Here is a 101,556-nt window from a genome sequence, read left to right as displayed (position 1 = left end):
GCATGCCAAGTGGGTCAACATTGACCCGGTTGCGAGTGCTCAGCGCTTGCGACCAGGTCTGAATGAGACCCAATATCTTTGCTTATGGTCAATCACCAGATGACCAGATTTCCCAGAGGACCAAATGAATTGAATTCCTGATGCCGCGATGTCCTGCCAACAATTCCCCCTTTGCAAGACCACCAGCCAGCAACCGAGAGAAACAAACCTGATGACTTCTTGTGCCTTGGTGTCTGTGGGATGGGTTTGCACAGTCAGTCAGCAACTCATTGGAAATCTCTGGTCTCCAAGCACTTTAGAAATGGTCCTGACCTAATGCATATTGGCAGGTGATTGCTAGTGCTCCTTTCAACCTGTCATATCATGCTACTAAGTGGTCTGCACATGTATCAATTCCCACTTCATTAATTGACCATTCACTACTGTGCTGCTCCTCCACCCGTATTGCTATATCTGTGTAGTTACCCTGGCTTGCTCCAGACCAGCCATTTCTGTTTGTTCCTCAACACTTCTACTATTTTGTTTATCTAACTTGGCGCTGGGCCTGCTGAAAGAAGTGCGCTATGCAGATGTTTTCACAGTTGAGAGCATGTGTCAAGTTAGATTAACATCCGTCATTCACAGCAACTTTTTATCCGCAGAGTGATTGAAAGGCAGGGACCATTTAGGGGAGGTAACAGGAAGTGGTGACACAAAATGAAGGCGCAACGCAGCCATTTTTATGGTGTGTCACAGCTGTAACTGCAAGAGTACACCCATAAATTATAGCTCCTGCATATCAGTACATGGGGCTATTAGTGTTTATCAAAGTTTCTGTGACCACGGCTAGATACAGTATGTGTATTCATTGTCTGCTGATCCGCTCTGTCAGTCCTTCAATTGGTTGCCGGTTTTCTATTGTATAAAATACTTTTACTTACACATAAAGCTATTAACCAATCCACACCAACATACATCTCTTCACTTATCTGAAAATATCTCCCAACCCGACATATCCGCTCTGCACAAGATCTGCGTCTCTCATCACCACGCATTACTTCTTCCCATTCACGGTTACAGGACTTTTTCTGGGCTGCACACATTCTGTAGAATGCCATCCAATGCACAATAAGATTTTCCTCTAGTCTCTTAACCTTCAAGTGTTCCCTGAAAACTCACCTCTTCAGGCTAGCTTATCAGATTCCAACACTTTCCACATAACCTTGATAGCTTCCATATCTAATTACATCCCCTTTCACAGTCCACACATAACCTCACATATTTTCTCTTTCTTCACTTTGACATCCTCCCAAACCTTGGCCAACATTCCTATGTGACTGGCTCATACAGACCACCAAGAGCCTCTGCAATTTTGCTGGACCAATATGCAATATGTGGCACCTATCCATGCGTATGAATGCCTATTTCCCTATAGATTGTAAGCTTGCGAGCAGGGCCCTCTTACCTTGATGTCTGTCTGTTACTAACCAGTTTTGTTCTATTAATGTTGTTACCAATTGCGCTATATAATAAATTGTTAATAAATAAATAAAATCAGGCTCTCTTTTCTTATTCTACCTTTAGTTGTGTTCCTACTGACTTCTACTTGTCTACAGGACTTAGCTCTTCCCCTGACTTCTCTTCTGTTTTTTTTCCAACAGACTGAATGTTACTCATGTACTGAATTTGGCACTACTGTATTCCTGACTACACCTTTGGCTGTGTCCCTCCTGACTGTTACTTGAGTACAAATTTGACACTATTCCAGACTTCACAGGTTGTGTTTCTCCTGATTGAGACTTTTTCCTGACTAGAACTTTGGTTATATCTTCATTGAATTGCAGATCCCGGAATGTTATTGGCCGATACCGGAAACTGGAAGCAATAAGGAATTAAGGTTTTAAGACCCCCACAAAACAGAACCACACATCGCCTTGACAAAGATTCTTATATTGAGATGTGTAGGAGGGAGATGTGGTGCTCAACTTACTTTAAGAGGACTATCCAGTGCACAATAACAGCTCAGGCTCATGGACTGTATCCAGTGCACAATAACAGCTCTGGTTCATGGACTGTATCCAAGCACAATAAAAGCTCAGGCTCATGGACTGTATCCAGTGCACAATAACAACTCAGGCTCATGGACTGTATGCAGTGCACAATAACAGCTCAGGCTCATGGACTGTATCCAGTGCACAATAACAGCTCAGGCTCATGGACTGTACCCAGTGCACAATAACAGCTCAGGCTCATGGACTGTATCCAGTGCACAATAACAGCTCAGGCTCATGCGCTGTATCCAGTGCACAATAACAGCTCAGGCTCATGGACTGTATCCAGTGCACAATAACAGCTCAGGCTCATGCGCTGTATCCAGTGCACAATAACAGCTCAGGCTCATGGACTGTATCTAGTGCACAATAACAGCTCAGGCTCATGGACTGTATCCAGTGCACAATAACAGCTCAGGCTCATGGACTGTATCCAGTGCACAATAACAGCTCAGGCTCAAGGACTGTATCCAGTGCACAATAACAGCTCAGTTTCATGGACTGTATCCAGTGCACAATAACAGCTCAGGCTCATGGACTGTATCCAGTGCACAATAACAGCTCAGGCTCATGGACTGTATCCAGTGCACAATAACAGCTCAGGCTCATGGACTGTATCCAGTGCACAATAACAGCTCAGGCTCAAGGACTGTATCCAGTGCACAATAACAGCTCAGGTTCATGGACTGTATCCAGTGCACAATAACAGCTCAGGCTCATGGACTGTATCCAGTGCACAATAACAGCTCAGGCTCATGGACTGTATCCAGTGCACAATAACAGCTCAGGCTCATGGACTGTATCCAGTGCACAATAACAGCTCAGGCTCATGCGCTGTATCCAGTGCACAGTAACAGCTCAGGCTCATGGGCTGTATCCAGTACACAATAACAGCTCAGGCTCATGGGCTGTATCCAGTGCACAATAACAGCTCAGGCTCATGCGCTGTATCCAGTGCACAGTAACAGCTCAGGCTCATGGGCTGTATCCAGTACACAATAACAGCTCAGGCTCATGGGCTGTATCCAGTGCACAATAACAGCTCAGGCTCATGGACTGTATCCAGTGCACAATAACAGCTCAGGCTCATGGACTGTATCCAGTGCACAATAACAGCTCAGGCTCAAGCGCTGTATCCAGTGCACAATAACAGCTCAGGCTCAAGGACTGTATCCAGTGCACAATAACAGCTCAGGTTCATGGACTGTATCCAGTGCACAATAACAGCTCAGGCTCATGGTCTGTATCCAGTGCACAATAACAGCTCAGGCTCATGGACTGTATGCAGTGCACAATAACAGCTCAGGCTCATGGACTGTATCCAGTGCACAATAACAGCTCAGGCTCATGGACTGTATCCAGTGCACAATAACAGCTCAGGTTCATGGACTGTATCCAGTGCACAATAACATTTCAGGCTCATGGACTGTATCCAGTGCACAATAACAGCTCAGGCTCATGGACTGTATCCAGTGCACAATAACAGCTCAGGTTCATGGACTGTATCCAGTGCACAATAACAGCTCAGGCTCATGCGCTGTATCCAGTGCACAGTAACAGCTCAGGCTCATGGGCTGTATCCAGTGCACAGTAACAGCTCAGGCTCATGGGCTGTATCCAGTGCACAATAACAGCTCAGGCTCATGGGCTGTATCCAGTGCACAATAACAGCTCAGGCTCATGGACTGTATCCTGTGCACAATAACAGCTCAGGCTCATGGACTGTATCCAGTGCACAATAACAGCTCAGGCTCATGGACTGTATCCAGTGCACAATAACAGCTCAGGCTCATGCACTGTATCCAGTGCACAATAACAGCTCAGGCTCATGCACTGTATCCAGTGCACAATAACAGCTCAGGCTCATGCACTGTATCCAGTGCACAATAACAGCTCAGGCTCATGGACTGTATCCAGTGCACAATAACAGCTCAGGCTCATGAGCTGTATCCAGTGCACAATAACAGCTCAGGCTCATGCGCTGTATCCAGTGCACAATAACAGCTCAGGCTCATGCGCTGTATCCAGTGCACGATAACAGCTCAGGCTCATGGACTGTATCCAGTGCACGATAACAGCTCAGGCTCATGCGCTGTATCCAGTGCACAATAACAGCTCAGGCTCATGGACTGTATCCAGTGCACAATAACAGCTCAGGCTCATGCACTGTATCCAGTGCACAATAACAGCTCAGGCTCATGGACTGTTTCCAGTGCACAATAACAGCTCAGGCTCATGGACTGTATCCAGTGCACAATAACAGCTCAGGCTCATGCGCTGTATCCAGTGCACAATAACAGCTCAGGCTCATGCGCTGTATCCAGTGCACAATAACAGCTCAGGCTCATGGACTGTATCCAGTGCACAATAACAGCTCTGGCTCATGCGCTGTATCCAGTGCACAGTAACAGCTCAGGCTCATGGACTGTATCCAGTGCACAATAACAGCTCAGGCTCATGGACTGTTTCCAGTGCACAATAACAGCTCAGGTTCATGGACTGTATCCAGTGCACAATAACAGCTCAGGCTCATGGACTCTATCCAGTGCACAATAACAGCTCAGGCTCATGGACTCTATCCAGTGCACAATAACAGCTCAGGCTCATGGACTGTATCCAGTGCACAATAACAGCTCAGGCTCATGGACTGTATCCAGTGCACAATAACAGCTCAGGCTCATGGACTGTATCCAGTGCACAATAACAGCTCAGGCTCATGGACTGTATCCAGTGCACAATAACAGCTCAGGCTCATGGACTGTATCCAGTGCACAATAACAGCTCAGGCTCATGGGCTGTATCCAGTGCACAATAACAGCTCAGGCTCATGGGCTGTATCCAGTGCACAATAACAGCTCAGGCTCATGGACTGTATCCAGTGCACAATAACAGCTCAGGCTCATGGGCTGTATCCAGTGGACACCCGGAAACCCCTGTACCCTTAAATATTACGCTCATGACATGCTTTTCTCTAGTATAAATTCATCTTAGTCATTGTTGGGTTCGTTCCTTTTACTTGTTGGATTGATTTATTATATGCATTGTATGTTATATGGTATTATTCCATTTTTATATCTTAAAATAAAAAAATATATCTCACCATAAGGTGGTATTACATTATTTCTATCCTACATTTCCATGGGTTGAGGATATGGGTAATCAGTATTATTATTATCTTTCTTTTTGTAAGAAGCCACAAAGTGTCACCGTAAAGAGTATACATACATATCACTTCACTTTAACAGGGGATGAGATTCTTAATACAATACACAAAGGAATATCATAAGATTACACCAGGGATGGGTTGGGCAACTCGCTGAAGCTGGCAGTGCAATATGGTTTGCCATGGTGCCAATTTGTTCCTTTCCTTCCTTTACTCCCATCTCCCCCAAGAAATGCTGAGTCCGTCGTGTCAAGGTTCCTGCACTGCCACCTGTCATCTGTGGCTGGTATTGCGGCAGATCCTCACTGGTGTTCTATTGGACTACATGTAAAATAGTTTAGCAAGTTTTAGTTTCCCACGTTGGATGGCAGGTGGTAGTGCACTGGTGACACTACAGGAGGACGTGCCACAAAACCATCTACAAACTACAGGGCACAGTGCACCGTCAACACTGACATTGCAGACTCAGCAAATTTTGTTAACAATCAAGACAATCAGAACTAACAGATCTCAACTGTAGCATCAGTACTGCTGCTAAGTGTCAAGTCAATTCGGACTGAGGGCCTGACTCAGAGCCGCTCGCTGCTGCCGAGCGCTCGCTCTGAATCAGGGCGGAGATTTTTTTTTTTACCAGGCCGCTCGCTAAGCTGCGGGTGACCACCCACAGCTTTTGCGAGCGGCCTGGAGCCCATCGCGATTATCGCGACCATTGGGCTTGCGTGGAGACCCTGGGGTAGGGTCTCAGCTCTCGCAAGCCCGAGTGGACTCCCTGCTCTAACAAAGTCCACAACTGACACGAGTGATGTCAGTAGGGCCACCCACAAACGCCAGACATTCCTAAGGGAACGCCTGCATTTGTGCAGCCACCCCCCCCTCCTGCCTACAAAACGGGGCGAGCTGTCAATCAACATCGACAGCCGCCCCATTTTGTAGTGAGACCCATTGCGATGGAGCTTCCGTCGCTGGACGGGTCTCGCGCATGCGCAAACCGGAGGTGGCGCATGCACAGAGGGGGACCATCGACCCGCTTGTGAGCGCTGTGCACTTGCGAGCGGGTCTGAATCAGGCCCTGAGACCTCATATCTATGTAGCCTTTATGAAGCTGTCACTCCTAGCAAATGTTGTATGAACAAAGTTTGGATTTTTTTTCTGGGTATTGGGTCACCACAATGTCGACAATAGAATATCGACATGGTTCTCTCCCTCCTGGACAGAGATTAGGTTGTAGGCTACACACAGGTTCAGTGTGGGGAAAACTATGGACTGTCAAAGTATCTTGAAAAGGTCTGAGATCAGTAGGAGGGGGTACAAATTCTTTATTATATCACTGAGCCCTAGATAGTTTTGCTGCAGTTCACTAGAACTGGCTGGTGAACTGGACCCTGTAATGAACCCTTACTGCACATTCTCTTGTATGTAGATGGTCATGGCTTCCACTGCTATTTGCCTGTTCTGCAGAAACAAGGGTATTCCAGCCTGCAGGTGAAGTCCAAATCTATTAAATTGTCCAAGTCCCTGAAATCAAGTATTCCTCTACAGAACAGTCTCCCGAGAAGATTGTGATGGACAGCTTATACTGCAGAAGTGAACATGGAAGAAGAGATGCTTGGTGGCCCAATAGGACTTGCCTTCTGTTCTGGTGAGAAGTTAGATCTGCAAATTACTTTATAGATCCTGTGGCCTCGGTGGGCACAATAAAATTGTCACCTCATCTCATAACAATGAGCTCTCAGGTCCTGTGACAAAGAAATCCTCCTCTACTGTATTGGCTCCTTAAAGTTGGCATGGCAAGGATTATCTGTGACTGGTGATCCAACAGGAGATGAGAAGTAACCATCTCTTTCCACTCAAGCTGATGCTCCTGAATGTGAATGGCAATGAGACCCTCCAGGAAATTGGGAAGTTTTCTGCAAGTAAGATAATCTTTAAAGTAATCCCCCTATTCTCTCTAATTGTGACCAATTTATTAAGCATTTTGTTCAATCAAGGCTAGTCTTGTAGAGGCATAGGTGGTTTAATCTGGAGACTGTGAAAGCCTAAAGCCAATCTTGTAGAAATACCACGTATGCACAGAAAGTATATGTACAGGACAGAAAGGAGATGCATGTGGTCACACACACACTGGTGTCCAATGTCTCCTTTCTCCATTCAATTGTATGTAAGCGGCAGCAGAGAGAGATACTGAGACCATGCATGTGTCCTGAATTTCTTTCCAGCCATTCCCAGCACCTTGAGGGTCACCAAGAACTCAGTCTATTGCTTCAGGGCATGTCAGATCTTCCTCAAGACCCAAAATAATCAACTTCAATATTTCAATAAACTCCTATGTGTTACATGTGGGTATGGCCCAGGCAGTTATCAGAGAAGAGACATTTCCGCATGTGCAAAAAAGCCACTATCCTTATAGAGTGCCATTTTCTTACCAATATTCTGTTGCCACTAGATCTTAATGAAGGTAGTGCCAATTTACAACAAGCTGGTGCAGTTAACAAAGGTTTACATGACAAGTGACAAGTTAGACATACAACAACTCCATGTGCAAAAGATTGGTGGCTAACAACAAGGTAAAACAAGTAAATGACAGTGTGTTGAGCCACCTGGAGCATCTCCTGCCTGTGGCCCCGCACCCTCCTGCGATGTCACATGTTCAGGGAGCAGGGCCGGCACTGGGCATCCTCTTCTGCTAATTACCGAGCTTTTTCATAGAGTGTGAGGTGCTACTATCTTCACTAAGCTTGACTTTAGGGGCACTTATAATTTGATTAGAAGTCAAGAGAGCAACGAATAAAAGATTGCTCTCAACACAAGAGATGGCCACTACGAGTATCTCAGTATCTTGTGCAATGCCCCGGCTGTGCTTCAACACTTTGTCAACAAAATCTTCGGAGATGTGTTGTACAAATTCGAAGTGGTCTACCTTGATGACATCATTATCTTCTCTCATGACCTAGAGTCCCCATTATCAGCAGGTCAAAAGTCCTTCATCATCTTTGAGCTGATCATCTCTATGGGAAGCTATCAAAGTGCATCTTCAAGGTACCCACAAATCCATTCCTGAGGTTCATAGTTTCTGGCAATGATCGTCAAAAGGATCTGGAAAAACTCCACTCCATTCTAAACTGGGCCCTTCCAACTTCATTAAAGGTGATCCACACAGTGGTCTAAGGAAGCATTTTCAGCATTCCAGCTTTTGAAACAAGCCTTCACCTCAGCAACTTTGTTACCCCAACCAAATGTGGACATACCTTTTGTCTTTGAGGTGGATGCCTCTGCGGTGAGGGTTGGTGCCCTTTTGTCCCAATGTGCTGAAAATGGGAGACTACATCCATGTGGGTTCTAGAACTATTATATTGGAGACCAAGAACTTAAAACTCACTCTTGGAGATATCTTATAGAAGGGGTTAATCATCCACTGACTATACTCATAGACCATAAAAATCACTTGTGCCTCAATCCTCATCAGGCCAGATGGGCTCTATTCTTCTCATGGTTTATTTTCAATTTGACCCTAGCCATGGATCCAGAGGAGGAATCAATTCCTGAAGAAGAACATCCCAATATCAACCCTCTTGCTTTCACCACCACTCAAGTTTCTCCAGCTCCACCACTTGGAAATTTTTTTGTTTCTCCAGATCTTCATACAAGATTGCTGACCTGGGCCTATGCCTCCCATTTCGCTAGGCATTCTGTACTATTGAAAGCTTATAGGTTTTTCCGAAAGGACCTACTGGTGGCCAACCATGAAATCTGACATCCAAGAATTCATCACCTCATGCACCAAATACGCTCAACTCAAGGTGTATCAACAGCTCCTACCAGTCCTCTTCAACCATTGCCAGTACCCAGTTGTCCTTGGAACACTTGTCAATGGACTTCATAACTGACTTGCCCTCCTACAAAAGGTATAACACCATCTAGGAAGTGGTGAACCAGTTCTGCAAGATGGCCCATTTATCCCCTCTAGTCAGCCTACCATCTGCTGCCAAGTTGGCACAACTCTTTATTTCTTCCTACAGAGAGAGTCTCCTACTGAGGTGTTCAATTCATGGCCAAGTTTTGGACAGCATTGTGTTTAACAATGAAAGAAAAGAAAGAACAAAGCCCTTAACCAAAGTTATATGATAATCAGACTATTATGGGAAAGGTCATGAATAGAATAAAAAGAATAGAACAAAAATAAAACAGAAGAACAGTAAATTGTAAAGAAAGATATTTTTCTCTCTAGCCCTATTTAGCTCTTTTCCCTCTATTTATCCTCTGTACTAATTAACGTAAAAGATTAATAATTTTCCTATATGAAAATGCCAAAGTCTTAGGGATATATTTACTAAAGTGCGGGATTTTAGAAGTGGAGATGTTGCCCACAGAAACCAATCAGATTCTAGCTATTATCTGTGATGTTCTGGGTTGTTTGTGGACCCGGGGTGGTAGCAGGAGTGATCACAGAAGCAGATTTAAAAATAAAACTAGAATTTTTAATAAGTGCTTGAGTAGACAGATAATGGCAGTAAATAAAAGTCCAGGAATATATAATGTGCACAAGAGTTCTGTGGTGGGAGTAAAAGGGTTAATGTCCAAGTAGATACAATTAGAGCTGTCCAGGTTTGCAGGTAGTGAGCTGAAAATAAACAAGCCAGGTATACAAGTAGTGAACTGAAGCGCAGGATGTCAGCAGGCTCAGGCACTCAGGTATGGGCAAGGGTGATGGAGGAAGCGGGGTAGTCCACTGGGAGCTAGGAGCTGACAGGCAGACTGGCAGACAGCGAATTCACAGGAACAGGAAAGCACAGAAAACTCCCTCTCAGCTAGGCTGAGATATACGTTGCACTGGCAAAGAAGGAAGGCACTGACCCTTCCTAAATACCCCATGCCGTGCTGTTACTGGCCGGAGGGAACATGTGACTCACCAGAATTGGCCAGCCGCATCACATGGCCAGAAGGCAAGATGGCGGCGCCCATGCCAAACGGAACGGAGACACCGCCAGGCCTCACCAGCGCAGAGTGACAACAGGGCCGCACAACAACGCGCGCAGCCAAAGCCCCCTGCCAGACACCAGCTCCGCCACCAGACAGCCCGCGCCACAACGACCTCACAGGTAACACCCGCCTAGCGCCATGCTGAAATACCCTTGCCGTGACAGTACCCCCCCCTTTTGGGGTGGCCTCAGGACACTCACCAGGCTTCTCCGGATGGGCAGAATGGAATCTCCTGATGAGCGTGGGAGCGTGGACATCACGAGCATCGGTCCAACAACGTTCCTCTGGACCGTAACCTTTCCAGTCCAACAAATACTGAAGATGACCTCTGTGCAGTCAAGAGTCCAAGATCTGGGCGACTTCAAACTCAACTCCTCTCTCCGTCTGGACTCGAGGAGAAGCAGGTAGAGCATTATGGAACTTATTCAGGACTAGGGGCTTTAATAAGGAAACATGGAAGGAATTGGGAATTTTTAGGTATGGGGGTAACTGTAAACGGTAGGCCACTGGATTAATGACTTCTGTTATGGTGAAGGGACCGATGAAGCGGGGTGCGAATTTCATAGACGGAACTCTTAGACGAAGGTTCCGAGTAGACAACCAGACCTTGATTCCTACTTGCATGTGTGGGACTATTCTACGCTTCTTATCGGCCTGGGTCTTATAGCGAGAGGATGCCTTCAACAAATCAGACCATACTTGAGTCCAGATGGCAGCAAAATTCCGCACTGTGTCCTCCACGGCCAGAACATCGAAAACAGGCAGGCTTCGGAATTCAGGAACACGAGGATGAAGACCATATACAACCTGAAATGGCGTTTGGTTAGTTGACAAGTGGTAGGAAGCATTATGTGCAAATTCAGCCCACGGCAGCAAGGCAGCCCAATTGTCCTGGGAAGATGACATAAAAATTCTTAAGAAAGTCTCTAGATCTTGATTAACTCTCTCGGTGGAGCCGTTGCTTTGCGGATGGTAGGCCGTGGAAAAGTTTAACTTCACTTGAAGAACAGAACACAAAGCCCTCCAGAATTTTGCAGTAAACTGCACACCACGGTCAGAGACAATTTCAGCAGGAAGGCCATGTAGACGAAATATGTGTTGGACAAACAACTGTGCCAGGTCAGGGGCAGAAGGTAACTTCTTCAACGGTATATAGTGGACCATCTTAGAAAATCGGTCTATTACAACCCAGATAGTGTTGAAATCTTGAGAGACTGGCAGGTCTGTGACGAAATCCATGGAGAGATGCGTCCATGGACGTGATGGGGTAGGTAATGGAAGCAATTCCCCAGCTGGAGCTTGTCGTGATGATTTATGCTGGGCACAGGAGGAGCAGGAAGAGATAAACTCCATTACATCTGCCTTCATAGAAGGCCACCAATAGTGTCTTTTCAGGAACTCCAAGGTCTTCCGAGTGCCTGAGTGCCCTGCGAAGCGAGAGGAATGTGCCCAAGTGAGAAGCTGCTTCCTTAATTCCGGGGCCACAAATGATTTTCCCGAAGGAGGCTGAAGTTGTAATGCGGCAAAAACTCTTGATTCCAAGACAGGGGTATTGCTTTGATTTTCAGATTGATCATCACAGAGGAGAGATCTCGATAGGGCATCAGCCTTCCGATTAAGTGCTCCAGACCGGAAGGTCAGGGTGAACTGAAACCTGGCAAAGAATATTGCCCAGCGGGCCAAACGAGGACTCACACATTGGAGGTTTTTGAGAAATAGGAGATTTCTATGGTCTGTAAATACAGTAAATGGAAACTTGGCGCCTTCTAGCAAATATCTCCATTCCTTCGATGCCAACTTTACAGCTAGTAGTTCTTGCTCACCTATGGCGTAGTTCCTTTCGGCAGGAGAGAATTTTTTAGAAAAGAACCCACACGGATGGACTCGGTTGTCCTCATAACGTTGAGACAAGACTGCTCCCACAGCTTCAGATGATGCGTCTACTTCCAACAAAAAAGGCCTGTCCAGATCGGGTTGTCGAAGAACTGGTGCTGAGATAAAGGCCTGTTTTAGAAGATGAAAGGCAGACTCTGCCTCAGGTGACCATTGGGCAGGATTAGCACCTTTGTGGGTCAAGGCTGTAATGGGAGCCAGCAGTGTAGGAAATCCCTTAATGAAGCGTCTATAATAATTTGCGAAGCCCAAAAATCTCTGGATGGCCTTCAGTGTCTGAGGTCGGGTCCAATCCAGAATTGCCTGTACCTTCTTGGGGTCCATTTCTAAACTGGAGCCAGATATTACATAGCCGAGAAAAGGTACACTGGGCACTCCAAAGACGCACTTCTCCAGTTTGCAGTAAAGGTGGTTTTCTCTCAAACGGGTCAGGACTTCTTTAACATGTTCTTGATGTTTAGCCACAGAGGGTGAAAAAATCAGTATGTCATCCAGATAGACAACAACAGAAACATATAACAGATCCCGGAAAATCTCATTAACGAAACTTTGAAAGACAGCAGGGGCATTACACAATCCAAAAGGCATTACTAAATACTCGAAAATGTCCATCTCTGGTATTAAAAGCGGTCTTCCATTCATCGCCAGCTCGGATACGAATGAGGTTGTAAGCCCCTCTTAGATCTAATTTCGAAAAAATGACAGAGCCCTTGACCCTATCAAACAACTCAGTAATCAGGGGAAGAGGGTATCGATTCTTTACAGTAATGTCATTAAGGCCTCGATAATCGATACATGGTCTTAGACCACTGTCCTTCTTGCCAACGAAAAAAAACCCAGCTCCGGCAGGTGAAGTAGAGGGGCAAATGAACCCCTTTGCCAGGTTGTCCCGGATGTATTCGGTCATGGCTTGAGTCTCAGGCAAAGACAGTGGATAGGTACGACCACGAGGTGGTATCTTATCAGGTATCAATTCAATTGGACAGTCCCATTCCCTATGAGGGGGTAAGATATTTGCTTGTTGTTCAGAGAAAACATCGGCGAACATCTGATATTCCTTGGGAATGGCAGAAGAAACTAATGGAACTGTCTTTCTCACAGGTCGAATTTTTGGAAGACAGGATTTCTGACAGTCCATACCCCATGACAGAATCTGCATAGAACTCCAATCAATCCTGGGATTATGTTGACGTAACCAGGGTAGACCAAGAACAATTTCTTGAGAGGCCTCTGATATCACCAGGAATTTTAAGGACTCAGAATGAAGTGCCCCAATTCGGACCAATACTGGTTGAGTCTCTTTGGTGACTATCCCGTTAGTTAGAGGGCGTCCGTCTATAGAGGTCAGAGAGATGGCATGGTTGAGAGACAAACAAGGAATCTGAAATTTATCTATGAAACTAGACGTTATGAAATTTCTGGCTGCTCCCGAGTCGAGTAGAGCAGTAGCAAAGACAGGTTTGGGTTTAAGATCCAAGGCTAGGGTAATTGTGAAATCTTTAATCTTTGAAGACGGGTTCATAACTCCTAACTTGATGTCTCCAGGGTCAGTTAGGATTTGGCATTTCCCGGTTTATGGGGGCAGGAGATCAGCAGGTGACCGGACTCTCCGCAGTACAGACAGAGGTTCTTTTGCATTCTTCTCTGACGTTCTTCTTTAGAGAGGTGTGTATGATTCACCTGCATAGGCTCCTCTTCAGTAGGGGAAGGAATGGGATGGGTAGAAATGGAGGGGGTAAATGACCTTTGCCGGTCAGTTCTGTTTTTTTCAGCCTGACGTTCCCTGAAGCGTAGGTCAACTTTGATACACAACAAAATCATGTCGTTCAGATTAGTAGGAAGCTCTCGAGTGACTAGATCATCCTTAAGTCAGTCTGACAACCCATGCCAGAAGGTCGAGGTGAGGGCTTCCTCATTCCATTTGAGCTCTGATGCTAAAATTTGAAATTGCACGGCATATTGACTGACAGGACGGACCCCTTGTCTCAGTGTCATGATGTTTGATGCTGCTGATACAGTACGCCCAGGTTCATCGAAAATCCTCCTGAAGGATGACACAAAGCCTGCGTAATTATCCAGCAGCGGATCTGAGCGCTCCCAGAGTGGGGAAGCCCATTCCAAGGCCTGGCCGGATAACAGAGAGACTATATAAGCCACTTTAGTTCTTGCAGTTAGAAAGTTGTCAGGCTGCAGGGTAAAATGTATGTCACACTGATTTAGGAATCCTCAGCAGAGTTTAGGGTTGCCATCAAATTTACTTGGTAAAGGAAGATGTAAGCGGGGAGATGATCTGCCTCCTGTATTCCCAGATGCTAAAGCGGATGTAGATGCTGGTACTCCAGGGGTAGAAAAGGAAGTTTGCAAACTATCCTGTCGCTTGGACATCTCTTGCAGAAATTGAGCCATCAGATGCTGCATGTTTTCCAGATTTTCTAAACGACCAGAAATGCACCCTGAACAAATCCACTCCTGACTCCTGATCCGTGGCCGGCTCCATAAGGCCAGTGCAAACTGTGATGTTCTGGGTTGTTTGTGGACCCGGGGTGGTAGCAGGAGTGATCACAGAAGCAGATTTAAAAATAAAACTAGAATTTTTAATAAGTGCTTGAGTAGACAGATAATGGCAGTAAATAAAAGTCCAGGAATATATAATGTGCACAAGAGTTCTGTGGTGGGAGTAATGGGTTAATGTCCAAGTAGAAACAATTAAAGCTGTCCAGGTTTGCAGGTAGTGAGCTGAAAATAAACAAGCCAGGTTTGCAGGTAGTGAGCTGAAAATAAACAAGCCAGGTTTGCAGGTAGTGAGCTGAAAATAAACAAGCCAGGTATACAAGTAGTGAACTGAAGCGCAGGATGTCAGCAGGCTCAGGCACTCAGGTATGGGCAAGGGTGATGGAGGAAGCGGGGTAGTCCACTGGGAGCTAGGAGCTGACAGGCAGACTGGCAGACAGCGGATTCACAGGAACAGGAAAGCACAGAGAACTCCCTCTCAGCTAGGCTGAGATACACGTTGCACTGGCAAAGAAGGAAGGCACTGACCCTTCCTAAATACCCCATGCCGTGCTGTTACTGGCCGGAGGGAACATGTGACTCACCAGGATTGGCCAGCCGCATCACATGGCCAGAAGGCAAGATGGCGGCGCCCATGCCAAACGGAACGGAGACGCCGCCAGGCCTCACCAGCGCAGAGTGACAACAGGGCCGCACAACAACACGCGCAGCCAAAGCCCCCCGCCAGACACCAGCTCCGCCACCAGACAGCCCGCGCCACAACGACCTCACAGGTCATGCTGAAATACCCTGGCCGTGACATTATCTTCTAGAAGGTGCTAGATAAATGATCATTAAAATCTGATAGGTTGCTATGGGCAACATCTCCACTTCTAAAAACCAGCACTTTATTAAATATACCCCTTGGCAAATTACTGTAGATTACATGAAGAAGAACAGCTGAATGATTAATTAAGAATGAGGCAGATTAAATGGGAATCCCGACAGCGGAAGCCCGGCAGAGGTGAAGATACCGACTGCACTGAAGGTAAACTAACCTAACCCCCCCAACCCTAGTCCTCCCTTAGGGGTGCCTAACCCTAACACCCCCCAAGTGCCTAACCCTAACCCCCCTCCTTGTGCCTAAACTTAACCCCCTCTTCCCCGCTGCCTAGCCCTAAGTCTCCCGGGGGGATGCCTAACCCTAACCTCCCCCCGAGGGTACCTAACCCTAAACCCCCCTTCCCCTAGCCTAAACCTAACCCTCCTGGGGGGTGCCTAACCCTTAGCCCCCCTCGGGAGCCCCTAACCTGTCCGCGCCCGGCGCCTGGTTTACCTTTGATCGGTAAGCCAGGTCTCGGGCTCCCAGTGTAGGTAAAATGACAGGCGTCGAGATTTCGACGCCTGTCATTTAATCCTTGCCTGGATTCGACAGTCGGGAAGCCGGCGGTCGGGATTCCGTCCGTCGGCTTCCCGACTGCTTCCCGATTAAACCCCAAGGCCAATTTTTTGTGTGTATTTTGGGGGATACAGTGGGTTGAAATGTTTATTTTGTTAATAAAGGGCATCGATGTGCGTACATCCAAGGGTGCCAAGAGGGGGTGAGCGGGTGCTAATTACCCAGGCCCAGGCCTATTGGAGGGGCGCAGTGGGGGCCTGGGTCAGATGCTGCCCCCCCTCAATCTTGCCTGCCAGCAGTCCTGCACATGCTGCTGTGTGAGGCTGAGCAGCAGCAGCATTTTCTTCTCCTCTGCCTGTGGGGGACTGATCATACTAATCATGCCCCCCCCTCCCCTGGATTTGCGCTGGGCACCAAACCTCCCCAGCTCACAAATAGGTTTTTTTTTTTTTCTAAGGGGGCGAGGCTATGCCTTCCGGGATTAGGCCACGCCCCGATAGTAATGGGGTACGGGCTGGCTCTCTACGGCCATGCATACAGCTCCAATATTTGAGGGTTTGCGCTTGCGCAGAGTCCTGCGTGGGGGTGGGGAGGCGGTGTTGCCCCTGTTTTCTGGGAGTGTGAAAGCCAGGGTCTGCATTGAAGGATGCAGATTTCCTGGCCTCACGAGCAACAGAAGGTGGCCAGTCTGAGTAAGCTTCGGCTAACTCAGATGAACAATGCGCCAAACATCTTGATCAGATGCCTCCTGCAGATTTTAGCACAGTGGCTGCATCCAAAGACGCAGATTCTGTGCTACTGCGTCTAGTGCTTAAAGTGGCCTTAGAGAGGTGGGGGAACTCACCTCCTACCGACCCTTACCCCCCCTCCCTCCCCATCGGTGCTACACCCCCAGCCACCCAAGCATAGCAACATAACATAGATGAAGGGGGAAGCAGTTGGGAAGCTGACGGATGGAATCCCGACCGCCGGCTTCCCGACTGTCTAATCCTGGCAAGTATCTAATGACAGGCGTCGAAATCCCGACGCCTGTCATTAGACATACTCGCCTCTGCAGTGGTAGTGCAGCCCGCTTTGTCTACACCGTCGGGTGCTGCAGCTCTCATACTCATGGTCCGCCGGCCTCCATTTAGCCTGCTGTTTCACCATCGGAGGTGTCCACCGGAGCCGGCGGCTGTGTGTTTGTCACTTGTGTAGCTCCTGCAGTGGGCGCAGCGGCAGTCAGTGAGAGTCTGACAGACTCTCATTGGCTGCTGCTTACAACAAACACACAGCTGCCGGAGCCGGCGGCTGTGTGTTTGTCACTTGTGTAGCGCTGACCGAACTCCGTCCGGTCAGCGCTACACACGCGGTGCAGTCTGTGTCACAGTGACACAGACTGTCCGCGGCCCACAGCCCGCATGACGCTGCGGCCCGGAGGGCACATGGCACCCTGCACCCCGGCCCAGCCTGCCACTGGCTGCATCACACTTTGGTGCCATCCCCGTCATCGCAATATTCATTTATTTATTTTGTACTGTATGATTAGTATCACCTCTTTCTTGTATTAATGTATATTTGTATATGTCTTATTTGTATATGTTTTATTTGTATATGTCATATTTAAATTTCTAAAAACACTTTGCTTACTATACACCTAAGTGGTTAATAAAAGCTGCAATTAATGGACTAATTAGAACACTAGCAACAAAATAAAAGGAGGGAAGTGCAGTCACCCTAGCAGTTTTGAAAAAGTTTTGGGATGCAAAAGGAAATGCATTGACAGTGACCACCATTTTGCAAGAGCCTGGTGATTTAGGCTCTATTTACTACAATCCGCATTTGGACCCCCCCCCCCCTTCACTTAATTGCACTTACCTCCGGTGATCGGGCTCCGGTGATGTCCTCCATGGCTCCAGTCAGCTGATCTCCCATCTGATGACCGGGTCCCAGTGCAGGATGGGAGACCAGCTGACCGGAGGGAGGACATCTCCGGAGCCCGGATCTCCGGTCCCTGGACTCAGGCAAGTCATTTTATTTTTTTTTACAGCAGTGATCAGTGTGTCGTCTGTTTAGACCACACAGCTGATCACAGGGGCCGGCTCCGGGCTCTGCTCTGCCTGTTAGAGTGGAGCAGGAGTCTGGTAACCGGGAGACACCCTGGATAATGCCACCTCTAGGTGGCGTTATCATCACAAGGCTTTCCCCGGTATTTTTTTACAATTTATTTTTAGTAACTTTGGTCAGATCACATTTCCCATTACAATGATGGAAAATGCGATCTGATTACTAAAAATAAGTGATAATTAGGGGTTGGAGTAGAATTTTAAGAATTCTGGGGGTCATTCAGACCCACTCGCGAGCGGCAGTACGCTTGCAAGTGGGTCGATGGTCCCCACTGCGCATGCGCACGACGGAGGGAGCTCCGTCGTGCGCATGCATGAGACCCGTCGAGCGAAGGACTTTCCATCGCTCTGGGTCTCGCACCAAAGGGGGCGTGCTGTCGATGTTGATTGACAGCACGCCCCCTTTGGTGGGCGTGCCTGCCAGATGGAGGCGTTCCCATGGGAATGCCTACCGTCTGAAGCCGGCCCCACTGACATCACTAGTGATGTCAGTGGGAGTGATTTTGGCTCTGATAGAGCCAAAATCACTCCTGGCCTTGTGGTTGAGAAACCCGACCACAGGGTTTCACTCGCAATTCCCATGGTCGCGATGGTCAAGACCATCGCGACCATCTTTTTGCACGCTCGTATATACTGTGGGTGGTGACCCACAGCTATACGAGCGTCCAGGAGGACGCTCCATATTAATGGAGGAGGGCCCTGATTCAGAGCGAGCGCTCTGGTCAGAGCGTCCGGCTCTGAATCAGGGCCTCTACTCCAATTGCCCTTTAGTAACTTTAGGTGATACTAAAATAATGTGAAAAGGGTGTGAAAACACAAAACAGCCCTTTTCACTTTATTTTAGTAAAAATAATGATAATAAATAGAGCCCTTAGTCCCAACCACAACAGCTGCATTAATCCATCAGCAAAAGGAACATTTTATCTGCAGATCGGTGAGGGATAATACAGAAGTGTGCACTGCGTCCACATACTTCAGTCTATCATGGACTTACATGTTATGTAACCTGCTACCAGGGCCGTCCCGAGCCCAATTTGCTTGGTAAGCGAATATTCTTTTCTACGCCCCTAAATTAAGTTTAAGGGGGTGTGGTCTTGTGGGAAAAGCCGTATATATACAATATTGCCTCCATATACCATCCCTGCCTGTCTGCAGTCCCCCAACAGGGTCACAACACTTACCAACCTACTTTTTCATCCATCTGTTGCTCACTGCTACCACACACAGTCACAGAATGTGTGGCCTTCGTGGAGTAGGAGCGGGTGCCGCAGCCCACTTTTGCTGCCCTGTCGTGTGAGTAGGATCCACCAGTGAGACCGGTAAGGGCTCTGCTACTATGGCTATACAAGCTGTGATGCACTTCTCCCTCTGCACTATACAGATATATCTATATAGTGTGTACTAAGCATAACAGTGGGTCACAGCTGCTAATAGGACAGTAGGTCTGGCCCAGCAGGAAGTGAGGGGCAGCCCTAAGAGGTCCTGTTTGGGCGGCAAGCCAGGCTGAGTGCAGCACTGGTAACAGCCCGGATTAAGCCTTCGGGGGGCCCAGGGCACTTAAGACGGCCCTCCTTCCCTTGTCAGCACTTCCCCCTGACTGTGTCAGCTGTGTGCCTCCTGCCCCATGGAGGCAGCAGCAACACAGGTCTTACCAGAGGGAAACAGACATAATGTATCCTCAGATAATAACCAGGTCCCCTCCTTGTAGGCTGGCTATTGTAAAGAAGCTGCAGTGAGGAAGTTTCATATTTTTTTAATCATCCTTGTGTGCCATTGTTATGGTATGTGCTGCGCTGTGCAGCACATTGAGGCTGTTACTGTCGGCGTTATGTGCGCGCCCCCCTGACCCAGGTTGTGTATTCCTTGCACTGAGCTGATGGAGAACCGACCCTGGCCACAGCCATGATCCTAAACCAGCACTGACCTCTCCTGATGAGCTGTGACCCGAGGACCATCAAGTTATGGGGGAACGCAGCCCCGCACTCGAAGAGCAATCTGCCGGAGGACTCAGCTACATGGAGGTGCTGAACACGGGCAACAACTCCCGGGTTGCAGAGACCAGTGTGTGGGCAACCTCCAGTTCTCATCCTCTGCAGGAACAAGTTCCTCAGTGTCCCCTCCGCCGTGTTCACGCTGTGCAGTCTGACCAATCCGGTTAAGCTGCAGTGGATCTGCTAAGACAGTGAACCATCTTAGCCATGACCTGCAGCGGGGGCAGACTGTTGCTGGGAAAACAGCTCCAGCCGGGGCTTTCCCCTAAGCCCTCCCTTGATCTGCCTGGGGAGTCCTGTTCGGGCGGCAGGCAGTGGAGGGGTGGCCGTGCGCTCCACTAAGTGTTTGTAGTAGCCGCACTGGGGACTGAATTGTGCTCCGGCAGCTATTCACGGCGCCCTCTGCTGGCTGGCGCTCTACGCGCCTGCGTAGTTGGCGTAACGAGTGGGCCGGCCCTGCCTGCTACCTCACCATTGTGACTATGGGCAGCTGTAGCTTCAAACACCAGATCCCAGTAAACCATCCAGACTGAAGTACTGGCAGATCATTGGACGAGACGTGTACCTCCTAAACTACTGGATCCTGCAGCTCCTTAACAAGGGTTATTTTTCTGGATTGTTTCAAGTTCCGTTCCTTACAATACAAACAGTTTTGATAAGTATTTGTCCTGAAACATTTATTTAAATTTCATTTCGTACAGCTTCATATTCACCTATATATTCTGCGTTATTTGTGATCTAAGGATTTTTAACCACCGTATTTTATATGTTCGTTGTATTTTATGACACAGAGTATTAGTTATTTTTTTATTTTTTTATTATTCATTTATTATATATTAACTTTTTTATATACATACACATATATTTGGTTAACTTATTCATTGCTATCCACCAGCCCAGTGATAAAATTGTGTCTATACAGTATGTACGAGAAAACAACTGTAGGTCCATTATACAATTATAATTGTGCTTTTGTGTGTTGTAAGCAGGTATGGTAGACTGGAAAATGCCTTGGTAAGTGGTTCATTAATGAGTTTAGTTAATAAATAATTATAAAATGGTGATTGGTATGTTTGCTTCAATATTATAACACACTCAGTGCTGAATCAGAGATAAATAGTACATTCTTTATCACAAAGCAAGTATCTGCTGAGTTACATAAGACATCATTACTTGGGCATCAGATGTGTGTGTACACAAAATGCAAAGAGCCTTTACAATATAAAGTACTCAGCATCTCAGCTGGGTACCTGTTACTCAGGTTCCGGACTATAGATAGACAGTAATTAGTTAGACAATGTCTAGATAGACACCAGATGTTAGACAGTTAATAGTTAGACAAGGATAAAAGTTTGACAGATAAAAGTCAGACACACTAAAGTTATATATGTAAAAAGTTCGACAGGTACAAAAGATCGACAGGGTCAAAAGTTTTACATGAAAAAGATTGACACGAAAATGGTCGAGACATTTCTTGTTTTTGTTTTTTAGGATTAGGGTTAGGTTTAGGGTTAGGCACTTACTGGAGGGTTAGGGTTAGGCACTTACCCCCACAGTTAGGAATGGTTAGGGTTAGGCACCAGGAGGGAGGGTTAGGGTTAGCCACCATCGGGAGGGTTAGGGTTAGGGTGAAGATTAGGGCTAAAAATAAAAAAATAAAAATCGTCGACCATTTTTTCTGTCAACCATTTTCATGTCGAACTTTTGACCCTGTCGACCTTTTGTACCTGTTGAACTTTTTACATGTCTAACTTTAGTGTGTCTGACTTTTGTTTGTGTCTAACTTTTTCCCTGTCTAACTATTGACAGACTAACATCTGGTGCCTATCTAGACATTGTCTAACTAATTACTGTCTATCTCTTATACTACACCCCTGTTACTCAGTGCTACTTTCTAGCTCTCAGGGGTCCTCTTCTGTTCAGCTCCGGTTTTATAATAATTGTGAAACACTTGGGGATAAATATACAGATCAGGAGTCCTGCACTTGAAGCCAAGATAGCAAATACCTCCACAGCCACCGTGTTCTTTCCTTTGGTTCTCAGATATACAGGAATAAAGGTAACCCATACACTACAGAATATCAACATGCTAAACGTAATGTAATGAGCGTCATTAAAGCGGTCCGGGAGCTTTCTCACTAGGAAAGCCAGAGTGAAGCTGGAGGCGGCTAAGATGCCCATGTATCCAAGGGCAGCATAGAAAGCAGCGATGGACCCCTCATTACACTGTAATATCATCTTTCCCACCTCTGAGCTTGTGTCTCTCTCTGGGAATGGTGGAGATTGAAGCAACCAAACAGAACATATCACAACTTGTCCCGAACAACAGACAAAGATGATCAGTCTAGATAAAGGTCCTCCCATCCAGTTCTTCAGCTTGTCCCCAGGCTTAGAGGATCTGAAGGCAACTATGACATTGGTGGTCTTGGCCAGGGTGCAGGAGACAGCCAGGGTGAAAGTCACACTGAAGACCACTTGTCTCAGTAGACAGGTCAGCGCTGTGGGTTTTCCAATAAATAACAGGATGCAGAGGAAAGAAAACATGAGAGACACAAGGAGGATGAAACTTAGATGTGTGTTATTGGCTTTAACGATCGGAGTGTCCATGTGTTTTATAAAGATCACTAGTGCCGCAGTAGTCACAACAAAGAAAATTCCAGCGAAAGCAATTAGTACAGCTCCTAGTGGTTCCTGCATAGACAGGAACAGCATCACCCTCTTTATACATCTGTCTTTCTTCTCATTAGGCCATTCATCCTCTGGACATATGATACACGTCTCTGCATCTAAGAACATAAAATGTAGAATGTAAATAAAATTCAAAATAACTGCACTTTCCTCATAGTCCTTGTGTACACAATCCATTGATAACAATATGGTACACATATACTGTGCTCATCAGGAGACATGATATACTGTATATTAGTCTATAAACTAATCTGGTTAATTGTATACATTGTTGTCACCTCCCCATCAAAATCGCCATATTGAAGGTTTGGAAAACAATAGGCAGCTAAGGAGAACAATAGGTAAATAGTTTTTTATATTATGATAAAAGTATCTTGTGTGAGGGTCGTCATTGGTTTGCAATTGACACTGGGGCTTTCAGTTAGGGTACACAGCTAACACATCCCCTGTGGGACTTCCCTGGCTTCCTCAGTCATCTCCTGCAGAACATTTGGTGAAACCTGACTCCCAGATCACACACACGGATGTCTGTGATCAGATCACTGTGCATTCCTGCTGAAGAGGTTATTTACTGGTAATCGGTTGTGACTGTCCCCACCTGTAGTTGTTAGCAAGAAGCATTTCTGGATAATTTGTACTTCCATTTGCTGACAATTTTCATCTCCATATCACTGGAACATATTGTATTTCACTTTAATTGTTATAGTGCATTGCTACATGTAAAATTATTCTCTTTCTCAACTATTATATAGATAAAAGGTATCTGTCTGTCTGTCCAATTGTTTGTCCTGGTGTGGTGTAGTTTGACCAGGATTATTTCATCTGGGCCAAACACAGTTACACAATCCCTAAAAATGGGGACACTGATAAATTACACAGGTTTCTTGGACGGCTCCAGGGAAAATTGGCAGTCTGTCAAAAACCTGAGAGAAAGCTACAAACATATCCTTTTAACTAGAGATGAGCAGGTTCGGATCTCAGAAATCCGAACCCACCCGAATTTTGAGATTCGGGGCAAGAACCGAACATGCGTTCGGTTCCCCCGCCGGCCCCGGATCTCAAACTGAGGCAAAACCATAGAGCTTTCATCTCTATATATAAGAGACCACATGGCGGCCTCCATTTCACTCCGGCTGTGGAAACTGAACAGGGAGGGTGGGTAGTGTAGGGCTGGGAGGTACTTACCTGTGCTGTGCTGGTGCTGTGCTAGTGTTGTGCTGGTGCTGTCGCTGTGCTGTCTGCTTTGTCCTGGGCTGGTGCACTGCTAATTCAACTGGTGCTGTCACTGCTGTGCTGTCTGCTGTGTCCATCTGGGATGGTGCTGTTGCTGATCCATCTGGGCTGGTGTTGTCTGCTGTGTCCATCTGGGCTGGTGCTGTTGCTGATCCATCTGGGCTGGTGCTGTTGCTGATCCATCTGGGCTGGTGCTGTGCTGTCTGCTGCGTCCATCTGGGCCCATGTTCTGGACCCCCCCCAAAAAAAAAAAATATATATATATTGTCTTTTTATTTTTTTTTCTGTGTGTGCGTGTTAGGCTTAACCGCACAAGATACAGCAACGCAATCTAGTGCTACCCGACTCCAGTCATCATCAATCTGTGCTCTGGGCCCAAGTTCTGGATGCAAAAAGCAAATAAAACAAATAGTGTATTTTTTTGTGTCATTTTTTTCTGTGTGTGTGTGTTAGGCTTAGCCGCACAAAAATAAGATACAGCCAGCAACGCTAATTGCAACCTAGTGCTGCCCGACTCCAGTCTCGTCATCAATCTGGGCTCTGGGCCCAAGGTCTGGACCCCCCCCAAAAAAAATCAAATAGTGTCTTTTTTTGTCTAATATTTTTCTGTGTGCGCACGACTGTACATGTGCGAATTTTGTAACAGCACCTTGGCTACACTATTGGTGCTTGTGACACTGCTTCAAGACCACAGAAAATATGGAGGGCTGTCACATGACAGAAGAGCAAGGCCAAGAACCACATGTTGTAGCTGCGGCCAGCAGTCATCATGATAATGCAAGGCCGTCAACTTCCTTGTCCTCTATGAAGGCCCAGGGCTTAAGTCACGCCATGGATATGGTAATGCTACTTTTACTGTAGTAAAGAAAAAAAAATTGAAAGGCAAGTTGACTTTATATAAACAAAAAATTGGCAATATGCCATTCACTAAACGAAGTGGCAAGGTAAGGATAAGGCCTTGGCCTTTATTTATGTTGACTGCTGGTTCTGATAGCCCTTCTGCTTGTAGTAGTAGCGGTGGTGGTACCATTAAAAAATTGAAAGTTGTTAAGAAGAGTAAGACAGCTCCGGAAAAACCAACTGTGTGCCCTGAGAAATTGAAATCACAAAACCCCTCAGAGAGTTCAAGTGTGTCCACGGTTGCCATGTGTGAGCCCAACCTAAATACTAGCGTACTGAGGATCCTCCAAGTTCCAACATTTCTTTGGCCACTGTAAATGTGGGGAAGGGCAGTCAACATGTTGCAGACGTAGTCCGTAAGGATACTTCTGTGGAATTGCACATGAAGGAGGAGGAGGATATTTTGGTAGTTGAAGGCGCTAAGGATGATGAGGATGTTGATGATGAAGATGTTGGTGATGAGGATGTTGATGCCAAGGATGTCCTTTGTGTAAGTAAGGCAACAGCTGTTGCCCATGGATTAAAAAAGCCAAAGCCCATTGTTGTCATGCCGGGGCAAAAGACAAAAAAATCCACTTCTCACATGTGGAATTATTTCCACCCCAATCCGGACAACAGTTGTCAAGCCATATGTAAATATTGCCAAGCAAGAGTGAGTAGAGGGAGGGACCTAAACAACCTAGGAACCTCCTCCTTGTTACATCACTTGAAGCGCATTCATCAAAAATCAAAATGTATGTCGCCAAGTTCCAAAACTGAAAACATAACAAGTCCAGTGTCACCTACCTGCTCCCTCTCTGTGGGATCCAAGCACCTTTGATCTCCACCACTAACACCTGCATCATCAACATCCTCATTCATCATCGGGAGTAGTCCTGCTGCATCCAATGTTGTTATTCGAAGCATGATTGACTCCTCTCCTATCCGTGATTCCTCAGAAGAATCTTTGAGGACTATGCCTGTTGCTGCTGCTGTTGCTGTGAGTGGATCTTCATCCCAGAAGGGGACCAGGAGGAAGACTACTTGTAATGTATCCTCCAAAAAACAATTAACTGTCAAGCAATCGTTTGCAAGGGCAAACAAGTATGACAGCAATCACCCAGCTGCACAGCAGATTACTGACGTCTAATCAGCTATGCTGGTATTATATGTGCATCCAGCATCCGGCATTACTGCAGTGGGTTTTCAACAGTTAATTCAGGTCCTGTGTCCTCGCTACCAGATTCCTTCTATATTCCACTTCGCTAGAACAGCAAGTCTGTACAAGGACATTAAAAAAAAACTTATTAATGTCCTCAGAAATGTCATTGTACCCACTGTCCACTTGACCACTAATATATGGACAAGTGGGACAGGGCAAACTAAGGATTACATGACTGTGACAGCCCACTGGGTAGGTGTACTGCCTACACTAGCAACAGCAGCAGCAACATCTACCAAAAGACAGCTGATACAGAAGCAGGCTACTCTTTGTCTAACTGGTTTCACTAAGAGGCATACCGCTGAGAACCTCTTAGAAAAACTCAGGGAAATCATTGCTAAATGGCTTACCCCACTTGGACTCTCCTCTGGATTTGTGATTTCGGACAATGCCACCAATACTGTGAGATCATTACATGCGGGCGAATTCCAACACGTCCCATGTTTAGCTCACACAATTAATTTGGTGGTGCAACATTTTTTAAAAATGACAGGGGCGTGAAGGAGATGCTCTCGGTGGCCAGCAAAATATCCAGACATTTTAGACATTCGGCAAATGCTTGTTGAAGATTGCATGACCAGCAGGTACTGTTAAATTTGCCCTGCCATCAGCTGAAGCAAGAGGTAGTAACTCGGTGGAATTCTACCATCTATATGCTTCAGCGAATGGAGGAACGCCAAAAGGCCATCCAGGGCTATGCAACGGCCTATGACATAGGCCGTGGAGGGGGAATGCACGTTACTCAAGTGCAGTGGAGAATAATTTCCATATTGTGCAAGGTTCTCAAACCCTTTGAACTTGCCACACGTGAAGTTAGTTCAGACACTGCCAGCTTGAGTCAGGTCATTCCCCTCATCAGACATTTGCAAAAACAGCTGTAGAAACTGAAGGAGGAACTGAAACGGAGCGAATGTGCAAGGTATGTCGGACTGGTGGATCAAGCCCTTGATTCACTTCACAAGGATCCAAGAGTCGTCAATCTAATGAAATCTGAAAAATATATTTTGGCGACCATTCTGGATCCTAGGTTTAAGTCCTACCTTGTGAGTTTTTTTCCAACAGACCAAAATCTAAAACTATGCAAAGAGCTGTTGATAAAAAAATTGTCAGCTGTAGCCACACATGAAACGCCATCATCTCCTCCTTCAGTTTCTGCAGCTGTCAGGAAAAAAATACATTTTCCTTACAGAATGCCTGCCTGTCATGCAGATCATTCACCAAAAATGACATCTGGTCGGGCCTGAGAGAACTGCCTACTAGTGACATATCTTCTACCGTGACTATGTGTGATACGGTCTCCATTCACAGAATGGTGGAGGACTATTTCAGAGATAACATCCTAATAGACATGTCAGACAGTCCCTTTCAGTACTGGCAGGAAAAAGAGGCAATTTGGGGGTCCCATACACAAACTGGCTTTGCATTACTTAAGTTGCCCACCCTCCAGTGTGTACTCCGAAAGAGTTTTCAGTGCAGCTGGCAACCTTGTCAGTGATCGACGTAGGAGGTTAATTCCTCAAAATGTGGAAAAGATGATGTTCATTAAAATGAATTACAAATTCCATGAGGAAGACCTCTACCAACAATTACATCAAAAAATTACAGAGGTGCCAATGGTGGTTTCCAGCAGGGAAGAATTAATATTGTGTGAAGAAGAGGATGTACACACTGATGGGGATGATGAGGATGAGGAATACGACAACTTGTAATGTAAAGCCAGTTTGTGTATGGGATCATTTTCATTTCCATGTCCAATGCACATTGGCAGCTTGTTTTACGGGGGTCCAAAGAAACCAATAATTTCAGCCACAATTGGCAGTCCTTGTAGCTGAAATGATTGGTTTGTTAAACTGTGAATGTTCTGTTTCATATACTACATAAGGGTGGCTGGGAGGGCCCAAGGACTATTCCATCTTGCACCTTTTTCCTTTCCATTATGTGCTGGTTGGGGCATTGCTCCCTGAAATTTTAAATTAATGTTATGGTTGGTTTAGGAGCCAATGATTTGTTTCTAAATTAATTTATTATCAATTTTACAGCCAGGGGCTGCACCAATTAATTTCTTTTTATTAATTATTCAGCCCGGGGCTGCACCAATGAATTGTTTTTTAATTAATTTATTATCAATTTTACAGCCAGGGGCTGCACCAATTATCAACTATCATTTCTTCAATCCTCAAGGGTATCCCAACCATTATCTTTGCACAGTCCTCAACTCTATTAATAATAATATCAATCAGTCTTGAGCCAGCAAGCTGGATGCAACCTTTTGGCCCTTTAACTAGATGAAAATATCAATATTGTGGGCTGTGAGGTTGTCAAAATTGACTGGAAATGAGTGGAAATAAATGTTATTGAGGTTATTAATACAGTAGGAACAAAAAAAGGCCCATTTTATGTGATTTTAGCTGTTTTTTATTTTTTAAGAAATAATCCAGATCCATATATATATATATTATTTTATTTTATTTTTTTTAAACATATTTATTGCATTTTCAATAGTCAATAAGTTACACAAACAGAAAAGTAGGAAAATACAGAAAGAAAACATTTATATAGTCATATATTATGTTTAAAATTTTTTACAATACCTTAAATCAATTTATTTCACAAATAGCATAACACTAAAATATAATATCTACTATCCCCACTAGAAACTTATTTTGAGAATTTAAACATAATAAATAACTTTTTCTATCACAAAACTCCTTATACCCAACTTCTAAAAAAGAAAAGAAAATATGGAAAAGAAAAATAAAAGAAAGAAGAAAAAAAGGGACCAAAAATTTTGAAAGAACAAAGCATTGGAAGCGTAACACTTAGGGCACTGATGTGTCTCCTCCTTTTTCGTCTATGTAACGCGCGTTATGAGTCTTGTTACACGCGGCACATGAGAGCCACCAGCTCCAGTGCAACTCGGCCAGCACCGGGTGTCTGTTTCACTGCAACTGCATCGTATTCACAATGCGATGAGATTAAGATGCACAAATAGACTTTGCTGATTAAGATTATATGCGGCACGTGTGTGTTCTGTGTGCCGCCGAGTCTGTAGCATCCTCTCAACTGAGCGCTGTGTGGAAAACAGCTGCTGACACTGTAATTTAGTATTTAAAACACAGATACAGTGGCATTGGTACACAGGACATGCACATCATTTTAATCAGCAAAATCTGCTTGACGCTCAGCGTGAGTAAACTCGCATTGGGACTAGAGGCCTGATTCTGAGACGGACGCTATTTGCTCTCGCTCGTTCAGAAAAAGGGGCCGGATATTTAAATATAGTGCTCGCTCTTTGCGGTCTGTTGACACCTCTATGTCTGAGCGAGCAAACGAAACATGCGCTGGCAATTTTGTAAAGACGCCCCTTGGCCGTTCGCATCATACGTCATCTCCGCTATTTATTAGATTAATCGAGTACATCGAAAGGCATCTGAACTGCTCACTATTCTTGTGGTAGCATTTTCCTACCGCAATCATGCGAGCAGTTCAGGCTAAGAGACAACCGGTCGATGACGTGGTCGATGACGCTGCTTTGTTAATTATGCACACCCTTAAAACGCCCGTTTTGATCGTTTGGCACGCCTGCGTTCGGATCTCCACTCCCGGTTTTCAAGTACCTTCCCCTGTTACCACCCACAAACGCCTCATCCTGTCACTCAAATTAGCAGGCATTCGCTATTTTGCGAGTACATGATTTCTGACCGCACTGACTGGTTTTCGCATGTCAATTACGAACCATACGCATGCGCAGATGTGCAAACATCGCTCACAGCGAACGAGCAGCCGCTTACGAGCGGCTCTGAATCAGGCCCTAGGAGTGACTAGAAGGGCTGTTTAACGCGCCAGATTTCTCTCCCTCTTTCTGTATATGAGAATTACGGCAATATTTTTGCTTTGTGTCCTTTATACAATACTATAGGGAATAAATCAGGACTCACCAGTTGTGTTAGTGATTTCCCCATCTGAGCAGGAGACACATCCAAAGCAGCAGATAGACTTTCCTTCAATAGCAGCTTTTCTGTATCCCGGAATACAGTCCTCAGAGCACACGGATCGAGGACTCTAGAAAACATTATATCATTGGTGAATAAAGAAACATTACACTATTTATATTTTTTTATTTAAAAAATCTGTATATTACTAATTTCCCCATTTCGTCATAGTCAAACAGGTGTTGGGGGTGCAACCAGATGAAAATGAAATGTACATTTAAATGAATAATTGACAGTAATTGTTGAATATCTGCATTGTGCTGGCGTCAGGCTGTCTGGTCCAGCACCTCTGATACAGCTCAGTGTTTGCTATTTCCTCACTCCCTCACCCATCTTCAGTCACAAGATTCCCCTGGGGAAAAATGACAGGGCTGTGCAGGAGTTGCTCTCTGTGACCTGAAAAATTTCTGGACATTTTCACCATTCAGCAGGTGCCTGTAGAAGATTGCAGCACCTACAAGAAGTGTTGAACTTGCCCTGCCACCAGCTGAAGCAAGAGGTAGTTACAAGGTGGAACTCCACCCTTTATATGCTTCAGTGGAGGGAGGAACAATAAAAAGCCATCTAAAGCTACACAGCGAACTATGACATAGGAAGAGGAGGGGGAATGCACCTTACTCAGCTTAGTGGAAACTACTTTCCATGTTGTGCAAAGTGCTGAAAGCATGAAACCCTTTGATGTAGTCACTTGTGAAGTGAGTTCAGATACTGCCAGCTTGAGTCAGGTAATTCCCCTAATTAGACTGTTGAAAAAGAAACTTGAGAAACTGAAGGAGGAGCAGAAATGAAGTTGTTCTGCAAAGTAAGTTGCACTTGTAGATCAAGTCCTTTATTCACTTCACCAGGAACTAAGGGTTGTCAGGACCTTCTAATTGGGTCAATAAGTTTTGGCGACTGTGCTCGATCCTAGGTTTAAGTCATATGTTGTGTCTTTCTTCCCAATGGACACAGACCTGAAGAGATACCTGTTGGTAATCAAATTTTCAGCTCAAGTGGCATGTGATGCAGCGATGGCTCCTCCTTCAGTTATGGCCACCATTCAAAGAATGGTTGATGACTATTTTAATGATAGCATCCAAATAGATATGTCAGGCAGTCCGTTTGACTACTAGCAGAAAAAAAGGCATAAACTTTCTTTGCTTTACTTGAGCTGCCCATCCTCCAGTGTGTACTCCGAAAGAGTTTTCAGCACAGCCGTGAACTTTGTCAGCGATCAGCATACTGTATGATGCTACTTCCTCAAAATGTAGAAAAGATGATGTTCATCAGAATTACCTACAAATTCCATGAGGAAAACCTTTACCACCAGAAATTACATAGCCACATGTAATGGTGGATTCCAGCAGGTACAAATTAATATTGTGTGAAGTAAGATAATGTAGACACTGATGAGGGTGAGGAATCAAATGATGATGGTGACAACATCTTGCCTGTGTAAAGCCAGTTTGTGCAGGCACATAGAGATCATTGCCAGCAATGTCAGCTGCCCATTGGTAGCTTGTCTTCTGGGAGCCAAAACAAACCAATCACTTCATGATTGAGGATATTGCTGATGAAGGTGTTGGTGGTGAAGATGGAAGGTGCTTGAATCTAGCAGAGAGAAGGGAGCAAGCTGACACTGGACTGCTTGTTGTTACTTTTTTAGCCAAAGTTTCTGAATTTTACAAAAACTTTTTGATGAATGCACTGCAGATGATGTAACAGGGAGGAGGTTCCTAGATGCTTAAGGTCCCTACCTCTACTTACTCTGACTTTACATAGGGTACAGATGGCTTGACAATTGTCCATATTTGAGTAGAAATAATTCCACACACAAGAAGTTAATTTTTTAGTCTTATGCCCAGACATGACAAAGACTTTTCCTTATCATGGGCAACAACTGTTTCTTCCACTGGTGCCTGAATTACACAAACAACTTATTTTATGTCTTTCTACAGCTAACTTTCCCTTTGTTGGTTTTTTCTTTACCACTGTAAAATTGGTTCTTTGATTTTAGATGCCATGACTTATGCCCTGTATGCCCTTGGGCATCGGCTTTAGTAGATGATGTAGACGGACTAGTATCGTCATGACTGCTGGCACTGGCAGCAACTCCAGCACTTGTATGTGGTTTTCTGCTATACTCTCAACTGATCATTCTCTATATCAACAAACATGGAGGAATTGGGGTACATCACACACGTCAATTTGTACCAAATCTAAATATTACACAATGGTATCAATGATCTACAGCAGGGGTGGGGAACCTTTTTTCTACCGAGGGCCATTTTGACATATATAACATTGTTCTTGGGCCTGGTGCAGGCCACACCCCTCCGTGTGATGTCACAAGGGGGTGGGGTTACAATGGCCAGTGATTACAGCAATGCCCAGGATATCCTGAGGATGCTATGGGGTGCTGTAAGGGCAGCTGTGTGACCATCTGAAGAATTCTAAGGATGCTCCTGGTGGCACTGTTGCATAGATTCTGGCTGCAGTGTGCCATTCTAGGCACCCTGCTAGCCAGATGAGGATAGCAGGAAAAAGCTCAGAGGGCAAGACCAAATGATACCGAGGGCCTTATATGGATGGGTTCCCCATCCCTGATCTACAGTGTCATAAGATCTTTTATGAATAATAAAAGAATAACAGCAAGAATAACTAGCCTGGGGAAGAGCCCCTCTGGATGAGGCAGCAGAACCTTGATGAACAACACAGACAGCACCCCTTTTTTATGGACAACAAACACGGACCACATGCAGAGTCACAATACGTAGATGATAAACTGCGGTCTGGCCGGCAGTGTCACTGAACAATAATAGTGCAGCTAAGTTGCTAACACACACACACACTTTTTACACTGGGGAACAGCACCCCTGATTGACAGAGCACCCCCCCCCTGGACAAAACAGCACCCCTTTATGAACTGCAGCCCTAGACCATTGATGGACAGGACAACAACACAGCAGCAGCCCCTTGATTGACAGGACAACAGTGACACAGCAGCTGCAGCACCCACTACAGCCCCCCTTTATGTACTGCAGCCCCCCTTTATGTACTGCAGCCCCTTTATGGACAACACGGCAGCAGCCTTCAGCCCCAGACCCCGACAGGACAATTTGGACAACACACTGATACAAACAGTGACAGCAACACGTCTAAACAGGTCACTCTCCTCAGCCGGAGTGAAAATGGCGCCGATCACCGGGAACTTTATAGAATCCAAAACCTGCAGGAATCCGACAGCGGAAGAATGATGTTTTGCCTCATTTTGAGATCCGAGTCAGGCAGGAAAACCCAAGCCAAGATCCGGTGGGTCCGCTTCTCTGAGAACCGGACTCACTTATCTAGTTTGAATTTGCCTTAAAATACTCTAGGAAGTAAACATTTTGGATTATGACATATTTTTACTGTAACATGGGATTTATCAAATAGTGTGGTATAATTTGGTGACATTCATCATGTCAACATTCATGATGTTGACATGTAGACATGGTCGTAATGTCAGCATGCAGCAACACTTATGAAATGTTGACATGATTAAAATGTCCACAAAATGTCCCCGGTGGTCCAACGGTTTTGGCGGCCCAATGGTGTCTTCTGGGTCTGGTGGTGATGTCATGAAGACTTTTGACGGATACTGCAGATCCGGTGGTAAGTATGGTATGGCTAACTCTAACCCGTAACAGCTAACTCTCCCCCTAGTGCCTAACCCTAACCCTTACCTCCCATAGCCTAACCCTCCCCTACTTCCTAACCCTAACCTTCCATAGCGTAACCCTCCCCCTACTGCCTAACCCTTACCTCCCATAACCTAATCCTCCCCCTACTGCCTAACCCTAACCTCCCATACCCTAACCCTCCCATCAAATAGCCTAACCCTAACCTCCCAAAGCCTAACCCTCCCATCCAATAGCCTAACCCTCCTCCTAGTGCCTAACCCTTACCTCCCATAGCCTAATCCTCCCCCTACTGCCTAACCCTAACCTCCCATAGCCTAACCCTCCCATCCAATAGCCTAACCTTAACCTCCCAAAGCCTAACCCTCCCATCCAATAGCCTAAACCTCCCCCTAGTGCCTAACCCTAACCCTCCCATAGACTAACCGTAATCCTCCGCTCTCATAGCCTAATGCCGCATATCCACTTGCTGATAGAGGAACGACAGTATGATTACAACATTGTAATCATACATTCATTCCTCATCCTGTGCTGTGTCTACACTGAACGATATGTCGTTCAGTGCACGCAGCATCCCATCCCCAAGCATGGCCAATCTGTCATTATCGGCAGATTGGCCTGCATGTTCTGGCGATGATTGATATTGGAAACGACCAATGGAAGCGGACATCGCTGGTCATTTCCAACATTATACTGCACAATTTATGCATGATTAATTAGCGATTGAAGGATTACGATGTTGTTATTGTTCAATCACCCATTTATATCGGTAAGTGGATAAGCACCTTAACACTAACCCTCCCCCATAGGGCCTAACCTTCCCCTCCCTCAGCCTAACCCTAACCTCCCCCTCAGGCAGTCTAACCCTCTCCCTAGAGCCTAACACTAACCATTCCCTTCCATAGACTAACCCTAACCCTCCCCCTAGTGTCTCACCCTAACCATTCCATAGCCTAACACAAACCATCCTCTAGTGCCTAACCCTATCCCTCCCAAAGCCTAACCCTAACCCACCCCCTAGCGCCTAACCCTAACCTTCCCTCCCATAGCCTAACCCTAACCTGTAACAGCTAACTCTCCCCTTAGTGCCTAACCTTAACCATTCCCTCCGATAGCCTAACCCTAACCTCCCCCTAGTGCCTAACCCTAACCTCTCCTTAGTGCCTTACCCTAACCTCCCCTCCCATAGCCTAACCCTGACCCTCTCCTCACATAGACTAACCTCAACCCTCCCCCTAGTGCCTAACCCTCCCCTCCCATAGCCTAACTACCCCCTAGTGCCTAACCCTCCCCTCCCATAGCCTAACTACCCCACCTAGTGCCTAACCCTAACCTTCCCTCCCATAGCCTAACTCTAACCCTCCCCCAGTGCCTAACTCTAACCTTCCCTCCCATAGCCTAACTCTAACCCTCCCCCAGTGCCTAACCCTAACCTTCCCTTCCATAGCCTAACTCTAACCCTCCCCCAGTGCCTAACCCTAACCTTCCCTTCCATAGCCTAACTCTAACCTTTCCCCTAGTGCCTAACCCTAACCTTCCCTTCCATAGCCTAATCCAAACCCTCTGATGCTGGACCGTACAGACATTGCAATTATAGCTACATCCCTTTATTAAAACTCTGTGACAATGTAATTGTTCTATGTATTGTTTCTCCTATCTCCCTATATAGTAATTAATAACAATAGTACAAAAAAATAAAAAGGAATGTAGTAAATAAATAACTATAGAAGTAAAATAAATTGTTCATATAAAGCATGAATCTGGCACCCTGGGAAGTTACTTAGACTCACTCACCACATTGTTACGTGTTCCCCATATAATAACACTTTTATTTAGAAGTAATCGCTGTAAGTTATATTGTCCAACCCGGGTTTCCTTCACTGTTCCATTAGGAGATATCACCCAGTTTAGGAAATCTAAGCGAGCAGGAGAGTCCCCTTTCTCATCAAAATAGATTTTGTCTCCGGATGTTGTCCTAAACCATATACGCTTTACGTATTGTGTCAGCTGCAAAGAGAAAGATGGTTGTGTCGCTGGTGATTGGTCATTACATGAGAGATGTACAATCAGGGCCGTAGAGAGCCCAAAGTTTTGGCTGTGGGCCAAGGTCTAATCAGAACATGTCAATCAATCATATGTATTATATGAAACTATACAAATACAGAAATATAGGAAAGGACACTGCTGTAAATTCACACACAATAAACCAGAATCCATACTAAATATATATATAAAGCAACGTCAGTTCTACAGATACTTACATACACACATCTTATATATAAAATTCATTAGTCTGTTTGTTTATTTGCCACTCCATTAGGCATCTCAGACCAACGCCACCCCTCTGTGAAGTTATCATATGAATCCTTCCAATGGAAGGCCTGAACAGGCTCCCTGGGTCAAAGTTCTGCCCAGCGTACACCAACGGCAGGTCTGACCAGGACCTAAACCCCCCTAGTATGTCTTCTGGGATCATATGTTACCCCTCTGTGAAGTTTTGTCCAAATCCATCCAGTGAGAGGCTCAGAACAGGCTCCCTGGGTCAAAGTTCTAACCAACATACACCAACATGAGGTCTGACCCGGACCCTAACCTCCCTAAAGCCTGGAGAGGATCCAACTGGACCAACTTATGTTGATGTCATCCCATTCAGTGCAGGTGTGTCCGAATACATAACTGGACAGACAAAGAAATAAACAGACCAATGAATTTTCTGTATAAGATCTGTCGCATTATCGCGTTGTCGCTATGTGGTCTAATACCTTACTTTTTTGATACTACTTCAAAAATAGATTCAGGTGCTAATAATCTTAATTACTTGTGTCATAAAATGTATCTCCTCTTTAGATATTATTATTTCCTTGCTGCTCCTAAATAGTACCTCTGATTAGTGCTTAAAATTCAAAGAACAAAAAGAAATACATTAATTAAAAGAGCACAATATTGTACATACAAGATAACAATAATTTATTAAAATAGATTAGTATAAAATAGGTTCAACACAGGAAACAGGATAAAATCAGGGGCACAACCACAGGTTCAGCACAGGAAACAGGCAAATGTCAGGGTCACAAGCAGAGGATCAGCACAGGAAACAGGCTAATGTGAGGGTCACAAGCACAGGATCACCACAGGAAACAGACTAAAGTCAGGGACACAAGCACAGGATCAGCAAAGGAAACAGGCAAATGACAGGGTCACAAGCACAGGATCAGCACAGGAAACAGGCTAATGTCAGGGTCACAAGCACAGGATCAGCACAGGAAACAGACTAATGTCAGGGTCCCAAGCACAAGATCAGCACAGGAAACACTCTAATGTCAGGGTCACAAACACAGGATCAGCACAGGAAACAGACTAAAGTCAGGGACACAAGCACAGGATCAGCACAGGAAACAGACAAAAGTCAGGGACACAAGCACAGGATCAGTAAAGGAAACAGGCAAATGTCAGGGTCACAAGCACAAGATCAGCACAGGAAACAGGCTAATGTCAGGGTCACAAACACAGGATCAGCACAGGAAACAGACTAAAGTCAGGGACACAAGCACAGGATCAGCACAGGAAACAGACAAAAGTCAGGGACACAAGCACAGGATCAGCAAAGGAAACAGGCAAATGTCAGGGTCACAAGCACAGGATCAGCACAGGAAACAGACTAATGTCAGGGGCACAAGCACAGGATCAGCACAGGAAACAGGCTAATGTCAGATACACAAGCACAGGATCAGCACAGGACACAGGCTAATGTCAGGGGCACAAGCACAGGATCAGCACAGGAAACAGGCTAATGTCAGGGTCCCAAGCACAAGATCAGCACAGGAAACAGGCTAATGTCAGGGTCACAAGCACAGGATCAGCACAGGAAACAAACTAAAGTCAGGGACACAAGCACAGGATCAGCACAGAAAACAGGCTAATGTCAGGGTCACAAGCACAGGATCAGCACAAGAAACAGGCTAATGTCAGGGTCACAAGCACAGGATCAGCACAAGAAACAGGCTAATGTCAGGGACACAAACACAGGATCAGCACAGGAAACAGGCTAATGTCAGGGACACAGGCACAGGATCAGCACAGGAAACAGGCTAATGTCAGGGTCACAAGCACAGGATCAGCACAGGAAACAGGCTAATGTCAGTGACACAAGCACAGGATCAGCACAGGAAACAGGCTAATGTCAGGGACACAAGCACAGGATCAGCACAGGAAACAGGCTAATGTCAGGGCACAAGCACAGGATCAGCACAGGAATCAGGCTAATGTCAGGGCACAAGCACAGGATCAGCACAGGAAACAGGCTAATGTCAGGGACACAAGCACAGGATCAGCACAGGAAACAGGCTAATGTCAGGGACACAAGCACAGGATCAGCACAGGAAACAGGCTAATGTCAGGGTCACAAGCACAGGATCAGCACAGGAAACAGGCTAATGTCAGGGACACAAACACAGGATCAGCACAGGAAACAAGCTAATGTCAGGGACACAAGCACAGGATCAGCACAGGAGACAGGCTAATGTCAGGGGCACAAGCACAGGATCAGCACAGGAAACACGCTAATGTCAGGGTCACAAGCACAGGATCAGCACAGGAAACAGACTAATGTCAGGGACACAAGGACAGGATCAGCACAGGAAACAGACTAATGTCAGTGACACAAGCACAGGATCAGCACAGGAAACAGACTAATGTCAGAGACACAAGCACAGGATCAGCACAGGAAACAGACTAATGTCAGGGGCACAAGCACAGGATCAGCACAGGAAACAGGCTAATGTCAGGGGCACAAGCACAGGATCAGCACAGGAAACAGGCTAATGTCAGGGTCACAAGCACAGGATCAGCACAGGAAACAGGCTAATGTCAGGGTCAAAAGCACAGGATCAGCACAGGAAACAGACTAATGTCAGTGACACAAGCACAGGATCAGCACAGGAAACAGGCTAATGTGAGAGACACAAGCACAGTATCAGCACAGGAAACAGGCTAATGTCAGGGACACAAGCACAGGATCAGCACAGGAAACAGGCTAATGTGAGAGACACAAGCACAGGATCAGCACAGGAAACAGGCTAATGTGAGAGACACAAGCACAGGATCAGCACAGGAAACAGGCTAATGTCAGGGACACAAGCACAGGATCAGCACAGGAAACAGACTAATGTCAGTGACACAAGCACAGGATCAGCACAGGAAACAGGCTAATGTGAGAGACACAAGCACAGGATCAGCACAGGAAACAGGCTAATGTGAGAGACACAAGCACAGGATCAGCACAGGAAACAGGCTAATGTCAGGGACACAAGCACAGGATCAGCACAGGAAACAGACTAATGTCAGGGACACAAGCACAGGATCAGCACAGGAAATAGGCTAATGTCAGGGACACAAGCACAGGATCAGCACAGGAAACAGTCTAATGTCAGGGACACAAGCACAGGATCAGCACAGGAAATAGGCTAATGTCAGGGACACAAGCACAGGATCAGCACAGGAAACAGACTAATGTCAGGGACACAAGCACAGGATCAGCACAGGAAATAGGCTAATGTCAGGGTCACAAGCACAGGATCAGCACAGGAAACAGACTAATGTCAGGGTCACAAGCACAGGATCAGCACAGGAAACAGGCTAATGTCAGTGTCACAAGCACAGGATCAGCACAGGAAACAGGCTAATGTCAGGGACACAAGCACAGGATCAGCGCAGGAAACAGGCTAATGTCAGGGACACAAGCACAGGATCAACACAGGAAACAGGCTAATGTCAGGGTCACAAGCACAGGATCAACACAGGAAACAGGCTAATGTCAGGGACACAGGCACAGGATCAGCACAGGAACAGACTAATCTCAGGATCACAAGCACAGGATCAGCACAGGAAACAGGCTAATGTCAGGGACACAAGCACAGGATCAGCACAGGAAACAGTCTAATGTCAGGGACACAAGCACAGGATCAGCACATGAAACAGACTAATGTCAGGGACACAAGCACAGGATCAGCACAGGAAACATTCTACTGTACATATATTTATCTGCTACCTGTTATATAAGTTTATTAACTGAGATCTTAAATCTAAATTAGTTTATCTAATATGCAACACTTAGGGCTGGTTTTACCTAGAGGAGGGCGTCCTTACCCGGCCACAACCATCTACAATCATATAAGAATCTCCCCTGCCTGGCCCAGAGACTCGCACACCAGGAAATGTTACTGGCCAGTGTCCGGCACTACACCGCACTACTCTACAGTGAAGAATCTCAAAATAAACTACAGCTCCCAACAGTATCTTCTCCGGGACATCGGTCCTCTTCTGATGTAGCAGAGAGTTCAGATCCTAACTAATGGCAAAATTTACTAAGCGGCAGGTTCTAAACTCCGGCGGTTTGGTGGCGGTTTGACAGGGAGTTCTAAATCCCGTGGGTTTCCTGGCGGTTTGACAGGGAGTTCTAAACCCCGTGGGTTAGGTGGCAGTTTGGCGGCGGTTTATAACTGACAGTCTTGTTCTATTCTATTCTACAATTTGTTTTGATGGCGGTTTTGGCCTTAGAAAATCTGCGGATAGCAAAACTGCCGCCAAACCACCACCAAATCACCTGGGTTTGGAACCCGCCGCTTAGTAAATTTTTCCCTAAATGTACACAGGGAATACCCGCAGAGCTGTTCTGGCGGTGAAGATGGACTGAGCCGCTGTGGGTTGATATTGCAATTCTGAACAGCACCACACTCTCTGCACCACAATCCAGCACGCAAGACCACCGCGTCTATTGGGAGCTCCATTGTCGTGATTGGCTGGGTTGCTACAACCAGTACAGGGAGTTACTAATCCATGCAACGGAGTCCATCCAGTTCTCTCACTTACTGTGGCTGCTGTCATTGGTACCATTTGGCAGCCCGCACCGGCTCAGTCCAACTTTGCCGCAACAACAAAAATTTTGTTTTATTTCTCTATTGTGAGGTTTGCCATACTGAACCTCATTTTCTTGTTTGGCTGCTGGCACATTGCATACTATTATTATATATTAACAGGTTTTTCTGCATTAACAGAATCAGCTATACCTCCTTCCAACAGCTCATTTTGCCCTCTGTGAGTCCTGCCCAGAAAGTCTGCTGTGCTGATTACTGGGAGGATCTGCTGCTGCAAGTGTAACCTGTTCTCTTTCCACCAAACAGACCAGTGGTCCGGTACTGTCAGTGATCTCTATGAAATGTAATGGGAGTCAGGATGTTCAGGAAACAATGGGACAAAAAAGTCCTAAAATTCCTTTGAAGCATACTCATCTGCTCCATCAAAATGTCTGGGAGACTCCTGAATTTTTGGCATGTCCCCTGGACCCCCGAGAGACAGGGTTGTAGCTATAATGGGTGCAGGGTGTGCGGGGAATATGGGCCCCTGGGTCCAGGAGAGCCCCTCACCGCACACCCTGCACCCATAATATTACTTACCTCTCCGGAGTCCCATGTCGGCGCGGGGGTCCGGCGCTCTAAAACGACTGGAAAATGGCCACGGTGGCCATTTTATCGTCATTTGCTCATGCACAGTACAGGAAAAATGGCCGCCGCTGCCATTTTCCCGGTGACCTGTGCATACACTATAGACCCTGGGCACACTCTAGTGTCCAGAGTCTATAACTCCGGTGTAGGCCGCGCCCAGCTCAGTACGCTGCTGGCCACGGGGCGGAGAGGAGGGGGCCCATGTTGTAGACTGCACATGGGCCCCCTCCTCTCTAGAAACGCCCCTGCTGTAAGAGTATGCCATCCTCCCGCATACTGCCCACTTCCTAGTGAGGTGGGGAGGACAGTAGAGTAATGCCAGGAATTGAGGGTCCATCAGGAAGGGGTGGGGTCAATATGATGCAAAATGCCTGGGCCCCGCGCCATCATCTGTCCCCTCCTTTGTACATTTCCCAGAGGGGAGAAAGAAATAGTCGGTAAGTATGCGCTCTAGCCTTTTTTTGCTGATGGGTTAATGCCAGATCAAGTAAAAAAGCTGGGGGGGTTTGTATTGTACCCGCTTATTTTCTAAAGCATTAATTGTTATTTTGTGAATGTTTTATTTATTTTTTTAAATAATTACCTGATATGGAGAAAATGCTTCTGCGGACGTATTGATGTTGCTGTTAGAGTGAGCGGTAATCATATTATGTAAGGCATGGGCCACAGCATATACGGCTGTATAAACGCTGTACGTGATTCTGAAATTATCAACATCATAATCCAACAGAGGAAGAAGCCTTAGAGACGCATTGGTATCCCAAAAATAGGATTTCATTTCCTTTTCCCCATTTGTAATAATCAATTCACGAAACACTGTTTTATTTGTCATATTAGGAAACGCTCCTCTCCACACCGCCTTTAGTAATCTGTTTGGATGAGTCTGTGGGGTGACACTGTACAGAAAATCCTTTAAGCCTGGGATATCCCCTTTATTGGAAGCTATTATCACAGATCCGTTAAGGAGAGGGGCATATTTTTTTAGATTATAATGCATGTGACCTTCTGGGGAGAAGGATAAGATCCATGCTTTTCCACTAATGAGTGTAGGATCACCTATATGAGAGAGCAGGAGAATCAGTTGGTCTACGTGACTGTACACAATAATTACATTAGCTGAAGAAGATCTGATCACTTTTACAGCCATTTCACAATTGATAGTATTTTCCACTTTATATATCTTTACTGTATAGGCCACACAGCCGCCACTTCTGATAATCGATCTTTTAAGCGCCTCAGTGGCTTTTTGGTTGCTGTCATCATCTGAGTGTACAATACCGACCCAGGTCCAGCGGAAGTCCAGCAGTAGTTGCACCAACGCTTCACTCTGGACGTGATTGTTTTCAACAGTACGGAAAAAGAACGGGAACTGAGCCCTGTCATGAAATATCGGGTCTGTTGCTCCATAACTGATCTGAGAAAAGTGAACAAGAGATATCACAACTCTGAGACAACACCCAATGTACAGTTGTGGATTTCTAAATACAACTTTTGCAGGCATTTGTGTCTTCATTTTTGGGGTCGAACCAATAGCAGGCTATGCCAGTGATGCCAACAATTTAGTGCATGCATATTAAGCCCTGAAATTGCATATTTTAATTATATATGAATGGGTCTGGTTCTCCGAGAACCGGACTCACCCAAACATAGGGGATCCGAGTAGGATCCGAGTAAGGCTTGGGTTTTCCTAGAATGTTAAGTTGGAAACCAAAATGAGGCAAAACATCATCATCCTGCTGTCGGATTCTCACGGGTTTTGGATTCTATAAAGGTCCCGGTGATAGGTGCCGTTTTCACTCTGGCTGTGGAGAGTGTACAGAACAGATGTGCTCTGTGCTGCTCTGTCTGTGGACATGTTCTCAACTTCTCAAGGGTGCAGTGTTCCTGTCCAGCAAAGGGCTGGAGCTGCAGTACCATCAAGAATATGGGGCTGCAGTACATAAAGGGGGGCTGCTGTGCTGTCCATAAAGGGGCTGGGGCCGCAGTACATAAAGGGGGGCTGCTGTGTTGTCCATAAAGTGGCTGGGGCTGCATTACATAAAGGGGGGGCTGCAGTACATATAGGGTGCTGCTGTGTTGTCCTGCCCATCAAGGGGCTATGGCTGCAGTACATAAAGGGGTGCTATGTCATCCAAGGGTGCTCTGTAAATCCAGGGGTGCTCTTCACCAGTGTAAAAAAAATATAAAAGTTACATTAAATTATAATTTCACAAAATATTTAAAAAATAGATATTTTTTTGTATGTGCTAGCTATGCTATTATTGTTCAGTAACAGTGCCGGGTAGACCGCAGTTTATCATTCACATATTGTGACACTATAAGTCGTAGTGCAGTATGTTTTTCTTATTCATAAAAAATATTGTGACACTGTAAGAGGCAGTGAAGTGTGTTATTTCTTATTATTCTTATAAAATATTGTGACACTGGAAGTGGTAGCGGAGTGTGTTATTCTATTCTTTTTCATAAAAAATCTTGTGACATTAAATGGTAGCACAGTGTTTTACTAATAAAAAGTCTTGTGACACTGTAAGTGGTAGTGCAGTGTTGTACTCATAAAAAGTCTTGTGACACTGTAAGTGATAGTGCGTTGTTTTATTCTTTTCTTATTCATAAATAATATTGTGACACTGGAAGTGGTAGTGCAGTGAGTTATTCTTTTCTTATTCATAAAAAACATTGTGGCACTGGAATTGCTAGCACAGTGTGTTATTCTTTTCATATTCAAAAAAATTTTGTGACACTGTAAGTGGTAGCACAGTGTTTTACTCATAAAAATATTGTGACACTGTAAGTGGTAGCAAAGTGTGTTATTCTTATTCATAAAAAATATTGTGACACTGTAAGTGGTAGTGCAGTGTGTTATTCTTTTCTTATTCATAAAAAATATTGTGACACTGTAAGTGGGAGCACAGTGTGTTATTCTTTTCTTATCTTATTATCTTCTAAAAAATGTTGTGACTCAGTAGGTCATTGATACCGCAGTGTAATATTTAAAATTGGTACAAATTGATGTGTGTGCTGTACCCCACTTCATTCATGTTGTTGATATGGAGAATGATCAATTGAGAGGAGAGCAGGAACCTCATACTAGTGCTGGAGCTGCTGCCAGTGCCACCAGTCATGATGATACTAGTCCATCTACATCATCTTCTAAAGCCGATGGCCAAAGGCATACAGGGCTTAAGTCAGGGCATCTAAAATCAAAGAACCAATCTTTTACAGTGTTAAAGAAAAAACCATCAAAGAGAAAGTTAGCTGCAGAAAGACATAAAATTGTCAATATACCTTTCACCACACAAAGTGGCAAGGTTAGGCTAAGGCCTTTGCCTTTATTTATGACTGGTGGTTCTGCCTCTTATGATGATGTAAGCCCTTCTCCCTGTAGATGTTTAAAAAAAATGAAAATCGTTAAGGCACAGGAACCAACTGTGCACTCAGAAATGTCACAAATCCCTGAGGAGAGTCTAAGTGTGTTGGCAGGTGCCATGTGTGAGCCTGACCTTTCCAATACTGTACTTGAAGAGGAGCCTCCTTCCACCACTTGTGCATCCTCTGCAAATGTGGGAATGAGCAGCACAAGTCGACATGCTGACATAGAAATCGAGGATGCTTCTGTGGAAGTGCACCAGGATGAGGAGGATATTTGTGTTGCTGACGCTAATAAGGATGTTGATGATGAGGTTGCTGATGATGAGGATGTTGTTGATGAGGATGTTGTTTGTGTATATCAGGCCCCAGTGGAAACAGTTGTTGCCCATGATAAAAAAAAGCCCATTGTCATGCCTTGGCATAAAACAAAAAAATCCACTTCTTATGTGTGAAATTATTTCTATCCAAATCCGGACAACTATTGTCATGACATCTGTATATGTTGTCATGCCAGAGTAAGTAGAGGTAGGGACACTAACTATCTAGGAACCTCTTCCCTGTTAAGTTATCTACAGCGCATCCATCAAAAGTGTTTGCAAAATTCAGAAACTAAAAAGTAACAGCAAGCAGTCCAGCATCAGCTAGTTCCCTTCTCTCTGCTAGATCCAAGCACCTGGCATCTTCACCACTAACACCTTTATCAACAATATCCTCAACCATGATCAGAAGTAGTCCTGCATCCAATTTGATAAGGGTAACTCAGTCCTCCCCTATCCTGGATTTCTCAGAAGAATCCTTGAGTACTACGCCTGCTGGTGCTGCTGGGAGTGGATCTTCACCCAGAAGGGGACCAGGAAGACTACTAGTAGTAGTTCTAAAAAACAATTGCCTGTTAAACAATTCTTTGCAAGGGGGAGTATGTATGACAGCAGTCAACCAGTTGCACAGCGGATTACTGACGCCATAACATCTATGCTGGTAGATAAGTGTACTGTAGGACAGGGAGGGTTGGACCTATAAGGGCACAGCACAGGGATGGATAGACATGGTGGAGGACAGGCTCAGGGCAGGGACCTGTGGAGGCACAGGGCTTGGGGGGCACAGGGCAGGAAAGGTTGAACCTGGGAGAACACAAGGCAGGGAAGGCTGGACCTTGATTGGGGCTACAGGGCAGGCTGGCTGCACAGGGGGGTGCAAAGGAGGCAGGGTAATATATGTACCTGTATGGTGAACTTGCACAAACAGCAGTGCACTAGCACTCCACTGCAAGGGATCTACATATACACTACCACTAGCTCAACCGTGAAGCAGGCACTCCTGATTGGCTGCTGTTCTGTGAGCTGTGATTGGTTTGCAGCCAGAGCCATGTTTAATATGCCAATAGCGCTGTTTCATCCATTGTGCCCGGCTGCAGCAGGCGGCTCAGCCAAACAGGCACCGCACCACTGCCTTCAATAAATATGGAGGAACTCGGCTAATGGGTGGTTGGGTGCACCCCCAGACCACCCCCCATACCCTCCCCACCCCCAGTTTCACCTGTTGTTGAATCAGCTTGGGACTAGCTTCGCATTCTTTCCTGATCTCGCCCTGCTTCTGCTTCCTATCTTAGAGGCTACCAGCCCTAGGACCCAACCTGGCACCCATGGACTGTGGGGGAGGGAATGTAATAGCAAACAAGATGAAGGTATCAACGTGCTTCTGACCAGTCTGCTTGATGGTAAAACCAACCTGGTTGTAACCACATGAAAAATGAAGACCAAGACCATGCTGTCAGTAAGGGCTGATCAACTGAATATGTTGCTTATTGCGCTTACCTGGGGGTATCCATAAACTCTAAGCAGGCTTGCGATGGCTTGTGATGCAGAAGAGAGCAGATGACCAACGAAAGCCACCACTTTACCATATTGATGACAGTCATAGTTAGGATACAGCTCTCCGCCTGATAAGATCCTCAGAATCCCCTCTACAGCTGTAGCCTCACAGAAACAAGAGTCAAAGATGTCATAACCAAGAGTCACATTGGGTAAAATATCCCTGTTCTTATTAATCTCATTAACAGCGAATTCAAATGCCAGAAAATGACGCAGGAAACGAGGAGATGGCCTGTCAAAGAGATATAAAGTTATTATGTAGACGATGTGGACAATGTTAGGTTATATCCTATAGGCATGTTATTGAAAACGCTATAAATAAACCAGCTTTGCCCCCACTGTTATAGCTTCTGCCAACATGTTTATTATATCAGGTGTTATAGTCCCATTGCTTTGCATAGGGGCCTGTTAGTAAATGTTGTTTTTGTTATTGCTCAGCCTTAACTTGATGGATGGAGATGAAACAAAGAGCAGGTTATTTCTAGGGGTCTCCACTACACAATGATGCAGTTTTCATGAACATTGGTTCAGCAGCTTTTGCACCGACTAGGAACAAATAGACAGACATAGCGTTCCTATTATATTAGTACAGATGTATGTGGAATGCTGTATATGATATCCCTATCTATAGTGAATAATGAATACAAAATAAATTGATCATGAAGATTTAGCCTTTAATTAATGTTTGCAGATGTTGGGGAGATGTATCATCGGCGACATCGCCGATGCGGTACATCCCCCCCGACTTCGTGTACATACCGCGGTTAATTACCGCAGTATGTACCAAGAATATCACAAAGAACAGCTCTCTCAATGAGAGTTGTCCTTTGCGATGCTGCCGGGCAGAGGTACTTCCGGGTTTAACACCCAGAAGTCCTTCAGCGCATGCGCAGAAGGATGCGGGCCGCGGGGGCTCATGGGAGGGATCCGTCCGGATCCCTCCCAGTCCCGAGCATTGCGCTAAGAAGCCCATAGGCTCCTATTGGGTGACGCCACCTGAAGGTGTGCTTAATACATACAGGGAATGCGGTAAAACCCCCGAAAACTGCATTTTCGGGGTTTTTGCCGCATTTTTGCCATTAATACATATCCCCTGTTATTCCCACTCCCACCACCAGTACCAGCCATACATTCCACTGGTAGATCCCTATTGCCAGCCATGCATCCCACTGATAGATCCGTATTGCCAATAATACAGCCCACTGATAGATCCCTATTGGCAGTATATATTGCACTGATAGATCCGTATTGCCAATAATACAGCCTACTGATAGATCCCTATTGGCAGTCATATATTGCACTGATAGATCTCTATTGCCAGTCATACATTGCACTGATACATTGCACTGATAGAACCCTATTGCCAGTCATACATTGCACTGATAGATCCCTATTGTCAGACATACACCTCCGACCTCAGCTCCCACCACACTCCCGCCCGCCCACTTTGCTCAACCAATGACTGACCTCTTCTCCCAAATAATTATCTCCTCCCACTCCAACCTCCAAAACTTTATCCTTCATTTCTTTATGAAAGCCTTTAGGTCTTATCTTAACTCACCGCTCTATGCTCTTCACTCACTGTCTCTCCCCTCTGTGTCACCCCTGTTTGTCTGCACCTCCCCTATAGAGTGTAAGCTCTCATCCTAACCCCCTCTCTATGCTCCTCACTCACTGTCTCTCCCCTCTGTGTCACCCATGTCTGTCTGCACCTCCCCTATAGAATGTAAGCTCTCATCCTAACCCCCCGCCCTATGCTCCTCATTCACTGTCTCTCCTCTCTGTGTCACCCCTGTTTGTCTGCACCTCCCCTATAGAGTGTAAGCTCTCATCCTAACCCCCTCTCTATGCTCCTTACTCACTGTCTCTCCCCTCTGTGTCACCTCTGTCTGTCTGCCCCTCCCCTACAGAGTGTAAGATCTCATCCTAACCCCCCTCTCTATGCTCCTCACTCACTGTCTCTCTCCTCTGTGTCACCCATGTCTGTCTGCACCTCCCCTATAGAGTGTAATCTCTCATCCTAACCCACCTCTCTATGCTCCTCACTCACTGTCTCTCCCCTCTGTGTCACCCCTGTTTGTCTGCACCTCCCCTATAGAGTGTAAGCTCTCATCCTAACCCCCTCTCTATGCACCTTACTCACTGACTCTCCCCTCTGTGTCACCCCTGTTTGTCTGCACCTCCCCTATAGAGTGTAAGATCTCATCCTAACCCCCCTCTCTATGCTCCTCACTCAATATCTCTCTCCTCTGTGTCACCCCTGGCTGTCTGCCCCTCACCTATAGAGTGTAAGCTCTCATCCTAACCCACTGCTCTATGCTCCTCACTCACTGTCTCTCCCCTCTGTGTCACCCATGTCTGTCTGCACCTCCCCTATAGAGTGTAAGCTCTCATCCTAACCCACTGCTCTATGCTCCTCACTCACTGTCTCTCCCCTCTGTGTCACCCCTGTCTGTCTGCACCTCCCCTATAGAGTGTAAGATCTCATCCTAACCCCCCTCTCTATGCTCCTCACTCACTATCTCTCTCCTCTGTGTCACCCCTGTCTGTCTGCCCCTCACCTATAGAGTGTAAGCTCTCATCCTAACCCACTGCTCTATGCTCCTCACTCACTGTCTCTCCACTCTGTGTCACCCATGTCTGTCTGCCCCTCACCTATAGAGTGTAAGCTCTCATCCAAATCCATCGCTCTATGCTCCTTACTCACTGTCTCTCCCCTCTGTGTCTCCCCTGTCTGCCTGCCCCTCCCCTATATAGTGTAAGCTCTCATCCTAATCCACCGCTCTATGCTCCTCACTCACTGTCTCTCCCCTCTGTGTCACCCATGTCTGTCTGCACCTCCCCTATAGAGTATAAGCTCTCATCCGAATCCACCTCTCTATGCTCCTCACTCACTGCCTCTCCCCTCTGTGTCACCCCTGTTTGTCTGCCCCTCCCCTATAGAGTGTAAGCTCTCATCCTAACCCCCTCTCTATGCTCCTTACTCACTGTCTCTCCCCTCTGTGTCTCCCCTGTCTGCCTGCCCCTCCCCTATATAGTGTAAGCTCTCATCCTAATCCACCGCTCTATGCTCCTCACTCACTGTCTCTCCCCTCTGTGTCACCCATGTCTGTCTGCACCTCCCCTATAGAGTATAAGTTCTTATCCGAATCCACCTCTCTATGCTCCTCACTCACTGTCTCTCCCCTCTGTGTCACCCCTGTTTGTCTGCCCCTCCCCTATAGAGTGTAAGCTCTCATCCTAACCCCCTCTCTATGCTCCTTACTCACTGTCTCTCCCCTCTGTGTCACCCCTGTTTGTCTGCACCTCCCTATAGAGTGTAAGCTCTTATGAGCAGTGTCATGTGCTTTCTCCTCCCTCACTTATACCATCATCTGCTCCACACTGCCAACAATGGTACCAACCCTTTGGGTCCAGACAGCGCTGCTTCTCTTGGTATTATGACTGTATGTGCAGCATGTTCTGTATTGTAAGTCTTTTGCACATTTTTTTCTTATTTTTTTTGCACTGCACTTGTGGCACCATATACATAAAGGATAATAATAATAATTTCAAAAATAATAATAATAATAATAATAATAATAACAATAATAATAATAATAATAACAATAATAATAATAATAATAATAATAATAATAATAATAATAATAATAATAATAATAATAATAATTGCCATCCCACTGTCAGATTTCTATTTACCTTATCCTATTGTAATGAATTTTCTACTTTCTTTCTCCTTTAGGGGTCTATTCATCATTACATAATTATCACTAACAAAAGTATCACTTCCGAAAAGCTGCTCTTTTTGCAGAGTCAGCTTTTGAGGAAAGTGATACTTTTCCCCCTACACCTATAGTGTTCCTGTGGATTTCCCAACTTCAGACGCCCCCCCCTGCAACCCCCTTGCTGTGTGTAACCCCCCAAACTTTCCCCGGGGTCCACTCTGTCTCCCCCCATGGTGCAGTGTCCATTCTGTCCCCCTATATCCTATTTACTCTCCCTGCTGCTATCTCCAGTGCACTGCATGCTTTCCCACTAGTGGTGTCCGCTCCCTCCCACCACCCCATCCCCCTCCACGCTGCCACATCCACGCCCTCCCACGCCCAATCACCTGTATCCTTCTGATTGTCTTCTGCAGTGTGGCTACATGTCTGTGCAGACACAGCTGGGAGGGATCATAATAGATCCGTCTGCTGGCTTCGTGTAAACAGCAGCCTGTGAAGATTATCGGGGGCTGTACGGCATCTCAGGGTGGCGTACAGTTTCTCAATCAAGTCCCGAAAAAAGAAAAAGCATTTTCAGAACTTGATGACTTTCATAATTTCTACATCCCCATACTAAAATATGGGGATTGTGGAAACTAACGAGGCATATGCCTCACATGAATGATGAATGGGTCAGACACTTAATTTATACAAAAGTAGGTAAAAAAATGTAAATTAAGTGATGATGAATAGACCGCTTAGTAACCACATTACACTGAACAATCTAATTGGTCGGAGCTTCACTAGTCAGGTGTAGTAAGGGCAGGCACCTGATATACGGAGATCAGGTAACTTATAGAGAACCTTTCTGCTCTAGCGGGATGCCTGGGACTGACTGACTCAGGAGAGCCCATTGTACTGGTTTCCTCAGCTCCAGCCTTGGAATCGGTATGAAATACTGCATGGCCGGTGGTTCGATTCCCGACAGTGGCAGCCCGACACTGGAACAGATCCCGGCAGTGGCAGCCCGACAGCACTGGAAATCCCGATCGTCCCTAGGTAAGTATTAGCTAGCCTAACCTACCCCCCTAACCCGAACCCTCCCTTAGGGGTGCCTAACCCTAACCTCCCCCCCAAGTGCCTAACCCTAGTCCCCCCTCTAAGTGTCTAACCCCCCCCTTCCCCGCTGCCTGAACCTAAGTCCCCCGGGAGGTTGCCTAACCCTAACCTCCCCCCGGGGGTGCCTAACCCTAACCCTCCCTACCCCTAGCCTAACTCTAACCTCCCGGGGGGGTGCCTAACCCTAAGTCCTCCCCAGGAGCCCTAAACCTAACCCTCCCCCCACCGCGGCTGTCCGCTCACGGCGCCAGGCATCCCTTCGATCGGTCTCCTGGCATCGGTGAAATGAGCGGTGTCTACATCTAGACACCGGGCATTTCACCCTCGCCGGGATATGACAGTTGGGAAGCCGGCTGTCGGTATAATGTCAACCGGCTTCCCGATTGCATCCCCCAGCCTTTTAGCATCTCCCTACAAACAGCAGGAATGTAACAGGCAGAGATTTATAAGAATGTTTAAAAAAACATCAGCCAATCAAAGTTAAGTAACTGAAGGCCTGCCCTAAGCCTGAGGGGTTGTAAATCCCCAGATTATCTTTCATAGTGTTTCTGGTCTCCTACTCATTTGCGGTTGGTAGTTGATTGAATCCAGTTGACTTTGTATACAGAACATTGCAACTGCTTCCCTCTAATGATATACAGTAAAGGGGTCAATTTAATTAAGCGCATCAGCATGAATACACCAGGAACAGCACTCCTGCTCACCCTCATCTCACCCACGCAGCCCTATGGGACTGTGAACAAATATCTGCATGTTCAGAGCTACTATTAGTGTGGACATAGCCGCCGTCAGGGCCGGATTAAAGGGGGGGTGACAGGGGCGGTCGTCACTGGGCCCCCACACCTTAAGGGCCCCCACACCCATCGGGTTAAAGTGAACCGGAGGTGACGGAACCAGTTCCGACTCTTCTGGCTAACCTAAACGCGGTGCCGCAGGGAGGCTCCATTTGCCAGGCACCCACTGAGATTGTAACCAGCTGGTGCCTGGCTCCCTCCCTGCAGTGGCAGATGGAGCTGGAGACTGGAGCTCATTCGTGAGCTATGGCTACCGGCTCACGCAGTGCACCAGTGCACTATGGGAGGGACGCCATGACGTCTCTCCCATGGTGAAGAGGAGCAGCTGAGCGGACTGGACGGCAGCGGATGCGGGTGCAGGGCTTAAGGTAAGTATTAGCTATTTTTTCTTTTTAGTGCAAGCGGCTTTTCTACTGGGAGCATTACTCAGGGGGGCATTACTACAGGGGGCATCACTTGGGGGACATTACTACTGGGGACATTACTACTAGGGGCATTACTCAGGGGGTATTACTTGGGGGCACCACTTTTGGGGGCATTACTATTGGGGGCCCTACTCTTGGGGGCTCTACTACTTGAAGGCGGGGCATTACTACTGGGGCACTACTACAGAGGGAGCATTACTATTAAGGGCCCTAATACAAGAGTATTACTACTGGGGGCATTTATACAGAGGGTACTACTACAGGGGGCATTACTACTGGGGCCACTACCACAGGGGGCATGACTACTGGGGGCACAACTACAGGGTTATTACTGCTGAAGGCATTTATACAGGGGCCATTACTACTAGGGCATTACTATTGGGCACACACAGGCGGCATGACTACTGGAGGGCCTTACTATTGGGTGCACAACTACAGGGGTATTACTACTGGGGGTATTTATACAGGGGGCATTACTATTGGGGACACTACTACTGGGGGCATTACTACTGGGGGCATAAGTACAGGGGGCATGACTACTGGGGGCACTACTAATGGGAGTATTGCATAGGGGGCACTGCATAAAGGGCACCACTACTGTGGGCTCTGCATACGGGGCACTACCACTATGGGCACTGACACTACTGGGGTCCCTATTGCGCATACCCCCAGTTTGACACATTTAATAGGGGCCCCCAGATGTTTGTTGCCCAGGGGACCCCACAGACCTTAATCCGGCCCTGGCCGCCGTTACTCACAGGGCGAGCCATCTTGCACCCAGCGGATTTAACCCCATAGAGTGGTAAAACAAATTAGCAAAGGCTTACGTGGAGCACATTGTCGTGATTGGTTGTTGCTTATTCCAAGGAGGAATGTGGGGCATAATGTAGAATAACTGCATCACTCCCCCTAGAATCAGGTCGCCATCTTTAATATTGTGCGGGGGAGATCCATAATGTCTAATAACACAAGAGGTTTTTACTGCTAAAGTCACCAAGATTTCACGGAAGAGCAGTAGAGCCGCAATATTCCAAATCCTTTTTTGCCTGATGGGGAGTAAGCAGGATATATTATTAATTGTATTAAAATAGCCAGATAAAAAGGTAATACAGATGTTACTCAGAAAAATGGGTTTTGCTGTTTGTAAGATGAACCTACTTGTTCATTACATTTACTAGTAACCCTTCAGCTAATAACATTTGTGCATTAATAACTTTAGACTTTTGCCAGTGCCTTTGTTACAGTATCCAGGGCTGCAATGTTCCCAAGCCCCTCTGCCCTTGGCATAGGTTGTACAGGATGAGCCATTGTGTTGGCATGTGCTGCCTACATGCCGAATTTCTTTGGGGTCCGTTATATTACTGAGTCAGGGAAACTCAAAAATAGATTGTAAGCTCCACTGGGGCAGGGATTGATGTGAATGGCCAAATATTCTCTCTGTAAAGTGCTGCGGAATATGTGTGCGCTATATAAATAACTGGTAATAATAATAATAATAATAATAAATGGGCACAAAGCTTCCAAATAAAGAACTTTGAAGGTGCTGCCCACAGAGGGAGATGAAGTTATCATCCGGAAGTACGAAGTTATATGTAGTATCTCTTCTAGATTATAAGGAACATAGATCAGGTCTGGCCATTATATAATATATCATCTGTGCTTGTACTGTATATGGGGGGAAACAACAAGCAAATAATAATAATAATAATAATAATAATAATAATAATAATAAAAAAACAACAACAGCAGCAGCAGCACAAACAATGTACTGTAATTATAATGCAGTGACTTGTTACTGCTTGTACATAGTGTAGAGCATTACTGATTAGGCATACCAAATTTTTAAATCTCCTGAATCAGGCCCTATGGGTATTTGGTACTGACCTAGAATAATTATCATGATGTTTTTGTAATATTTTTTCTATCTATAAATAGTATAAAACAAAGTCCCTGGTAGGCATCTGTCTGTGTGTTCCGGCTTATTATTATTATTATTATTATTATCCTTTATTTATATGGCGCCACAAGTGTTCCGCAGCGCCTTACATAGTACATAGAACTAATAAGTGAACAAGAAACAAGTAACTTACAGTACATTACAGTGCAGGACAGGGACACAACTTATATACATTGCTGAAATAGTGATTAAAGCACTCACAATAAGCTGCCGGGAGTTGGCGGTCCCGTGTTAGGTGCCCTAATGGGGAGTAGAGAGTAGAAGAAAATGTAAAGAGAAGCACATGAGGGAAGAGGTCCCTGCTCATGAGAGCTTACATTCTAAGGGGAGGGGCAGACAGACAGGCGTGACACAGAAGGGGAAGATAGGAAGGAAAGAGCATGAGGTGGGTTAGGAGGAGTGCTGGAAGGCCTTGATGAAGTAGTGGGTCTTGAGAGCCCGTTTGAAGATTTGTAGAGAGGTGGAGAGTCTGATAGGGAGAGGGAGAGCATTCCAAAGGTAGGGAGCAGCACGGGCAAAATCTCGGATGCGGGAGTGGGAGGAAGTAATCAGTTGGCAAGAGAGGCGGCATGCATTAGTTGAGCGAAGTGGGCGGGTGGGAGTGTGAAGGGAGAGAAGGTCAGAAATGTATGCGGGAGAGGATTTGGTGAGGGCTTTGTAGGTGAATGTAAGAACCTTGAATTGGCATCTGAAGGGGAAGGGGAGCCAGTGTAGGGCTTGAAGGAGAGGGGAAGCAGATATAGAACGTCTGGAGAGGAAGATGAGCCGAGCAGCAGCATTGAGAACAGATTGTAGTGGAGAGAGGTGAGAGACTGGGAGGCCAGCTAGGAGAAGGTTACAGTAGTCCAATCTGGATATGACCAGTGAGTGGATGAGGGTTTTAGTGGCATCCTGGGTGAGGAAGGGTCTAATCCTGGAGATATTTTTTAGGTGAAAACGGCAGGACTGCGAGATGTGCTGAATGTGCGGTTTAAAGGAGAGGGAGGAGTCTAGGATAACTCCAAGACAGCGCACTTTGGGGCTAGAGGAGATAGTTGTGCCATCAATAGATAACGAAATTGTGGAAAGTGATGTAGTGGAAGAGGGTGGGAAGATGATCAGCTCAGTCTTAGACATGTTAAGTTTAAGAAAGCGCTGGGACATCCACGAAGAGACAGCAGAGAGACAGTTGGAGATACGGGTAAGGAGCTCAGGGGTGAGCTCAGGGGTGGAAAGGTAAATTTGAGTATCATCTGCATAGAGATGATATTGGAGGTCAAAGGAGTTAATGAGTTCACCTAAAGAGGATGTATATAGGGAGAAAAGGAGAGGTCCAAGAACAGAACCTTGGGGAACTCCTACCTTTAGTGGAAGTGGAGGGGAAGAGGAGTCATGAGAGGACACAGCGAAGGAACGATCAGAGAGGTAGGAGGAAAGCCAGGAGAGGGCAGTTTCACGTAAACCGAGAGAGTAAAGGATTTGCAGGAGGAGAGGGTGGTCTACAGTGTCAAATGCAGCAGAGAGGTCAAGGAGAATGAGCAGAGAGTAGTGACCCTTGGATTTGGCAGCAAGGAGGTCGTTGCTGACTTTCGTGAGGGCAGTTTCCGTGGAGTGGAGAGATCGGAAGCCAGATTGAAATGAGTCAAGGAGGGAGTGGGAGGAAAGAAAGGTGGTAAGGCGGTTGTAGACAATACGCTCAAGGAGTTTGGAAGCAAAAGGGAGAAGAGAGATGGGTCGATAGTTTGAAAGTATGTTAGGATCAAGGGTAGGTTTTTTAAGAATGGGGGAGACAAGAGCATGTTTGAATGCAGAAGGGACAGTGCCAGATGATAGGGAAAGATTAAGGAGGTGAGCCAGATGGGAACAGGCAGAAGGAGACAAGTGGGAGAGGAGACGGGAAGGGATAGGGTCAAGAGGGGAGGTGGAAGGAGGGGAGGACCGGATGAGGGCCAAGACTTCCTCTCCAGAAGCAGGGGAGAAGGATGTCAGAGTTGGTGAGACAGAAGGGGAGGGGTGGTAAGGGCAAGGAGGGAGAGGAGTGCTAAGGGTCTGATGGGATATGATGTCCTCACGTATGGAGTCAATTTTAGATGTAAAGTAGGTGGCAAAGTCGAGGGCAGAGAGCGAGGAGGGAAGGCGAGGAGGGGAAGGGCAGAGTAGGGAGTTGAAAGTGGCAAAGAGACGCCGGGGGTTTGAGGACTGGGAGGAGATGAGGTTCTTGAAATATGTTTGTTTGGAGAGAGACAGGGAAGCACTGTAGGAGGAGAGAATAAATTTGAAATGGAGGAAGTCAGCCTTAGAGCGTGACTTTCTCCACTGACGCTCCGCAATTCTTGAACACTTTTGTAGGTATCTGGTGCATTTGGAATGCCAGGGTTGTGGTGTGGATCTGCGAGGGTGAGTGGTTATTGCTGGAGCAACAGAATCAAGAGCAGAAGCAAGGGAGGAATTGTACAGGGAAGTAGCTTGTTCAGGACAGGAGAGAGAAATGATAGGGGAGAGAAGAGAGTCCAGCAGGGAGGAAAAAGCAACAGTGTCAATAGCCTCAATATTACGCTTAGTAATGGTAGCCTTAGGAGTTAGAGGAGGGCAAGGAGAGAGGGATAGGTTAAAAGAGAGAAGGTGATGGTCAGAGAGGGGGAATGGGCAATTGGAGTAATCAGAAATATCACAACGGTGCGTAAAGACCAGGTCAAGTGAGTGCCCACTCACATGGGAGGGTGAGGAGGTCCATTGGGCGAGACCAAATGAAGAGGTGAGGGTAAGGAGTTTAGCTGCAGAGGATTCTGTGGGAATGTCAATAGGAATATTAAAATCACCTAGGATAATGGAGGGAAGATCTGAGGAGAGAAAGTGAGGGAGCCAGGAAGCGAAGTTGTCAAGGAATTTGGAGGGAGAGCCAGGGGGACGGTAAATGACAGCTACTCTGAGGTTTACTGGTTGGAAGAGTCGTATAGCATGAACCTCAAATGTGGGGAATGTAAGGGATGGTTCAGAGGGTATTAGCTGGTATGAGTAACTGGTGGATAGAAGGACCCCAACTCCACCACCATGGCGACCCCCAGGCCGGGGGGTGTGGGAGAAGGCAAAGCCCCCAGAGGATAGAGCAGCAGGAGAAGTGGTGTCAGAGGGTGAAATCCAAGTTTCAGTGATGGCTAGGAGATTCAGAGAGTTGGAGATAAAAAGGTCATGGGTGGGGACCAGTTTATTACAGACTGACCTGGCGTTCCAGAGGGCACAGGATAGAGAGATAGCATTTGTGGGGGAGATGTGAATGAGATTGTCCGGGTTGCTGTAACGTGGAGGTGAGATTAATTTGGGGGACCGATATGAATAGAGTTTAGTGATGGTGCGGGCACCTGAGCTGGAAAGGGAATCAATAGGAGGTGGGCAGGGAGGGAGATGTGGATGGCAGTGGGGTGAAGTGACAGGGAGAGGAGTGTAGGAGGAGGGTTTGGTGGTGGGGTAGTAGGACAGAGGGGGGGTAGAACAGGAAGAAAGTGGAGTAATGGGTGAGGAGTGAAGAGTAGGCAGACAGAGGAGGGGGGAGAAGGGGAGGAGGAGGTGGAAGAGATAAGGGGGAAAGGATAAAGGTGGAAGCAGGGGGCAGAACAGAGGATTAGGTAGAGACAGAGGGAAGGAGGGAGTTGACGAAAACCTTGTCATGGTGTTTATAAGTAAACAAGAGGAAAGAAATTTGGAAATTTAAATGAGATATGAGTGCAAGAGATTTGTAGGAATGCAAGTAAGAAAACAGTGACGTATCAAAGAACAGTGTATCAATATGTATGCAGATTAACAAGATTGTTATAGGGAGAAATAAAAGTGGGGTTCTAAAGTGTGCAGAATGTGAAAAATAACGCAGATTGTAAGCAGACAGAGGATGTGAGGCTAGGCAAGAGAGCTGAGATAAAGGACAGTGTTTCAAAGTTGATAGATATAAACTGACATGGGGAAAAGTACGATAAGCATTGAATTGTATGCTAGAATCAGTAGGCCAGCATTATGAATAGCATTAGAAGTGTTCTTGCCGTGATTGTACAGGGAGTCCAGTTGTAGTCTGAGTCTTTAGATTGTTGGGGTTTGTTGCGTGATGGACCTTTTTTCTCCTTCTGTTTTTCCTCGGTTTAACGCAGGTCTAACGCTAGTTATGCACTTAAAAAACTGCACTTAGAAAAAAAGCTGCACCCAGCCAAGGCTTCCCCAGCCAAACTACTGACACTTATACAGGGAAGCAGGCAAGGCTTACGTCGAGAACCACTGGACGGATTTTGATGTAGGTGTCACTAGTGTATAGAGCATGTGTGGAGGAAGGATTAGGTGTAGGACACAGTAATGTATGACACAAGGGAGCAGAGCAGTGATGATGTTAGTGATGTAGGTGTCACTAGTGTATAGAGCATGTGTGGAGGAAGGATTAGGTGTAGGACACAGTAATGTATGACACAAGGGAGCAGAGCAGTGATGATGTTAGTGATGTAGGTGTCACTAGTGTATAGAGCATGTGTGGAGGAAGGATTAGGTGTATGACACAGTAATGTATGACAATAGGGAGCAGAGCAGTGATGATATTAGTGATGTAGATGTCACTATTGTATAGAGCATGTCTGGAGGAAGGATTAGGTGTGTGACACAGTAATGTATGACACAAGGGAGCAGAGCAGTGATGATATTAGTGATGTAGATGTCACTAGTGTATAGAGCATGTGTGGAGGAAGGATTAGGTGTAGGACACAGTAATGTATGACACAAGGGAGCAGAGCAGTGATGATATTAGTGATGTAGCTGTCACTAGTGTATAGAGCATGTGTGGAGGAAGGATTAGGTGTAGGACACAGTAATGTATGACACAAGGGAGCAGAGCAGTGATGATATTAGTGATGTAGATGTCACTAGTGTATAGAGCATGTGTGGAGGAAGGATTAGGTGTAGGACACAGTAATGTATGACACAAGGGAGCAGAGCAGTGATGATATTAGTGATGTAGATGTCACTAGTGTATAGAGCATGTGTGGAGGAAGGATTAGGTGTATGTCACAGTAATGTATGACACAAGGGAGCAGAGCAGTGATGATATTAGTGATGTAGGTGTCACTAGTGTATAGAGCATGTGTGGAGGAAGGATTAGGTGTAGGACACAGTAATGTATGACACAAGGGAGCAGAGCAGCGATGATATTAGTGATGTAGCTGTCACTAGTGTATAGAGCATGTGTGGGGGAAGGATTAGGTGTAGGACACAGTAATGTATGACACAAGGGAGCAGAGCAGCGATGATATTAGTGATGTAGGTGTCACTAGTGTATAGAGCATGTGTGGAGGAAGGATTAGGTGTAGGACACAGTAATGTATGACACAAGGGAGCAGAGCAGTGATGATATTAGTGATGTAGCTGTCACTAGTGTATAGAGCATGTGTGGAGGAAGGATTAGGTGTATGACACAGTAATGTATGACACAAGGGACCTGAGCAGTGATGATATTAGTGATGTAGCTGTCACTAGTGTATAGAGCATGTGTGGAGGAAGGATTAGGTGTCACTAGTGTATAGAGCATGTGTGGAGGAAGGATTAGGTGTAGGACACAGTAATGTATGACACAAGGGAGCAGAGCAGTGATGATATTAGTGATGTAGCTGTCACTATTGTATAGAGCATGTGTGGAGGAAGGATTAGGTGTAGGACACAGTAATGTATGACACAAGGGAGCAGAGCAGTGATGATATTAGTGATGTAGCTGTCACTAGTGCATAGAGCATGTGTGAAGGAAGGATTAGGTGTATGACACAGTAATGTATGACACAAGGGAGCAGAGCAGTGATGATATTAGTGATGTAGCTGTCACTAGTGTATAGCGCATGTGTGGAGGAAGGATTAGGTGTATGACACAGTAATGTATGACACAAGGGAGCAGAGCAGTGATGATATTAGTGATGTAGATGTCACTAGTGTAAACAGCATGTGTGGAGGAAGGATTAGGTGTATGACACAGTAATGTATGACACAAGGGAGCAGAGCAGTGATGATATTAGTGATGTAGATGTCACTAGTGTATAGAGCATGTGTGGAGGAAGGATTAGGTGTATGACACAGTAATGTATGACACAAGGGAGCAGAGCAGTGATGATATTAGTGATGTAGATGTCACTAGAGTATAGAGCATGTGTGGAGGAAGGATTAGGTGTAGGACACAGTAATGTATGACACATGGGAGCAGAGCAGTGATAATATTAGTGATGTAAATGTCACTATTGTATAGAGCATGTGTGGGGGAAGGATTAGGTGTGTGACACAGTAATGTATGACACAAGGGAGCAGAGCAGTGATGATATTAGTGATGTAGCTGTCACTATTGTATAGAGCATGTGTGGAGGAAGGATTAGGTGTAGGACACAGTGATGTATGACACAAGGGACCTGAGCAGTGATGATATTAGTGATGTAGCTGTCACTATTGTATATAGCATGTGTGGAAGAAGGATTAGGTGTAGGACACAGTAATGTATGACGCAAGGGAGCAGAGCAGTGATGATATTAGTGATGTAGATGTCACTAGTGTATAGAGCATGTGTGGGGGAAGGATTAGGTGTATGACACAGTAATGTATGACACTAGGGAGCAGAGCAGTGATGATATTAGTGATGTAGATATCACTATTGTATAGAGCATGTGTGGAGGAAGGATTAGGTGTAGGACACAGTAATGTATGACACAAGGGAGCAGAGCAGTGATGATATTAGTGATGTAGATGTCACTAGTGTATAGAGCATGTGTGGGGGAAGGATTAGGTGTATGACACAGTAATGTATGACACAAGGGAGCTGAGTAGTGATGATATTAGTGATGTAGCTGTCACTAGTGTATAGAGCATGTGTGGAGGAAGGATTAGGTGTAGGACACAGTAACGTATGACACAAGGGAGCAGAGCAGTGATGATATTAGTGATGCAGCTGTCACTAGTGTATAGAGCATTTGTGGAGGAAGGATTAGGTGTATGACACAGTAATGTATGACACAAGGGAGCAGAGCAGTGATGATATTAGTGATGTAGATGTCACTAGTGTATAGAGCATGTGTGGGGGAAGGATTAGGTGTATGACACAGTAATGTATGACACAAGGGAGCAGAGCAGTGATGATATTAGTGATGTAGATATCACTATTGTATAGAGCATGTGTGGAGGAAGGATTAGGTGTCGGACACAGTAATGTATGACACCAGGGAGCAGAGCAGTGATGATATTAGTGAAATAGCTATCACTAGTGTATAGAGCATGTGTGGATGAAGGATTAGGTGTAGGACACAGTAATGTATGACAATAGGGAGCAGAGCAGTGATGATATTAGTGATGTAGATGTCACTAGTGTATAGAGCATGTGTGGAGGAAGGATTAGGTGTATGACACAGTAATGTATGACACAAGGGAGCAGAGCAGTGATGATATTAGTGATGTAGATATCACTATTGTATAGAGCATGTGTGGAGGAAGGATTAGGTGTCGGACACAGTAATGTATGACACCAGGGAGCAGAGCAGTGATGATATTAGTGAAATAGCTATCACTAGTGTATAGAGCATGTGTGGATGAAGGATTAGGTGTAGGACACAGTAATGTATGACAATAGGGAGCAGAGCAGTGATGATATTAGCGATGTGGCTGTCACTAGTGTATAGAGCATGTGTGGAGGAAGGATTAGGTGTATGACACAGTAATGTATGACAATAGGGAGCAGAGCAGTGATGATATAAGTGATGTAGGTGTCACTAGTGTATAGAGCATGTGTGGAGGAAGGATTAGGTGTATGACACAGTAATGTATGACACAAGGGAGCTGAGCAGTGATGATATTAGTGATGTAGCTGTCACTAGTGTATAGAGCATGTGTGGAGGAAGGATTAGGTGTATGACACAGTAATGTATGACACATGGGAGCAGAGCAGTGATGATATTTGTGATGTAGCTGTCACTAGTGTATAGAGCATTTGTGGAGGAAGGATTAGGTGTATGACACAGTAATGAATGACACATGGGAGCAGAGCAGTGATGATATTAGTGATGTAGATGTCACTACTGTATAGAGCATGTGTGGAGGAAGGATTAGGTGTAGGACACAGTAATGTATGACACAAGGGAGCAGAGCAGTGATGATATTAGTGATGTAGATGTCACTAGTGTATAGAGCATGTGTGGAGGAAGGATTAGGTGTAGGACACAATAATGTATGACACAAGGGTGCAGAGCAGTGATGATATTAGTGATATAGCTGTCACTAGTGTATAGAGCATGTGTGGATGAAGGATTAGGTGTAGGACACAGTAATGTATGACAATAGGGAGCAGAGCAGTGATGAAATTAGTGATACAGCTGTCACTAGTGTATAGAGCATGTGTGGAGGAAGGATTAGGTGTAGGACACAGTAATCTATGACACAAGGGAGCAGAGCAGTGATGATATTAGTGATGTAGCTGTCAGTATTGCATAGAGCATGTGTGGAGGAAGGATTAGGTGTATGACACAGTAATGTATGACACAAGGGAGCAGAGCAGTGATGATATTAGTGATGTAGCTGTCACTAGTGTATAGAGCATGTGTGGGGGAAGGATTAGGTGTAGGACACAGTAATGTATGACACAAGGGAGCAGAGCAGTGATGATATAAGTGATGTAGGTGTCACTAGTGTATAGAGCATGTGTGGAGGAAGGATTAGGTGTATGATACAGTAATGAATGACACAAGGGAGCAGAGCAGTGATAATATTAGTGATGTAGCTGTCACTAGTGTATAGAGCATGTGTGGAGGAAGGATTAGGTGTAGGACACAGTAATGTATGACACAAGGGAGCAGAGCAGTGATGATATTAGTGATACAGCTGTCACTAGTGTATAGAGCATGTGTGGAGGAAGGATTAGGTGTAGGACACAGTAATGTATGACACAAGGGAGCAGAGCAGTGATGATATTAGTGATGTAGATGTCACTAGTGTATAGAGCATGTGTGGAGGAAGGATTAGGTGTAGGACACAGTAATGTATGACACAAGGGAGCAGAGCAGTGATGATATTAGTGATGTAGCTGTCACTAGTGTATAGAGCATGTGTGGAGGAAGGATTAGGTGTATGACACAGTAATGTATGACACAAGGGAGCAGAGCAGTGATGATATTAGTGATGTAGATGTCACTAGTGTATAGAGCATGTGTGGAGGAAGGATTAGGTGTAGGACACAATAATGTATGACACAAGGGTGCAGAGCAGTGATGATATTAGTGATGTAGCTGTGACTAGAGTATAGTGCATGTGTGGGGGAAGGATTAGGTGTATGACACAGTAATGTTTGACACAAGGGAGCAGAGCAGTGATGATATTAGTGATGTAGATGTCACTAGTGTATAGAGCATGTGTGGAGGAAGGATTAGGTGTATGACACAGTAATGTATGACAATAGGGAGCAGAGCAGTGATTGTATAAGTGATGTATCTGTCACTATTGTATAGAGCATGTGTGGAGGAAGGATTAGGTGTATGACACAGTAATGTATGACACAAGGGAGCAGAGCAGTGATGATATTAGTGATGTAGATGTCACTAGTGTATAGAGCATGTGTGGAGGAAGGATTAGGTGTAGGACACAATAATGTATGACACAAGGGAGCAGAGCAGTGATGATATTAGTGATGTAGATGTGACTAGAGTATAGTGCATGTGTGGGGGAAGGATTAGGTGTAGGACACAGTAATGTATGACAATAGGGAGCAGAGCAGTGATGATATTAGTGATGTAGATGTCACTAGTGTATAGAGCATGTGTGGAGGAAGGATTAGGTGTATGACACAGTAATGTTTGACACAAGGGAGCAGAGCAGTGATGATATTAGTGATGTAGATGTCACTAGTGTATAGAGCATGTGTGGAGGAAGGATTAGGTGTAGGACACAGTGATGTATGACACAAGGGAGCAGAGCAGTGATGATATTAGTGATGTAGCAGTAACTAGTGTATAGAGCATGTGTGGAGGAAGGATTAGGTGTAGGACACAGTAATGTATGACACAAGGGAGCAGAGCAGTGATGATATTAGTGATGTAGCTGTCACTGGTGTATAGAGCATGTGTGGAGGAAGGATTAGGTGTATGACACAGTTATGTATGACACATGGGAGCAGAGCAGTGATGATGTTAGTGATGTAGCTGTAACTAGTGTATAGAGCATGTGTGGAGGAAGGATTAGGTGTATGACACAGTAATGTATGACACAAGGGAGCAGAGCAGTGATGGTATAAGTGATGTATCTGTCACTATTGTATAGAGCATGTGTGGAGGAAGGATTAGGTGTAGGACACAGTAATGTATGACACAAGGGAGCAGAGCAGTGATGATATTAGTGATGTAGCTGTAACTAGTGTATAGAGCATGTGTGGAGGAAGGATTAGGTGTTTGACACAGTAATGTATGACACAAGGGACCTGAGCAGTGATGATATTAGTGATGTAGCTGTCACTAGTGTATAGAGCATGTGTGGAGGAAGGATTAGGTGTAGGACACAGTAATGTATGACACAAGGGAGCAGAGCAGTGATGATATTAGTGATGTAGCTGTCACTAGTGTATAGAGCATGTGTGGAGGAAGGATTAGGTGTAGGACACAGTAATGTATGACACAAGGGAGCAGAGCAGTGATGATATTAGTGATGTAGATGTCACTAGTGTATAGAGCATGTGTGGAGGAAGGATTAGGTGTAGGACACAATAATGTATGACACAAGGGTGCAGAGCAGTGATGATATTAGTGATGTAGCTGTGACTAGAGTATAGTGCATGTGTGGGGGAAGGATTAGGTGTATGACACAGTAATGTATGACACAAGGGAGCAGAGCAGTGATGATATTAGTGATGTAGATGTCACTAGTGTATAGAGCATGTGTGGAGGAAGGATTAGGTGTATGACACAGTAATGTATGACACAAGGGAGCAGAGCAGTGATGATATTAGTGATGTAGCTGTCACTAGTGTATAGAGCATGTGTGGAGGAAGGATTAGGTGTGTGACAGTAATGTATGACACAAGGGAGCACAGCAGCGATGATATTAGTGATGTAGCTGTAACTAGTGTATAGAGCATGTGTGGAGGAAGGATTAGGTGTAGGACACAGTAATGTATGACAATAGGGAGCAGAGCATTGATGATATTAGTGATGTAGATGTCACTAGTGTATAGAGCATGTGTGGATGAAGGATTAGGTGTAGGACACAGTAATGTATGACAATAGGGAGCAGAGCAGTGATGATATTAGCGATGTGGCTGTCACTAGTGTATAGAGCATGTGTGGAGGAAGGATTAGGTGTATGACACAGTAATGTATGACAATAGGGAGCTGAGCAGTGATGATATTAGTGATGTAGCTGTCACTAGTGTATAGAGCATGTGTGGAGGAAGGATTAGGTGTATGACACAGTAATGTATGACACATGGGAGCAGAGCAGTGATGATATTTGTGATGTAGCTGTCACTAGTGTATAGAGCATTTGTGGAGGAAGGATTAGGTGAATGACACAGTAATGAATGACACATGGGAGCAGAGCAGTGATGATATTAGTGATGTAGATGTCACTACTGTATAGAGCATGTGTGGAGGAAGGATTAGGTGTAGGACACAATAATGTATGACACAAGGGTGCAGAGCAGTGATGATATTAGTGATGTAGCTGTCACTAGTGTATAGAGCATGTGTGGATGAAGGATTAGGTGTAGGACACAGTAATGTATGACAATAGGGAGCAGAGCAGTGATGATATTAGTGATGTAGATGTCACTAGTGTATAGAGCATGTGTGGAGGAAGGATTAGGTGTATGACACAGTAATGTAGGACACAAGGGAGCAGAGCAGTGATGATATTAGTGATGTAGCTGTCTCTAGTGTATAGAGCATGTGTGGAGGAAGGATTAGGTGTAGGACACAGTAATGTATGACACAAGGGAGCAGAGCAGTAATGATATTAGTGATGTAGCTGTCACTAGTGTATAGAGCATGTGTGGAGGAAGGATTAGGTGTAGGACACAGTAATGTATGACACAAGGGAGCAGAGCAATGATGAAATTAGTGATACAGCTGTCACTAGTGTATAGAGCATGTGTGGAGGAAGGATTAGGTGTAGGACACAGTAATCTATGACACAAGGGAGCAGAGCAGTGATGATATTAGTGAGGTAGCTGTCAGTATTGCATAGAGCATGTGTGGAGGAAGGATTAGGTGTAGGACACAGTAATGTATGACACAAGGGAGCAGAGCAGTGATGAAATTAGTGATACAGCTGTCACTAGTGTATAGAGCATGTGTGGAGGAAGGATTAGGTGTAGGACACAGTAATGTATGACACAAGGGAGCAGAGCAGTGATGATATTAGTGATGTAGCTGTCACTAGTGTATAGAGCATGTGTGGGGGAAGGATTAGGTGTAGGACACAGTAATGTATGACACAAGGGAGCAGAGCAGTGATGATATTAGTGATGTAGCTGTAACTAGTGTATAGAGCATGTGTGGAGGAAGGATTAGGTGTGTGACACAGTAATGTATGACACAAGGGAGCAGAGCAGTGATGATATTAGTGATGTAGCTGTCACTAGTGTATAGAGCATGTGTGGAGGAAGGATTAGGTGTATGACACAGTAATGTATGACACAAGGGAGCAGAGCAGTGATGATATTAGTGATGTAGATGTCACTAGTGTATAGAGCATGTGTGGAGGAAGGATTAGGTGTAGGACACAATAATGTATGACACAAGGGAGCAGAGCAGTGATGATATTAGTGATGTAGATGTCACCAGTGTATAGAGCATGTGTGGAGGAAGGATTAGGTGTATGACACAGTAATGTTTGACACAAGGGAGCAGAGCAGTGATGATATTAGTGATGTAGATGTCACTAGTGTATAGAGCATGTGTGGAGGAAGGATTAGGTGTAGGACACAGTGATGTATGACACAAGGGAGCAGAGCAGTGATGATATTAGTGATGTAGCAGTAACTAGTGTATAGAGCATGTGTGGAGGAAGGATTAGGTGTAGGACACAGTAATGTATGACACAAGGGAGCAGAGCAGTGATGATATTAGTGATGTAGCTGTCACTGGTGTATAGAGCATGTGTGGAGGAAGGATTAGGTGTATGACACAGTTATGTATGACACATGGGAGCAGAGCAGTGATGATATTAGTGATGTAGCTGTAACTAGTGTATAGAGCATGTGTGGAGGAAGGATTAGGTGTATGACACAGTAATGTATGACACAAGGGAGCAGAGCAGTGATGGTATAAGTGATGTATCTGTCACTATTGTATAGAGCATGTGTGGAGGAAGGATTAGGTGTAGGACACAGTAATGTATGACACAAGGGAGCAGAGCAGTGATGATATTAGTGATGTAGCTGTAACTAGTGTATAGAGCATGTGTGGAGGAAGGATTAGGTGTGTGACACAGTAATGTATGACACAAGGGACCTGAGCAGTGATGATATTAGTGATGTAGCTGTCACTAGTGTATAGAGCATGTGTGGAGGAAGGATTAGGTGTAGGACACAGTAATGTATGACACAAGGGAGCAGAGCAGTGATGATATTAGTGATGTAGCTGTCACTAGTGTATAGAGCATGTGTGGAGGAAGGATTAGGTGTAGGACACAGTAATGTATGACACAAGGGAGCAGAGCAGTGATGATATTAGTGATGTAGATGTCACTAGTGTATAGAGCATGTGTGGAGGAAGGATTAGGTGTAGGACACAATAATGTATGACACAAGGGTGCAGAGCAGTGATGATATTAGTGATGTAGCCGTGACTAGAGTATAGTGCATGTGTGGGGGAAGGATTAGGTGTATGACACAGTAATGTATGACACAAGGGAGCAGAGCAGTGATGATATTAGTGATGTAGATGTCACTAGTGTATAGAGCATGTGTGGAGGAAGGATTAGGTGTAGGACACAGTAATGTTTGACACAAGGGAGCAGAGCAGTGATGATATTAGTGATGTAGATGTCACTAGTGTATAGAGCATGTGTGGAAGAAGGATTAGGTGTGTGACAGTAATGTATGACACAAGGGAGCAGAGCAGCGATGATATTAGTGATGTAGCTGTAACTAGTGTATAGAGCATGTGTGGAGGAAGGATTAGGTGTAGGACACAGTAATGTATGACAATAGGGAGCAGAGCAGTGATGATATTAGTGATGTAGATGTCACTAGTGTATAGAGCATGTGTGGAGGAAGGATTAGGTGTAGGACACAGTAATGTATGACAATAGGGAGCAGAGCAGTGATGATATTAGCGATGTGGCTGTCACTAGTGTATAGAGCATGTGTGGAGGAAGGATTAGGTGTATGACACAGTAATGTATGACACATGGGAGCAGAGCAGTGATGATATTTGTGATGTAGCTGTCACTAGTGTATAGAGCATTTGTGGAGGAAGGATTAGGTGTATGACACAGTAATGAATGACACATGGGAGCAGAGCAGTGATGATATTAGTGATGTAGATGTCACTACTGTATAGAGCATGTGTGGAGGAAGGATTAGGTGTAGGACACAATAATGTATGACACAAGGGTGCAGAGCAGTGATGATATTAGTGATGTAGCTGTCACTAGTGTATAGAGCATGTGTGGATGAAGGATTAGGTGTAGGACACAGTAATGTATGACAATAGGGAGCAGAGCAGTGATGATATTAGTGATGTAGATGTCACTAGTGTATAGAGCATGTGTGGAGGAAGGATTAGGTGTATGACACAGTAATGTAGGACACAAGGGAGCAGAGCAGTGATGATATTAGTGATGTAGCTGTCTCTAGTGTATAGAGCATGTGTGGAGGAAGGATTAGGTGTAGGACACAGTAATGTATGACACAAGGGAGCAGAGCAGTAATGATATTAGTGATGTAGCTGTCACTAGTGTATAGAGCATGTGTGGAGGAAGGATTAGGTGTAGGACACAGTAATGTATGACACAAGGGAGCAGAGCAGTGATGAAATTAGTGATACAGCTGTCACTAGTGTATAGAGCATGTGTGGAGGAAGGATTAGGTGTAGGACACAGTAATCTATGACACAAGGGAGCAGAGCAGTGATGATATTAGTGAGGTAGCTGTCAGTATTGCATAGAGCATGTGTGGAGGAAGGATTAGGTGTATGACACAGTAATGTATGACACAAGGGAGCAGAGCAGTGATGATATTAGTGATGTAGCTGTCACTAGTGTATAGAGCATGTGTGGGGGAAGGATTAGGTGTAGGACACAGTAATGTATGACACAAGGGAGCAGAGCAGTGATGATATAAGTGATGTAGGTGTCACTAGTGTATAGAGCATGTGTGGAGGAAGGATTAGGTGTATGATACAGTAATGAATGACACAAGGGAGCAGAGCAGTGATAATATTAGTGATGTAGCTGTCACTAGTGTATAGAGCATGTGTGGAGGAAGGATTAGGTGTAGGACACAGTAATGTATGACACAAGGGAGCAGAGCAGTGATGATATTAGTGATACAGCTGGCACTAGTGTATAGAACATGTGTGGAGGAAGGATTAGGTGTAGGACACAGTAATGTATGACACAAGGGAGCAGAGCAGTGATGATATTAGTGATGTAGATGTCACTAGTGTATAGAGCATGTGTGGAGGAAGGATTAGGTGTATGACACAGTAATGTATGACACAAGGGAGCAGAGCAGTGATGATATTAGTGATGTAGCTGTCACTAGTGTATAGAGCATGTGTGGAGGAAGGATTAGGTGTATGACACAGTAATGTATGACACAAGGGAGCAGAGCAGTGTTGATATTAGTGATGTAGATGTCACTAGTGTATAGAGCATGTGTGGAGGAAGGATTAGGTGTAGGACACAATAATGTATGACACAAGGGTGCAGAGCAGTGGTGATATTAGTGATGTAGCTGTGACTAGAGTATAGTGCATGTGTGGGGGAAGGATTAGGTGTATGACACAGTAATGTTTGACACAAGGGAGCAGAGCAGTGATGATATTAGTGATGTAGATGTCACTAGTGTATAGAGCATGTGTGGAGGAAGGATTAGGTGTAGGACACAGTAATGTATGACACAAGGGAGCAGAGCAGTGATGATATTAGTGATGTAGGTGTCACTAGTGTATAGAGCATGTGTGGAGGAAGGATTAGGTGTATGACACAGTAATGTATGACAATAGGGAGCAGAGCAGTGATGGTATAAGTGATGTATCTGTCACTATTGTATAGAGCATGTGTGGAGGAAGGATTAGGTGTAGGACACAGTAATGTATGACACAAGGGAGCAGAGCAGTGATGATATTAGTGATGTAGCTGTAACTAGTGTATAGAGCATGTGTGGAGGAAGGATTAGGTGTGTGACACAGTAATGTATGACACAAGGGAGCAGAGCAGTGATGATATTAGTGATGTAGCTGTCACTAGTGTATAGAGCATGTGTGGAGGAAGGATTAGGTGTATGACACAGTAATGTATGACACAAGGGAGCAGAGCAGTGATGATATTAGTGATGTAGATGTCACTATTGTATAGAGCATGTGTGGAGGAAGGATTAGGTGTAGGACACAATAATGTATGACACAAGGGAGCAGAGCAGTGATGATATTAGTGATGTAGCTGTGACTAGAGTATAGTGCATGTGTGGGGGAAGGATTAGGTGTATGACACAGTAATGTATGACACAAGGGAGCAGAGCAGTGATGATATTAGTGATGTAGCTGTCACTAGTGTATAGAGCATGTGTGGAGGAAGGATTAGGTGTAGGACACAATAATGTATGACACAAGGGAGCAGAGCAGTGATGATATTAGTGATGTAGCTGTGACTAGAGTATAGTGCATGTGTGGAGGAAGGATTAGGTGTATGACACAGTAATGTATGACACAAGGGAGCAGAGCAGTGATGATATTAGTGATGTAGCTGTCACTGGTGTATAGAGCATGTGTGGAGGAAGGATTAGGTGTATGACACAGTTATGTATGACACAAGGGAGCAGAGCAGTGATGATATTAGTGATGTAGTTGTAACTAGTGTATAGAGCATGTGTGGAGGAAGGATTAGGTGTATGACACAGTAATGTATGACACAAGGGAGCAGAGCAGTGATGGTATAAGTGATGTATCTGTCACTATTGTATAGAGCATGTGTGGAGGAAGGATTAGGTGTAGGACACAGTAATGTATGACACGGGAGCAGAGCAGTGATGATATTAGTGATGTAGATGTCACTATTGTATAGAGCATGTGTGGAGGAAGGATTAGGTGTAGGACACAGTAATGTATGACACAAGGGAGCAGAGCAGTGATGATATTAGTGATGTAGATGTCACTAGTGTATAGAGCATGTGTGGAGGAAGGATTAGGTGTAGGACACAATAATGTATGACACAAGGGTGCAGAGCAGTGATGATATTAGTGATGTAGCTGTGACTAGAGTATAGTGCATGTGTGGGGGAAGGATTAGGTGTATGACACAGTAATGTATGACACAAGGGAGCAGAGCAGTGATGATATTAGTGATGTAGATGTCACTAGTGTATAGAGCATGTGTGGAGGAAGGATTAGGTGTAGGACACAGTAATGTTTGACACAAGGGAGCAGAGCAGTGATGATATTAGTGATGTAGATGTCACTAGTGTATAGAGCATGTATGGAGGAAGGATTAGGTGTAGGACACAGTAATGTATGACACATGGGAGCAGAGCAGTGATGATATTAGTGATGTAGCTGTCACTAGTGTATAGAGCATGTGTGGAAGAAGGATTAGGTGTGTGACAGTAATGTATGACACAAGGGAGCAGAGCAGCGATGATATTAGTGATGTAGCTGTAACTAGTGTATAGAGCATGTGTGGAGGAAGGATTAGGTGTAGGACACAGTAATGTATGACAATAGGGAGCAGAGCAGTGATGATATTAGTGATGTAGATGTCACTAGTGTATAGAGCATGTGTGGAGGAAGGATTAGGTGTAGGACACAGTAATGTATGACAATAGGGAGCAGAGCAGTGATGATATTAGTGATGTAGTTGTCACTAGTGTATAGAGCATGTGTGGAAGAAGGATTAGGTGTGTGACAGTAATGTATGACACAAGGGAGCAGAGCAGCGATGATATTAGTGATGTAGCTGTAACTAGTGTATAGAGCATGTGTGGAGGAAGAATTAGGTGTAGGACACAGTAATGTATGACAATAGGGAGCAGAGCAGTGATGATATTAGTGATGTAGATGTCACTAGTGTATAGAGCATGTGTGGATGAAGGATTAGGTGTAGGACACAGTAATGTATGACAATAGGGAGCAGAGCAGTGATGATATTAGCGATGTGGCTGTCACTAGTGTATAGAGCATGTGTGGAGGAAGGATTAGGTGTATGACACAGTAATGTATGACACATGGGAGCAGAGCAGTGATGATATTTGTGATGTAGCTGTCACTAGTGTATAGAGCATTTGTGGAGGAAGGATTAGGTGTATGACACAGTAATGAATGACACATGGGAGCAGAGCAGTGATGATATTAGTGATGTAGATGTCACTACTGTATAGAGCATGTGTGGAGGAAGGATTAGGTGTAGGACACAATAATGTATGACACAAGGGTGCAGAGCAGTGATGATATTAGTGATGTAGCTGTCACTAGTGTATAGAGCATGTGTGGATGAAGGATTAGGTGTAGGACACAGTAATGTATGACAATAGGGAGCAGAGCAGTGATGATATTAGTGATGTAGATGTCACTAGTGTATAGAGCATGTGTGGAGGAAGGATTAGGTGTATGACACAGTAATGTAGGACACAAGGGAGCAGAGCAGTGATGATATTAGTGATGTAGCTGTCTCTAGTGTATAGAGCATGTGTGGAGGAAGGATTAGGTGTAGGACACAGTAATGTATGACACAAGGGAGCAGAGCAGTAATGATATTAGTGATGTAGCTGTCACTAGTGTATAGAGCATGTGTGGAGGAAGGATTAGGTGTAGGACACAGTAATGTATGACACAAGGGAGCAGAGCAGTGATGAAATTAGTGATACAGCTGTCACTAGTGTATAGAGCATGTGTGGAGGAAGGATTAGGTGTAGGACACAGTAATCTATGACACAAGGGAGCAGAGCAGTGATGATATTAGTGAGGTAGCTGTCAGTATTGCATAGAGCATGTGTGGAGGAAGGATTAGGTGTATGACACAGTAATGTATGACACAAGGGAGCAGAGCAGTGATGATATTAGTGATGTAGCTGTCACTAGTGTATAGAGCATGTGTGGGGGAAGGATTAGGTGTAGGACACAGTAATGTATGACACAAGGGAGCAGAGCAGTGATGATATAAGTGATGTAGGTGTCACTAGTGTATAGAGCATGTGTGGAGGAAGGATTAGGTGTATGATACAGTAATGAATGACACAAGGGAGCAGAGCAGTGATAATATTAGTGATGTAGCTGTCACTAGTGTATAGAGCATGTGTGGAGGAAGGATTAGGTGTAGGACACAGTAATGTATGACACAAGGGAGCAGAGCAGTGATGATATTAGTGATACAGCTGGCACTAGTGTATAGAACATGTGTGGAGGAAGGATTAGGTGTAGGACACAGTAATGTATGACACAAGGGAGCAGAGCAGTGATGATATTAGTGATGTAGATGTCACTAGTGTATAGAGCATGTGTGGAGGAAGGATTAGGTGTATGACACAGTAATGTATGACACAAGGGAGCAGAGCAGTGATGATATTAGTGATGTAGCTGTCACTAGTGTATAGAGCATGTGTGGAGGAAGGATTAGGTGTATGACACAGTAATGTATGACACAAGGGAGCAGAGCAGTGTTGATATTAGTGATGTAGATGTCACTAGTGTATAGAGCATGTGTGGAGGAAGGATTAGGTGTAGGACACAATAATGTATGACACAAGGGTGCAGAGCAGTGGTGATATTAGTGATGTAGCTGTGACTAGAGTATAGTGCATGTGTGGGGGAAGGATTAGGTGTATGACACAGTAATGTTTGACACAAGGGAGCAGAGCAGTGATGATATTAGTGATGTAGATGTCACTAGTGTATAGAGCATGTGTGGAGGAAGGATTAGGTGTATGACACAGTAATGTATGACAATAGGGAGCAGAGCAGTGATGGTATAAGTGATGTATCTGTCACTATTGTATAGAGCATGTGTGGAGGAAGGATTAGGTGTAGGACACAGTAATGTATGACACAAGGGAGCAGAGCAGTGATGATATTAGTGATGTAGCTGTAACTAGTGTATAGAACATGTGTGGAGGAAGGATTAGGTGTGTGACACAGTAATGTATGACACAAGGGAGCAGAGCAGTGATGATATTAGTGATGTAGCTGTCACTAGTGTATAGAGCATGTGTGGAGGAAGGATTAGGTGTATGACACAGTAATGTATGACACAAGGGAGCAGAGCAGTGATGATATTAGTGATGTAGATGTCACTATTGTATAGAGCATGTGTGGAGGAAGGATTAGGTGTAGGACACAATAATGTATGACACAAGGGAGCAGAGCAGTGATGATATTAGTGATGTAGCTGTGACTAGAGTATAGTGCATGTGTGGGGGAAGGATTAGGTGTATGACACAGTAATGTATGACACAAGGGAGCAGAGCAGTGATGATATTAGTGATGTAGCTGTCACTAGTGTATAGAGCATGTGTGGAGGAAGGATTAGGTGTAGGACACAATAATGTATGACACAAGGGAGCAGAGCAGTGATGATATTAGTGATGTAGCTGTGACTAGAGTATAGTGCATGTGTGGAGGAAGGATTAGGTGTATGACACAGTAATGTATGACACAAGGGAGCAGAGCAGTGATGATATTAGTGATGTAGCAGTCACTGGTGTATAGAGCATGTGTGGAGGAAGGATTAGGTGTATGACACAGTTATGTATGACACAAGGGAGCAGAGCAGTGATGATATTAGTGATGTAGTTGTAACTAGTGTATAGAGCATGTGTGGAGGAAGGATTAGGTGTATGACACAGTAATGTATGACACAAGGGAGCAGAGCAGTGATGGTATAAGTGATGTATCTGTCACTATTGTATAGAGCATGTGTGGAGGAAGGATTAGGTGTAGGACACAGTAATGTATGACACGGGAGCAGAGCAGTGATGATATTAGTGATGTAGATGTCACTATTGTATAGAGCATGTGTGGAGGAAGGATTAGGTGTAGGACACAGTAATGTATGACACAAGGGAGCAGAGCAGTGATGATATTAGTGATGTAGATGTCACTAGTGTATAGAGCATGTGTGGAGGAAGGAATAGGTGTAGGACACAATAATGTATGACACAAGGGTGCAGAGCAGTGATGATATTAGTGATGTAGCTGTGACTAGAGTATAGTGCATGTGTGGGGGAAGGATTAGGTGTATGACACAGTAATGTATGACACAAGGGAGCAGAGCAGTGATGATATTAGTGATGTAGATGTCACTAGTGTATAGAGCATGTGTGGAGGAAGGATTAGGTGTAGGACACAGTAATGTTTGACACAAGGGAGCAGAGCAGTGATGATATTAGTGATGTAGATGTCACTAGTGTATAGAGCATGTATGGAGGAAGGATTAGGTGTAGGACACAGTAATGTATGACACATGGGAGCAGAGCAGTGATGATATTAGTGATGTAGCTGTCACTAGTGTATAGAGCATGTGTGGAAGAAGGATTAGGTGTGTGACAGTAATGTATGACACAAGGGAGCAGAGCAGCGATGATATTAGTGATGTAGCTGTAACTAGTGTATAGAGCATGTGTGGAGGAAGGATTAGGTGTAGGACACAGTAATGTATGACAATAGGGAGCAGAGCAGTGATGATATTAGTGATGTAGATGTCACTAGTGTATAGAGCATGTGTGGAAGAAGGATTAGGTGTAGGACACAGTAATGTATGACAATAGGGAGCAGAGCAGTGATGATATTAGCGATGTGGCTGTCACTAGTGTATAGAGCATGTGTGGAGGAAGGATTAGGTGTATGACACAGTAATGTATGACACATGGGAGCAGAGCAGTGATGATATTAGTGATGTAGCTGTCACTAGTGTATAGAGCATGTGTGGGGGAAGGATTAGGTGTAGGACACAGTAATGTATGACACAAGGGAGCAGAGCAGTGATGATATAAGTGATGTAGGTGTCACTAGTGTATAGAGCATGTGTGGAGGAAGGATTAGGTGTATGATACAGTAATGAATGACACAAGGGAGCAGAGCAGTGATAATATTAGTGATGTAGCTGTCACTAGTGTATAGAGCATGTGTGGAGGAAGGATTAGGTGTAGGACACAGTAATGTATGACACAAGGGAGCAGAGCAGTGATGATATTAGTGATACAGCTGTCACTAGTGTATAGAGCATGTGTGGAGGAAGGATTAGGTGTAGGACACAGTAATGTATGACACAAGGGAGCAGAGCAGTGATGATATTAGTGATGTAGATGTCACTAGTGTATAGAGCATGTGTGGAGGAAGGATTAGGTGTAGGACACAGTAATGTATGACACAAGGGAGCAGAGCAGTGATGATATTAGTGATGTAGCTGTCACTAGTGTATAGAGCATGTGTGGAGGAAGGATTAGGTGTATGACACAGTAATGTATGACACAAGGGAGCAGAGCAGTGATGATATTAGTGATGTAGATGTCACTAGTGTATAGAGCATGTGTGGAGGAAGGATTAGGTGTAGGACACAATAATGTATGACACAAGGGTGCAGAGCAGTGGTGATATTAGTGATGTAGCTGTGACTAGAGTATAGTGCATGTGTGGGGGAAGGATTAGGTGTATGACACAGTAATGTTTGACACAAGGGAGCAGAGCAGTGATGATATTAGTGATGTAGATGTCACTAGTGTATAGAGCATGTGTGGAGGAAGGATTAGGTGTATGACACAGTAATGTATGACAATAGGGAGCAGAGCAGTGATGGTATAAGTGATGTATCTGTCACTATTGTATAGAGCATGTGTGGAGGAAGGATTAGGTGTAGGACACAGTAATGTATGACACAAGGGAGCAGAGCAGTGATGATATTAGTGATGTAGCTGTAACTAATGTATAGAGCATGTGTGGAGGAAGGATTAGGTGTGTGACACAGTAATGTATGACACAAGGGAGCAGAGCAGTGATGATATTAGTGATGTAGCTGTCACTAGTGTATAGAGCATGTGTGGAGGAAGGATTAGGTGTATGACACAGTAATGTATGACACAAGGGAGCAGAGCAGTGATGATATTAGTGATGTAGATGTCACTATTGTATAGAGCATGTGTGGAGGAAGGATTAGGTGTAGGACACAATAATGTATGACACAAGGGAGCAGAGCAGTGATGATATTAGTGATGTAGCTGTGACTAGAGTATAGTGCATGTGTGGGGGAAGGATTAGGTGTATGACACAGTAATGTATGACACAAGGGAGCAGAGCAGTGATGATATTAGTGATGTAGCTGTCACTGTTGTATAGAGCATGTGTGGAGGAAGGATTAGGTGTATGACACAGTTATGTATGACACAAGGGAGCAGAGCAGTGATGATATTAGTGATGTAGTTGTAACTAGTGTATAGAGCATGTGTGGAGGAAGGATTAGGTGTATGACACAGTAATGTATGACACAAGGGAGCAGAGCAGTGATGGTATAAATAATGTATCTGTCACTATTGTATAGAGCATGTGTGGAGGAAGGATTAGGTGTAGGACACAGTAATGTATGACACGGGAGCAGAGCAGTGATGATATTAGTGATGTAGATGTCACTAGTGTATAGAGCATGTGTGGAGGAAGGATTAGGTGTAGGACACAGTGATGTATGACACAAGGGAGCAGAGCAGTGATGATATTAGTGATGTAGCTGTAACTAGTGTATAGAGCATGTGTGGAGGAAGGATTAGGTGTAGGACACAGTAATGTATGACACAAGGGAGCAGAGCAGTGATGATATTAGTGATGTAGCTGTCACTGGTGTATAGAGCATGTGTGGAGGAAGGATTAGGTGTATGACACAGTTATGTATGACACAAGGGAGCAGAGCAGTGATGATATTAGTGATGTAGTTGTAACTAGTGTATAGAGCATGTGTGGAGGAAGGATTAGGTGTATGACACAGTAATGTATGACACAAGGGAGCAGAGCAGTGATGGTATAAGTGATGTATCTGTCACTATTGTATAGAGCACGTGTGGAGGAAGGATTAGGTGTAGGACACAGTAATGTATGACACAAGGGAGCAGAGCAGTGATGATATTAGTGATGTATCTGTCACTATTATATAGAGCATGTGTGGAGGAAGGATTAGGTGTAGGACACAGTAATGTATGACAATAGGGAGCAGAGCAGTGATGATATTAGTGATGTAGTTGTCACTATTGTATAGAGCATGTGTGGGGGAAGGATTAGGTGTAGGACACAGTAATGTATGACACAAGGGAGCAGAGCAGTGATGATATTAGTGATGTAGATGTCACTAGTGTATAGAGCATGTGTGGAGGAAGGATTAGGTGTAGGACACAATAATGTATGACACAAGGGTGCAGAGCAGTGATGATATTAGTGATGTAGCTGTGACTAGAGTATAGTGCATGTGTGGGGGAAGGATTAGGTGTATGACACAGTAATGTATGACACAAGGGAGCAGAGCAGTGATGATATTAGTGATGTAGATGTCACTAGTGTATAGAGCATGTGTGGAGGAAGGATTAGGTGTAGGACACAGTAATGTTTGACACAAGGGAGCAGAGCAGTGATGATATTAGTGATGTAGATGTCACTAGTGTATAGAGCATGTATGGAGGAAGGATTAGGTGTAGGACACAGTAATGTATGACACAAGGGAGCAGAGCAGTGATGATATTAGTGATGTAGCTGTCACTAGTGTATAGCGCATGTGTGGAGGAAGGATTAGGTGTGTGACAGTAATGTATGACACAAGGGAGCAGAGCAGCGATGATATTAGTGATGTAGCTGTAACTAGTGTATAGAGCATGTGTGGAGGAAGGATTAGGTGTAGGACACAGTAATGTATGACACAAGGGAGCAGAGCAGTGATGATATTAGTGATACAGCTGTCACTAGTGTATAGAGCATGTGTGGAGGAAGGATTAGGTGTAGGACACAGTAATGTATGACACAAGGGAGCAGAGCAGTGATGATATTAGTGATGTAGATGTCACTAGTGTATAGAGCATGTGTGGAGGAAGGATTAGGTGTATGACACAGTAATGTATGACACAAGGGAGCAGAGCAGTGATGATATTAGTGATGTAGCTGTCACTAGTGTATAGAGCATGTGTGGAGGAAGGATTAGGTGTATGACACAGTAATGTATGACACAAGGGAGCAGAGCAGTGATGATATTAGTGATGTAGATGTCACTAGTGTATAGAGCATGTGTGGAGGAAGGATTAGGTGTAGGACACAATAATGTATGACACAAGGGTGCAGAGCAGTGGTGATATTAGTGATGTAGCTGTGACTAGAGTATAGTGCATGTGTGGGGGAAGGATTAGGTGTATGACACAGTAATGTTTGACACAAGGGAGCAGAGCAGTGATGATATTAGTGATGTAGCTGTGACTAGAGTATAGTGCATGTGTGGGGGAAGGATTAGGTGTATGACACAGTAATGTATGACACAAGGGAGCAGAGCAGTGATGATATTAGTGATGTAGATGTCACTAGTGTATAGAGCATGTGTGGAGGAAGGATTAGGTGTAGGACACAGTAATGTTTGACACAAGGGAGCAGAGCAGTGATGATATTAGTGATGTAGATGTCACTAGTGTATAGAGCATGTATGGAGGAAGGATTAGGTGTAGGACACAGTAATGTATGACACAAGGGAGCAGAGCAGTGATGATATTAGTGATGTAGCTGTCACTAGTGTATAGAGCATGTGTGGAGGAAGGATTAGGTGTGTGACAGTAATGTATGACACAAGGGAGCAGAGCAGCGATGATATTAGTGATGTAGCTGTAACTAGTGTATAGAGCATGTGTGGAGGAAGGATTAGGTGTAGGACACTGTAATGTATGACACAAGGGAGCAGAGCAGTGATGATATTAGTGATACAGCTGTCACTAGTGTATAGAGCATGTGTGGAGGAAGGATTAGGTGTAGGACACAGTAATGTATGACACAAGGGAGCAGAGCAGTGATGATATTAGTGATGTAGATGTCACTAGTGTATAGAGCATGTGTGGAGGAAGGATTAGGTGTATGACACAGTAATGTATGACACAAGGGAGCAGAGCAGTGATGATATTAGTGATGTAGCTGTCACTAGTGTATAGAGCATGTGTGGAGGAAGGATTAGGTGTATGACACAGTAATGTATGACACAAGGGAGCAGAGCAGTGATGATATTAGTGATGTAGATGTCACTAGTGTATAGAGCATGTGTGGAGGAAGGATTAGGTGTAGGACACAATAATGTATGACACAAGGGTGCAGAGCAGTGGTGATATTAGTGATGTAGCTGTGACTAGAGTATAGTGCATGTGTGGGGGAAGGATTAGGTGTATGACACAGTAATGTTTGACACAAGGGAGCAGAGCAGTGATGATATTAGTGATGTAGATGTCACTAGTGTATAGAGCATGTGTGGAGGAAGGATTAGGTGTATGACACAGTAATGTATGACAATAGGGAGCAGAGCAGTGATGGTATAAGTGATGTATCTGTCACTATTGTATAGAGCATGTGTGGAGGAAGGATTAGGTGTAGGACACAGTAATGTATGACACAAGGGAGCAGAGCAGTGATGATATTAGTGATGTAGCTGTAACTAGTGTATAGAGCATGTGTGGAAGAAGGATTAGGTGTGTGACACAGTAATGTATGACACAAGGGAGCAGAGCAGTGATGATATTAGTGATGTAGCTGTCACTAGTGTATAGAGCATGTGTGGAGGAAGGATTAGGTGTATGACACAGTAATGTATGACACAAGGGAGCAGAGCAGTGATGATATTAGTGATGTAGATGTCACTATTGTATAGAGCATGTGTGGAGGAAGGATTAGGTGTAGGACACAGTAATGTATGACAATAGGGAGCAGAGCAGTGATGATATTAGTGATGTAGTTGTCACTATTGTATAGAGCATGTGTGGGGGAAGGATTAGGTGTAGGACACAGTAATGTATGACACAAGGGAGCAGAGCAGTGATGATATTAGTGATGTAGATGTCACTAGTGTATAGAGCATGTGTGGAGGAAGGATTAGGTGTAGGACACAATAATGTATGACACAAGGGTGCAGAGCAGTGATGATATTAGTGATGTAGCTGTGACTAGAGTATAGTGCATGTGTGGGGGAAGGATTAGGTGTATGACACAGTAATGTATGACACAAGGGAGCAGAGCAGTGATGATATTAGTGATGTAGATGTCACTAGTGTATAGAGCATGTGTGGAGGAAGGATTAGGTGTAGGACACAGTAATGTTTGACACAAGGGAGCAGAGCAGTGATGATATTAGTGATGTAGATGTCACTAGTGTATAGAGCATGTATGGAGGAAGGATTAGGTGTAGGACACAGTAATGTATGACACAAGGGAGCAGAGCAGTGATGATATTAGTGATGTAGCTGTCACTAGTGTATAGAGCATGTGTGGAGGAAGGATTAGGTGTGTGACAGTAATGTATGACACAAGGGAGCAGAGCAGCGATGATATTAGTGATGTAGCTGTAACTAGTGTATAGAGCATGTGTGGAGGAAGGATTAGGTGTAGGACACAGTAATGTATGACACAAGGGAGCAGAGCAGTGATGGTATTAGTGATGTAGCTGTCACTAGTGTATACAGCATGTGTGGAGGAAGGATTAGGTGTAGGACACAGTAATGTATGACACAAGGGAGCAGAGCAGTGATGGTATTAGTGATGTAGCTGTCACTAGTGTATAGAGCATGTGTGGAGGAAGGATTAGGTGTATGACACAGTTATGTATGACTCAAGGTTGATGAGCAGTGACGATTTTAGTGAAGCAAGTCCATGAAAACTGGACGTCATTCCTAATCAAACAATATTTCTGGAGAAACCAGATTATGTATAATTTACAAACTCTACATGGCATACAATGCTTACGCTGTCTAAACCAATATATATATCACAATGATGGACTTTTATACCATGTAGAGATTGATAATTATAATCCAGTTTTTCCAGGAATATTGTTTAGTGACACAAATTGTCAGTTTTCCCCTATTATTATCGTTAAACGATTCCTTGATTTGAAACGAGTCCAATTCAGGGTAAGAGTTGGCTTTGGCATGATCATAATTAAAGAAAGCACAGGGACTAACACTTAATGTGGCTGGAGGTTACCTACAGTAAGTGGAGACTGTTTTTCTCATGGACAACTTTACGTGGTCCTTTTGGTGTCACATCAAAACTAAATCTTTTTGTATTGACGTCAAGAGGGAAAACGATTAATATCATCTACAATGCAATCTTCTAAGACCTTGATTAAAAATGACGTAAATTCAAAATAGCTCCTGTGTGAAGCCGGGGTGGGTCACTAGTATATTTATAAATCAATATGATTTTACCATAAAAATATTATTTTATCACTTTTTAATACTTTAACTAACAACTAGTGAGGCTACAGCATTATCATTCCAAAAAAACTGACAGGCATTGTTTATATGAATGACAAAAGCCTGGCTGACTCGTAAGTGAGGTACGTGTAGTTGCATACATTGTGATATCATCATCCACCTTTGTGGTAATCCCGAGGTCTGGTTTATACAGTACAAAATACAATACAGAGCACCTTCCATTGTTTTTTTAAACAACCGAGATAAGATTGGTGGCTATTATACAATGCATTCAACATTTTATTGATAGTTAACAATACACAGAACAGTCTTTTGACTACTATACAATTCTTGTGAAAAACAATGGCCATTCTACTGACTGAAAAAGTATTATTGTTAATTTCATACAATACAAAGATCATTCTTGTAACCAATATACAATAGGAAAAGCATTATAGTGAATGATATAAGAAAACAGTTAGCATTCTAGTGACCTATAAACAATAATAAGCACAGTTTACCAACTGATATACATTACAGAGAATGTTCTAGTGAAATCTATCCAATACAGACAGCCTTCAAGTGTTTACTATGCAATACAGAGGGTCTTCCAATGTCCACCATGCAATGCAGAGTGGTTGTAGCCAATATAAACTGTATAGAAAATTCCAATAACACACAGACAAGAGAGAAAGAGCATTATGGTGACCTCTATACAATATAACACATTCATGTGACTTCTATGCAACACAGGGATAATTCTAGGGACCAATAAAAATAAAAAGAGCATTCTGGTTGACAATGTACAATACAGTGAGTTTTCAAAGGTTTTCTAAAGATCACTGTAAAATACTGGGGGGCTTATTGTGACCTCTATACAAATGGAGAATTTTCTAGTGATAGAGAGAGCATTCTAGTAACCAATACACATACAAAAGTTATCTATTGGCGTATATATACAATACAGACATAATTCTGGGGACAAATTGAGATCATTGTAGTGGCCAATTTACACATAGAAAGCTTTCTAGTAATTTCTTTAAACAGTTTTTATGTCAATCTATTGACATAAAAACTATGCAAAGATTATTCTAGGGTCTGATTAAACTACAGGATCACTCTAGTGTCCAGTATTGAAAAAGGAGAGCATTCTAGCAACAAATGTAAACATAGAAAACACTAATATTTTGGACCTGTCATTCACTGGCTCATGAGTATGTAAAATTGTGTCTTTCTCTCAGTTTCTCCCCTTGTCCTTGTCTCCCCGACTATCAGACCTCTATCATGCCATCAGACCCCCCCACACTCCCCTCAATAGGCAATCAGATCTCCCCATCTCATCACACCCTTATGCCCTTTAAGAGCCAATCAGACCCCTCCCACATGCCCATCAAACCCCTCCCACATGCCTCTAAAGATCCAAAACAGACCCCCCCATCATCCCATGCCATCAAAACCTCGCACCACACCTCTCATGTGCCAATAAGACCTCTCACAATTCATCAGATCCCTATACATGCACTGTGTGTAATATTCAGCTATCCCATGCTGATCTGACTACCCCACATGCCTTTGAGATCTTACTCCCAACACACAGAAATGTGTGGAATAACTTACAGAAGTGCTGATAGCTTACACATGGCTTGAATGCAGGAACACCAGGTGGATGAGGCAGACTGACTCTGTGCTGTCACTGACAGACAGAGAGAGGCCTTATTCCATTGTTCCCAATAAAGGAAGGACATAGCACTATGCTAAGAGAGGCTTCCAGCAGCACTAGAATGAGGGCACACAGGCTGACCTTTACAGCTCCAGGGGAGACCAAAGGGCAGTGTGAGCAGTGACTTAAATGCATCCATGTCATGTGTTACACGTGTATCCGTAACCGGCACAGCCTACTATTGGGCTTCCATAGGCCGGTGTCATTTTGGAATGCATTATACAATGAAAGCGAGTCAGTGGGGAGGATATGCATTGTAGCTTTCTACAAATATTCATGCCAACCCCTCCACCCGACACAGTGTCCAGAAAGAATGGCATCAGTCAGTAAGAAGGTCGACAGTCAGAATGTCAGCATACAGTTTTTTTGCTTATTTTTAGGGTTAAGTTTAGAATTAGGTTTAGGGATAGGAGTTAGGGTTGGGATAATGGTTAGGTTTAGGGATAGGAGTTAGGGTTGGGATAATGGTTAGGTTTAGGGATAGGAGTTAGGGTTGGGATAATGGTTAGGTTTAGGGATAGGAGTTAGGGTTAAGTTTAGAATTAGGTTTAGGGATAGGAGTTAGGGTTGGGATAATGGTTAGGTTTAGGGATAGGAGTTAGGGTTGGGATAATGGTTAGGTTTAGGGATAGGAGTTAGGGTTGGGATAATGGTTAGGTTTAGGGATAGGAGTTAGGGTTGGGATAATGGTTAGGTTTAGGGATAGGAGTTAGGGTTGGGGTAATGGTTAGGTTTAGGGATAGGAGTTAGGGTTGGGATAATGGTTAGGTTTAGACTAAAAAAATTTAAAAAGTGTAAATGTCGACAAATTTTTTGTCAACCTCAAGTCCATGAAAACATGGCCATGCATTAGACAGAAATAAAATTGTGCTGCAGGTAATGGTGGAAGAACAAAAATCTATTTTCACTACATTCCTGCCACCCTAAAAACGTGGAGCACTTCTGTTTGAAAGTGGGATGACTCATCTTTGAAGCTGTGTGCACACATAGAAGATATTATCTGGTCATCAGTGTGATCAACAGACAATAACCCCCTGCAAAAAATGAAGACATTTCAGGGGATAGGGAAGATCTCCCCCATGCAGGATTCCATTATCTTAAGGCCACTTACATTGAAAAGGACTCCCCTCATAGTAATCACCAGACGATATCAACATGTACTGCAGAAAACATTAAATTTTCCATAGATAAGTGCAGGGCTTTAAATGTGACCCCTCTCTCCAATATTGGCACCTGCATGTTTCGGGACACTCTCATTTCAAACAGAAGTAATTGTATGGTTATCTCATGTAATTACCAGCCAATTACAACCAACACTAACTAAAAAAAAATCCCCAAAATTTGGGGATAACGTTTTTAAATTAAAAAAACAAACACTTATTTGGCCACTTTGGGTGGATTATATTTGCAGTGTAGGTGGAAACAAATTAATGGTATTTTCTGAAATGTCATAGTCTCTTGATAAAAATAAGGCATTACTTTGGTGGGCACTGCATGAAAATAATTATTGATGATGTGACTAGAGCAAATTTAAAAAAAAAATGCCAAAATAGGCTGAATGATACAGATTGGAACTTTTTTTCTGATGATATTTTTTGTTAGTTGGTATAATTTTTAATTCTTAGAAATAATTTCACAAACAGGAAGAAATCAGTGAAATTATTTCAGAAATGATTAAAAATACACTTCTGAAGACTTGGTCATAGTGTGGAATCTACTAGTGATTGTAGGTGAGTACCTTCTGTCTGCTTACTGGCACCTTTTGTCATACAACAAAAGCACCGCTACAGTACATATAATATTCATGTGGCCTATATAGAATTTAGAGAACATTTTCATGGACAATACACTTTTTTTTGCAGCAACTTTACAATACAGAGATAACTTTAAGCACCAATATAAAATACTGAGGGCATTCCACTGACCAATATACAATAGGTTTAATAAGAGAGATGAAGAATGTCTATTGCACCAGGAAGTTTCAATGAAAATAATGGATTTTTATTAATCCCTGTACATTATACATATGTATGCTCAATTAATTCATTACCAAGCAGGAGGTGCTATCACAGATTGGATAGAAGTAATTCAGGTGAAACCAAAAATACAAGAGCCTGTAACTGTGTACACTAAAGTTTAAATAAATTAATATTTTAATAAATAATTTAAAATAATTGAATATTTGTATCACTTATATTCAAAACTAGCAGCAAAATATATTAAAAAAATCATGACAGAAAGTGTTTAGATGGAAAAACAGTGACAAATATAATAAACGTCATTTGTGTGCCTGTCTTGTATCTTCTTTTCAAATATATTGTATGTTAGTGTATAATAGAGTAACTAAGTTATTGTTGCATTCTAGGCCATTAAATATATACAATCTATGATATATTTAAGAGTAACCACATGCTCTCCATATTGCAATTTATAAATACTTTATAACAAGTTACTAATTATTTTGAGACTGTGGCAGTTATGAGATGTAAGAAACACATGATACATAAAGTTACAGACGTTGCTCATAAACTAATACAAAATAACAACTTTTATTCATGTTGTAACTAAGGGCTCTATTTACTACAATCCGCATTTGTAATGCAGATTGTAGTGTGATATTATCGACTGAATTCGCATTGCCAATTCAGACAATATCACAGGGATTTACTACAAATCTCTTGCAGGGACTGAGCTTGCGATAAAGCTCTGTCCCTGCAAATCCCCTCCGCACACTAGTTACGGTATTTTTGCAAAAAACACTGTGACAAAGTGCCGACGCATGCGCCGACCGACCGTCGCTGCTACCCCCCGGCGCTAAGCCACGCCCCCCACCGCTAAGCCCTGCCCACACGAACGCGGACCCCCCCGTGACCCCCCCTCCAGCAACCCCCCTCCCTCAATAGCACTTACCTGCAGTCATCGGTGCTCCGGTGATGTCTTCCATGCCTCCGGTCAGCTGACATCCCATACTGCACTGGGATACGGTCACCTGATGACCGGGCCACAGTGCACTATGGGAGACCAGCTGACTGGAGGGAGAACTTCACCGGAGCCCCGATCACCAGTACCTGGAGTCAGGGAAGTGAATTTTTTTTTTTACTTTTTTTTTTTTAGTAGAGATCAGCTTGCGGTCTGTTTAGACCACACAGCTGATCACTGGGACCGGCTCCGGGCTCTGCTCTGTCTGTTACAGCAGAGTAGGAGCCCGGTTACCGGGCGAGAGCCTGGATAACACCACGTCCAGGAGGCATTATTATCACAGGCGCTCCGTAGGTATTTTTTTCACTATTTATTTTTAGTAACTACCAGGCAGATCACATTTCCCATTACAATTATGGGAAATGCGATCTGATTACTAAAAATAAGTGATACTAGGGGTTGGAGTAGAATTTAACGAATTCTACTCCAATTGCCCTGTAATAACTATAGGTGATACTAAAATAATGTGAAAAGGGTGTGAAAACACAAAACAGCCTTTTTCATTTTATTTTAGTAAAAATAATGATAATAAATAGAGCCCCTAATAACATCTAACAATCTCTTTAGTATTTAGAGCATTGGCAGAGCATTTGTAATACATTCATAATAAAGCTACAGTGCTCTATATGATCTGTATTTTCAGATTTAATAAAAACAGATTTGTATTCTGCAGGTGATTACCTTTTACTTTGAGCTGAATTAATTATGCCGAGATATATGCAATGAATGGAGTCTATATAGACACCTAATTTAGAGTGAATATTCACAGTGTCTAAACACAGTAATACAGTAATAAAGTAATACAGTAAGACTCCTTAATGCACAAATAAACATCTGTTGTTGAGGACATTTTGCCAATAAGAACTTTATGGAGTTATATATGACTATATAATGTATGCAGATTGTCTTATGACTGTTGGGTAATCAGCTCATTGTGGTGCTAATATTCACATATTGATACATCTCTAGAAAATCAGACTAAATATACAATAAATATTCTGATGTAGAAAATATCAATTTAAAGGTAACTGTGACATACTCTTTTATACACTAACATACAATTGATAGAGTTGAATTCTTAGACCATCAGTTTGTGATAAAACAGATATAGGTTTTATTAAAGCAATACCTCCACCATTCTGCGCAGAGTAACATGGAGCATAGCATTAGGAGAATCAGTCAGATCTCTCTGGCAATGTACCAGAGAATTTAAGGGATTTTATACGCAATAGTTACATAAATTGCAAAATCATTAACAGGAGGGTGTTTTCATGTATATTACAATCAAGATATTTGATTGGTTGATGCATAGGAAAGGGTTGTGACAATATACAGGAATGCATGTAACGTGGTTGAGTTTCTTAGTGAATAAGTGATTAATATCAGATGATGCGTCTGTGATCTTTGACATTGTATGCCTTGGTCATCATGACATCATAGATGAAATCTTCTCAAGAGGTTGGGTTATCTCTTCAAGCAAACATGAAAATAGGCTCAAATGTATCACGCCACAGTTTGACAGGCGTCATCCAACTTCACATATCATGTTGTCCAGAGGAGAAGTCAGTTCAGTGACTTGTTTTTCAATTATAAAAGACTTTTTAACCCATATACATCTGAATCACTGTAAAAGCTACAAACACATACTGTATATTAGAATGGAACTTTATACTACCTTTATTTCAGGCAATACAGACTCCAAGTTTATTTAATTTTAACAATTCCACTGCTTGTTAATGACAATTGACACCTAAAATACTTAAATCAAAATGGTGTCAATTACACAGTTCTAAATATTTCTAAGCGAGATAGGAAAAGGAAATGAGGATATAGGGAAATAGTACATACTCTGGTTTCGTCATGCAGGACTATTGGTAATGGTGTGGAGTGCACCATCCCCGCCAGAGGTAGTGAAAACCTGGAGATTTGCAACAGTAAAGAGATTCTTCAGTCCTTCGTTGGATTGAGGCACAAGCCTTGTTACCATATATATTTCAGCAGCTGGTTCATGTGCATGCAAGTATTTAAGCAGAAAATATTGGGGGGAAAGTAATATGTATAAGCTGAGTTTATATTGCGGGTACATACAGAACAGGCTTTGTGGTCATAAGATAGGTAGTTAAGGATACTGGTTTTAGGGTACATATGTTCTTGAATCCATGTATCATTATGGGAAAACACTTTATACATATGTATACTATAGCAATTGTTAACAAACCCATCATGACGAAGTGTGATATTTGCATAAACCAATTAGTTGTACCTTTCCCTCTCCATCCGAAAGTATCCCGGCCTTGATATTGGTGCATGATTTCTTGTATATCTTGTAATTGTTTTTCTTTCTTCTCAATGGGATTATAATTATCCACAATATTAAAAGAGCACATGCCTTTGAAGTGCTCACATCCACTACCTGCTTTTAGTAACAAGTAATCTATGGCTACTCTGTTTTCTAACATTCCTTCTCTAACTTCTCTTAATTCATGATTGATCAGAGAAATAGCAATGCTAGTGGCATTTATAGTTTTAGCCATTCCACAAGCAATACTATTTATGCCCCTGGTATTGTACACACTGAGACATGGGATCCCCAATAAAGAGAAACCCAAAGCTTTATACTGTGTGTCAGATAGCAGAGGCAAATCTGACCTACAATCTGGAGGTAATGACCTTTTCCCTCGTGTTGAAGACATTAAAGAGGTTATGTTAATGTGAGCTGCAGGAAATGTTAGTCGTCCTAGATAACAAACCCCAGAAGAATTTGATGAAAAGTAAGACTAAGCATTATTCCCACACACCAAAAAGATACCCTTTGGTAAATATTGATCAATATATATAAAATTAACTTGGACCTCCTCTATACAATTATTATTATTTCCCAGTGGCTGAAGTAGAAGTTGCCCTGTAATATTCCAGCAGTGTTTTTGGTATGCACTTGGTTGTACTTCTCTTGGTCCAATTAAATTTACCTGATGTATCATGAGGGTTTGGATTTCCCAGTAAATCATATTTCACTAAATGTCATATTATTATTTGGTATAAGTCTTATTTTCCCCATTTGTGGAGCCGTAAGAGGGATACAGAAAAAAATATGTTTTGTATGCTTCTCCTACATGCATAGGTGGAACTACACAAAAGGCCTCACTTCCTGCTACAGTGGTAGCTAATTCAATGAATGTGTTCTACCATAAACCTTAGCTCTGGCTATAGGATTGTACTGATAGTCTTAATCTTCATAATCAACAACTGGACTCATGGTGGTGTAATGCGCTTCCCTTCTTTACTTTGTGTCAGTGCTGGTATTATAATCTCCCATTCCATCTTCTCCATCTACCTCATAATACCAATTGATACATTGATTATCAGGGATCTTACCACAATTTCTACAAGTACATCTAAACACATTTGTCATTTTATAGCAATCTTTTGGTTCCATGGGTGCTCTTCTCCCTCTTCCCCATAAGGGAATAGTGTTATCATCTTGGCACCATTTGATACATCTCAATTCAGGGGCTTTACCACAATATTTACATATACACTGGGGCACCTGGGGTAAGTTCTTACATTTATCATAATATTCCCAAGTACCTTGTGTCTTCCTTATGTTAGCTTTAGGCCTGGTGATGGTGATGGGATAGACAGTGTCAACAGTCACATAGGAATCATAGGTGGGAGTTGTCACCTGGCTTACCACAGCATTCGATTCCTGGTACCCACTCATGTGGGCATCTACATAGTAAGTTACTCCTCCTACCATCCATACCCCCACCAAAATCAGGCTAATAATACACAGATTTAACTCTAGCAAACTCTTAGCTCCTGGTTTCCTTGTGGGGTTTGGGTTGAGTAGGACAGCTTCACCTGCCCAATTCTCCTCTAGTAACCCTTTACCATACCATGCCATTTTTTATCACTGTGTGAACAGTGCCTCCAAAGCTGGGGTTAGATCAGCCTCCTCTTGTGCGCCTCTTGTGTGAGAGCTGGAAGATACCGGGTTGGTTACTCTCTTACAGTGTGAAGCGTGAATCCAAGTAGGCTTCTCAGCAACCTTTATTGCAGTGGAGTTGGTTAGGAGGACTTGGTACGGTCCTTCCCAATGATCTACAAAGGAACCTGAATGTAAAAAATGACGTACCATTACAAACTCACCAGGCTTCACATCATGACAATTTATCAGAGTTATTATTGGCCTGGGAGGAGATTATACTCTGCTGTATCAATCTAAACTGCTTGTTTAAAGTGAGAACATATTTGGTGGTCAGGTCGTGTAGTGTGTCATGATTATCCTCAGGGCCTAACATCAAATTTGGACATTTACCAAACAATATCTCATATGGAGACAAATTTAATGGAGACCTGGGCGTAACTCGGATGCTGTGCAAGACTATAAGTAAAGCATCTACCCAATACATTCCACTATCCTCTGTGACTTTCACAATTTATTTTTTATGGTGGCATTGGTTCTCTCCACAAGTCCAGATGCTTGTGGCTGATAGGGGCAATGTAACTTCGACTATCCCCATTACTCTACACATCTCCTGAAACACTTGTCCTGTAAAATGTGTACCTTGGTCAGACTCAATTATGCGGGGTATACCGTATCTAGCTACAAATTCCTGTACTATTTTCTTTGCAGTGAAACTAGCGGTGCAGACTACTGCTGGAAATCCCTCTGGCCACCCAGAGAATACATCACAACAAATCAAAGCATACTTATAATTCCTACACAGTGGAAGTTGTATGAAGTCGATCTGTATTGCCTGAAAGGTTCCTTGTGTAGGCGGGATATGGCAAACATGAGTAGGAATCGTCTTCCCTGGATTCTTTCTCAAACAGGTAAGGCAAGATTGTGTCCTCTTACCTGCTTAAGATGAGAAGCCTGGAGCACACCAGTACAATCGAACCATTCTCACCATACCTTCCCGTCCAGTCTAGGCTAGGTAATAGTGATTTAGGTACAACTTGTCTCCCTTGTTTATCTCTCCAGATACCCTCGTCATCTGGTTCTCATCCCTTTGCCTTCCACTAGGAAACTTCCTGTTTAGAACAAGATTGATACAATTGCATTCATTTTTCACATGTTACAGGTATGAAATTCTGTATTGATACCACTTTTCCCAACTCAGGAATCTTAAAATTGTCAACCCTGGTACTCATGGCAGCCATTTTAGCTGCTCCGTCTGCTCTTTCATTACCCTGGGTGATTGGATCCATTCGGCTTGTATGTGCTTGGAATTTTATAACTGCCACTTCCTTTGGCATCTGGACAGAATCCATTAAGTATCTGACTGTCTCTGCATGTGATATTGGCATCCCACTTGATGTTAGAAAGTTCATAAACTTCCAAATGGTGCCAAAATCATGCAAAACCCTGTACGCATACTGGGAGTCAGTATAAATGTTAACAACTTTGCCTGCAGCTAACTGACATGCCCTTCCTAATGCTACAAGTTCTGCTTTTTGTGCTGAGTGTGATGGTGGTAAAGGTTCTGCTCTATGTCAGTATCATCCACTATAGCATATCCCGATGTCAATATGCCCAGGTCATTCTGTCTATAGCAACTACCATCAACATATAAATGTAATTCAGCATTTTCAATGTGTGTGTCTTTTATGTCAGGTCTAGGCGTGCAATGCTGTTTAGTTAATTTCTCACAATCATGATTTTCAAATGTATGTGCCTCTACCTCGTCTCCCACCACTTGTGACAATCCTGTCACTCCCAGAAGAAAGGTAGCAGGATTGAGTGTGTTGCACCGCTGCAATATGATGTTTGGAGGCATCATCAATGCCAATTCTCATTTTGTAAGTCTAGAGGAAGTAATATGTTTGGTAGTTGATACATTCAATAATGTTGCTACTGCATGTGGCACATTGAGATACAATGTGTGTCCTAGTACTATCTCAGCTGTCTTTTCTACTAGCATTGCTGCTGTGGCTATAGCTCATAGACATTGTGGTAATCCTCTGGTCAGTGTGTTAAGCTGGGTGCTATAATAGCCAATTGGCTGGTGCCAATTTCCATGTTTCTGAGTAAGAACACCTGTTGATAATCCAGTCAACTCTGTACAAAAAAGGAAGAGTGGTTTAATATAACAAGATAGGCCAAGCGCTAGTGCTGACATGAGGGCCTTCTTGAGATTTTGAAAAGCCACCTCTGTGTCATCATCATAAATAGCAGGGTCGGGTTTTGCAGAGGATATTAGTTCTTGCAATGGCTGGGCCATAATAGCATAGCCTGGTATCCATTGTCTACAGAATGTGGTCATCCCTAAGAAGGTGCGCACTTGTTTCTGTATATGGGGCAATGGCATTGCCTGTATAGCACTGATGCGGGAGGGTAGCAAATGCCTATACCCTTTGGATAAGCAATTACCTAAATACTGCACGCGCTCTTGTGACAGCTGTAACTTGGTTTTAGTAGCTTTTAGCCCAATGGCAGCCAAGTAAGTCAGGAGCAATAAGGAGTCTTCCCAGGATTCTGCGTCTGTCTGTGAACAGAGTAACAAATCATCAACATATTGAATCAGACCACAACCATAGCTTGGTTTTCAATTTTGTAATTTGTTATGCAATGCCTGACTAAAATGACTAGGAGAATCTACAAACCCTTGTGTAAGGAGTGTCCAAGTGTACGGTAGCCCTTTGTAAGTAAAAGCAAACAGGTACTGGCATGCTGGGTGTAATGGCAATGAGAAGAATGCAGAGCATAAGTCAATGACTGTAAAGCACTTTGCAATGTTTGGTGTTTGGTTTAAAATGGATTCGGAACTACTGGATGGCAGGTTTCCACTACCGCATTCAACGCCCTCAAATATTGTACTAAGCAGAAAGCCCCTGAAGGTCCTGGTTTCTTAATCAGATAAATCGGATTGTAGGCTGCACTCGGGGCCGTAGGCTGCACTGTGCGGCCGGTGCCATCGCACAGGGCACCACAGGTCAGGGGGCGCTGTTTGGGCCTGTCAAATTTCTGTTTATTATCATTCTTGTTTGTAGCTTGCTTTTATTTCATCCCCAGCATCTCCTGGCCTTTCCTATCTCTTCCCTGGCCCTTCCCCATGAGGCCATGGCCCTTTTTTGGGTGCATTATGTCTCTTTGAAAAATGAGGGGGGCGCCAATGCTCTTTCTGGCACAGGGCACCAAAAAGTCTAGTCACGGCTCTGGCTGCACTAACACATTGCACCAATACCCCTTGCTGCAGAAGTGATTTGATAGTAGACTTCCACCTCTGGCTTTAAAGGATATTGTGCAATGCGTGGGGGTTTCCTTCCTGGCAAAAATGTTACCATTATAGGTGTAACATCTTCTAGTAACCCAACCTCCTCCTAATGTACTGCCCACAATGTGAGAGGTACTCGAGATAGCAACTCCTCTTGAGATCTCGGGTCAGTTTGGTGAATCTGAAAAGATGGGCAGGTATATCTAGCATGGTTTGTACACCCAATTCTTGTGACTTAGGAATATCAATGAATGCTTCATCTGCAGTACAATAAATAATAGCCCCATATTTGCATAACAAGTCAGGGACAAAAAGGTTGCTTGGTGCATTTGATGCCAACAAAAATGCATGCTTATCTTATAATGGTCCTATTTGAATAGTGGTTTCTGACAGAATAGGTAGAGTTTGTAGGTGTCCTGACACACCCATAGCTTTAACACTATGGCCTGTGAGTGTCTGTGATGGTAGTGCAGTTTGTAAAACACTTTGAGCAGCTCCTGGGTCGATAAGAAAGTCAACGGGGGTATCATTTACTTGAACCGTGACAGTAGGTTCTTGAGTGTTAATGGTTACTGCACTACACAGACACAGGATTGCTAGACTGTCAATATTGCAAGTTAGTATTTCTCGTCTGCTGTGGCACAGATGGTGGTGTTGGGAAACCCACATTTCTCATGTGTGGGCCTTGTTGTGAAGGACTTTGTTGGACAACACCTGTTTGTGATTGTGGCCTATATCCTGACGTTGTGCCTGAAGGTGTTACTGAACTGGAGATTTAAATTTTACCATATTATGGTGACGTGACTGGAAATCTCTTGCAAAATGCCCAAACCTACGACATTTGTAACACATAACAGCATGCATGTTCCATTGGCATTGAAGGCACATAATGCATTCTCTGTGTTGCAGGGGCATCTTAAGAGAGGAGGGGCCCATTTGCACTCCCTGTGCTGGGCCCCCTCTTCTCTCCCCAGTGGCCAGCAACTGACTGACATGGCTGGCCAGCCACTGGAGCATTAGTAGACTCCAGACACTAGAGTGTGCCCGGAGTCTACTGCGCATGCGCAGAATGCCAGGAAAATGGCCACGGTGGCCATTTTTCCAGTGTTCTAAGCAGCGCTAACACCTGCAGCGGAACCACGGACAGGTAAATTTAAAATAATATGGGTGCAGGGTGTTGGGTGCCCCGCACACACTGCTCCTATTATAGATACACCACTGCTGTGTTGCATTCTGAGGAAACCCACCTTGCTTGTACCTAGGATTTCCTGACACCGTTCTTTGATTAACAGGGTTATATTGAGCCATAGTCACTGGTTCAACAAGCAATAAATCAGTAGGTTTTGTCATGTTACGCCATACTTGCCGACAATCAGCTGCCTCCTTCCGGGAGGGAGCTAATTGTCGGCTAACAGCGGGGGGCGTGTCCGGACAGCTGTGACACATTAGGGGAGGAGCCAGGGGTGGGGCCATGTGATTGCATCATCGTGGCCCTGTCCCCTCTTCACAATGCCGTTAGTTTCGGCACTGAGAAGCAGGGGGCGGGGCCACGATGACGCGATTCAGCGCAAATTGCGTCACCAGCCCCCCCGCTGTGGGGATTTCTAGTGTATTCTGGGGGGAGGTTGGGAGGGTTGGGGAGGCTCCAGGCCAGATCGGGAGGGTAGGCAAGCCTGTGTTACGCTCGTGTCCTCTAACCTCCCCAACTACATCTTTGAGTGTGGCTTCCCTCCATCCTAATTTGGTATTGAACACAAGCTTCTTTAATTTTGGATTCAAGCCCATCATAAAACAAGACACAAGTAAAGCTCTGTGTGCATCGGTGACATCAACATGCACTGCCGCCCCCCCCCCCCCCCGGTACATCTATACATCTAGGGACGTCCTCTTTAAATCTAACAAAGTGTTCAGAAACTGTTTCATTTGTTTTCTGTGTGACTGCAAATAGCTTATCCCACTGAGGTACAGGTGGAAATATACTGTATATATACAATATACAATATACTGTATTTGAAAAGAAGACGCAGGACAGGCGCACAGATGGTGGATGTTATATTTGTCACTTTTCTCCATCTATACACTTTTTGTCGTGATTTTTTTTCAATATTTTGCTGCTTATTTTTAATTCATGTGATACAAATATTCAATTATTTTAAATCGATTAATAAAAGTTATATTTTATTTAAACTTTAGTGCACCAGTTACCGGCTCTTTTTCTATATTCTTTTCAATATGCAATACGTAAGACTATTGGGTTAAAGGAAGCCTGCTCATATTTTTAAAAGTCTTTAAATTAAAAAAATAAAATACAATATTTGTGTCTGATTCATGGGGCAATTCAGATGTTCCAAGCTCTTCAGTACTAATTAGTCTGGACATTAATATATTCATATTTTGTGCTGAGATTTTTAGCCTTACTGTCCAAGAAGCCACCCCTCTAGTCTCATCATGATCCAGGTGCTGCAAGGGGAGGGAGTTGTAGCCAAGGAGAGGGAGTCGTAGCCAAGGGGAGGGAGTCGTAGCCAAGGGGAGGGAGTCACAGTCAAGGGGAGGGAGTCGCTGTCAAGGGGAGGGAGTCACAGCCAAAGGGAGGGAGTTGCAGCCAAGGGGAGGGAGTCACAGTCAAGGGGAGGGAGTCGCAGCCAGGGGAGGAAGTCACAGTCAAGGGGAGGGAGTTGTAGCCAAAGGGAGGGAGTCGTAGCCAAGGGAAGGGAGTCGTAGCCAAGGGGAGGGAGTCGCAGCCAAGGGGAGGGAGTCCTAGCCAAGGGGAGGGAGTTGCAGCCAAGGGAAGGGAGTCAAAGCCAAGGGGAGGGAGTCACAGTCAACGGGAGGGAGTCGTAGCCAAGGGAAGGGAGTCGTAGCCAACGGGAGGGAGTCGTAGCCAAGGGGAGGGAGTCGCAGCCAATGTGAGAGAGTCGTAGCCAAGGAGAGGGAGTCGCAGCCAAGGGAAGGGAGTCGTAGCCAAGGGGAGGGAGTAGCAGTCAAGGGGAGGGAGTCATAGCCAAGGGGAGGGAGTCGCACTCAAGGGGAGGGATTCGCAGCCAGGGGAGGGAGTCACAGTCAAGGGGAGGGAGTCACAGCCAAGGGGAGGGAGTCGCAGTCAAGGGGAAGGAGTTCCAGCCAAAGGGAGGGAGTCGCAGTCAAGGGGAGGGAGTCGCAGCCAAGGGGAGGGAGTCATAGCCCAGGGTAAGGAGTCTGTCACAGTCAAGGGGAGGGAGTTGTAGCCAAGGGGAGGGAGTCGTAGGCAAGGGGAGGGAGTCACAGCCAATGGGAGGGAGTTGTAGCCAAGGGGAGGGAGTCGCAGCCAAGGGAAGGGAGTCGCAGCCAAGGGAAGGGAGTTGCAGCCAAGGGGAGGGAGTCATAGCCCAGGGTAAGGAGTCTGTCGCAGTCAAGGTGAGGGAGCCGTAGCCAAGGGGAGGGAGTCACAGCCAAAGGGAGGGAGTCACAGTCAAGGGGAGGGAGTCACAGCCAAGGGGAGGGAGTCACAGTCAAGAGGAGGGAGTCACAGCCAAAGGGAGGGAGTCACAGCCAAGGGGAGGGAGTCGCAGCCAAGGGAAGGGAGTCATAGCCAAGGGGAGGGTCACAGTCAATGGGGGGGAGTTGTAGCCAAGGGGAGGGAGTCACAGCCAAGGGGAGGGAGTTGTAGCCAAGGGGAGGGAGTTGCAGCCAAGGGAAGGGAGTCATAGCCAAGGGGAGGGAGTCACAGTCAACGTGAGGGAGTCATAGCCAAGGGGAGGGAGTCGCAGTCAAGGGAAGGGAGTCATAGCCAAGGGGAGGGAGTCGCAGTCAAGGGGAGGGAGTCGCAGCCAAAGGGAGGGAGTCGCAGCCAAGAGGGGGGAGTCGCAGCCAAGAGGAGGGAGTCATAGTCAAGGGGAGGGTCACATTCAACGGGAGGGAGTTGTAGCCATGGGGAGGGAGTCACAGCCAAGGGGAGGGAGTCGCAGCCAAGGGGAGGGAGTTGCAGCCAAGGGATGGGAGTCTTAGCCAAGGGGAGGGAGTCACAGTCAACGGGAGGGAGTCATAGCCAAGGGGAGGGAGTTGCAGTCAAGGGGAGGGAGTCGCAGCCAAGGGGAGGGAGTCGCTGCCCAGGGGAGTACATAGAACATAGACCCCTTAGTATCACTCTGTCTCTTTTGAAATTAAAAAAATAAAATACAATATTTGTGTCTGATTCATGGAGCAATTTTGAGATGTTCACAGCTCTTCAGTACTAATTAGTCTGGACATTAATATATTCATATTTTGTGCTGGGATTTTTAGCCTTACTGTCCGAGAAGCCACCCCTCTAGTCTCATCATGATCCAGGTGCTGCAAGGGCAGGGAGTCATAGCCAGGGGAAGGGAGTCGTAGCCAAGGGGAGGGAGTCGCAGCCAAGGGGAGGGAGTCGCAGCCAGGGAGGGAGTCGCTGCCAATGGAAGGGAGTCGCAGCCAAAGGGAGGGAGTCGCAGTCAAGGGGAGGGAGTCGCAGCCAAGGGGAGGGAGTTGCAGTCAAGGAGAGGGAGTCGCAGCCAGGGGAAGGGAGTCGCAGTCAAGGGGAGGGAGTCACAGCCAAGGGGAGGGAGTCGCAGTCAAGGGGAGGGAGTCGCAGCCAGGGGAGGGAGTCGCAGCCAGGGGAGGGAGTCGCAGCCAGAGGAGGGAGTCGTAGCCAAGGGGAGGGAGTTGCAGCCAAGTGGAGGGAGTCGCAGTCAAGGGGAGGGAGTCACAGTCAAGGGGAGGGAGTCGCAGCCAAGGGAAGGGAGTCATAGCCCAGGGTAAGGAGTCACAGTCAAAGGAAAGGAGTCACAGCCCAAGTATTGCAGATGCCAATGACTGTGAATAGATCGCAGAGATGCAACTTTTTTTTTAAATCACAAATTGCAATTAAGTATTAGACTGCCTCTTATCACTGCTTAGTACATAGTCCCCTTAGTATCAGACTGACTCTTATCACTGCTTAGTACATAGACCCCTTAATATCAGACTGCCTCTTATCACTGCTTAGTACATAGACCCCTTATTATCAGACTGACTCTTATCACTGCTTAGTACATAGACCCCTTAGTATCAGACTGCCTCTTATCACTGCTTAGTACATAGACCCCTTAGTATCAGACTGTCTCTTATCACTGCTTAGTACATAGACCCCTTAGTATCAGAATGCCTCTTATCACTGCTTAGTACATAGACCCCTTAGTATCAGACTGACTCTTATCACTGCTTAGTACATAGACCCCTTAATATCAGACTGTCTCTTATCACTGCTTAGTACATAGACCCCTTAGTATCAGAATGCCTCTTATCACTGCTTAGTACATAGACCCCTTAATATCAGACTGTCTCTTATCACTGATTAGTACATAGACCCCTTAGTATCAGAATGCCTCTTATCACTGCTTAGTACATAGACCACTTAGTATCAGACTGACTCTTATCACTGCTTAGTACATAGTCCCCTTAGTACCAGACTGCCTCTTATCACTGCTTAGTACATAGACCCCTTAGTATCAGACTGCCTCTTATCACTGCTTAGTACATCGTCCCCTTAGTATCAGACTGCCTCTTATCACTGCTTAGTACATAGACCCCTTAGTATCAGACTGACTCTTATCACTGCTTAGTACATAGACCCCTTAATATCAGACTGCCTCTTATCACTGCTTAGTACATAGACCCCTTAGTATCAGACTGTCTCTTATCACTGCTTAGTACATAGACCCCTTAGTATCAGACTGTCTCTTATCACTGCTTAGTACATGGACCCCTTAATATCAGACTATCTCTTATCACTGCTTAGTACATAGACCCCTTATTATCAGACTGCCTCTTATCACTGCTTAGTACATAGACCCTTTAGTATCAGACTGTCTCTTATCACTGCTTAGTACATGGACCCCTTAATATCAGACTGTCTCTTATCACTACTTAGTACATAGACCCCTTAGTATCAGACTGCCTCTTATCACTGCTTAGTACATAGACCCCTTATTATCAGACTGTCTCTTATCACTGCTTAGTACATAGACCCCTTAGTATCAGACTGTCTCTTATCACTGCTTAGTACATAGACCCCTTAGTATCAGACTGCCTCTTATCACTGCTTAGTACATAGATCCCTTAGTATCAGACTGTCTCTTATCACTGCTTAGTACATAGAACCCTTAGTATCAGACTGACTCTTATCACTGCTTAGTACATAGACCCCTTAGTATCAGACTGTCTCTTATCACTGCTTAGTACATAGACCCCTTAATATCAGACTGCCTCTTATCACTGCTTAGTACATAGACCCCTTAGTATCGCTCTGTCTCTTATCACTGATTAGTACATAGACCCCTTAGTATCAGACTGACTCTTATCACTGCTTAGTACATAGACCCCTTAGTATCGCTCTGTCTCTTATCACTGATTAGTACATAGACCCCTTAGTATCAGACTGACTCTTATCACTGCTTAGTACATAGACCCCTTAGTATCAGACTGACTCTTATCACTGCTTAGTACATAGACCCCTTAGTATCAGACTGTCTCTTATCACTGCTTAGTACATAGACCCCTTAATATCAGACTGCCTCTTATCACTGCTTAGTACATAGACCCCTTAGTATCGCTCTGTCTCTTATCACTGATTAGTACATAGA

At 44.6% G+C, this 101,556-nt stretch overlaps 1 protein-coding gene across 1 annotated transcript; it reads right to left on the bottom strand.

Annotated features, from left to right (window-relative positions):
• Nucleotides 1–21,935: 21,935 nt before the first annotated feature.
• LOC148512591 (vomeronasal type-2 receptor 26-like) lies at nucleotides 21,936–91,440 on the bottom strand. Its single transcript, XM_088482049.1, has 7 exons — nucleotides 91,308–91,440; nucleotides 90,369–90,456; nucleotides 46,404–46,692; nucleotides 41,845–42,634; nucleotides 35,516–35,763; nucleotides 30,009–30,132; nucleotides 21,936–22,834 (listed from the first exon to the last, which is right to left on the bottom strand). The coding sequence occupies exons 1-7, from the start codon at nucleotides 91,438–91,440 to the stop codon at nucleotides 21,936–21,938; spliced, it is 2,571 nt and encodes an 856-aa protein (XP_088338175.1).
• Nucleotides 91,441–101,556: the final 10,116 nt, after the last annotated feature.

Source organism: Taudactylus pleione, unplaced genomic scaffold (assembly GCF_031769625.1).
Source record: "Taudactylus pleione unplaced genomic scaffold, aTauple2 ptg000281l, whole genome shotgun sequence".
NCBI classification, from domain to species: Eukaryota; Metazoa; Chordata; class Amphibia; order Anura; family Myobatrachidae; genus Taudactylus; species Taudactylus pleione.
This window is presented reverse-complemented; position numbering and strand designations above follow the sequence as displayed.

What these genes read in the sequence shown, in the direction of transcription:
- LOC148512591 (XM_088482049.1), bottom strand. Translation starts at nt 91,440, where the DNA reads ATGAGTGGGTACCAGGAATCGAATGCTGTGGTAAGCCAGGTGACAACT. An exon ending in GGGGAACACGTAACAATGTG is followed by an intron (nt 30,133 to 35,515) that starts GTGAGTGAGTCT and finishes AATGTTTTCTAG; the next exon opens with AGTCCTCGATCCGTGTGCTC. An exon ending in GGAAATCACTAACACAACTG is followed by an intron (nt 22,835 to 30,008) that starts GTGAGTCCTGAT and finishes TTATGTTCTTAG; the next exon opens with ATGCAGAGACGTGTATCATA.